This window comes from Camellia sinensis, chromosome 2 (genome assembly GCF_055761805.1).
Source record: "Camellia sinensis isolate YWXY chromosome 2, ASM5576180v1, whole genome shotgun sequence".
Taxonomy (NCBI): Eukaryota; Viridiplantae; Streptophyta; class Magnoliopsida; order Ericales; family Theaceae; genus Camellia; species Camellia sinensis.
In genome coordinates this window covers 69854245-69980307 of record NC_138962.1, presented here as the reverse complement: position 1 = coordinate 69980307, position 126063 = coordinate 69854245, and the positions used below count along the sequence as shown (strand labels likewise).

Genomic DNA, 126063 nt, shown 5'->3' with positions numbered 1-126063 from the left:
TTTGGAGGGGTTAGCCTCCCCTCCTTGTGTCTTGTTTGTTAGCCTAGATAGCTCTATGTGTTAGCTCATTTTTCTAGCTTTTTGTAGCTTAAATCCAGCATGTTTTAATCTCTGATTTAGACTTTTTTAAACTATTTTTTGGTTGGTTAAGTCATTTTAGTCTTGTTTTGCATGCTTCTAGTGTAAGTGTACTCACAAGCTTGGTGTTTTAGGCTTTTAGACACTACTTTTTGAGTTGATTGCATTGTTCTAGTATTTTTCTCTCTTAATTTCAGCAAACATAATCACTGCAACCTCCCTCATTTCTTCACTCTTTGTTTTCTTTGAGGGTAGTTTCAACCTTGGGATTGTTTAAGCTTGAGATTAAGGTCTATGCTTAATGGTTTAATTCTCTTTTGGGGGCTCATTATCAACGGCATAACACCTTTCTCTTGCCTTAAACTACCCTTGTTTGACACTCCCTTCTCTTTTAGAGGACTCAACTCACCAATGGACTTAATTGGTTAAAGAAGGGAAGGGTAATTAAAAGGAGTAACTAAAAGTTGAAACTAAAATTGTGCAAATATAAGAATTTGATTGTGTCTTGGTGTGTTCAATTGGACTTTAATTGAATACATGGAACTTGGACCATTTCATACTTACTAGTGATGAAATGATCCAAGTCCCCATGGTCAACCGCTTCCCTTGATCGTTCATGAAATAGAGGAGGTTTGTGTCTTTTTTTTTTTTTTTTTTTTTTTTTTACATTTATTGAACTTGCACTCTTGGATTCACAAGCCATTATGCAATGAAATTGCTTGAATTGGCGGTTTGTGGCTTAGGTTCACCACTCCTTGGATTTGTTCATGAAAAGAAGGGATGAATCATGTAGACAATCCTTGAAAATACCTTGTATATTCTATGTTTGTCCTCTGTTGCAGCAAGATGAACCTAGGCATCTATGGCCGGCAGAACACCTCCATGGCCAGCTGGTGGCCGACAACCTTTATCTTTGGCCGGCTGGCCGTTGATATAAAACTCAGCAGAGTCTTGGCAAGGTGGAGCAAAGTTGTTCTGGAAATGTTCAACTGCGCAAACAGCGGCATTCGAACGCAAAACATCAGTGTTTTCAGGTGGAAACCGTGCATGCGCATGAACATCTCTTATTTCCTAAGGCGAAGTAGTTAATTGCTTCGTTTAATTATTAATTGCAATTGTGTTGTAATTCTTTAATTAGTTAGTTAACTAGTTATGCTGTAATTATTTAATTATTAGTTAACCAGTTAGTTAATTCAAGTGATGTAATAATTAGTTAAATAGTTTAGCTAGTTATTCATTTCGGTTTGTAATAGTTAGATCAATTAGCTTTAGCTCTAATTAGTTGCTAGTTAGCTAGTTTATTCATTTGGACCCTCCTGCATGAGGGCATCAATGATGTAATAATGTGTATGTTTTCTAACCCCACGTCTTTCTCCCTTTTATTTATCCACTTTTAATGATTAGATTAGGGACATCACGTTTCAATTAGCATATCGCATGTTTGCATCCATTCATTTGTCTTGCATGCACTGAGGCTCGGTTCATCATTCTAACTGCATCATCATTTCAATACCTCGTTGAATACGTGTTTAAACGCATGCTATGAAATTGTTGCAAATAATAGCCTATTTTAGTTGCATTATTGCATGCGTTGCATTAGCCATCTTGCATGGTTAGAAATCATGCATATTTTTCTAACTCTTTTGTTTTATCTTAGCTTGGAGTACTAGGTGAGTTTTTAGTGCTTCAGCATACTTGCATGAGTGTGGGTGATTGCCATATTTAGCATGCTTGCCATGAGGCTAAGTGCTTAATTGCTATAACTGTTTGAGTGCCTGTGGATGAAGGCTTGTTGCTTGAATTGGAATGATTCAATGAACGTATGTTTAAGCCCACTTTGTCAGGTGGCAAATTCACAAACTTTAAGCCTACTTTATTAAGTGGCAAAATCAAAATCTTTTCAAAAAACAAACATGAAATTGAATTGTTCCAAGTCGGGAAAACTAGTCTATACCTTGTGTGCACGCATCACATAGTAAATGCTAGCCTAATAAATCGGAACAAGAGCATATAATGTTGATAAAAAATCATATCATGATTAGTAGAGGCCAATCTTTGATCGGGCGAGCGAGGGTACTCAATTCATGACCTTCCCCTCTCGTACCTAAGTTCCAAAGCTGAGACAATCTTGGTGATGACGGACACGTGGCCTTTGGCACGAGTCATGGGTTTCCTAAATTTTCTCAAAACAAAATATTTAGGTGACGACTCTATATCTAGCAAAACAGTTTAATTTTGGCATTTTTTGATTCAAAATTAATTTTCCAAAAAGATTTGCCCAATTAGACTCTTTGGTGTTTATCAATTTCACATTGCACTTATGAGATTAGATTCGGAACCGCAGGAGTCCGAACTATAGGGCTTCTTTCGAACTTCTAAAAGGAGGCATGAAAAAGTCGAGCTACACATGGGAAATGACTTATTTAGGAAGGCACGTGATGGTTTGACTTTACTTTGTATTGGTAAGGTAGACCAAATGAAAGTCATGGCTAAATCACATGAGGAAATTTGTGGGGCCCATTAGGTTGGTGAGAAAATGAGATAGTTGATTAATAGGTATGGTTATTTTTGGCCATCTATTAGAAAAGATTGCATTATGTGTGTGAAAGGATGTCAGAGTTGCTAGAAACATGGCAATATTCAAAGAGTTCTAGCCATAATTCTTCATTTAGTGGTGAAACCTTGGCATTTCAGAGGATGAGCCATGGACTTGATGGGGCAAATTTTTCCAACCTTTTCAAAAGCACATTCTTATTTACTAGTAGCCACTGATTACTTTACCAAATGGGTAAAAGCAGTACCTTTAAAAGTGGTGACACGGACTCAAGTCATTGAGTTCTTAAAAAAGAATGTGATCCATAGGTTTGGTTTACCCCAATCTATTACTGTCGATCAAGGCACAATGTTCAATGGGGATAAGATTAAAGGGTTTGCCAAAGAATATGGCATTCAAATATTGAATTCTTTACCCTATTATGCCCAAGCAAATGGGCAGTTGAGGGAACAAATAAGGTTGTCAAGAACACTTTAGAAAGGATGATTGAAGACAATCCTAGGGATTGGCATAACCTCCTGTTAGAAGTGCTTTGGGCTTATAGAAACTCCAGGAGAAATAATACAGGCACAACCCCATATGAGTTGGTTTATGGGCATGTGTAGACACTCCATTTTTTACGGCCCTTAAGACTTGGACGTCATTGCATGCACACCCAATGATGAGTTTATGTGCTCGTCAAGTGCACAAAGTCCTCAGGGGAATACCACAACTTTGAGCCTTTCAAACCCTGCACCCTTGTTGCCTCATTCTTGGACCAAGCCTTGGTTCTTCAAGCCTGCAGCTTCTGTTGGCTTGCCAGCCACCTTTTATGGCTATCGGCTATCACTTTTTGGCTGCTGGCCACCACTAATGGTTGGCCGGCCACCAGCTTCTTTTGCAGATACTTTGTGACAACTGTGCCAACTGTTTGCACAGATGCATGCATCTTCACCCATATGTAGGGCTGGATGTCCTTGAGGGGAATTCATGTTTTCTATATATAGAGGGCCTCCCTCTCATGTTTTAAGGTTGGAAATATTTTAGAACAAAATTTTTCCTCTCTACAATTCTCTCTCTCTCTCTAGCCAATTCCTACACTTTTGCCTACAAATCCTTAACCTTTGCCTATACACCCTTAACCAAATCTCTCCATACTTGAGCGGTGGTATCCTAGAGCCTTGTTGGAGCTCTTGAGGGTGTTGTTTCCTTGGTTTTGTTGCTTGGAATTGATTTCCTCTTCAAAATGTATAAGGTTTTGTCTATTAGCTTGCTTTCTTTACTCTTTTCTTGTTGTTTTCCAAGTGTTTTTGGACTGTAAAACCTCTGTATTTTTTGGCCGAAACTTGGGTTTTAAAGCCATTGAAGGTTGAGGGGTGGTTCACTCTTCTTTGCACCTTGTTTTGGAGGCCTTTACCCTTGTGTTTTCCACCCTTTTACCATATATTTTTTAGCTTTAAAAGAGTAATTTTTAGAGTTATTTCAGTGGCCAAAATCATGTTTTGAAGCCCAAATTTAAAGGGGTTAGCCTCCCCTCCTTGTGTCTTGCTTACTAGCCTAGCTTGTGCCATGTTTTAGCATATTAATCTAGTTATTTTTGTGTTAATTTCAACATGTTTTAGCACATATTTTAGACTATTTTAGCACTGTTTTGGGCTGTTAGTTGCATTTGAGCTTTATTTTTCTTGCTTGTAGTGTAATAGTCCTCATGGGTTTGGTGTTCTAGGCCTTATATACCATCTTGTTTGAGTTGATAGCATTTATTTATGCTTTTATCACTCATTTTTAGCACTAATAATCTCTGCAACTTCCTTCCTTTCTTGGCTTTTTGTTTTGCTTTGAAAGTGGTTCAAACTACTTGTTTGTTTAAAGCATAAGATTGAGGTGTCATGCTTAATGGTTTAATCCCTTAAGGGGTTCATTACCAACAGTATGATGTCTCTTTCATACCTAAGACAACTTTTGGTTTAAACCTTCTTTCCATTTAGAGGACTTGAACTCACCATTGAACTCAATGAACTAAAGAATGGTTAGTAATCTAAAATGGAGTAATTAAAACTTGGGGCTAAAAGTGAGCAAGATAATAACTTGTTGTGTTCAATCGGACGTTAATTGAACACATGGAAGCTTAAGGCATTTCATACTCATTAAGTAATGAAATGATTCAAGTTTCTAAGGTGTCCACTTCACTTGATCATTCATGAAAGGGAGGAGGTTAGAGTCTCACTTTGTTGCATTTATTGAAATTGCACACTTTGGTTCATAAGCCATCATACAATGAAATTGCTTGAGTTGGTGGTTTGTGAACCAAGTTCATTACTCTTTTGATTTGCTCATGAAAAAGAGGAGTGAGTTGTGCAAACAAACCCTTGAAAATACCCTGTGCATGCTCTGTTTGTCCTCTATTGCAGCAAGGTGAATTGGGCAACAGTGGCCGACAGGCCACTTTCCATAGCCGGCAGGTGGCCGGCAAGCTACCATTGATGGCCGACTGGCCATCACTGGTGGCTAGCAACCTTCATCACTGGCCGACCGGCCATTGATGCAAAATTTAGCAGTGTGTTCTTTAGGTAAAACAGAGTTATTCTGGAAGTGGGTAACAGTATTAGTGTTCTATTGTGCAACAGAGGCTCTCCGGAAACAAAACAATGACTTTTCGGGTGGAAATCGGGCATGTGCATGAGCATTCCTCGTGTACTGAGAATGTTTAAGGTTAAATATTTGTTGTAATTAATTAGTTGTAGCTAGTTAATTTTGTAAAGTGTTGTAATTAATTAGTTAGTTAACTAGTTATTCAATTTCATTTTTGGTTAACTAGAATAGTTGGTTGATTCATTTGTTGTAGTAATTAGTTAAGTAGTCTAACTATTTATTCACTCGTTTTGTAATAATTAGCTTAGCTTAGCTTTAATTAATTAGCTTAATTAGTTAGTTAATTAGATGGTTTATTCATTCGGACTCTCCTTCGTGAGAGGGCAATGTTGTAATAATGTGTATGTCTTCCAAACCCACGTCTTTCTCTCTTTTATTTACTAGCTTATGATAGTTAGTTTAGGAGCATCATGTTTTATTTAGCATACTTCATATTTGCATCCACTTGTATTGCATGCATCGAGGCTCGGTAATACTTCTTTGAATACGTGCCTAGACCGCATGTTATTTCATTGTTTTATATGCCATATTAGTAGCCGAGCCTAGTAATTGCTAGTAATTGCATATCACACGTGTTACATTAGTCATATTGCATAGTTAGGAACCATGCATTTTTTTAACTCATTTCTCTTTTGGCTTGGAGTACTAGGTAAGCTTTTATTTGCTTTAGCATATCGCATGCGTGTGATTGTTGCCATGTTTAGCATGCTTGCCATGAAGCTAAGTGTTTAAGCGTTAAAATGCCTGTGGATGAAGGATTATTGCTTGAATTGGAATAATTTGAGTAAATGTTAATATGCGATCACTTTTTCAAGTGGTACATATTCGAAACAATTTTGTAAAAAAAACATAAATCAAATGTTCCAATTCTTGCAAAATTAGTCTATACTTGTGTGTGTGCGCATCATATAGTAATGCTAGCCTAATAATCGGAACAAGAGCATCTAATGTATATAAGATTCATATCATGATTAGTAGAGGTCGATCTTTGATCGGGCGAGTGGGGGTGCTCAAATGTATTCATGACCTTCCCCTCTCGTACCTAAGTTCCTGAGCCGAGACAATCTTAGTGATGACGGACACGTGGCCTTTAGCACGAGTCATGGGTTTCCTAAATTTTTCAAAAATATTTAAGTGGTGACTCTGTATTTGGCAAAGTAGTCAAATTTTAACATTTTTGATTCAAAATCAATTTTTCAAAAAATTTGCCGGACTTGGACTTTTTGGTGTTTATCAATTTCACATTGCACTTGTGAGATTAGATTCAGAACCGCGGGAGTCGGAACTGTAGGGCTTATTTCGCCTTTCGAAAGTGAGTGCGGAAAAGTCGAGCTACAGCATGATACTGTATAACCCTTAGAAGTGACAGTCAGATCTAGTCGATTAGCTAGATATTTAGATATCCCTATGGATGAATATACTAAAGCCATGTTGATTGAGTTGCAAGACTTGGAGGAAAGAAGGACTATGCCTTTTAATCACTTGATAGCTCAGAAAAAGAAAGTTGAAAGAAGTTATAACAAGAAAGTAAAAAGCAAAGTGTTTTCTGAAGAAGAGTTGGCATGGAAAACCATTTTTCCAATTGGCTTAAAGAGCCCAGAATATGGCAAGTGGTCCCCAAATTGGGAAGGTCCATTTAAAATACACAAGGTCCTTAGAGGGGGAGCTTATCATCTTCCCTCTTTAAAAGGAGAGCCACATAGAAGGGTCATTAATGGCAAGTACCTAAAGAAATACTATCCAAGTATGTGGGAATGCATGAATAAGTCATAAAAGCATGAAAAAGATCATATGTGACAAGACAAGAACAGTCCGAGTAAATATGATAGATCTTTCATTAAAAGATTGTGTCAAAAGTACAATCAAGACAATTACATTTAGTCTAATCTTTTTGAAAGTACATTGAAAGCCTACTCCAGGCTTGAAGGACAGTTTGGTGCCTAATTTTATTTTGCCTTAAGTCTGGCTTGAGCTTGTTTGATGGCAGGTGGGCCACCTTTTGCTTGAGCAAGAAGGTTTGGAATTTGTTGAGAAAGGTTAGCCTGTTCTTATTCAGCAACAACTTTATGAGCTCTCACATATGCTAGTTGTGCCTCCAGTTGAGCCTTTTCTTCTGAGAGGATGGCAAGTTGAGTAATAAGGGCATGTGATCTGGTAGAGGCCTCAGTCAAAGCATCAATTGCTTTTCTTACTTGATCCACTTGGGTTTCAATGGTTTTTGGCTCAGCATGGAATTGGTTGATAGCCATTAGGTGCTGTGGAAATTCTGAGAGAAAGGTTTGGAAAGCTTGCACTTGATCTGGGTCGAAAAGTTGAGGCATCAAAGGTGCAAGGGCTTCCAGATAGTTAGTCAAAGTTGTTGTTTGGGGAAGAGCCAAATCATCCAGGGGCTAGCCAAGTATTTTGAAAAATTGGTATATCAATTCTTGCTTCTTATCAGATAGTTTCTTTAATATTTCCTCAACAATCAGGTTGGCAACAGTTTGTTGAACAACAGAGAAACCCAAAAGTAAGTCTTGTAGAGGAGCAACTTTAGGCTGCTGCAATAGAGAGTTTAAGTCAGTGACTGACTCAAATTGTGGAAAAATAAACAACTTGAGAGTGTGTTACCTCTATTGAAGGCATAGTAGAAATTTCAGTGTTGGGCAAGTTAGAAGTGGCCAATGTTGCTCTTGAGGGACTCTGAACTGGTGTAGCTTGACTTTTCATGCTCCTTTCGGATACGATCAGCCCTACAGTTCGGACTCCTGTGGTTCTGAATCTGATTTCGCAAGTGCAATGTGAAACGATGAAAACACAAAAAGAGTCTAAATCTGGCAATTCTTTTGGAAAATCGATGTTTGAATCATTTGCCAAAAATAGACTGCTTTGCCAGATTTTAGAGTCGCCATCTAAATATTTTTAGAAAATTTAGGAAACCTGAGACTCGTGCCAAAGGCCATTAGTCCGTCATCACCAAAGTGTCACAGCTCGGGAACTTAGGTACGAGTGAGGAAGGTCATGAATTGAGCACCCCACTTGCCTGATCAAAGATCAGCCTTTACTAATTATGATGTGATTCTTATTTACATTATATGCTCTTGTTTCAGTTTTATTAGACTAACATTACTATGTGTTGCACACAAGAATAGACTAATTTGCAATAATTGGAACGATTTCATGTTTTATTTGAAAATTGGTTTGTGAATTTGCCACTTGAAAAAGTGGGCTAAAATGTACATTTAATCAAACCATCCCAATTCAAGCAACTAGCCTTCATTCACAGACATTCAAACAGTTATATCATTTAAGCAACTAGCCTCATGGAAGTATGCTTGGATATGGCAACATAAACATTTGACGCAAGATGCTAAAACATAAAATTACTCACCTAGTACTTCGAGCCAAACAAAGCAAAATAATTAGAAAAATATGTATGCTCCTAATTAATGCAATATGACTAATGCAACACACACATTATATATTTTATAGGCTCGACTATGAGGATGGCATATGATTTCATTCATGACATACGATAAAGCACGTAGTCAAGTAATGAATTTGAACATTTGATATTAGGTTAGCATGATGAGCCGAACCTTGGATGCATGCAAGACAATGGATGCAAAGCACAAGAGTGCTAATTGGAAAATGATGTTCCTATATTAACCATCGTAAGCAAGCAAGTAAAATGGAGAAAGACGTGGATTTGGAAGACATACAACTTATTACATAATTGCCCTCGTGCAAAAGAGTGCGAATCAAAGTCCAAAAGTCTGAATTAAACTAATTATTACAAAATCGAATGAATAAATTAAATCATTAAGGCTATTACAACAAGGATAACTATGATAAGTAAACTAACTATTTAAGCTAATTAACTACAACAATTACAAATAAACAATAATAAATAATTAATTAATTACAACATTAATAATTAACAAGACTAATTACAACAAACAATATTAAATAAATTAACTAATTACAACAATGCACGGAACAGTAATACACAAGGTTTGCATGCACAAGGTCCCAGAACAGCACTATCTGCCTTGGCTTGCTCTGTTTCACCTTCAGCCACTGCCTTTTGTTTTCTGCAAAAATACACAGCTGACCAAACATTGATGACTGAACAGCCCTCAATGAAGCCCGACCGGGCCTAAAGAAGGCCGGTCGTGCCTCAATTTCATGCAAAATTCTATTTTGTGCTCTGAAGTGAAAACAGTGTAGACAGAGTTATTCTAAACTCTGTTTGTTCCTCTCACACTCCTGTGTCATGGGAAAGCCTCGAGAGAATGTTAGAATTGTTTCCAAAATCATCAATGAGCAAGTTGATTGCTTGATAATTTCGGGTACAATTTAGACAAAAAATAATGAATGTAATGAACAACAACCACCCCTCCCTCTTATCATAGAGTAAACTCAAAAAGGGAGGTAGATACGCTTCAAGGTTCATCAAAACATCATGACTTGACGTATGATGACCCTTGATACGATGGACTCGGTATAACGTCTGGCCGAACCCAAGCAATATGACTCATTTTCTTTATGTTGATTGGTTCATTTCAAGCCAATTTTCTTAGTCTTTTCCATTCTTTAGTCCATTAAGTCCAAGGTGATGATTACGTCCATTAAATGAGAAGCGTGTCAAACGGGAAGTGATTCTCAACATGAAAGAGAGACTATACCATTGGCAATGAACCACTCTGGAGATTAAGCCATTAAGCATAGATCTCTAGCTTATGTTTTGAACAACCGTCAACTGATTGAAACAACTCTCAAATTAAAGAAATGGATGATAGGTTGATTATTAAAACGAGGCTCTTAACATGGAAATTAAACAAAAAAAAGGCTAGGACAACATGCAACAAGCTATATATGCGAACTTATGAGACAACAAGCAAACTAATCAAGACATGAACTAATTAAATAAATTAAAACAGCCCTAAAATAGCCCCTAAAGTGTAAAAAAATAGTAGCTAAAACCATGTTAAAAGAGCACAAAGAGATAGGCAAAAACAAAGAGATACAAAGCTAGTAAGCAAAGCTAAGGAGGAGTGGCTAACCCTTTCACTTTTGGGACTTCTAAACCATATTTTAGCCTCTGAAAATAGTCCAAAAACAGTCCAAAAACTGCCCCAAAACAGTTGCTAAAATCAGAGAAATAAGTTGGAAACAGAAGGATATAAGCTTGGAATATGGTTCAAGGAAGGGTGGTTAATCCCTCCACCTTTGGTAGCTCTTAAATCACAAGTTTCAGCCCACAAAACAGTCCCAAAACAGTGTACAAAGCATGGAAAATAGAAGAAAATAGTAAAAGAGAAATAAAGAAGAAAATGCAAAAATTATACCTCTTGAAAGAGAGGATGTTTGTAGTTAAACAAACTTGATTCTAAACACCCTTAGGGTTCTGAAATTTAGGTTTGAAACTTCAACAAAAGCTTCAAAAACAAGCTCTAATGGTGTATGTATTATGTATGTATAGCTAAAGAAGGTTTGAAGGTCAAGAAAGCTTTTGTAAGGAAGTTATGTCTAAGCTTCTACAAATATCTCCTAGAACAATTCTCTAACCTCTAGGTTCTAAAAATATGCCTTGAATTCTCTACAAGAAAGCTTCAAATCCAAGCTTTAATGGTGTATGGAGGGTTAAAGTTGATTTGAAGAACAAAAGAAGCTTGAAGGTTCAAGAGCTCTCATTAATGTCTAAGCCTTTTGAAAAGTTTTTCTAACCTTAAAATCTGAAGGAAGAGGTCCTATTTATAGAGTTTGAGCCAAAAAGATCATAAATATCTTCAAACAAAGATATTTGTTTAATTCCCGCCAGCTGTCTGTCTGGCGCCATTGAGACTCGGCCGAGCCTCAAAACCCACAGTCAGGCCTAAAAAGCAACCCAGAAAAAAGTTTTCATTGAGACCTAGCTGGGCCTCAATGAGGCATGGCCGGTTCTAAATGGACCCGCCCGGGTCTAAAAATATGTATTTCAGGCCTAACTTCAACGGGCATATCTCCCTCATCCGGACTCGGTTTTAGGTGATTCTTGAGTCTAAATTGAAGCCCTGGAAGTCTACTTTCCATTGGTGGTGGCGTCATAAGTAAATTGTAAGTGTGCAAAGAGATAAGCCTATTTTAATGAAGGACTACTTATTCTTTCCCAACAGTTTGATGTGCAACTTCTTCCTAAACTAGTTTTGTTCCCTCTCCTCCTATTTTCTTCAACTCCAAACCTATAAATAAAATGGTTTAAATATTTTCCAAAGAGTTCACCTCCCTTTCATGTATTTCCACTCTGTCTTTACTTGGTTTACCTAAAAGTGCAATGTTTTAAACGAAATGCGAACCTCGGAATATCGTAAAAATATTTGGAAAAATATTTTAAAAGGAGGGTTTTAAGGTCTAAAATAGTTTGGCCAAAATAGGGTGTAAGGTTTGGGATTAGAGATTGAATCCAAATTTCTTTGCTGAGAATTTAAAAGATTGCACAGTGTAACTTTTATCATCGAGTATTCGGAATAAAGCGCCCAAGTCTTAAGGGCAGTAAAAAAAGGGGTGTCTACAAATGGTGTGGTTTGTACCCCTATGTCAGTAGTGACTAAGTTGTGAGTGGATATGCTAGTCTGTCAGAATAATCAAAAGCATGATGAGGTAAAGGAACTAAAGGATAAAGTAAATACTTGCTTAGAGAATGTCACCTGTGAAGGAAATACTTGAACTTCAGGAATGGTTGTGTCGAGGACACTAGTGATAGATTCTCTGACAGGAGTGGAATTGCAGGAGGTTTGAGCTCCCATGTCCATGGTGATTGGTTTGGGCAAGATCCCTTAACCCATCGGAGTTTCAGTTTGGACTGATAAGAGGGCATCTGCTACTGGAGGTAGATGGAATGAAGGTATTCCCTTCATCGATGGATGTGTAGAGGCAGAAGGAGGCTGAACAAGTGTGTTGGAAGGTTGAGAAATTCATTCGTGAGGAGTCCTCATATCACTTGAAGATGACTCGTTGTCAAGGACCTCAGTATCAGCTCTGTCAACCTCATTTTCATGGTTATAGAGTGGCAAGTGGTCATCTTGATGAATGATATCATTTTGCACATGGAGAAACTATAGCTTGCTTTTCGTGCTCTTTTCGGATATGATCAGCCCTACGGTTCAGACTTCCGTGGTTTTGAATCTGATTTCACAAGTGCAATGTGAAATAGATAAACACAAATGAGTCCAAATCTAACAATTCTTTTGGAAAATCAATTTTAAATCAAAGATGCCAAAAATAGACTATTTTGCCATATTTCAGAGTCGCCGCCTAAATATTTTTGAGAAATTTAAAAAACCCGTGACTCGTGCCAAAGGCCATTAGTTCGTCATCACCAAAGTGTCTCGGCTCGGGAACTTAGGTATGAGAGAGGAAGGTTACGAATTGAGCACCCCACTCACCCGATCAAAGATCGGCCTCTACTAATCATGATGTGATTCTTATTTACATTATATGCTCTTGTTTTGGTTATTAGGCTAATTTTACTAAGTGTTGTCAAACAAATATAGACTAGTTCACAAAAGTTTGGAACGCTTCGATTTCATGTTTGTGTTGAAAAGTGTTTGAATATGTACCACTTTAAAAAGTGATCTCACATGTACATCTATCAAGTCTTCCCAATGTAAGCGAAAAGCCTCCATCCACTGGTATTCAAACAGGTATATTAACTAAGCACTTAGCCTTATGGAAAGCATGCTCTATATGGCAACACAAACATACAATGTGGTATTCTAAAACACAAAATGCTTACCTAGTGGTCCAAGGTAAGTCAAACAAAATAAAATAATTAGAAAATATACATGCTCCTAAATAATGCAATATGACTACTATGACGCATACAATTATGCAATTAATAGGCTCGGCTACTAGCATGGTATATGATTCAATTCAGGACATGTGATAGATCATGTATTCATTTAAGAAAGTTGAATATGACATTGGTTAGTATGATGAGCCGAACCTAAATGCATGTGAGACGAGTGTACGTGAATCATGGGAAATGCTAAGGAAACATGATACTCTATGCTACCATTATAAACGGATAAATAAAAAGGAGAAAGAAATGGGTTGGAAGACATTCACAATTATTACATATTTGTCCTCGTGCAAGAGGGTTCGAATGAGTGTCCAAGTGTCTAAATTAAACTAACTATTACAAATCCGAATGAATAAATAAGAAATGAATAACTAACTATCTAACTTTACAACAAGGATATTATGATAACAATTACAATCAATATAATAATAAACAACAATAATAATTACAATAATAATTATAACAAAAGTACTTGCAACAATAATATGAAAAGTAATTACAACAATAATAATATGAACATTAATTACAACAACTAAAGAAGCACAAGGATCGCATGCGTGTCAATGAAGACGATTTTCAAAAGCTGTTCTGTCTGCCTTCCTAGGAATATGCTATGTTCCACCCTCAACCATTGCCCCCTGTTTCTGCCAAATACTCTGTTTTACCAAACATTGGAGCCCGGCTAGCCCCTAATGAGGCTCGGCCGAGTCCAAACAAGGCCGGTCATGCCCTAATTTCATGCAAAAATCTATTTTTGTGCTTTGAGGTGAAAATAGTGCAGACAGAGTAGCTTTAAGCCCTGTTTGTCCTTTCTGCTCTTCTCCATCAGAGAGAAACTCAAGAGAAGAGTGAATTCGATTTTGAAGCCGTCAATGATCGCAAGTTAATTGCGTGATGGTTTTGGATACAATTTGAACATAAATTTATGAATGCAATGAAAGGTGACCACCCCTCCCTCTTATCATGAATTTAGCTCAAAGATGGAGGCAAACATGCCTCAAGTTTCATCAAAACATCATGAAGTAACATATGATGACTCTTGAAGCGATGGACTCGACATAACGTCCAGTCAGATCCAACCAATTTTAAACATTTTCTTTATGTTGGTTGAATTGCTTTTAAGCCAATTTTATTAGTCCTTTTGATTTACCTTTCCATCACTAACTCAATTTGTCCAATAATGAGAGTTATGTCCACTAAAAGCAGAGAAGCGTCAAATGAGAAGTTGTTTTCAACATTAGAGATACGTAATGCCCTGATAATGAACCTTCGAAGAGATTAAACCATTTAACATTGTAGGTGTCTTTCTCGTGTTTAAACAACACTTAGCTGAAACAACCCTCAAAGAAAAGGAAAACCAAGAAAGGAGGGAGGTTGCAGAAATGATTATGTAAAGTGAGACTCACTACATAGAAGAAAGGTAAAGAAGGCTATCAAGTCGAATGGCTTGGTGTCTAAAGCCTAAACAACCGAAGCCATGAGGACTTACAACACAACAAACAAAGTATTCAAAGCATGAACTAATTAAATGAATTAAAACAACCCTAAACAGCCCCTAAAGTATAAAAAATAGTAGCTAAAAGTGTGTTTAAAAAGCACAAAAGGATAGACAAAAGCAAGAGATACAAAACTAGTAAGCAAAATCAAGGAGATGTGGCTAAACCCTCCACTTTTGAGGCTTTTAAACCATGTTTTTCAACCCTTCTAAATCTGAAAATCAGTTTGAAAACCAAAGAAAAGAGTTCAAGAACAAAGGGTATTAAGCTATCAAATAAGGTGTAAGAAAGGGTGTTAAGCCTTTCTACCTTTGGTAGCTATTCAACCCTAAATTCCAACACTTGAAATGGATCCAAAACAATGTAAAAACAGAAAAAAGAGATAGAACAAGACTAAAATGAAAGCAAAGAGAAATGTGGTAAGCTTATACCTCTTGAAGAGAACAAGCTCTTGTTGTAAACCAAACTCAATCCAAAGGCACTCTCAAGTTTGAATTGTGATTCTCAAGCCTCAAAAAAGACTCTAAGGCCTTGATCTAAGGTTGTATATGGTGTATAGATGTAGTGCAAGGATGATAAGCTTGCTCAAAGATAGCTTGCAAAGAAAGAAGAAGCTCTCAAGGGTGTATTAAGCTCTTTGAAATTTTTCAACTCAAAACAGAGACAAGGCCTTGTATTTGTAGAATTTGAGAAAAATAGATCGAAAATATCTTCAAAAATAGACAGCTAGCAAATTCTTGCCCGGAACAGTGTTTACCGGCTAAAAGGCACGACCGGCCCCAAATGGCCATAGCCGGCCACAAATGAGGCACGGTCGGGTCCCAATGTGCTCCCTTGATCCTCTGTTTCAGGCTCAGTGTATATTGGCACAGTGCTATAGGATGGATTTTTGTGGTAAAAACAATGTGGGTAAGAATGGTTGGGCTTTTTTTAGTGCTAGAAACTGGATACCTTCGTAGAGAATGCGAACCATTGACAACGCAACTTTCATCATCGTGTGTTCAAGACAAAGCTCCCAAGTCTTGCGGGCAGTAAAAAGTGGGGTGTCTACAGCAGGTGAACTTCTGTTGACAGGGGATGTATAGCTATCAGTTAAGTCAATTGGTGTTTCTCTAGCATGCCCAAGGGCTTCTGATTCTTCTGAGGAAGTGGCCACACCAGGAAAATTGATGACTTCATTGGTTCCCTAGCGTACTCCTCTAAGAGGGAAGGCCATTAAATCCCCTAAGGCTATCCTTTGAGGAATATTAGAAAAAAGCTGAGCCAATTCAGGGGCCAAGTTTCTTAAGCCTAACCTCTTTGGGTCAATCTGTTCTTCCTAATTAGAGTGAGGGTTTTGATGCTCTAAATTAGTTTGAGGATAAGGCAGGTGGTCTGATTCTCAGGGAAAAAACAGAGCAGATTGGTTTGGTTTTCAGACAACTCTTCATGAGAAGAAGATACAATTGGAGAGAGAAGTCTTCTCCTCTTATATGTTTGAAAGAGAAGAAGGAAAGCAAGATAGAGTATCAGTACATTAAACATAATGTATAAATGGTTTAGAAAAACTTGAGTGAAATCTATACCATTATAGGTGGGGAGAAAGAACTGCTAGAAAAAGAAAGGATTGGTGCAGCAGGAGCTGTAGTTTGAGAAGGAGTTGGTTGTTCTTGTCTTCTTTTAGACCTCCTCTCAAGGGCTGAACTATCCTCTAGTTGTGGTTGAGAGGACAGAATTTCTTGAATTTGTTCTTGTCTATTCTTGGTTCTCCTTTCAATCTCAATACGTTGGTTGTAAGGTGTGAATCCTTTACAACTGATGGTGTTCAAGGGGTTACCTTTGAACTTTTTTGATGGGTTCATTGGGGCCTTGCCTCTGTTTTTAGGGATTAGAGCAGCTTGTGCAGACATCTCTATGGCCAAAGGAGTGGTCTTAATAGGAGACTTGGCTGCACGGCAGTGACAAGTTAGTACAAACCCAAAGAACAAAAATGTTAATAGACATAAAGGAAAGAGGGACAAAAGTGTTTACCAATGCTTATTTCTACGCCTTTCCTATTGTCAGGGTGCACATTCCAAAGTAGACTTGAAGTTCTTTGTCAAAGATCATTGCACTCATAAGAAGCCACCACTCTTTGAATCTTGTGGTAAGGTAGGGTGTGGTGTTGCAGTAGTAAAAGCTGAATTGGTCAAATAACTTCTGATTCTCAACTAAAATAGTCTCCACATCTGAATGGTCTTTAAGTTGAAGTTTGGCCCCAACTTGTTTATGAATTGTGGGGTGAAAATAAAGGCAAGGAACAGCTTGATATAGACCCATTTACCTGGCCCATTGGCAAGTGTTATAGCTCTCAAAGCTACAGTTCGAGAGTCTACTGGTGGAGCCCTCCTACCAGAATATATCTAGGAGTAAGAATTTGAGCCCAAAAGCTTCTTTGTTTTTATCTTCAATCATCATCCAGGGTATGAGGCTCAACATTAATATATGTGAGTCTGGATGAAGTAAAATGAAAATGTTGGAAGGGGATAAAAAGCTGGGGATCCCTGTCGATAGGTAGTTCATAGAGAGTGGTGAACACTTTGGTGAAAGAATTGGAGGTAGTTGGTGTAAGGTCCCGGTGTCCCATATCGAGAATGGAGGGGGAGTTCATGGGCTATAAAAGTAAAAATTCGGACCCTTATATAGCATCGAGGCCTTTTCCTGGGTGGTGAAATCCCTAGCAAAATTCCACAGTTAAGCGTACTTAGGCTGGAGTAGTTCTGGGATGGGTGACCCACTGGGAATAACAAATCCGTGAGGGCGTGACCCAAAGCAGACAATATCGATGACATGTGAAGGGTTGGGGCATTACAAATGGTATCAGAGTGGACTCTCCGGAGTACCAAGTGTGGGCCCCTAGTGTCTTTCGGTGCATGTGGGTGGGCTTGTGAGCTGGCAGGCTATTGCATATGGACGTGTAACCCTAAGGGGGGTGGATTGTAAGGTCCCAGTATCCCACATCGAGAATGGAGATGGAGTTCCTGGGCTATAAAAAGTAAAAATCTGGACCCTTATATAGCATCGAGGCCTTTTCCCGGGTGATGAAATCCCTAACAGAACTCCATAGTTAAGCGTGGTTAGGCTGGAGTAGTTCTAGGATGGGTGACCCATTGAAAAGAACAAATCTGTGACGGTGTGGCCCAAAACGGACAATATTGATGACATGTGAAGGGTTGGGGCGTCACAGCTGGTCTAAAGGAAAGAAAAAATTCAACATAGTTTTCACATGGTGAGAGATATAGAGTTTGGGTGGTGGGCCTAATTTCAGGAAAATGAACATAAAGCCAACCTTGGAAAAGCTAGAAGGGGCCACCACAGTTATGATCAATTTCCTTATTAACTAAGGAAAACATACCTCTATACAGGGTGCCTAAAAGAAAAGGAGCAAAGGCCAGTTCTCTGCCTTCTTAGATGCATGTGGCAAGAGCTAAGTATTCTTTGGTAAATTTAAAACTAGGAACACACAAGAAGTATTGAGAAAGCCACAATAGGTAAAAGGATGTTCTTTCTTCATCTGAGGGTTCAAGGCCAAACTTTTGATACTTGGTTTGGAATTTTCCATAACTAAGGTTTGTGTCAAGTTTGATGGGTGTCTTGGGGGGAAAAAGTGCACTGATATGTTGGCCAGAAGTAGGGAGGCCAGTTAAATGAACGACATCAAGAATGGTGGGAAAGATCATACCACATCTCAGGATGAGGGAGTTGCAAGACAAAGACCAAAAGTAGGCAGTAGCACTGATGGACCATTTGTCCATGTCTAGGGTAAAGGTTGATAGTCTGATGGCATCATAAATACCTAAAGCCCTCTAGAGATCAATATCGTACACCATCATTCACTGGACCCATAGCCTCTAATCAGGGTTAGGTTTTTGCCATGAGTGCAGAGGGTTAGGGCGTGAGTCCCAATGGTGCTAAGCCAGCTTTGCCTTATGGAAGAGCATCACTTTGGTGTCTGAAATAGGGTAACAATGGGTAAGTTCGTCAGGAATTGTTGCATTGAAAGTAGGACCCAATTCCCCTTGTGCAGCGCTGTTGCTGCATGGAATAATGCAGCTATTGAAGATGTGTTGATGGAGTAGCTGCTGGAACTCAGTTGGGAAACGTTGCATAGGTAACGTTTCTACTTGTTTCTTTCCTTTAGTTTGATTTCGTTTGGGTGCCGTAGAAGTATGTGAGCAAAAGGGTTTCGAAGTAAAAAGGTTGAAGAGTCAAAATACAAAGCAAGACAAAGGAAATGAGAGTAGTGAACTGATGATTAGAATTCTGACATTCAAATAGCTTGTGGTGGACCCTCCTGATTGAGCTTGGGCCTGTTACCGACAATTGGGCTTAACAATTGGGCCTATTTAATTCATATTTTGGATCAATTTTAGCATATGGGTTTTATTATAGGTATTTGGGCTTTGATATGTGGGTTTGTCTTTATGAGCCCAAATGTTCATTATTATAACCGCCCAAGTGTTTAAGTGTCAAGACTTTATATCTTCTGATATTCATTCAAAGCAAAAACATTTTTTTTGTCTTGAATAAAAGGGGCATTGTTGGCACTAAAATTTAATTTTTTCTGTCGAATAAGTAAAACAAAATATAGAGAGCTGATCTAATGGATGCTAGGGGGGAAGACCACCAGTTTATAGTGGGATGTGGGTCCTAAAATGCAGAGTAGGTGACAAAAGCGAAACAGTTAAAGGAGCAGATGTGGCAGACGCAGTTCCTCCTATCGATTCATCTGATAATGCAGTAGGATTTGGCTAAACGTGGCCCAGATGTCAAGCCATGAAGTTAGGCATGCAAGTGATGCAGGGTACGTGTCTTGTTTGCAAGGAAAAGAGAATACTGCAGTAGAGAAGCAGTTACCAGCGGTTATGGAGATCATGGGCAGTTATACAGGAAGTGGAGGTAACTTTCTTCATGGTGGGACACATGGCGGTAGAGAAGTAGTAAGGCCAGTAGCATGAAGGCTAAGAATTCAAAGTAAAGAAGATCTTCAACAACATTCACAACCCATGTGGAATTAGGAGTATCATAACTTAATTAGCAATAGCTTTTGTACTTAAGAGTATTTTTGTCTATAATTTAGCCTCTATGGCTAAGTTTTCTTCTGTTGATTATGATACACATTGAACTTGAAATTTAATTCTTGTAATTAAGTGGCAAGTTTACTTGTTCTTCAATCGAACTTCAGTTTATTCACACTTGTTTCTTCGCATTTCAACCTCCAAAGAGTCCTTGAAATTGTCAAGGCACAGAACATTCAAACCACAATTGCTTGATCTGTTATTGTTTGTGAAACTTTGGTTGTTTTGTCGAATCACCTCTGTCGATCTGACCCAAACCAGATTGTTGCTAACAGATGGATGTACAGGGATGTATATACCAACAATATGTACAGTGTTTCTCTTAGTTCATATAATCTATTTGGAGACCTTAATTTCTTCAAAAACCCTCATTTTGAATTTTGGAGAAAAAAATAAAACAACACATAGAAAAAACTGCTCCTTTAGATATAGAAAAAAAAAAACTAAAACCACTGACACTTATAAAATTTTATTTTAATGATATTGTTTCTTTGCTCTCATCCAAGGGTTTATTTGGAAATTGTTTATTTTATTTTATTTTTTGTGGCTTTTTAATTTATATAAAATAAATAGAGAGAATGGGTTGATTTTTTTGTGTTTTTGTCTTAATTTTGCAGTTTGGTTGTAGTTTGGTTGCAATTTGGTTGTTGCTTGATTTCACAACATTTTTTTTTTGTTGGTTTCTATTGTTTCTATTGTTTGAAATGAATAAAGTATGTGGTGTCTGATGTGAATAAAGAAAGTGTGGCACAAAACAGAACACCAATGAAAGAGGAAGAAGATGAAGTTTGATGTGAATAATTGGTTGGTCTTAATTTTGGCTGAAGTTTGAATTCAAGGTTTGGTTTGCTCTTAATTTTGCAATTTGGTTGTAGTTTGGTTACAATTTGGTTGTAGCATGATTTCATTACATTTTTTTTTTATTGGTTTCTATTGTTTCTATTGTTTGAAATGAATAATTAATATTGATGTGGTGTCTGTGTGGCACAAAACAGAACACCAGTGAAAGAGGAAGAAGAAGACGCTAATGTGGATGTCTTTGTGGCACAAAACAGAACACTCCAAGTTGAGAATTTGGTTGTTGTGTCCCAAGAAGTTAAAGATGCTAATAATGTTTCATTAAAGAGAAGACCAAGTGGAAGTGGTGACTTTCAGAAAGAGGACTGTCCCAATGTCAAAAGGCCTAGGCTTGACCAAGAATTCAACACCAGAAGGGTTACACCACCACCTAACAAAGATAACCTCTTGTAAATTAAAAATAAAAAATCACTAATAAAACAACCCTTTATTGGTTTCACTATTGTTTGTATCCACCATATTGGTTTCCACATTAGTATTGATTAAACACCAGTGAATAATTACAAACAAAAAAAATAGTAATAAGATGTGTTTCAGAAGATGCTTCATTGAAATGTGTCAAGTTCTTGGATTAATTAGCTTTGTTATAGGAATTCACTCAATTTTGATTGGAGTCTAATTGTGTTTGGAAGTGCCATTAAGATATCTTTGGGGATTGGCTTTATTTGTTATTTAATATTTCATTATCTTTATCTACCATATGTTATTTAATTTTTATTTAATCTTCATTTCTTATCATTTTGAAATGGTAGGATGATTTTAGTTAGTGATATGTACGATAATAGTGCTGATAATAGTTTTATAGATTTGAATGGTAGGATGATTTTATTATAGTGATATGTATGATAATAGTGCTAATAATAGTTCTATAGATTTGTAACAGTACTAAAATATTGATAATTGGTTTTTTTTTTTTTTTTTTTTTTTTTCTTTATCAAATCAAACCAAACTAAACTGTGTTTCAAATCCATCCAACTCAATAATTTGAGTGGGTGTATACAAGCAATTGCTTGTTTGAAGCAGATATAAAAATGGACAAAAATTAAGTCAAAGCACCAGTAACAATTATATAGAGTTCTAATCATCAAATCATCAAAAGCTAACAAACCCATTATTGAGAGGTATGTTATTAAATCAAAGAAACATATGTTATTTAATACTCTTTTTCTTTTTCTTTTTTTCTTTTATTCTTTTTTTTTTTTTTTTTTTTTTTGCATTGTATAATGAGTACATCTAACCATAAGGGGGTGGAGGAATTCTGTTTCTCCCTTGTTTATGCTTCCATGCACCTAGCTATGTAGGGTTATTTTGAAACGTCAATATTATTGAATAAGTGTTAATGGTTAATTTTTTTTTCTTTTTTTACAGATTGCTTTTGCATGGGCTATTGTGAATGTGTACGAAGCGCATTTGTTCTGTATATGGAAGATATTTATTTTGGAACAATCCTCTATTTTGGAAATCCAACGTTTTTGTATGTAATATTTAATTTAGATGGATTATACTTGGTTTGTATGGATTTATATGTTATTTGGAATATGATGTTACAAGTTAAAGTTTTTGAATAGTTGACAATGAAATGGGTATTATGATTTAGATTATAATTAATAGATGTATTATTCTATATACGTATAGGTTACAGGTTGCATTGATAATGAAATGCATATAATTTAGAAATTAATGAAAAATATTCAATTTGTGCATTTTTAAAAAATTAATAAATAGAGCTTGAGCTTTTGGCGACTAAATATTTACTAGCCAAAAAATAAAAAATGAACTTATTGACGACTAAACAGTTAGTAGCTAAAAAAAAAAAAGTTTTTGGCGACTAAAAAAATGGTAGCCAAAAAGGAGTCACATTTTTAGTGACTAAAAAATTGGTAGCTAAAAAACTGAAGATGGAAAATTTTTTTTTTTTGGCTACTAAATATTTTCTTTTGGGCGACTAAATTTTCATATGCCAATTGGTGACTTTCAGCGACCAAAAAAAAAATTAGTCGCCAATACCTTTCCCAACAATCATCTTGCGACAAAGATGGCGACGAAAAAATTTAGTTGACAAAAATCTTCGGCAACTAAAAAAATGACTTTTGGCGACTAAAGATTTAGTCGCCAAAAGTGTAATTTGTTATAGTGGATGTTTTATTTTGTAAGGAAAAGATTGAAATTCATAATTTAAGGTGCACAATTATACGAATTATTTGATAATCATAATTAATATTACTTAAAATTTTATGTAGTTCTTAAAATGTAAGTTAAATTTTAAAAAAAAAAATTTAAATCATATGAAACATAGTTAATTCTGACTAAATTTATAATACTAAACATAAGTGACGATATATATATTACTATAAACTCACCACCACCACCACCATCACTATTGCTAACACCACGACTATTACTACCGCTACCATCACCACCACGCCATGCCGCCGCCGCCGCCACCACCATTGCCACCATCATGTCACCACCACCAACACCACTATTATACCACTACCTTTATCACTATTGTCTTTGTTTCCAAAAATACTACCATCAATTTGCTACCACTACAAACACTATTGTGACCACTACTATTACCACCAGCACTATCAATGCTATAACTACACCACCTTCACAATATAAAAATTAAAATATATAATTTGAAAATAATAAATTTCAAATTTACTATTATATATATCAAATAATTTATTTTTAATTCAGTACTTAAATTTTTATTAAATAATTTTTTAACTTAAAAAATTCAGCATTTAAGTCCCAATCACCAACTCTACCGTTCCATTCTCTCTCTCCATAGTAATGTATTCCACAACCTCTAATTCATCATTATATATGTAATCAAGCTAGCATCACACATCTGCATCATAAATCATCTGTATATGTTCCATTTCTCTCTCTAAAACTCATCCCTCTCGCCATTTGGGCATCAACAATGCAGAATATACATACTTTCTTTTTCGTTTCTCTCCTCTGAAGTTTGAGAAATTTTTTAGTGCAGATAGGTACCGGCACTCATATTGTTGTGAAGTAATCTTGATTGTTTGTCAAAAATGGAGGTTGAAATTCAATGCGTTGGTTGCTAGCCGTATAAGCATTAAATGTTTTCATACTGATAGCTGTATTTGCAATAAATATGTTCACACTGCTAGTTTATCTATATATATAGTTATGTGTGTTGAAGAATTCAGAGTGTGGGAGAAAGAAAGGAAGAGTGCTCTGTTTGTATGTTTTTTTCCTCAGAATTATTTTGAGTGAATTTAAATTTTAGTTTGGTTGAGTTTTAAACCTCTCATTGTGAATCACCAACAGTGGTTTGCACCCTACTCCCACCAACAGTGGTATCAGAGCTGAAGGTAGCTTGAATTTGCAGACGTTCTGCAAAATTTTCAAGAACAGAGTGTGTTTTCAAAAATTGCCCAGAAATCAAAATGGTCAAAATCCATTTTTGATCACATCAGCTTGAAGCTCCGAACGAGACAAGAACAACCGTGAAAACCGCGTCAAAAACGGATCTCGGACGACTCCACACGCGCCACATACACCATTGACGCCGTTCTCACGCGCGCCCACATGCTCACACGCCACACGCGCTGCCAAAGGAAGAAGACGCGTGATCTCACGCGCAAGCACGCACCCCTGAGACCTGACTTCATCCACTAACGTCATTAGAGCTACTGACAAGCTTTGACCAAGTCGAGTCAAGCCGCTGACCGAGCCGCCGTTGACCGGAGCCGCTGACCGAGCTGAGCCTAAGTCGCGCTGCTGACCAAGCCTCGTTGACTGCGCCGTTGACTGAGCCGTTGACATCAACATGCCGAGGATTAATCCAGTGTGACGTGGCTAAGTGTAGACACCCCATTTTTTACCACCGTTAAGACTTGGGCACTACTGATGGTTTACTCGGTGATGAAGTTGTGCAGTGCAAAGGGTCAATTTCTTCGGCAATGAGAGAGAGTCAAATCCCAACCTCACACCCTTTTTTGGACCAAAGCTATGTTGACCAAAGATTTTAGACCTTAAAACCCTCTCTTTCAAAATATTTTTGAAAAGAAGTTTCTACGATGTTCCGACGCTCGCATTTTGTTAAATGTTACGCTTTTCGGTAAATCGAGCAAGGACAAAGTAGAAATGAATGAAAGAGAGATGAAATCTCTAAAAAATCTTTCAAAACACCTTGTTTAGGGGTTTGGAGTTGAAGAAAAGAAGAGAGGAGAGAAGCAAACTAGTTTGGGAGAAGTTCGGCATGAATCCGGGTAGGATCGAAACTGAGCGGCTTCACCAAAATAGGCATAAATTTTTGCATAGTTAGAATTTTGATGCAAGGATGCCACCATTGGAAAGATTACTTCTTGGGCTTCAATTTGGACACAAGAATGACCTGAAAAAGAATCCAGATGAAGGAGTTATGGCCATTTTAAGTTGGACCTGGAAAGTAGAATTTTGGCTGGCCGACCAGGAAAACTGGCTGGCCGACCACAAAAGTAGCTGGCCGACTAGTGCAAGTAGCTAGTCGGCAGCTTTCCTTCATTTTCTGCAAAGTTTGTGGATGCCAGTTATGCCAGCTGGAGAGCATAGATTGCATCCTCCATACACGTGTATGGAGGGATTTAACCAAGCTTCTAGCTTCTCCAAGAAGCTTGAAGCTTAGAGTTCTATAAGAGGGAGGCTCTCTCTCCCTTTTCTAGGTTCAAAAAATTTCCTTTGAGCTATACATATATCTCTCTCTATATTCCCCTCTCTCTCTCTCTCTCTCTCTCTCTCTCTCTCTCTCCATATTTGTGCCTTAAAGTGTGTTGTTTCTTCACTTTTGCACTATAACTCCTAGCCACACACCATCATCTCTAAGCTGAGATCCTTGGAGGTGGTATTTGGGTCACAAAAGCTGGTTTTGGGCTGAGGAAGGTGTTGTTGTTGCAGTGCTTCAAGGGTAACCCATTTTTCCCTTTTTAAGCTTTGCTTTGGTTACTCTTTTAGCCATGTTTGCATGCTTTGTTTGGCTTAGCTTTCAACTATAAAAAGCTTTATTTTCCAGTGTTTGAAATGCATGTTTAAGGCCTCTTTGGTGTTGGGGTTGGTCCACCCCCTTTTATGCCTTATTTTGCATTATTTTGAGCCATCTCTTTAAGCCTTTGAGATCACCTCTTCTTGGCCTTTTAACCACTGAAATCCAGTGGATTTTCAGTGGTGAAAATGTGGTTTTGAGGCCTAAAATGAGAGGGGGTGGTCCCCCCTCCTCTTGTCTTGTTTGTATGCATAAAGGGCCTATCACATGAGCATGTTTTTACACTTGTTTGTGGCTTTGTTTAAGCTTTTTCTTTGTGGATTTGTTTAAGCTTGTTTTTGTGACTTTTTGGGTCTGATATGACTCTATTTTTAGCTGGTTTGGTTGTCTCTTGAGTGGTTCATACACTTTTAGTGTAATTCTACATTGCTAGCCCAACATGCTCTATACTTTGGACCATCATTCTAGCCTATTTTGACTACACTCGAGCATGATTTTGTCCATGTTTTGCCATGCTTAAGCTCTGTTTTAAGTGTTTTGGGTCATGCATGCCTTGCTTTGTAGAGCCTTAGTGCATTTTTGCTCACTAGCTTTGAGTTTCATGGTCTCTAACATGGCTTACTCGAGTTGTTTGCATGCTTTGACCTCATCTCTAACATGATTTCAGTGTGTGTAATGTGGCCATACTCTCTCATGTTTCACTATTTCGATGCTTTTGATGAGTTGTGCTTTATGCCTTAAAAGTGAGCCATTGTGTATGCATGTTTGCCTAAGCTCTTGAGCTCTATTTTAGCATGTTCTTGACCCTTAACTTGGCATGATTAAGCTCTGTCCAGAGCTAGTTTAGTGGTTTAAGCTTAGTATTGCATGCTTCTTGTGTATTGCTCTTAACTAGCCTTATGCTATAGGCCTTTGAGCATGCCTCATTTATGTTGTTTGGATGATTTGGCATCATTTAACACTTCATTTCAGAGCATGTAGCATTGCCATATTTGCATGCATGTCACCCTTTAATTGCGTCTAAGAGTTGTGCCTTTTTGCCTTGCTTGCGAGCCATGAGTTGAATGTGCATTCCATGCTCTTTGTGCCTAGGTTTTGTTGAGTTTTGGCCACTATTTTGGCATGACTGAGGTTCGTCCATATTCGGTTTAAGTCCATTATGCATGTTTGTTTGCACGTTGTTCGCATGCTTGTTGTTTACTTTGTGTTGAAATGCTTATGTTGCATTGCATTGCATTGTGTATGCATGCCATTAGCATTGATAGGTTGCTTATGTTGCATTTCATTGTGTATGCATGCCATTAGCATTGATAGGTTGCTTATGTTGCATTGCATTGTGTATGCATGTCATTAGCATTGATAGGTTGCTCGTGTTGCATTGCATTGTGTATGCATGCATTACGTTGTGTTTAGCATGCTTGAGTTGCATTGTATGTGTTTGGATTGGGTGTTAATCCAAACACGGGAAACGAGGGACGTTTCATACTTGAAGTGATGAAACGTGCCTCATTTCTCGGTCGCCGACCCTCTTGATCATGCATGATAGAGGATAAGGCTTTATGTGATATGTGTGCATTCATTTCACATTGATTCGTGCAATCTTGGCTTCTCGGCCATCATGCATCAAGATGCTCGGTTAGTGGCCCGAGAGTCGAGAACCGCACTCCCTTGAGCTTAAGAAATGATAGGGAGGGTGGTCATGCACACATAGCTTGCAAATACACTACTATGTCCCTTCTTGTTCTCTGTTGCAACAAAATGGAGCTTGGCAGGATTTTCTGGTCGGCAGACCAGAAAAAGTGGCTGGCCGACCACTTTTTATGGTCTGCAGCAAGTTTGGGTGGTTGGCAGGTGGTCTACACTACCAAAAAGTGATCGGTCATGCTCCTAGAAGTCTCCATGGTGGAGTAGAAATTATCTGGAGGCTCTTGCAGTGTTCTGAAATCAAATGCAAATAGAGGCAAGTTGGGGCATATCGATGGATTTCAGAGTGAAGCGACCGAGCATGCATCCCTTATCGTTCAAGGCAAAGTTGAGGCAGCCTACTGCATATAGTTTACATGTTTAGTTAGTTGCTAACTTAGTTAATTTGTTAATTAATTAAAGTTATGTAATAATTAATTATAGCTAGTCATTCAATTTGTTGTGTAATAACTAGTTTAATTAGATTAGTTAGTTTAATTAGCTTAGAATTAGCCAGTTAGCTCATTATTCGGACTCTCCGTCGAGAGGGCGAACTTTTTAATAAGTGTGCGTGTGTGTGATGCATGTCTTCCAACCCCACGTCTTTCTCCCTTTTATTTACCAACTTTTGATGGTTAGTTTTAGGGCATGTTTCAATTAGCATACTTATGCTTCGCATATTTGCATTCATTCATCTGTCTTGCATGCACTAGGCTTGGCGCATCATACTAACTGCATTGTAGTTCAATACCAATTTGAATACATGTTATCTTGCTGCATTCACATGACATCTTAGAATAGCTGGACCTATCTTAGTCGCATTTTTGCATGTGTTGCATTAGGCATTCTTAACATAGCTAGGATCATGCATTGATTACTAACTAGCTTCTTTTTTCTGGCTCGGAGTACTAGGTAAGTGTTTATGCTTTAGCATCCTTACATGCGTCTAAATGTTGCCATGTTTAGCATGCTTGCCATGAGGCTATGTTCTTAACTACTATAACTGCTTGAATGCCTGTAGATGGAGGCTTGATTGCCTGAATTGGAACAACTCGATGATTGTGAGTTTTTAAGCCCATTTGAAGTGGCAAAATCATGTTTTCTTAAGCCCACTTGAGGTTGGCAAATCCACGTCTTAGCTTACTTGCGAGTAGCACCTTCAAACCACTTTCAAAAACAAACATGAGTTGTTTTGTTCCAATCCGCGTGATTGAGTCTATACTTGTATGATGTGCGCATCACACAGTAAGTTAGCTGATAAACTGGAATAAGAGCGCATGTGTTTTTAAAAACAACATATCTCGTTAGTAAAGGTCGATCCTTTGATCGGGCGAGCGGGGGTGCTCATTTCATGACCTTCCCCCCTCGTACCCAAGTTCCCGAGCCGAGGCAACTTTGGTGATGACGAACACGTGGCCTTAGGCACAAGTCGGGGTTTCCTAAATTTCCCAAAACAAAACATTTAGGTGGCGACTCTGAAATCTGGCAAAGCAGTCCATGTTTGGCACTTCTTGATTAAAAATCTGTTTTCCAAAATGATTTGCTGGATTTGGACTCTTTGGTGATTTATCAGTGTTACATTGCACTTTGTGAGATTAGATTCAGAACTGTGACATGAGTCTGAACTGTAGTAGCTAAGAACAGCGATTCGCGCCCCCTCGAGCGGAGCGGAGTTCCGGGCAGTCTACACTAAGGTGTAGCCGCAAATCTGAACTGTTCAACTTGTTTTGGCTTGATCTGAGCCATTCGGAGTCCGTTTCTGGTGATCCAATAGTGCTTTCCAACTATTTGAAGTATTCTGGACACATCTGTATGGTCCGAACTTGCAGATTCCATCTTGAAAATTTGCAGCTTTTTAAAGACAACCAATGGCCAACACAAACAACTTCTTTCAGCCCCAGTTTCCAAAACTCAACAAGGAGAACTATGAAAATTAGAATATTCAAATGCAAGTCCTACTAGCCTCACAAGATTTGTGGGAGTTAGTGGATCGAGGATTTGATGAGCCAGCTACTATCGAGGATGAAGGAAATTTAAATGACGCTCAGAAGACGGCGTTAAAAGATTCAAGGAAGAGAGATAAAAAGGCCTTGTATTTACTCTATCAAGGCATTGATGAGTCAAGTTTTGAGAAGATTTCAGCAGCAACAACCTCTAAAGAGGCATGGAGTATTCTTCGCAATTCACACCGTGGAATTATGAAGACGATCAGAGTTCAACTCCAGGTGTTTCGTGGCGAATTCGAGATGTTGCACATGAATGAGAATGAGTCAATTTCTGAGTACTTCAACAGAACATTGACCATTGTTAATCAGATGAGAAGATATAGAGAGAAGATGGAATCTCTTTAAGTGATAGAGAAGATTCTTCGATCATTCAGTCCCAAGTTCGACCACGTGGTTGTAGCAATAGAAGAGTCCAAGGATCTTAGTGCCATGACCATCGATGAGTTGATGGGCACACTTGAGATTCATGAACAAAGGATCAACAAGAAGACTCCCTCAAGTTCTCTAGAGCAAGCTCTTTAATCAAAGCTGTCTTTCAGAGAAAACAGAAACGAGCAAGGGAGGACATCACAAAGAAGCCGAGGAAGAGGTCGTGGTTACAACAACTAAAGTTCTAGTTTTCGAGGAAGAGGCGGAAGAGGTCCAGCCAAAGGAGGAAGAAGTCAACCGCACTTTGCTCCAAGAGGAAGAGCAAGAGGTAGAGGAGGTGATTACAACAACCGACCAGGATTTGACGAAAGTAATGTTCAGTGCTACCAGTTCCACAAGTTCGGGCATTACAGCAATGAATGCCAAAGTAGAGCAACAACAAAAGTCGGAGAGCAAGTAAATTTTTCCGAGGAGGAAACAAACAAAGTTGGACCTACAGTCCTATTTGTCCACCATGGGGACACTGAAAACCAAAACAATGTTTGGTATCTAGATTCGGAAGCCAGTAATCACATGTGTGGTAAAAGAGAGTTGTTCGTTGAGCTTGATGAGACTGTACAAGCACAAGTCTCATTTGGTGATTCTACAAAGACTCTAGTGCAAGGAAGATGTAATATTCTGATCAAGCTCAAGAACGGAGATCATGATTACATCTCCAATGTTTAGTATGTTCCTGCCATGAAGAACAACATTTTGAGTATGGGACAACTCCTAGAGAAAGGATACGACATTAGCATGAAAGATTGTCATCTTACCATCAAAGACAACCATGGTAATTTGATCGCTCGGGTGAGAATGTCCAAGAGTCGGATGTTTACATTGAACATCCAACACGATGCTGCGAAGTGTTTAAGTGCCATCATCAAAGACAAAGACTGGCTATGGCATTTGAGGTTTGGACATCTCAACTTTGGAAGCTTGAAGCTGTTATCAAGCAAGAATATGGTGAAAGGGCTCCCTCATATTACTCATACTAATGAAGTCTGTGAAAACTGCATTCTTGGCAAGCATCACAGAACTAGCTTTGCCAAAGAAGTGAAGTGGAGAGCAACAAAGCCGCTGGAGCTAGTGAACACTGATGTGTGTGATCTATTGAAGCTAATGTCAAATGGATAGAATAGATATTTTCTCACCTTCATTGATGATTATAGCCGGAAGACATGGGTGTATTTTCTTAAAAGAAAGTTGAAGGTGTTCAGTATCTTCAAAGAATTCAAAGCTTTTGTAGAGAAGCAAAGCGGCTACTACATCAAGACATTACGATCATATCAAGGTGGAGAATATACATCAGATGCTTTCGAGAATTTTTGCAAAGAGCATGGAATCAAGCATCAAACAACACCATCCTATGCGCCACAGCTGAATGGTGTTGCTGAAAGGAAGAATCGCATAATCTTAGATATGGCAAGAAGCATGTTGAAAGGAAATGGATTGCCTACGCAATTTTAGGCTGAAGCCATATCATGTGTTGTGTATCTACTAAATAGATGCCCAACCAAGAGCCTTCATTCTATAACTCCAGAAGAAGCTTGGAGTTCACATAAGCCAAGTGTCAACCATCTCAGAATGTTTGGGTGTGTTGCGTACACCAAGATTCCAGAAGTAAGAAGAACCAAGCTCGATGATAAGGGAGAAAAATATATCCTTGTCGGATATGGAGATAGAACAATGGGATACCAGTTGTATAATCTCATTACCGGAAAGGTGATCATGAGTAAAGATGTGATATTTGAAGAAGAAGAAGCTTGGAACTGGAATCAAGATGAAGTTGTTAAAGATACAGAACTCATTCTTGAAGATGAAACATCAGAATCTCCAGTTGAAAGTACAAGAAAAGTTCAAGATGAGCCACAAACTCCTCCAAATAGAATACCTGCACCTAGATCGCCAGTTTCTCACAGAAGTGTTGCATTATCATCATCATCTTCATCATCAGCATTATCAGATGATAGTTTTTTCAAACAACCAAAACCAATGAGAAATTTATAGGAAATATATGAAGCTACAGAAGAAGCAAATCTGAATTTGTTCTGCCTACTCGTAGATAGTGATCCACTTACCTTTTCAGAAGCCATGCCAAAAAGATAAATGGAAGAAAGCAATGGATGGAGAAATTCATGCCATTGAGAAAAATGATACATGGAAGCTTACCAGTCTACCGGAGAGGCACGAATCCAGTGGAGTGAAATGGGTATACAAGACAAAGAGGAATGCACAAGGCGAAGAGCAACGCTACAAGGCAAGATTAGTTGTAAACGGTTACAAGCAGGGAGCTGGAATTGATTATGGAGAGGTGTTTGCTCCAGTTGCCCAATTAGAGACTATCACGCAAATGATTTCTTTGGCTGCCCAGCACAAGTGACAGATTTATCAACTTGATGTGAAATCTGCATTTCTTAATGGTTTCCTTGAAGAAGAAATCTATATTGAACAACCTTCGGGATATGTTCAGAATGGGCATGAAGACAAAGCATACAAATTGAAGAAAGCACTTTCTAGATTGAAGCAAGCTCCACGTGCATGGAATACTAGAATTGATCAGTATTTTCATGACATTGGTTTTGAAAAATGTCCATATGAGCACTCACTATATTTGAAGAAGGAAGTTGATGGAAGCATGTTGCTTGCTTGTCTTTATGTTGATGATCTAGTTTTCACCGGAAACAATCCAGTCATGTTCAAAGACTTTAAAAGAAGCATGGTCCAAGAACTTGAAATGACAGATATTGGATTGATGGCTCATTTTCTCGGCATTGAAGTGGCACAAAGAAAAGATGGAATTTTTATTTCCCAAAGTGGTTATGCCAAGGAAATTCCCAAGAGATATGGAATGGAGAATTGCAATCCAGTGAACACTCTTGTAGACAGTGGAGTGGAGCTCAGAAAAGGTACGAAGGCAGGTGATGTTGATCCAACTTATTTCAAGAGCCTAGTTGGAAGTCTTCGATATCTTACTTACACCAGGCCAGACATACTCTATGGAGTAGGACTGATTAACAGATTTAGGGAAACACCAAATCAGTCACACCTTTATACAGCAAAGATGATTCTTCGCTACATCAAAGGTACAGTCGATGATGGTTTATTCTATAAACCAATTAATAATTTCAGTCTTGTTGGCTACTCAGATAGCGACTGGGGACGTGACTTGGATGTACCGAAAAGTACTATGGGATTTACTTTCTTTATGGGAGATACAGTCTTCACATGGTCGTCCAAGAAGCAAGCCATTGTGACATTTTTGACTTGCGAAGCTGAGTATGTTGCAGCCAACTCAATTGTGTGCCATCCAATATGGTTACGGAACATGCTGAAGCATTTGGGATTTCCACAAGAAAAACCCACTGAGATCTATGTTGATAATCGCTCAACAATTGCATTGGCAAATAACCCAGTTTATCATGAAAGAAGTAAGCATATTGACACCCGCTATCATTTCATCTGAGAGCATGTGAAAAATAAAGAGGTGAAATTATTTCCTTGCAAATCTCAAGATCAGCTTGCAGATATTTTCACGAAGCCATTGAAAAAAAATCTGTTCAACAGAATGAAGATAATGCTCGGGATGAAGTCGTATGGAGAATCAAGATTAAGGGGGGATGTTGTGAAGTAATCTTGATTGTTTGTCAAAAATGGAGGCTGAAATTCAATGCGTTGGTTGCTAGCCGTATACGCATTAAATGTTTTCATGCTGATAGCTATATTTGCAATAAATATGTTCACACTGCTAGTTTATCTATATATATAGTTATGTGTGTTGAAGAATTCAGAGTGTGGGAGAAAGAAAGGAAGAGTGCTCTGTTTGTATGTTTTTTTTCTCAGAATTATTTTGAGTGAATTTAAATTTTAGTTTGGTTGAGTTTTAAATCTCTCATTGTGAATCACCAACAGTGGTTTGCACCCCACTCCCACCAATACATATGTGATACCCTAACCAATCACAACCCAACCACACATCCCATAAATAAATATTATCATAAATTTGCCGCATCAAAAAAACACTAATCAAAACTAACTCTGGCTACATTTTCTCTCTCTACTTGAATTTCCAGCATTTTTCTCTCCCCCCACCTTCCAATGGGTGCTCCATTCTTCTTTTATTTAACCCACATATAAATACAAGGATATTTAGGGTGGTCTGAATAAATATATATTTTTTAATTTTTTATGAAAAATAAATATGTCAAAAAGAAAAAAGTAATATAACCTAAATAAATATATTTATCTAAATAAATGCATTATGTCAAATACGCCATAATTTTGCAATTGTTTCAAACTTCAGTTGCCATAAAAAATCACTCATTGATGAGTAAAAAAGTTGTTCAAATCACTCAACCTATAAGCATATGTATGGTCACCGGCCATCGCCACTGAAACAACAACGATGACGGAAGAATATTAACAACAGGTTGACTTTTCACTTTAGATAAGCCATTGAGAAAACTAAGAAGAAAAAGAACTATTGAAGATGCTAAACAGAAGGAAAGAACCCATTCAAGAGGCTAAGAAGAAATCTTTGAAGAATTTGGTTTGAAGAAATCACAAAAAAATTTCTCCTGCACCAACACCTTTTTTTTTTTGTGTGTGTGTGTGTTCTTCTTTCCATATCAAGTACTGCTATTATTTGTTAAACCCTTGTGGATCTCATTACCCTTGTTTTTGAATTATGTTTAGTGCTACAAATATGTTTATATGATCTTTTTTATGATGTAGGTTCTAAATTGAAGTAATGTCTTTGGAAATTGATTTTGTGGTGGTTTCTTCCGTGGAAGCTGAGAAGAGAAATGAATTTGTAGAGGGAGACTTTTTATTTTTTTCAGCAGAAATAAGAGGGTGTAAGAGGGGCTAATTTGAGCCCACTAAATTATTTAGGCCCAGTAGCCCAAGATTAGTGGGCCCGAATTTATCGCAAGTCCAAGAGTCGGTGGGCTCAGATTTATCGCCATCAAATGGATTGAATCGCTCTAAGCCTCGAAAGGGTTCGGATCCAACAACCTAGAGACTTACTCAGGCCCGGACTCGAAAGGATATTAAGAAACCTAGAGATCCGAGGCACTCGGACTCGAAAGGGTTCGGATCCACGAACCTAGAGGTCCGAAACACTTGGCTTCGAACGGATTCAGACGCAATCTAGAAGTCGCTCCGTTAATGAGTCCCAGAACACTTGCGGACTCGGAGCTTTCCGGGATCTACGCACCAGAACCATGGGCGTAATGGAGTTCGAACAAAGGACCCGATCCCGAGGACGGTGAGTGGAGACAAATTCACTCTTCGGTTAAACTAGCCTATACCCGGGTCGAGGTGGCACGACCCCGGGGGGTCCATGAGACTCGGCAATATTTTGCGGCAGGACGTCCTTTGGGACTACCCCTGACCCTTTGGGATGATTGGGGATCATTGGTTAGGTGTGGCTAAGAAGAAGGGTTCGCCGAGGGACTGATCTCCTCTTCGGGGTTTTCTCATCCTCGGAGAAGTCACCTCCTTGGTGAGGTCACCTCCTCGGACAAGGTGGTTAGAGAGAATATCCCCCATGTGCCTTGCACATGGGCTCCATCCTACATCATGAGGTGCCTATAAATAGCACCCACCCATAGCTTTACAAGGGAGGGATTTTGGAGATTTTTTAACTCTTGGGAAAGAACTAATTTCTCTTCTCCATTATCAACCTTGAGAGTGAAAGTGGGAGATCGATGGGAGAGCCTTGCCATTATTCTATTCTCTAGCCATTTTGCCTTCTTCTTCACCCAATCTCTTATCTCCATCATCTCCTTTGTTGTTGTGTTCCTAAGTTGAGATTATTGAAGAATCTAAGCCTCTCATCATATTCTAGAGAATTCGAAGTTGTTCTTCAAGGATCTTCGAAGATCTTTGAATTTTCCAACTCTTTTCTTGAACCCTCTCCTACATTTTGGCGACTCCGCTGGGGAGGCGGATTGGTTAATGGTCTCAACGAGATCTGGAATCCACACAACTCCAACAAGGATGGCGGGAGAAGATGAAGTTCACCAACAAGGATCCTCTAATGGTGGTGATGACAGAACCGTGGCTCCAGATCAACCACTTTTGCTTGAAGCCATTCAAGGACTTCAAAATACTCAGCAAGAGATTCTTACCACTCTTCAGAATCTCACTCACACCATGTTAGTGATGAGTTCTAATTTTGCACCGGCGCCAAACTGAAATCAAACGGGTGGTGGAGTTATTCCCGCCGGAGCGCAAAATCAAATCCAAGGAGAAGCAGGCCCCAATCAACCTATGGCTCATGGCAACACAGCCACAGTAACACATGCTCAAACCACAGTAGACGGCAGTAGTTTGCCCATGCCCGGGCTCCATGGCGTGCCGAGCCAAGATCCAATGGTGACTAGGGGAGTTTCTGGTGTAATGAATGGCACTCCAACGACTGCTGATGTCCAGGAAAACATAAGGAGCATGATGGCGCAAAAAGGAGCTATGCCCGTACCTAATCTTGTTACGCCACCAGTGAATGTTACCCAAGCACCAAGCGGGCCTCCTTTGGTGCCGACAACAAATCTGCAAGCACAACCCGGTATAGCGGGGCCGTGCGGTGGACTCTATGGGCCTCAATTCAATATCCCATCACCAACTGGCTTGTCTATAGGCGCTGATGGTCAGTATCGTCAAATGTCCTCACCAATGATGAATTCGCAGCACCAGAATGGCCAAGACGCCCCTAGCTCAGTCTTCGGGTACATAAGCCAAGTCCCGGGAATACCACCATCAAACTCTCTCCCTCAACAGTTTCTCACTCTCGCCGATGTGCAGGCCATGTTCGATCTCGAACAGGGCAAGAGGACCTTACCCTCTTTGCCTGATCCAGACGTCAAGCCGCCTTACCCCATTGAGATGCTAAGCTATCCATACCCTGAGGAGTATATAGTGCCGAAGTTCATCAAGTTCGACGGCAAACAAGGAAATGCCCGAGAACATGTTGTGCGATTCATCGAGACTCTGGGTATTCATGGTTCAAACCACGTCCTCCGACTGAGAGAATTCTCTAAGTCCCTCACCAACCGAGCATATAGTTGGTATGTTAATTTGGCCCCAAACTCTGTCCGAAGTTGGGAGGAAATGGTTAACAAATTCCACTCCAAGTTCTTTCAAGTGTCGGAGAAGGTGACCACACTTACATTATGTAAAGAGAAGCAACAAGAAAGTGAAGACATCATTGACTACGTCAAAAGGTTTCAGGACAAGGCCGTGGATTGCCATGAAGCAGTGGAGGAGAGTTATCTGGTTCAAATCTGTCTAGAAGGGGCATTGAGCAGGTACAAAATGTTTCTAGTTAATCACAAGCTACCCACCTTCTCGGCATTAATAGAAGCAGCTCGGAACATTAGCATTCCTCAGGCTCACGAGTCCGGATTTGAGGCCAGTTACGAGACTAGCTTCAGATCGTCTCGTGGACCTATTGTTGCTGCTGCCTCTACCCCAGATACTCAAAAGTCACAAGGAGGAGGTCATAGAGGCCAGAAGAGAAAGCAATATAATGGTGAAAAGGGAAATGTTTCTTATCCATGTGGAATCGAGGAAGTGAAAGCTCTAGTTAAGGAATGGGTGGCTGACGGAGAGCTAAAATTGCCTTATGTTGAAGAAATGCCATCAAAAAAGGACCGTGAGAGCCTTGAATTCTGTGTCTACCATCGTACATTGAAACATCCGACAGAGAAGTGTTGGACTCTCAGGAAAATCTTCAGAGATAAAGTCGAGGCAGACGAATTAAAGTTCAAAAAGCAAGGGACTCAAGACATCCGAGAACAACCATATCCTCAACACCGAGACAAGGGCAAGAATGTTGCTATGATAGCTTATGAAGGCCCGATGATCGAGGCTATCGCCAATCTTGATGACGATGATTGTTATCTTGACGACATCCTCGAGCCAGAGGGTGAGCAAGTTTACTATGGAAGTGCTCTCGATCCAGAGGGTAGAACATTTATGACTCATGGCGAAGATCTCTTTGATCCAGAAGGAGGAGAAGAGTACTATGGAAGAGGAGGACACCATGTTTATGTGGCATCTTATTTTGAGGAGACCGAGGAGATGGTTAACTACGAGCCTCCAAGAGTGGAAAAAGATCCGGATCACTATGCCAAAACCCTGCAAGACTGTGTAAAGTTCAAGCAGTTCTTTGACCAGCTTGGACTTTCCAGGGAGGCAAGAACAGAAATCACCAAGTCCATCATTAATATAGCCGAGGCACACCATGAGGAATGCATGTCGACTGAGGGATCTATCCCGAGGAAGGCAAAAGAGCAATCTAGTGCCATTACTTTCTCCGAGACTGATCGGAAGTATCCTTTTTCTCACAACCGCCCGCTTTATGTGACTGCTTTTATTAACGGGGTTGAGTTCAAAAGGGCCTTTCTAGATAGTGGAGCCTCTATCAACATTATGACTCGCGCTACTCTAGAAAAGGCCAGAATCTCTGAAGAGCGCATTGTGAAGCAGCCGATAGTCATCACTGGCTTCGGTGGAGAAAGGAGAGTTACTGTCGGATGCGTAACAGTTGATTTAGCCGTCGGAGAGATTCGCTCGGCCACCAAGTTCCATATTATCGATTCTGAGGCAAATTATCACATCATTCTAGGGAGGACCTGGATGTATAGATATGGGGCTGTACCATCAAGTTATCATCAGTGTGTTAAGGCTAAATGGGGAAAGAAGACGGTGACAATTCAGGCTACAGAAAGGCCATTCGAGATCCATGAAGCTCATTATTCTGATGCCATCTACTTCACCGAACTGGCTGTCGAAGAAGTTCCCACCACCTCTAAGCCTCGAGGGGTCAAAATTCCTCGTTGGGAGGATATCAAAGATGACAAGCAGCCGATGGCAGAATCAAGTAAGCGGGCGATGTCTAGACCAGAAAGTTCGCCTATTCCTCGGAAGGTGATGAAAGTCCAAGAAGGAGGCAAGATGGTGTACTATTTATGAAGGTGCGGGGAGTCGGTTTCTTCAGTCACCGACTCCGAGTCAAAAGAAGAGCCTCATGACAATGATATAGTAATAAAGCCTGAAGTAGCTCCAGAATGCATGCAAGATGGACCGAAGCCTCAGCCCGAACAACTTATTGAAATAGATCCGAGTGATGGACAAGATGCACCGAGGCCGATATTCGTAAGTTCGAGCCTTAGCCTAGAGAAGCGGGAACAGTTGTTAAAGTTGATAAGCCGATACTCAGATGTGTTTGCTTGGTCATATAAGGAAATGTCCGGACTAGATCCTGACCTAGTCTCCCACTATCTTGATGTATTCCCAAACTCCAAGCCAATTAAGCGAGCTGCTCGAAAATATCATGCAGATCTCGAAGAGAAGATTAAGGAGGAGATTGAAAAAACTTCAACAGGCTAGTTTTATCCGGCTAATACAGTACCCCACGTGGTTGGCAAACATAGTGCCAGTAAAGAAGAAGAATGGTCAAATCAGAGTATGTGTAGACTTTCGAGATTTGAACAAATCTTGCCCGAATGATGAATTCCCTCTTCCTCACATTGACACCCTCGTGGATGCCACCTCGGGACACCAGATGTTCTCATTCATGGATGGATTCAGTGGATACAATCAGATTAAGATGACTGAAGAGGACGCAGAAAAGACTGCTTTTAGAACACCTCTCGGAAACTTCTTCTATACAGTCATGCCTTTCGGACTCAAGAATGCCAGAGCAACTTACCAAAGGGCTATGACTGCAATCTTTCATGACATGATCCATCATAAGGTGGAAGATTATGTTGATGATCTAGTGGTGAAATCCAAGAAAGAAGAGGACCATCTCCGAGACCTTGAGAAGGTATTCAAGAGGTGCCAGAAATTCAAAATGAGGATGAATCCTCTTAAATGTGCTTTCGGGATGACGGCTGGGAAGTTCCGCGGGTTTCTTGTACATAGGCATGGTATCAAGGCAGATGAAGACAAGGTCAAATCTATCAGAGCAATGCCTCCCCCGCATTCTCAGAAGGAGTTAGAGAAGTTCCTCGGGAAGGTGTCTTATATTCGGAGGTTTATCCCAGCACTTACAGAGATCTCTGCCCCTTTCGGCTCATTGTTAAAAGGAGATGCCAAGTTCGAGTGGAACCAAGAGCACCAAAAGGCCTTCGAGAGAATCAAGACGGCCTTGACCTCACCTCAGACCATGATAGCCCCGCAGCCCAGGGTGCCTCTAATGTTGTACTTAACTTCAACCCCCAAGTCCATAGGGGCATTATTGGTCCAAGATGTAGATGGAGCAGAACGCCCGGTGTATTACATCAGCCAGAAGATTCGAGGAGCAGAAGTCTGATATACTCCGATAGAGAGACATTGCTTAGCTTTGGTATTTACCGCCCAAAAGCTCAGACATTACTTCTTAGCACATCAGATTCAGATTGTTACTAGGAGTGATCCAATCCGATACCTCATCAGCAGGCCTGCTATAACCGGGAAGGTGGCAAGATGGTTGTTAGCACTGGGTGAATTCGAGATCACATGTGTAGCTCCCAAGGCGATTAAAAAGCCAAGCCTTAGCTGACCTCCTTGCTCAAATTCCAAGTGGTGACTATGAACCAGTGAATGAAGAAGTAAGAGGAGAGGTGCATGCAGCTATGGCTTCCGAGGAAAGCTTTTGGACATTGAGCTTTGACGGAGCAGCAGCCGGAGATAAAGGAGGAACCGGGATAGTGCTTACAAGCAAAAGTGGGGAAAAGTTATATTTGTCTTATAAACTAGATTTCCATTGTTCGGATAATGAAGTCGAGTATGAGGCTCTTATTTTGGGCTCGATAGCAGCTGAGAAGCACAATATCAAGAAGATTCCGATCCGGGGGGACTCAAAGCTGATAGTGAAGCAAGTTTCAGGACAGTTTGTCTTAAAGGAGCCTGCCTTGGCCACATATCGAACAACAGTTCAAAGGCTTCTTGACAAATTTCAGAAGGTCGAAATAGAGCATGTGCCTCGCTCTGACAACAAGTTTTCAGATGCCCTCGCAACATTAGGGGCAAGAGTTAACATTCCAGAGGAAGAGGCAACAATTGTTATCAAGAAGAGAACGGAACCTTCAATAATACCCGAAGACAAAAACCTTTCGGAGGACTAGAGAGGAGAAGTCCTCGAACAACTCAGAAGCAAAGTTGGAAAATTGACTATGGCCAAGCTTGCCCAATTCATAATTATTCAAGGTGAACTTTACTTCCGAGGAGGTACTGGATTCCAAGCCCGGTGTGTTGGCCAACAAGAAGCAAGTTTCCGACTACAACAGATCCATGAAAAGTCTTGCGGGGATGGGGATATCAGTCTGTACAGAAAGATCCAAAGACATGGCTATGATGGTGCATGATGGCCACAACCCGAGCAGCTGGTGAAAGCTTTCCAAATGATCTTGCAACTCTAGGGGCAAATTTCAACATTCCGTAGAAGAAGTCTATCTATGACATTTACAGTTTGCATTTACTGCATTGTCCAAGAAGTTCTATCTTTCTTATGTCATGAAGAAATTTATTTCCTCCATATTATGTATCTCCATTAGAAGTTATTTTCTCTACATTGTATATCTTCATTGTGTTATGTTGCTTGAAACAGTTTTCAATTTTTGTTGCCCCTCAAAGAAGAAAGAGAAATAGTAGACTCAGTTACCAACCTGAAGGGAGTTTTCTTCACATAATAGAAGTATACTTCCACTCGGACCTCCGAAGAGCAGCCATGGTTTCCATCAATGCAAGCTTTGAGGGTCTTTCTTGCTGAAGTAGAGTGTGTGCTCCCACTTGGACTTCCGAAGAATAGCCCTTACTTCCATCAATGCAAGCTTTGAGGGACTTTCTTATTGAAGCAGAGTATGTGTTCCCACTTCAACTTCCGAAGAATAGCCCTCACTTCTGTCAGTTCAAGCTTCAAGAATCTTTCTTGTTGAAATAGAGTATACTCCTACTCGGGCTTTCGAGGGACAACCTTTGCTTCCATTGATTACCGAAGAAAAGAGTATACATACATTTAGACTTCCGAGAGACATCTCTTGCTTTCATTCAGACTTCCGAGGGACATCTCTTACTCTCATTAGTGTGGGTTCGAACTTCCGAGGGACAGCCTTTGCTTCTATTCAAACTTCCGAAGAACAGCACTTACTTCTATCAGTGCAAGCTTCGAGGGTCTTTCTTGTTGAAACAGAGTGTGTGCTCCCACTCAGACTTTCGAAGAACAGACCTCGCTTCCATCAATGCGAGCCTCAAGGATCTTTCTTGCTAAAGTAGAGTGTGTTCTCCGCCTCAGACTTTCGAAGAACAGATCTCGCTTCCGTCAGTGCGAGCTTCGAGGGATAGCCTTTGCTTCCATTAGCTGCCGAAATAGAAGTGCACATCCACTCGGACTTCCGAGAGATAGACTTGTTTCTGCTCGGACTTCTGAGGGAGAGCCTTCCGAGGGACAACTCTTGCTCTCATTAGTGCGGGTCTGAAGAACAGCCCTTTATTTCATCAATACGAGCTCTGAGGATCTTTCTTTTCAAAGTAGAGTGGACTCTTACTCGAACTCTCGAGGGATAGCCTTTGCTTCCATTAGCTGCCGAAGTAGAAGTGCACATCCACTCGGACTTCCGAGAGATAGACTTGTTTCTGCTCGGACTTCTGAGGGAAAGCCTTCCGAGGGACAACTCTTGCTCTCATTAGTGCGGGTCTGAAGAACAGCTCTTGATTTCATCAATACGAGCTCTGAGGATCTGTCTTTTCAAAGTAGAGTGGACTCTTACTCGAACTCCCGAGGGATAGCCTTTGCTTCCATTAGCTACCGAAATAGAAGTGCGCATCCACTCGGACTTCCGAGGGATAGCCTTGTTTCTGCTTAGACTTCTGAGGGAGAGCCTTGTCTCCGAGGATCTTTCTTTTCAAAGTAGAGTGGACTCTTACTCGAACTCCCGAGGGATAGCCTTTGCTTCCATTAGCTGCCGAAGTAGAAGTGCGCATCCACTCGGACTTCCGAGGGACAACCTTGTTTCTGCTCGGACTTCCGAGGGACAGCCTTGTTTCTGCTCGGACTTCTGAGAGACAGTCTTTACTTCTGTTGGTACAAGCTTGGTAGACTCGGTTATCTTCCAGAGGAATCTTTCTTGCCAAAGTAGGGTGTGTGCTACTTTCGGACTCCCGAGGGACAGTCTTGCTTCTGTTCGGACTTCCGAGGAACAGCCCTTGCTCTCATTAGTGTCGGTTCTAAGGGCCCCGAGGTCGTGGATCTCAATCAAGAATTTATTTGCATGAAATAGTAAAACCGACAAATGAGATGAGCAATATTGAGTTCAGAATATGATTCAAGCATTATCAGAATGGGGCAACATCAACAAATAATATCGATCTATTTAAGCTACAACAATTTTACTCCTCCGAACAAGTTCATGAAAATGCAACAATCAAGTTCTTGTCTCTTCGGGCCGGTTCCTCTCAAACCGACATAAAGCAACAATGTTCCAACAAAAGTTCGGCATCAACATTTTATTTTCTCTGAGTGTCCACAAAATCAGCACACATCAATATATGTTTTTATTCTCTGTTACATTAGTTTATTCTTCCAAGCGAAACATTCACCGAATATGGATATCGAAATTCATTCATCAAGTATATAAAGTTCAATATCGGATTTCACTATTCTCGGAGCCACAACAATCTATTATCCGATAAGAAGATATATATACAATATGAGAGACTTATTTCCTCGGATTTCTTTTGCAACAACATTTATTTACTCTACAAATTTCAAGACGAGCAAGCCTAAGAAAATTTTCAGTAGCGGCACCAACAAAACTCGAAGGATTCAAATTATATCTCTCTACACCAATTAATCTTGGAAACATTAATACCCCATCTATACCAGATTTATCAACACAAGGTCCAGCTCCAAAACATGAATTTCAAGACTACCTTTTATCATAAGTTCAAGATCCAATCGGAGGGGTTCAACAAATAGCAATATCAATGTGGATATCATCAACAACAACGGCACATTTGTTCCTTTCTCTTCAACAGAGCAAAGTGTCATTTTGTCTACATTCAAACCAAGCTTCTCAGTAAAGTTTCAAATTCCGGAATTACAATATTCAAACATTCAATATTGTGATTTTAGCAACATCAGATTTTGAGTCAACCAAAAGTGCTTCAAGCCTTGTTTCTATTTTAGAACAAGTTCAACAATAGGAGTTCAGAATCCAGATCTGGGGTCGAAATATAAAATTAAAATTATACAAATCCTGTATTATCTACCTCAAGCTGAAATTGCAAATTCTCAGTGTATAAATCAAGTTCTGCAAGCGTCAGAAAAAAATCAAGAGAAGAAGATTTTGAGCTTATATTTACAAACCTGAGGCAGAGGAATTTCAGAAGCTTACCCACAGATCCAAAAATATAAGAAGAATGAGAAGAGGGTTTCAGCGAGCACTTGTCAATCTGAAATAGCAACACAAAGAGGATGGGCCGATGACCGATGCCGCGTTGAGAGGGCGGCATGGTCGGCATTGGCTAGATCACAATTGAAGACAGTAGGTCGGCGGTGGCACGAGCTGTGCAGTGCTAGGCAAGACCACACACGTCGCGTTGAGTGGGCGGACGTGTATGGTCAGTGTCAGACAATCCGAAGTCGGAGGCAGCAGGCGGTGTGCAAGCGACGGAGTAGTTGGGCAGACCGACGCCGCGTTGAAAGGGCGGGCGTGGTCGGCGTTGGCCAGATCACGGCTGAAGACGGTGCCTGGAAATTGCGACGACGCAAGACCACACACGTCGCGTTGAGTGGCCGGACGTGTATGGTCAGTGTCGGACAATCCGAAGCCGGAGGCAGCAGGCGGTGTGCAAGCGACGGAGTAGTTGGGCAGACCGACGCCGCGTTGAAAGGGCGGGCGTGGTCAGCGTTGGCCAGATCACGGCTGAAGACGGTGCCTGGAAATTGTGACAACGGCCGGCGTACTAACATCGGTGGTCTTCAGTAGTTGCAAAGCAAGCTGGTCACGATTTGGTTTGGCAGCTGAGGAACGTTGAAGAAGAAAGCTGGGTGATCTCAGTTTGGGGGGAAAGTGTGCCGAAATGGGTCCTTGGAGTTTGATCTCCTGCAAATAAAATAAAAAAATTCATTAGTGAGCAAACCCGAAGCAGAGCCGCTTGAAGAAGAAAAGAAGAGCTGGGTCTCTCTGTGTAGAGAGAGAGACCTGAAACGGCTGTGCAACAAAATAATAATAAAAGAAAGAAAAGGTGGGTTTTCACTTTTGTAGAGAGAGAAATCAAGTAGGTCAACTTTTTTTGATTTCTTTATTCATAAAGAAAAGAATTATTATTATTATTTTCTTTGGCAATTTAGTTGGTGCTGTATGAATTAAATGTCAAGATTTGATTGGTGGAGAATAATTCAAGTTCTGGTTTTCTTTCTTCAGAAAAAAAAGAAAAAGATATTCATTTTTTTTTATTTTTTTTTATTTTAATGTTACTTGTCGATTTTATCTGTAAATTACAGTGAGTCCTCAGTTTTTATCCATAGATTTTATCAAGGCCAAATATTCCCGAAGACGTAATGCGGAGCATGGCAGACAAGGTGAAACTATGCATGTCCGAGAAAATTACAATTTCTCATACACGCAAGGGGCAAATGTAAGAGGGGCTAATTTGAGCCCACTAAATTATTTAGGCCCAATAGCCTAAGATTAGTGGGCCCGAATTTATCGCAAGTCCAAGAGTCGGTGGGCTCAGATTTATCGCCATCAAATGGATTGAATCGCTCTAAGCCTCAAAAGGGTTCAGATCCACGAACCTAGAGACTTACTCAGGCCCGGACTCGAAAGGATATTAAGAAAGCCTAGAGATCCGAGGCACTCGGACTCGAAAGGGTTCGGATCCACGAACCTAGAGGTCCGAAACACTTGGCTTCGAACGGATTTAGACGCAATCTAGAAGTCACTCCGTTAATGAGTCCCAGAACACTTGCGGACTCGGAGCTTTCCGGGATCTACGCACCAGAACCATGGGCGTAATGGAGTTCGAACAAAGGACCCGATCCCGAGGACGATGAGTGGAGACAAATTCACTCTTCGGTTAAACTAGCCTATACCCGGGTCGAGGTGGCACGACCCCGGGGGGTCCATGAGACTCGGCAATATTTTGCGGCAGGACATCCTCTGGGACTACCCCTGACCCTTTGGGATGATTGGGGATCATTGGTTAGGTGTGGCTAAGAAGAAGGGTTCGCCGAGGGACTGATCTCCTCTTCGGGGTTTTCTCATCCTCGGAGAAGTCACCTCCTCGGACAAGGTGGTTAGAGAGAATATCCCCCATGTGCCTTGCACATGGGCTCCATCCTACATCATGAGGTGCCTATAAATAGCACCCACTCATAGCTTTACAAGGGAGGGATTTTGGAGATTTTTTAACTCTTGGGAAAGAACTAATTTCTCTTCTCCATTATCAACCTTGAGAGTGAAAGTGGGAGATCGATGGGAGAGCCTTGCCATTATTCTATTCTCTAGCCATTTTGCCTTCTTCTACACCCAATCTCTTATCTCCATCATCTCCTTTGTTGTTGTGTTCCTAAGTTGAGATTATTGAAGAATCTAAGCCTCTCATCATATTCTAGAGAATTCGAAGTTGTTCTTCAAGGATCTTCGAAGATCTTTGAATTTTCCAACTCTTTTCTTGAACCCTCTCCTACAGAGGGAAGTATAAGTGGGTTTATTGGGTGTAGTGGGAAAATAAGACGAGAGAGAAAAATTGTTGTTGGGTTTCATTTCATGCGAGGAGAGAGATTTTTGACCGATACAAACGTTCCGTTACAGGAGATGAGTTGTGTATGTACTCCTTTCTCTGTCAAAGGACGTTGTTGTCTGCTTGTAATCCCTATCGTCGGTGAGAGATTTGAAAAAAATTTATAAAGGAAGAAAAAAAAAAAGAAATATAAATAAATATTTCATATAATTTTACATATATTTTTTTCTTTTCAATTTTTTTTTAAATCTCTCAATCAAATACAGTGTTACTACAACGGCAAGCCAGCATGGTACACTATGAGATATTTTGAAAAGATAGTTAAAAGTTGATTTTTTAATTTTTTTTAAAAAAAATATGTAAAAAATATTAAAAAAAATAATGTGATTCAAAATAAATTAAAAATTAATTTTTAATTTTTAACTGCGTCGTCAAATCGGCCGTTTCTGCACCCAAAAAATTTGATACCTCTCTTTGAGAACGAGAGTTGGGAGTATGGGTGGCCTTGTGGTAAGAACATGGGGATTAAGCCCTCAGGTTATGAGTTCAAATCCCCCATGGGTCAATTTTCTGGGCGTAGCACAGTTGTTAAGAGGTTGGATCTCAAGTTGTCTAACCAGCACTTGGTGTGAGTTCAATGCTCCCCCGCTATGCGAGTCTTGACTTAAGCGGAGCTTTTCTTGGGAGGTTGGGGCAAGTTCCCAAGTTATAGTCTCCTCACTCGGAACGGCTAACAAGACACCTTGGTGATCTCTACAAAGAGGCTCTGCCTTAGACCTGCAGAAGAGTAGAGAGGATTTTTCTGTAAAAAAATAAAAAAATAAATAAAAAATAAAGGACGGACTTGAAGTGTTCCCAGGTACGACCCGTTACCCTTAAACTTGGTTGCATTCAACTCCGGGTATGGTTATGGGTGTGGCGTGGTGTATGTTTCGTTTGGTTTGATTGTTAGAATCAGTTTTTTTTAAAAATACCCATCATTTCTACATGGTTTTGTCCTTTGAAGGTAGATATAATTTTAAAAAATTAAAAAATTTGTTTGAATTTATTTTTGTAAAATTAATTTTTATTTTTCAAAAAATGTTAGAAAATAGATTTGAAAAATGAAGCTGAAGATCTTGTACGGTTTGATTTTTTTTTAAATATTTTGTAGTCAGATTTTTTTTTTTTGATGATTTTTAAAAAATATTTTAATCTATGTGTTGTACTTATGTTAAAAAAAAAAAAAAGGGGAAAATATTGTCCACTGGGACAAAAGAAAAAAAAATTACAGAAACATGGAACTTGCACCTGTATTTGTTATTTATATATATTTATTTACTATGCATATGAAAATTATACCAACATCCGACAAACAATAAAAAAGAATGAAAATTAACTTATTAGACATAAAAAGCCCACTTAATCTATAATTTAAACATCATTCAACATACAAACTTATTATTTTGTCAATCATAAATGATTGCATTACAAATATCAAAAGCATTTAATTTAATCATGAATAGATTAATACTAATAATAATAAAAACAAAATCCTAGTAGAGTATTTCTATGTTGTGTCCAAAGGCATGACACACATATCTCCAGTGGTGAGTGGTGGAGGCAGGAATTTAATATAGGAGGACACCTATTAATTATAATTTTAAAATTTTTTCTTCTCCAATCAATAACAATAACATAATAATAATTTTTTGAGCTAATATTAAACATTAAAAATTAATATTCATTGATCAGATTGTTTGAAAAAAATAGTTTGAATATATTGATCTTGGTTTAACAAGTGTTGACATTTACTCGAAGCTTGATTATAAGCACTATTGGAACCTCCAACATGATTCTGAATTTTTTTCTTTTTTATTCCAATCTGAGAAACCTTCACCAACAAAAGAATCACCATCAGCTTGATCTCCAATATCGGGTTTGAAAAGATAACAACATAAACAAAATGCTACATTTTTTGTTACGCTATACTCCAACCAATTAGGAAATTCACTAAACCAAGCCTGATTAAATCGCTGAAATTTTTGTCCAAATGATTTTTGTGGAAAATTATGATTACGAGGTTGACAAGGACCTTTTTGTAGATATGCCGTACGAATTTGGTCTCGATCATTAGTATTATAGTCCATAATCTGAGGTCGTAGTCCTAGATCTGCAGGAAGGTCTACTAAGTTGATTCATATGCGCCTTTGTTTTGCAGAAGAATAATTATAATCTTCTTCTTGATGAAGAGATGATTGCAACTTTGATTTTTTTTTTAAATATTTCTCCATGGCTGTTTTAAAAAATAAATATAAAAATAAAAATTCATAATCAAAATCAAAAATCCCCACAAATCAAAATCTCCAATTTTAATACAAATCAAAAAATTTAAATTTAGCACAAATCACAACAAATAAAATTTCTAACATACCAATATTATAACAAATGAAAGTCCCTAATTAAAATAAAAAATTCTATAAATTAATATTTTTAATTGTAGCACAAATCAAATCTCTAATTTTAGCACAAACAACAACAAACCAAAATCCCTACTTTTAATATAAATCACTACCAATTAAGATTCATAATTTTAACATATCAAAATCTCTTATTTTAACATAAATAATAACAAATCAAAACTTAACAAATAACTATAAATTGATATTCATAATTTTTATTTAAAAATAGAAAATCATAAATAAAGTTACCTGTAAATAATGAAGATAAAATATCAAGGTTGAAATGTGATCCCAAATCTATATTGTGTAATCCTGATCGGGTGAATCGCGAGTTGATAAATTGTAAAATAACAAAAGGAGATAAAGAAAAAAAAAAAAAAACTCTTTTTTCATGAATTAAAAAAAAATTAATTGGATTGAAGGTGTGTTTGGAAATTGGGTGGCGTGTGTCAGTAGGTGCCAAAGTGGGTGCCAAAAGTGGGCTGCTGTATGTATATAAAGCACTGCATGTAAGAGAAAAAAAAAATTCATTCCAGGGAAAAGAAGGCAAGCAACAAGATCTAGATTTGGTTTTGTTAAGTTCAATTGTGAAGTGGCTGCAGACATAGCGATCCAGAAGGCAGATGGTCTGTGGTGTGATAATAGGGCTTTGATGGTGAAAAGAGCAGAGTATCAAAAGTCCCAAAGTTTTGTTCCAATGGCACAGAGGGGGCTACCCAGGGGCGAAGCTAGGAGGAGGATTCAACAGTGGATTCAATTGCAGCAGAGGCAGTATCAAGGAGGAAAGAGGACATATGCTGAGGCACTAGTAAGTGGAGGAGCAAGTGAAGGGGAGAAAGTGGTGATCAAGACTTAAGAGAAAGGAAATAGGTGGAGGTACGAAAGCTTAGTTGTGAAATTGTGTAGTTTTCTAGCTTTCAAGGATTGTAGAGCAGAGTTATACAAAAAGGGGATGAAGGATGTGGTTGCAAGGGAGTGTGGAGGCAGATTAGTGCCGCTAACTTTCAGCTCAGCTCAACAGATGAAGGAAGGGAAGGCTAAGTTGGGTGCATGGAGTCAGGAGTGGTGTGACTCAGTTGAAGAATGGGGGGAAGGTCAATTCGTAGAACAGGAGAGGTGTGTTTGGCTATGTTGCTTCGGCATTCCAACCAATCTTTGGAGTGTCACTACCTTTTGCAGTATAGCTAGTCATTGGGGGCTGGTGGTCCAACTTGCAAAGGACGTTAATAATCCTCAAACCTTTCAGCAAGGCAGAGTCCGAGTACTTACGAGGTGTATGGAGATGATCAACACAATTGTTTACTTGGAATGTAAAGGCACTCTTAATCCTGTGAGGGTCTGCGAGGAATTACCAAGTTGTTTATGTCCTAGTTCAAGTTCTAGTAGGGGAAAAGACCTTGTTCTACTTCAATCCAAAGATAAAGAAAATGTGGATCGGCTACCTGGCAACGAAGGTTGTATGAGAAGTGCCCAGCAAGCTTCTTTAGCAAGGGAGGAGGTCATGAGGGAAAGCTCTGATGAGGTGAGTAGGGTGTTGAAGACAGAGCCAAACAACCAGATGTGTTGAGTAGGGGTGATGATGGTTAGTATGTAGCAGCCGAAGTTGATCTACAGGAAGGCATAGGGAGTGGTTGCATAGGTTCATGCTCCAATGAGGAAGGTATGGTTCAAGCAATCAACTCACAACAAAAAATAATGAACACTATTCAAATTCCAAATGGGGCTATAGGCTCTTCTGGGCTTTCTACAGAGTGGTGTGGGCTAGATGGGGGAAGATCCAATATTAATCTTGAAGTATTACTAGAGGGGGTGCAGGTTGGGCCTATGCCCAGTGGATCAAATAAAAGGGAGAGGTTGAAATTGGGTGATAGTGTGGCCCAGCCTAAACTCAGGTCCAATTTGGTTCAGTCCATACAGAATAATTTGGGAAAGTATGCTGGTGTAAGCAGAAAAGGCAAGGAAGTTGAAGATCAGAAAGCATATACCACTAGGAAAAAAGGCTTTGTTTCGAGGAGGGCCAGCAGGCTAGCTGGTGGCATCAACAAACAAAGGCGGTGTAGTCGGCAACCTTGGCTTCCAAAGAGGTGCCATTTTTAGAGTCATAGCAGCAGCAGTAGCTTTCTCCTTGTCATCCTCTCAAAGTCACTCGAGAATTAGAAGGAGAAATTTAATTGAAGAGGCACAGTCAACTTTGAAGGTGAGAGCAGTTCTAGGGCTGCAGTACCAAGGTCGAGAGGAAAAGGTTGTGAGCAAAATAGTGGAGTTAGAGGAGAATGACTTGGAAAGACTTGCAGGTGCAGTAGGGGCAAGCAGAAGCTAGCTGGTTACAATTTGGGGAAATAGGGGTGCTAAGTCAGTTTAATCATGCAAATTTTATCTTGGAATGTTAGAGGGCTGAGAAGGTTAAATAAAAGGGGAAAATCAAGCAACTGGTAAGGGAAAGGAGTGTGGATGTATTATTACTACAAGAATAAAAAATAAGTTCTATGGATGTTAGTTTTGTGAAAACCATATGACCTTATGAAGAGATGAATTTTCTGGGAGTGGATTCAGATGGTAGTGCATGTGGACTTTTATGCATTTGGAGGCCAGAAGTCTTTAAGCTTAGAGATTATTGTTGTAGTAAGAATTTTATTCTTCTATCAAGTGCGTCTTGTCTTTGTTTTGAGTGTGTCATAGTCAATATTTATGCCCCAAATGAGATTGTGGGTAGAAGAAAATTATGGGAGGTTTTGGTAAATGTACACCCTCATTATCCAAATCCTTGGTGTGTGGGGAGGGGGGACTTCAATGAAATTAGATTCATCAATGAGAGGAGAGGGTGTTCTAGAAGGGAGAGGGGGATGCAGGATTTTAATGACCTTATTGTCAAATTGGAATTAACAGATCAGCCTTTGTTAAGTAAACAATTCATCTGGTGTAATGCATTGGATGGGGAAAGATGGAGCAAGATAGATAGATTCCTGTTGGATTCTAGGTGGCTAGAAAAGTTCTCCTTTAAGCGATGGGGTTTACTTAGACCTTTATCAGATCACTGTCCTATTTTGTTGAAGGAGGATGAAAGGGATTGGGGTCCCAAACCCTTCAAGTTCTTAAATCCTTGGCTTTCACATCCTACCTTTATGCCTGGAGTTAAACAAATTTGGGAAAACAATCAGGTGTCAAAATGGGCTAGGTTTAAACTCATGAGGAAACTGAATGATTTAAGATCTCATTTAAGTGTGTGGAACAAGGCGGTGTTTGGCAATATTGATTCTCTTCTCAAGTCAGCTGAAGAGGAGTTGCATGATTGGGATCTGAAGGCAGAGTTGGGGTCTCTAGATGATGAAGCTATTAGAAGAAGAAGAGAAGCTAGAAGTTTGGTATGGAAATTAAGTAGAGATAAAGAGAGGTTATGGCATCAAAAGTCCATAATGCTTTGGGCTCAAAATGGTGATAAAAGCACTAGGTTTTTCCACATTATGGCTAGCAGGAGACAGAGCAAGAACTTGCTAGATTCAGTTTGTGTGGAGGGGGTGTGCTTTGAGGACCCTGCTCAAATTAAACAGGCTGTGGTTAGGCATTTTAGAAAGTAGTTTATGGAGAATTAGTCTATGAGGCCAAAGCTTTCAGGCCATTTCAATGTTATCAGCTCACAGGCAGCAGTTAACTTGGAAGCAGTGTTCTCGGAAGATGAGATTTGGGCAGCTCTTAAAGATTGTGATGGGAACAAGGCCCCCAGTCTAGATGGTTTTAATCTAGCATGCTTGCAAAAGTGTTGGCCTGTTATGAAAAGTGAGATTGTTCAAATGTTTCATGAATTTCACACAAATGCTAAGCTGTCATCTGGGATTACTAGTTCCTTCATTGTGTTTATACCTAAGAGGAATAATCCTTCAGGATTGGGAGACTATAGGCTAATTAGCTTGGCCAGCTCCATCTATAAGATCTTGGACAAGGTGTTGTCCAAAAGAATGAAGCAGGTCCTCCTAGCTGTGATTAGTGAGGTTCAGTTAGCTTTTGTCAGTGGTAGGCACATATTAGATGGTGTGATGATAGCTAATGAAGTTGTAGATAGGTAGCACAGAGCTAGGAAGAAAGGCATCATCCTGAAGTTGGATTTCGAGAAAGCCTATGATTTATTAAGCTAGGAATTTTTGCTATCAATGTTGGGTAGTTTCGGCTTTGGTGTTAGGTGGATTAGGTGGATGAAGACTTGTATTACAACAACTATGGTGTCTATATTAGTTAATGGTGCACCCACTGAGGAGTTTCAACCATAGAAAGGGTTAGGACAAGGTGACCCTCTAACTCCATTTTTGTTCATTGTAACAGCTGAAGGTCTTAATCTATTGTTGGAAAAGGCTATTCAGAAGGGCCTATTTAAGGGTGCATCAGTTGGCTCTAATCAGTTATGTATTTTTCATCTTCAATTCGCAGATGATAATATCATTTTTTGTGAAGGTGGCATGGAGGAAGTCTTGAATATTAAGAGGGTCTTGAGGTGCTTTGAGGTGATATCTGGTTTAAGAATAAATTTCCACAAAAGTGTGGTTTGTGGGGTGGGCAATCATAAAGACCAAACTAAGAAATTTGCTAAGGTGTTGAATTGTCTGCCTAAGAAACTGCCTCTTAAATTTTTAGGCTTGCCTTTAGGGGCCAATCCCAAAAAAAAGAGTACTTGGTCTCCAGTAGTGGCAAAGTTTCAAAAGAAGCTCTCTTCTTGGAAGAGGAGACTATTGTCTTATGCTGGTAGATTGACTTTGATCAAATCAGCCTTGTCCAATTTGCCTATCTACTTTCTTTCAATCTTTAAAATGCCAAAAAGGGTTGTAAAGTCTATTTCTAAGATTCAAGCCAATTTTCTGTGGAGAGGTTCTGTTACCAGCAGAAAAGTGCACATGGTCAAATGGATGGAGGTCACAAAAAGCAAAAATCAAGAAGGTTTGGGAGTAAGGGACTTAGGTGTGGTAAATGAATGCTTGTTGCTAAAGTGGTGGTAGAGAAATGGCAGTGATGATAAAGTTCTGTGGAAATCAGTGATCTACTCTAGATATGGCGCAATTGGTGGGGGATGGACACCTACATTGAATCAGTCAGTAGGGGTCTCAATGGTTTAGAAGGATATCTCACAGCTTTCTATGGCTAATCAGCAAATGGGTGAATTTTTTGGTGAACAGGTCAAAATCATAGTTGGCAATGGCAGGAGAATAAAGTTCTGGTATGATCCTTGGTTAGGTAGTAAAGGTTTAAAGGCTGAATTTCCTAGATTGTTTAGTTTATCCATAGAGAATGAGGAATCTTTGCAGCAGCTCAGAGCAAAGTTTGGTGCCTCAAGAGGATGGCAGCTTAATTTCAGAAGGAATCTCTTAGCTTGAGAAGAAGAGAATTTGCAGAGGTTGTTAGGCATGTTGATCTTATCTCCTAGTCTTAGAGATGGTGTTGAGGACTCTTGCTCTTGGTTAGCAGAGAAGTCAGAGCAGTTTTCAATTGCCACTGTATGGAGGTGGAGGGCTACAACTAATGGGCATGGTCTGGTAGTCCCAGCAGGGGGGTGGGTGAGTTTGGCCCCTCTAAAGATGCAGCTTTTCTGTTGGTTTGCTTGACGTGTCAGGGTTAAAACCTCATCCTACCTTCAAAGAATTGGGGCTCTTCAATTGAGTACTAGTAATATGTGTGTTTTCTGCCAAGCTGAGATGGAAACTGTTAAACATGTGCTTCTGCTATGTCTTTTGGTGTGGAAGTGATGGTCTCACATGGTAGAGTGGTGGGACCAGGTTTGGGCTATTTCAGGTTCTGTAAAAGGCCTGCTACAGTGGTGGAATGGTGGCAAGTTCAAACTCAAGTCTTGGGCACTCAAAGTCTGGCAAATTATTCCCTCTGTTGTCTTATGGTAAGTGTAAAAGTTGAGAAACCAATGCTTATTTAAGGATGCTCTTCCTGACCTCCAAGAACTCTGTGAAAAATTTAAGATGCAGGTAGCTTTATGGTCCAAATGGCACTTGAAGGTGGATTATTCAGTCCATGACATAGTGTCCAATCTCTACCAAATCAGATTGCAGTGAGTACATCAGAGGTTTGTTGTTCAAAATATACAGTGGGCTTAGAAATATCTTATTGGCAGCATGCATGTGCACTAGGTTCAGGTAGGGTGCAGGTCTTTTGTCAAACTTAAATCAGACTAGGTTTTCAATAGTGGGTTTGGTTGGATGGACTTGAGTTGTTGGTAGTTCATCTGGTATGTCACTGCAGGAATTTGCTAGGGGATGAGTTATATTCTGTCTTTGTGTTTTATGGGCTTAACAATGGATTGAGTTCTTGATTGGTGTCATTCTGGCCTACTATTGTTGTGCTGTCCTTCGGCTTATATCTGAGCTTGTGCTTCAGTGTGGTTCTATCTTTCTTTTGCTCAGTTTTTTTTGTTGTCTCTTAATTGAGTGTTTGTGTGATTCTGGTTTACAATTGGAGTGTGGCAGAGCTAAGTTGGTCTGGTTTTGCAGTGCCAAGTATGGTCTGGTGTTGTTGTGCTGTCTTCTGTTCCTTTGTTTTAGTTTTGTTTTCTCCCTCTTTGGTTGGTTTCTCTCCAACCTAGCTGGGTTTTGGGAGGCAAGAGTTGATGCTTTTGGCTCTTGTCTTCCCTCTTTGTTGATGCATTCCAAAATGTCTTTTGTTTGGTTATCATCAATAAAGAATTTTTGGCTGATCAAAATAAATAAATAAATAAACATTATCATAACTGTCCTTCCAACCATGTAACATTTTAAGATAATCACTAGTCTACTTTATTTTATCTATCTTGCCAATTAAATAATGGTCAAAGGATCATACCCTATTCTTACTTCATCTCATGGCATACGTGTTGTACAAGTTATTATAGGGTCATTGTCAGAAATCTTTGTGGCTTATTAAATCTTGGTTTCACAATCAACCATTCTCTATTCTTACTTCCATCGTAATTTGAATATTGCATTTTTGTTGGTGGGAGAGGGACTTCAAACTACTTATGGTAGCTTGAAATAAAATTCAGAGAAATAAATTTGGGAGACAAACAAACAAACTTTATCAATTATTGAAAACAATTACAGAACAAGGTGAGAACTCTCTTTGTCTCTCAAACTCTTACACTCTTTTCTTCTTCTCTCCCACACTCTGAATTCTCAAAATACAATAGCTATATATAGATAAAACTAGTAATGTGAAACCATTAAATGCAGATGCAGTTAAGGCTGTGAATTTCAAACGGTTGCAATCACTGTTGAAAAACTTGATTTCAGCCGCCATACTTCTACTCTTAGACTGGTGGAATTTTTTTTTATTTTTTATTATTATTATAGGTGAAGCAAGATTACTTCACAACATCCCCCCTTAATCTTGATTCTCCATGTTGCTTCATCCCAAGCATCATCTTTATTCTGTTGAACAGATCATTTTTCAATGGCTTCGTGAAAATATCTGCAAGCTGATCTTGAGATTTGCAAGGAAATAATTCCACCTCTGTATTTTTCACATGCTCTCAGATGAAATGATAGCGGGTGTCAATATGCTTACTTCTTTCATGATAAACTGGGTTATTTGCTAATGCAATTGCAGAATGATTATCAACATAGATCTCAGTAGGATTTTTTTGTGGAAATCCAAAATGCTTCAGCACATTTCTTAACCAAATTGCATGGCACACAGTTGAGTTGGCTGCAACATATTCAGCTTCGCAAGTTGACAGTGTCACAATAGCTTGCTTCTTAGATGACTAAGTGAACACTGTATTTCCTATAAATAAAACAAACCCAGTAATACTCTTTCGTTCATTTAAGTCACATCCCCAGTCACTATCTGAATAGCCAACAAGACTGAAATTATCAGTTGGTTTATAAAATAAACCATCATCGATTGTACCTTTGATGTAGCGAAGAATTCTCTTTGCTACATAAAGGTGTGACTGATCTGGTGTTTTCATATATCTGCTAATCAGTCCTACTTCATAGAGTATGTCTAGCCTGGTGCAAGTAAAATAGCGAAGACTTCCAACTAAGCTCTCAAAATAAGTTAGATCCATATCACCCGTCTTTGTACCTTTTTTTAGCTCCACTCCACTGTCTATAGGAGTGTTCACTGGATTACAATTCTCCATTCCATATCTCTTGAGAATTTCCTTGGCATAGCTACTTTGGGAAATAAAAATTCCATCTTTTCTTTGTGCCACTTCAATGCCAAGAAAATGAGCTATCAATCCAATATCTGTCATTCCAAATTCTTGGACCATGCTTCTTTTAAATTCTTTGAACATGGTTGGATTGTTTCCAGTGAAAATTAGATCATCAACATAAAGACAAGCAAGCAACATGCTTCCATCAACTTCCTTCTTCAAATATAGTGTGTGCTCATATGGGCATTTTTTAAAACCATTATCATGAAAATACTGATCAATTCTAGTATTCCATGCACGCGGACCTTGCTTCAATCCATAAAGTGCTTTCTTCAATTTGTACACTTTGTCTTCTCGCCCATTCTAAACATACCCCAAAGGTTGTTCAATTAAGATTTCTTCTTCAAGAAAACCATTAAGAAATGCAGATTTTACATCAAGTTGATTGATCTGCCACTTGTGCTGGGCAGCCAAAGAAATCATTAGCCTGATAATCTCCAATCGGGCAACTGGAGCAAACACCTCTTCCTAATCAATTCCAACTCTCTGCTTGTAACCTTTTGCCACTAATCTTGCCTTATAGCATTGCACTTCGCCTTGTGCATTCCTCTTTCTCTTGAATACCCATTTCACTCCAATAGGTTTGTGCCCCTCTGGTAGACTGGTAAGCTTCCATATGTCATTTTTCTCAATAGCATGAATTTCTTCATCCATTGTTTTCTTCCATTTATCTTCTTGGACGGTTTCTGAGAAAGTAAATGGATCACTATCTGCGAGAAGGCATAACAAATTCAGATCTTCTTCTTTTATAGCTTCATATATCTCCTGCAAATTTCTTATTGGTCTTGGTTGTTTGAAAAAACTATCATCTGATGATGATGATGATGATGCATCACTTCTGTGAGAAACTGGCAATCTAGGTGCAGGTATTCTATGTGGAGGAGTTTGTGGTTCATCTTGAATTTCTCTTGTGATATCAACCGGAGCTTTTAATGTTTCATCTTCAAGAATGAGTTCTGCATCTTTAACAACTTCATCTTGATTCCAGTTCCAAGCTTCTTCTTCTTCAAATATCACATCTCTACTCATGATCACCTTTCTAGTAATGGGATTATACAACTTGTATCCCATTGTTCTGTCTTCATATCCTACAAGGATACATTTTTCTCCTTTATTATCGAGCTTGGTTCTTCTTACTTATGGAATCTTGGTGTACGTAACACACCCAAATATTCTAAGATGGTTGACACTTGGCTTATGTGAACTCCAAGCCTCTTCTGGAGTCATAGAGTAAAGGCTTCTGGTTGGGCATCTATTTAGTAGATACACAGCACATGATACGGCTTCAGCCCAAAATTGCTTGGGCAATCTTTTTCCTTTAAACATGCTCCTTGCCATATCTAAGATTGTACGATTCTTCCGTTCAGCAACACCATTCAGTTGTGGCGTATAGGATGGTGTTGTTTGATGCTTGATTCCATGCTCTTTACAAAATCTTTCAAAAACATCAAATGTATATTCTTCACCTTGATCTAACCGCAATGTCTTGATGCAGTAACCGCTTTGCTTTTCTATAAAAGCTTTGAATTCTTTGAAGATACTGAACACCTCCGACTTTCTTTTAAGAAAATACACCCATGTCTTCCAACTACAATCATCAATAAAGGTTAGAAAATATCTATTCTGTCTATTTGACATTGGCTTCAATGGACCACACATATCAATGTGCACTAGCTCCAGCGGCTTTGCTGCTCTCCACTTCACTTCTTTGGCAAAGCTAGTTTTGTGATGCTTGCCAAAAATGCAGCTTTCACAAACTTCATTAGTATGAGCAATATGTTTTCACCATATTCTTGCTTGACAACAACTTCAAGCTTCCAAAGTTAAGATGTCTAAACCTCAAATGTCATAGCCAATCTTTGTCTTTGATGATGGCACTTAAACACTTCGCAGTATCATGTTGGATGTTCAATACAAACATCCGATTGTTGGAGATTCTCACCCGAGCGATCAAATTACCATGATTGTCTTTGATAGTAAGATGACAATCTTTCACGCTGATGTCGTATCCTTTCTCTAGGAGTTGTCCCATACTCAAAATATTGTTCTTCATGGCAGGAACATAATAAGTATTGGAGATGTAATCATGATCTCCATTATTGAGCTTGATCAGAATATTGCCTCTTCCTTTCACTGGAGTCTTTGAAGAATCACCAAATGAGACTTGTGCTTGTACAGTCTTGTCAAGCTCGATGAACAACTCTCTTTTACCACACATGTGATTACTGGCTCCCGAATCTAGATACCAAACATTGTTTTGGTTTTCAGTATCTCCATGGTGGACAAATAGGACTGTAGGTCCGACTTTGTTTGTTTCTGCTCGGCAAAATTTACTTGCTCTTTGGCTTCTATTGTTGCTCTACTTCGGCATTCATTGCTGTAATGCCCGAACTTGTGGCAATGGTAGCACTAAACATTGCTTTGTCAAATCCTAGTCAGTTGTTGTTACCACCTCCCCTTCCTCTTGCTCTTCCTCTTGGAGCAAAGTGTGGTTGACTTCTTCCTCCTCCGGCTGGACCTCTTCCACCTCTTCCTCGAAAACCAGAACTTTGGTTATTATATCCACGGCCTCTTCCTCAGCCTCTTTGTGATGTCCCCCTTTGCTCATTTCTGTTATCTCTGAAAGACAACTTTGATTGAAGAGCTTGCTCTAGAGAACTTGAGGGAGTCTTCTTGTTGATCATATGTTCATGAATCTCAAGTGTGCCCATCAACTCATCGGTGGTCATGGCACTGAGATCCTTGGACTCTTCTGTTGCTACAACCATGTGCTCGAATTTGGGACTGAGTGATCATAGAATCTTCTCTATCACTTGAAGAGATTCCATCTTCTCTCCATATCTTCTCATCTGATTAATAATGGTCAATGTTCTGTTGAAGTACTCAGAAATTGACTCATTCTTATTCATGTGCAGCATCTTGAATTCACCATGTAACACTTGGAGTCGAACTCTGATCATCTTCTCAATTCCACGGTGTGAATTGCGAAGAATACTCAATGCCTCTTTAGAGGTTGCTGCTGCTAAAATCTTCTCAAAGCTTGACTCATCAATGCCTTGATAAAGTAGATACAAGGCCTTTTATCTCTCTTCCTTGAATCTTTTAACGCCGTTTTCTGAGTTTCATTTAAATTTCCTTCATCTTCGAGAGTAGCTGGCTCGTTATATCCTTGATCCACTAACTCCCACAAATCTTGTGAGGCTAGTAGGACTTGCATTTGAATACTCCAATTTTCATAATTCTCTCCACTGAATTTTGGAAATTGGGGTTGAATTGTTTGTGTTGGCCATTGGTTGACTTTAAGAAATTTACAAATTTTCAGGATGTAATTTGGAAATTCTGACCGTACAGATGTGTCCAGAATATTCCAAATAGTTGGAAAGCACTATTGGATAACCAAAAACGGACTTCAAACAGCTTAGATCTAGCAAAAATAATTGAACGGTTCAGATCGACGGAATCTAGAACTTCTGAAAAGCACCAGATAATTTCTCCAGATAGAATGACATCAGTGTGATGTTAGTGGTGTGGCTTGACTCGGTCTGCGGCTTGGCAGTGCGACTCCTCTGCGGCTCAACTCGGCATGTGGCTTGGCTCGGCTTAACGGCTCAGCTTAACGTCAATAATGACATCAGCTCTTGGATACGGATCTGGGCTAATGGATCGGATTGTATGCCAAACGGGTTAGACTCTGCAAATCTGGGCGAAGAAGACGTGTGGTAGCGCATGGGCGCGTTACTGCACGTGGTGACGGCGTCGACGGCACGTGCGGGCTCTGTGGGACTCGGTTTTCAACATAGTTTTTTGCAGTGTGATCGTTTCGATGAAACCTACACACTGGTGTGATCAAAAGTTTATTTCAACAACTTTGATTTATGGACAAGATTTGAAACAATGCTTTGTTCTACTGTTTTTTTGGAAAAAACAGGCCCTTCCGATGCTCTGATACCACTATTAGTGGGAGAGGGACTTCAAACTACTTATGGTAGCTTGAAATAAAATTCAGAGAAATAAATTTGGGAGATAAACAAACAAACTTTATCAATTACTAAAAACAATTATAGAAAAATGTGAGAACTCTCTCTGTCTCTCCAACTCTTACACTCATTTCTTTTTCTCTCCCACACTCTGGCAACGGGCCGGGGGGGCCGGGGATCAGACTCCCCGTCCCTGATGGTACAAATTTTCCCGTCCCCGACCCCAATCCCCGACGGGGAATTCTCAAAATACAATAACTATATATAAATAAAACTAGTAAAGATAAAACCATTAAATGCAGATGCAGTTAAGGCTGTGAATTTCAAACGGTTGCAATCACTGTTGTAAAACTTGATTTCAGCCGCCATACTTCTGCTCTTAGGCCGGTGGAATTTTTTTTTATTTTTTTTTAATCATTATTATAGGTGAAGCAAGATTTCTTCACAACAATTTTGACCACAGAAATAACAAAGATGGGAATCACAATCTGTGAGATCCTTCTGACTTGGGATATAGGAGGTTGATTGCTGGTTGTTTATTGAACGAAAAATAATATGATTTATCAAGAGAGAAGTGATGGAATATGACAATGATTCAATAAATAATCTAATCTAATATATTATGATAACAATAACTAAAGACTTGCAGTCTTATTTTTATGGTTTTTATGATTAAGGTCTTAACTCAGAAGTGGTTGGATTGAGCATCATTTCGAAAAGAAAATTATATTTTGCGGTGCTCTAAACGTGTAGTATATTGCTTCTTCTTCTTCTTCTTCATTTTTTATTTTTTATTTTTTTATGTGCTGTGCCCTGATTCTAAGGGATTATGAAGTTGCAAAAGAATTAATTAAATCATTTTTGCCTCTTCTGGCGGAGGAAGGAGGTAGATAATTTTTACTAGGGTCTGTTTGGTTGTGTTTTTGTTTTCTGTTTTCTATTTTCATTTTCCAGAAAAATGCAGAGAACTTATGTAACAAATTGTTTCCGAAAACAGTTTTCGGAGAAATGTTATGAAACAACCCACTCTTTAGGAAACACACAAAAAAGTAGTTTTGAATTTTCCAAAACAGTTTTTGCACAAAAACAATGAGAAGTTTTCTGTATCCTATTTTCATTTTTCAGAATACACAGAATTTATTTAACAGATTGTTTCTGAAAACAGTTTTCGGAAAAATGTTATGAAAACAACCCACTCTTTAGGAAACACAAAAAAAAATGTTTCCAAATTTCCAAAACAGTTTCTGCCCAAAAATGAAAAAGATGAATGTTTTTGAAATTTCTTGAAAATAAGGAAAAAGAAAATCAAAATCAAAAAGGAAGAGAGAAAAAAAAAAAAAAAAAAAAAAAACTACCAAACAGGCCCTATGCAACTGAAACTCCCTCCATTCCTTCGTCCTCTCTCACCCTTTCTGACTTCTCACAATGTCATAGATTACATTATCTCCAGTAAAACATTCTGCAGTACCTTGTTCAAAAGAAATAAGAATGATGCATTAACTTACCTCATCAATCTTTTTAGTTTAAACTTTAATTCCAAAGACAACCTACAAATCTATATAGACATCTCTTCTTTTGTCTCTTCTCTTCTCCAACACCTTGAAGTATGCAGGTTTTTGCAAAACTATGATTGCTAATGGAGAAAGAATTTGTTGAACAGAGAAGTCAACCATCTCTGTTGAAAGATTAGTTTGAGAGAGTGAGAGAAGCTATAGAGTGAGAGAGAGACTCTGAAATGTTTTTATTATTCTTGTGTAATTTACAAAGAGATGAAGGCTCTCTTTATAGAGAGAGAAAGGGGCATTGGATACCACCATTATCACCGAAAGCAAACACTACTCAATTAACAATATAATGAAGACAATATAATGAAGTCTGCTAAAGCTATGCTAAAGCTATTCTAACACCGAAAGTAAACACTATACAATATTCTAACAACCGAAAGTAAACACTATACAATATTCTAACAGCCCCCCGCAAACTCAAGGAGGGAAAGCATCAACCAAGTTGAGTTTGGAAACAAGATCATTGAAGCGGCCAGGAGGATGAGCCTTAGTGAAGATATCAGCGGGTTGATCGACTGAAGCAATAGGAAGAAGATGAACAGTTCCACAGGTGACATGCTGGCGAATAAAATGACAATCAATCTCAATATGTTTGGTGCGATCATGAAAAACATCATTGTGAGCAATCTGAATGGCACTCTGATTGTCACAGTAGAGAGGCGTAGGAGCAGATGAAGAAACACCCATATCAGCAAGGAGCCAGCGAAGCCAGAGAAGTTCTTGAGTAGTATCCGCAAGAGCTCGGTATTCAGCTTCGGTGCTAGAGCGGGCAGTGAGGGATTGTTTTTTGCTACGCCAAGCAAGAAGAGAATCCCCTAAGAAGAAACAGAAGCCCGTGGTGGAGCGTCGATCCGTAGGATCCCCAGCCCAATCAGCATCAGAAAAGGCACGTAGGTCAAGAGAGGAAGAAGCCGAGAAGTGAAGACCATGGAACATAGTGCCTTTGAGATAGCGAAGGATACGGAGTAGAGCAGTATAGTGGGGAGTGCGAGGAGCCGACATGTACTGACTGACAATGTGAACAGCATAGGCAATGTCAGGACGAGTGACTGTGAGATAGACAAGACTGCCGACGAGCTGGCGATAAAGAGTAGCATCAGAGAGAAGAGTCCCATCGAGAGGAGTGAGACGAATCTGGGGATCAACCGGAGTAGAGGCAGTTTTGCAATCAGTAAGACCAGCTCGAGCCAGAAGATCGGATGCATATTTGGCCTGGGACAAATAGGAACCAGTAGAATCATGAGAGACTTCAAGGCCTAAGAAGTAGTTAAGAGTACCAAGGTCCTTCATCTCAAACTGTTGGTGGAGAAATTGTTTGAGGTGAAGAATACCAGCTTGATCATCACCAGTGATAATCATATCATCCACATACAGAAGAAGAAGAGTAGTACCATGAGAAGTAGTCCGTATAAAAAGAGCAGAGTCATAGGAGCTAGAGGTGAATCCGAAGTCATGAATGGTAGAACTGAACTTAGCAAACCAAGCACGAGGCGCTTGCTTGAGACCATAGAGAGCACGCTGTAGTTTGCAAACCTGATGAGGTTGAAAAGTGGACCCAGGTGGGGGTTGCATGTAGACCTCTTCAAGAAGATGACCATTGAGGAAAGCATTTTTGACATCCATCTGAAAGAGCCCCCAGTGGCGAGCAGTAGCAACAGCAAGTAAACTGCGAACAGAGGTAAGCCGAGCAACAGGAGAGAATGTCTCCTCATAATCAATGCCATATTCTTGGTTGAAACCCTTGGCAACAAGACGAGCTTTGTAGCGTTCAATAGAGCCATCAGAATGTGTTTTGATTTTGTAAACCCATTTGCAGCCAATCGCAGTCTTGCCAGGAGGAAGATCAACAAGATCCCAAGTATGAGCTTTGTCCAAGGCATGGAGTTCATCAGTCATAGCTTGCTGCCAAAGAGGATTAGTACAAGCCTCACGATAGGAGGTAGGTTCATAAGTAGAGAAGGCAGCAGATCCAACAATATAATCACGAAGATGAATAGGAGGTTGAGTTACCCGGCGGGGTCGACCCGTAGGAGGATCGGTGGGAGGAAGAGTCGGTGGAGAAGGAGGTGTGGCAACCAGAGGTAGACCTTCAGGTAGAGCAGGCTGGACAGGATCAGGGGTGAGCAAGGGCGTCTCGATGGAGGAGGAACCTGTATCAAATTCAGCAGAGAAAAGATCGATGGAAGGATTAGTAAACAGTGCAGTAGTGGAAAGTCCGGGTAAGTGAAAGGAGGATAGCGAGGAAAACATTTGGTGTTCCCAGAAAACGACATGGCGGGAGATACGAAGACGTTTAGAGAGAGGATCCCAACAGCGAAAACCTTTATGTTCAATTCCATACCCAAGAAAGCAACAAAGACGAGAGCGAGGTTCAAGCTTGGTGTGTTCATGGGATTGAAGTAAAACAAAACAAGCAGAGCCAAAAACCCGGAGATTGGCGTAAGGAGGGGGAGTGCCATGCAGACGTTCAAAGGGAGTTTGATTATGGATGACAGGGGTAGGAGCACAGTTGATAGTGTAAACAGCAGTGAGAGCAGCTTCTCCCCAAAAGTTTTCAGGACAGGAAGAAGAGAGAAGGAGAGCGCGAGTAGTGTCAAGAATATGCCTATGTTTCCGTTCAGCGCGGCCATTTTGCTGGGACGTGCCAGCACAAGAACGATGAGGCAGTGTACCATGATGCTGAAGAAAGGAAAGGAAATCTGAATCCCGATATTCCATAGCATTGTCAGAGCGAAAAATTTTGATGGTTTTGGAGAATTGGGTGTGAACCATTTGTGCAAATCGATAATAAATGTGTTTAAGTTCAGACCTATTTTTCATGAGAAAAAGCCAAGTAAACCGGGAAAAATCATCAATAAAAACAACAAAATAGCGGGATCCCCCCATAGTAGTAGTAGGGGAGGGCCCCCAAATATCCGAATGTATAAGATCAAAAGGGGCAAGAGAAACAGAAGTACTCTTATTAAATGATAAAGCAGGTTGTTTGGCAAGTTGACAGGGTATACAATCGAAATTATCGGGAATTACATGACCCAACTGTCCACTAGAAACCAAAGACCTTAAACGAGTAACAGAAATATGCCCTAAGCGACAATGCCAAAGATGAAAGGGAGATAATAAGGAAGTAGATGTAGGAGCAGCAATCTGAGGAGAGGCAGGAACATGAAGGTGAATGAGTTCATAGAGACGTCCACGCTTACGGCCGATCCCAATAGTCTGCCCTGTCTGAGGGTCCTGTACCAAACAATCAGTAGCAGAAAAGGTGACAGTTAGACCAAGTTCACATAATTGACCAATGGAAATAAGGTTTAAGGTAAGAGCAGGGATATGATAAACGTGAGGTAGAGATAAAGAAGAGGTGGAAACAGTACCAACATGACGAACAGACATGAGGGAACCATCAGCAGTATGTATTGAGGGAATATGAGGAGATGAAGATAAGGAAGAAAAGATAGTAGAATTGGAGGTCATATGATTACAACAGGCAGAGTCAAAATACCAAGAAGAGTTACCTGGGATGACAGACAAAGCAGTAGGAGGAGGTGTACCAGATGAGGAGAGAAGTTGTTTGAGCATGGCCTCTACATCCGTTGGAGAAAAGTGAGGGGTAGATGGAGCAGGTGACTCAGAGAACCCTACAGAGGGGGCAGTGTCAGGGTGATGAGACTGATTCCCGGAAGCAGCAGCAGCAGTGTGATAAGACTGATTCCCGGAAGCAGAAGTAGCAGTGTGATGAGACTGGTTGCCGGAACGATGAAAACTTCCCCGGGAAGAGCCACCGCGAGAGGAGTGGCTATTGGAGGATGAGCGAGATGGATTGCGAAAACAATCCTGTTGCAGATGTCCAGGACCAAGTTTGTTGCAGTAGCGGCAGGATCTGACGGGGCAATTGACCAGGAGATGGGTTGAAGGAAGGCCCCGATTCTGACAATAGAGGCAAGCAGTTGTCCGCTGGGTAAATGATGGCCGGGACGGAGGAGTGGCAAGAACAGAGTCCACATGATGAGTTTGAAGAGTACCTAGACGAGTCTCCTCTGATAGCAACTCAGAAATGGCTTGTTCAAGAGTGGGCAAGGGATGGCGATGAAGCAGAGAGGCACGTACGGGCTCAAAAGAGGGGGTAAGAGCCATGAGAAATTGCACCAACCTCTGCTGGTTGCGATGGTTAGTAAATAAAACTGCATCTTCGGGGTCATGCCAGGTTGGTTCTGAAAGAGCAAGCTGATCCCAAACAGAGTATATTTGAGAAAGGAAGTCATTAATGGACTGAGTGGATTCTTGACGCATGCGGTGAAGTTGGTTCTGAAGTTGATATTGATGGGCAAGACCAGTAGTCTGGTATCGTTCTTTCAAAAAATCCCAGATGTCTTTCGCAGGAGTAGTTACAGAGTCAAGCTGAAACCGGCCAAATTGAAGACTGATAGAGGTAACAGAGGTATTACGAAACCAGGTAATGATTTGGTAATTCTTACTGTCCCATTCCTCAAGTCGGTCTTCATATGTAGCAGTAAGAACAGGAGTTTCAGTAGTGGCACTGTCTTTGACTGGTTTAGTCACATCCCCGGTGACAATTCGCCAGAGCTTCTTGCCTTTAAGAAAGGAAGACATGGCTTGGGCCCACAGAACATAGTTTGAACCATTCAGAATAACGGAAATGGGATGGGAGGTGTCAAGACGATCCATAATACTAGTTAAGTAGGATTAAAGCAACAGGAAGAGACCTGTAGGAGCAAAATTTGGTAAAACAGAGTGTACCAGTGAGTCCGGAAGGTCGAAAATAGCCAGAAAAGGCTGCTGGACAGAGATGATGTCAGCGATGATGTCAGCGGCGCACGTTAGCAGAGTGCAGGGAGGAGCACATTAGCAGAAAGGCGGCGGCGCACGGTAGCGAAACAGGCGCAGGCGCGGCGCACAATAGCCGTTTTGGCGCACGCGGGTGCAATGTAGTGAAGCGGCGCACGAAAGGCGCACGATAGCAGGCGCGGCGTACGGGAGTGGCAGGGCTGACGTCAGCCGCGGTTGTGTGGGCGCGTGGAGGCGCGTGGCGGAGGTGAGTGGCAACAGATGGCGCGTGCGGGCGCGTGTGAGAGTGGTGGCGGAGCTGGTGACGCGCAGAAGGTAAAGGCGGCGCGTGTGGGCGCGTGGAGGGTGTTCTGAGAACGGGCTAGGTGCCGTTGGAATCGTGAGAAAATTCCGAGCGTTTTGATGTATGCCACTGTGTACGGGACTAAACACAAAAATTGAAAATTGCCAGAAATGTAACACTGGGCTCTGATACCATGAAAGATTAGTTTGAGAGAGTGAGAGAAGCTATAGAGTGAGAGAGAGACTCTGAAATGTTTTTATTATTCTTGTGTAATTTACAAAGAGATGAAGGCTCTCTTTATAGAGAGAGAAAGGGGCATTGGATACCACCATTATCACCGAAAGCAAACACTACTCAATTAACAATATAATGAAGACAATATAATGAAGTCTGCTAAAGCTATGCTAAAGCTATTCTAACACCGAAAGTAAACACTATACAATATTCTAACAACCGAAAGTAAACACTATACAATATTCTAACATCTGTCATTGTAACTAGAGTTAGTTAAATACGGACGTAATTTTGCTCTTTTTATCTCCCCTAGAAATAAAGGAAGAAGCTTAAATATTAAGCAACTGAACTCCCTCTGTACCTCTCTCTCTCTCTCTCTCTCTGACTTTTACCAAACACGATCATATATAATGGCAGTGTTTGGGAACTTAATTTTTAGATTTTTCTAAATTTTTTTCACTAAAAGACAAATTGATTACAAAATCAAAAAAAATAAATCCAAATAAAATATCACATCAAATCCCATAATCATTTTACTTTTTCTCTTACAAACATCACATCTAACTACAAAAAAACTCAATTATCTTCTCAAACGTAAAAAAAAATTTCTCTAATAATATCCTACAATTAAAAAAACCTACAAAAAAAAACTCACTTCCCAAACCCCCCACAATTACTGCTTTTCCCCTCCCCCCTATTGTTTTCCTTGGGTCTATATGATTGGACTCGCTTCATTTGGAGGAAGAAACATAGAATATACTTAGTTATGCTCTAACAACTGAGGAATATATTATTCTTATTAGGGATGCCTGTAGAATTATCAAAGACTGCGTACTTAATCACTCCTCTCTGCAACACGCATTAACCCAAAAAAATAAATAAAAATTTATTAATAATGGCAATAGAACATATAAGACAGTACAAATCATGGTGCAATTAACCCAAAATACTACTAAATTATTTAGGGGTTATTTGGGATGACCTAAATAATTGTACTTTTTGTCGTTTTACGAAAAGATGTGCAGAAAAGTAGAGAAATGATGCGATGAAAAAAAGATAAAAAGTATGTACTTATTTAAGATAACCAAATTTAACCTTGTGTACTAAAAAGTTTGAACTATGATGGATTAAGCATAGGTTTAACTAGAAAGTCAACTACCTTGTCATTGTAACTTGTGTTGGTGGAATACCATTTTTTTTTCTTGGGGCCTGGGCATGAGCCAACTTATATAAGTAATTCTCTCTCTCTCTCTCTCTCTCTCAGGACTTCTTGTAATACATGGATCATATTATCTACAGTAGAATACCTTCAACTTAGTTGTTCAGAGAAGTAAGCATGATGCATTGCCTTATCTCATCAATCTTTGTAAAACATACAAACAAGCATGATGTGGCCTTACATTTATCAAAAAAAAGCATGATGTGGCCTTACCTCATCAATCTTCAGTCTAAAGCCAAGGTGAAGACTGCACATATATACACATGTATATTTATGCATCTTCCCTTCTGTATCTTGTCCTATCATTTCCTACTTGAGTCTTTCCTGGTTTATCCAGTATGGCTCAATTGGTTGGTGATGATGAGATAGAATCACTGAGAATTGAACTTGCAGAGATAGGAAGAAGTTTGAGGTCATCGTTTCAGCGCCATACCTCTAGTTTCAGAAGCATTTCAGCTTTGAGTTCTGTAAAGGATGATGTTGATGATGAATACGCCTTACAGTGGGCTGCAATTGAGAGACTGCCTACATTTGAGAGGTTGAGATCATCTTTGTTTGATGAAAATGATGGAAGCAAAGTTGATGCGCAAGGAAAACGAATAGTCGATGTTACTAAGCTTGATGCTCTAGAACGAAATATGTTTATTGACAAGCTCATCAAACATATTGAGAATGACAATCTTCGCTTGTTGCATAAACAGAGAAAAAGAATAGACAAGTAAGTTTTATTTGTTTGTTTTTTCCTTTGTGTTCCAAAATATATGGCTATACATATCTATATAGGCATGCACAGAGGTTACTCTTTTATTTCCAAACTTAAATTCATAATCACAGGAATCAAGTTGTGAAACAGAAATTAAGTTTCTAATAAAAATAGAAACATAAACTACGTTTACTAAATCTAAAATGAAAACACGGTTTAAAATTAGACGGAGGATGCCAATAGTCTCATCGTCCACTTTTATTCCATTCCCGACCATAATGGTCCGTTCTTCTTTATTTAGTTTCCAACTTGTAAGGTATCCCTGCATAGAATTTTGTTATGTGAATACTTGCACTAGTGTCAATCCACCAAGAATTTGGTGGAACCAAAAAGGATTAAGACACAAAACATTGAGTGTTACCTTTCTTGTCCAACCAACCTTTAAAACTTAGACAGTCTTTTTTTATTTTTTTTTATTAGCAAAAATAAAAACCTTTTATTGAAAATAAACCAAACAAGAATGAAGTTTACATCAAAAAAGGGTGGAAAAGTAGAAATGCATCATAGGATACTACCCAATCCCAACTAGGTCGGCACTGAGAAGATAGCTCAATCGTCTGCAAGCTTAACCACAAAAGGTTGGAGAGAGACCAACCCAAGCAAGAAAAACAACAAAAGCTAAACCCACAACAGCCAGGACCCAACAGAATTAGCATCAGTAGACTTAGCTACATCAGAAGCATAGCAACAACCCCAACAAAGGCAAGACACAGCAGCAGTGCTCACAGATGCAAAAACTCAAATGCATAGCCCACAAGAATCACAAAACGCACAACTGCACACCCATTCTAGCAAACACATCAAACCATCCACCCATACACTTGGTACATAATCTGATCTAAGCATCAGACCAACATCAACCAACTAAATTTGCAGAACTTAGCATACCAATGCATCTGCTAGCCTAGTAACCAATACAAACACATCAACAGCAGAACACTAGCAGGGCATAGCAAACACCATATCAAGCATAAAAAAATAGACCAATATATTAGACTACTAGACCTTCACAGAGCACACTCTCATAACAACAACCATGCTCAATCCACCCTCAACCATCAACACATCTTCCAGTGAGCACTGCTCCCATCTGTATAGCTTAGTTCCCATTCTTTCGACAGAAATGGTATCGAATCTTATTTTCTTCATTAACCTTGTGAGTTTCATCATTTGCATTCTTCTTCTTCTTACTTTTGTCTTTCTTGAAAATCTTTTTGGTTGGACCCAAGGTGGTAAGGTGAGCTATATCGGGCTTTTTAGGTTTAAGCCTCTCTTCTTCTTGAACACACATGGCAATTAATTCGCTTATCTTTCACTTATCTTTCTACGTATTATAATTGATCTTGAAAGGACCAAATTGCGCAAGAAGAGAAGTCATAATGAAATGAATAAGAAAACCTTCAGAAATTTCTATGTCCAGTCCCTTTAATTAAGAGGCCATGTCATTTATCTTTAAGATATGTTCACGAACACCATTCAAACCATCATATTTCATTGTCATCATTTTAATCATGAGAGTTTTAGTAAGGGATTTGGAAGTTCTAATGAATTATTTTTCAATAAATTTCATATAGCCCACTGCACTTTTCAGAAGCAGGGATTGCTCCTTGAATTGTAGGCGTAATTGAGTCTTCATAATCATTAAACTTAAGCAATTAGAGCGTTCCCATTTTTCATATAAAGCCATGTGTTCCTTAGAATTTGTATCATTAGGCTTTGTATGTGCTGGCTCTCTTAATGCATAGTCTAAATCCATAATTCCCAAAACAATTCTAGTTTGTTCTTTCCATTTCTTAAAATTAGTTCCACTCAAAGTTTCAATACCATATAAGTAATTATTAATTGCAGTAGGATTCAATGCTGCAAACACATAATATCCATTATATAACTTAATATAATCAATAAAACTATTTTTCACATGTCATGAATAAAAATAACACCACAAGTTAAATATATCCAACTAGAAAACATAATGGATTAGATATGAAATCAAATTATTCTTCCATTGGGCCGAATAACACTATATTTTAGCAATTTCATAAAAGTAAATGAGATGATTAATAAAAATAAACAACATAAAATAAAATAAAATAATCATTAACACCGTAACAAGTTTATCACTGTTAGATAGAAAAACTCAATGTCTTATATTATTTTATTAACTAAAGCATGTGAGAAATTTATTACTGTTGGGTAGAAAAACTCATTGCCATATTTATTTTACTAATCATCTCAGTTATTCAAAACATACATAGTGTTGAACTTCCATTGGACTGGTCGACAATGTATAACTCATAAGGTGTGTAACAAAACATTATTAACTTTCGTTGGACTGATTAACAATGTATCAACTCATAAGATAGCATAAGGCATTATCTTAATTACTACTTGTTCAACAATTTATAATTTTTTATTTTAATATCAATAGAATAAAAGATTAACCAAAAATAAAGATAAAATTGATGCACAAAATATCATCATAAAATGAAATTCATACTTTCACGTTTTATGCGTAGATATACTCTTACATCATTACCTTGCAAGGATGTAAGGGTGGGTTATTGGGTTAACCTTAAATTGATTCTTGTAGGGTTGGTGTAAAATTGCCGACAGTGGAAGTGAGATATAACAATTTGCGAGTGGAAGCAGAGTGTGAGGTGGTTCATGGCAAGCCCCTTCCAACTCTATGGAATTCTTTCAAAAGCATTCTTTTTGTAAGTATCTAATTTTCTTGAAGTAACATTATAGCTTATTGTTGGTATGCATTTGGGTAGCTTATATTTTAGCCAAAAAATAAAAAATTACTAAAATAGCCTACTTCCAAACAAGGTCCTTAATCTGGATATGTTTCTGAATCTGCATTCACAATTTTATGTTTCCATTTAAGAGAAGAAGGACTAGCCCTTAAGCTGAATATTTGGTGGTTCTTGTGTTTGTATTGTGTAAGTCAAACATTTATCAGTGTGTAACTCAGTAAAAATAAAAAATGATCCATGTATTGTTTGACTTGCTGTTTAGTTGCAAAAACAAATGGTCAGGGAATCCATGTTTTGGGTTTATCATTTCCAAAAGCAGCCTTTAATAAATTAGAACCGCTGTTATCCATGCAAGTGCCTAAATTGATTAATTGGTGAAATTTGCTAAACAGGATTTGGTCAAGCTTCCTGGTATGAAGTCACAAGAGGCCAGGATTACCATCGTTGATGACATCATTGGAATCATTAAGCCTGGAAGGTGTGTTTGACGCTTAGGGGATCTAATTTTTTTTTTTTTTTTGGGTCTCTCCTTATAGCCATATGTACCTTCCTTTTTTTCCCCTATTTTTTGTTAGTATCCGGCCTCGTTTGGGAAAATGCTATTTTAATAAATTTTTGACCTTTTACGAAAGATGTGCAGAACAGTAGAAAGAGTGGTATAGTTGCTTGAGGCAAATTGTTCTAATCCAGTGCAAGGGTTGACTATTGATATTCATTGCATATGGTCACACCCTCACAGACAGCTTTCCTTATCTTGTTATCAGTATTCAAATTGTTGATAACGCAGACAGCTTACCATAAAACATGACTTGCCTTACGACAAGTATTATTCTCCCTTTGAAATCAATATGTATATATGTTGATAACAGACTCGAAATTTAGAGCTTGCGTGGTAATTGAATCAATTTGACTCTTTCAATTTGTTGAGTTAAACAACTCAAACTATATATGTGTTTTCAGTGTTGCTATAGTGGTTTGTATTTTCACTTTGGAAGCTCCACTGCACTGGTCCGTCCTTTCATTTGTAACTGAAATTGAATACTGATGAATGATTGCAGTTAGTATTTGGAATTTGAGCTGTTTTATATTTGGTTTAATATAATAAAATTTGACAAGTATGACAAGTTTTAAGGTTGAATTACCACCGTTAACATCGAAAATGAGTTTAACTTGGGTAAACAATTTTATTGTGGATTATTAGGTCAAGTCTTAATCATTGAACCAATGGTCACCCCTCTCAAACACGCATTAATGTGTACTAATTGGGCGTTGTTTTTATTCATCTCAGTGTTTTACATGCTTAGTGAACTTCTGTTATCCATGTCTTTGAGTATCTGTTTCCTATCTTATGCTGTTTGTGGAAAGATATCTTTCTAAAGTTTCAAAATCATGAAAAGAAATCCCATTTCATCAAAAAAAAAAAAACTTCTTGGAAAATTTGCATATTTTAATATTCTATTCAAGTAGGCTTATTTTTGCTGCAGGGTGACTTTGCTGCTTGGTCCTCCAGGATGCGGAAAGACTACTTTATTGAAAGCACTCTCTGGAAATCTAAACAAATCTCTCAAGGTCTCTAGCTTTTAAAAATGATTAATATTCTTAATAACAGAAATGTTGGTAGATACTTGATCAACATTAAAATGAACAAAAATGATCTTAAGTATAATTAAAACCTGCTTGGACTTTACAAACTAAACTGTTTTGGGTTCTAATTGGTATCGTCCTCTAAGGAAAGGGTTGGTTTCAGCTGATTCTTATGTTTCTCATATGGAAAATGATATACAAGTTCATTTGTTAGACCTAATAATGTGTAAGTGAGATAGTTGGTTGATGATTAGAGAAGATAGGAGGAAGAGAGTTGCCTTACATATTTTAATTGGTTGCCACATCATTGGGTTTGAAAAATGGGTCTAATTTTTGGGCTAGAATAGCAATGCCCTTTTCATATACTCCCAAGCACTGTCGTTTAATCTTGAAAGTTGGCTCAAAACATAGATATATGGAAGCAAATAGAAACTACTGTATAGCCTTATTCAACTTTGTTACAAGTTAATAATGGCGTTGTTTGGGAAGTAAGGATTGAGGCTAATATAGCCTCATTTGCAAAATAAGCCAAAAAGCCCCACTATTCAACCTTTTTCATTAAAATATATATATATATATATATATATAGGTGCAGCTGCCGGCAGTGTAGGCACAGCCTACACTGTCAGCTAGACAACTTGTTACATCAATGGATAAATTACAATTTTACCCCTTTACATCAATTTAAAAAAATATATTTTTAGTGACAAATTTGTCATTTTAACTTCAAACATCATTTCAACACATTTTTCAATACAACAACTCAAATAAAATCCATCTCATCTTCCCAAACACAAAAACTAAAATAGCCTACTAAAATAGTCAAAAAGCCAAATAGCCTACTAAAATAGCCACTTCCCAAACGAGGCCAATATTCTCTTCCAAGAAAATTATATTCTGCTGGTCTTTTGCCTAGCAGATATATGCTTCTAAGCTCCACCCAGTTTATTGAAGTGAGCCAGCTATCATTTAGTCTTGGTTACAACACTAGGAGAACTGTTAACTTGGAGTTGATGAACAATGCAAAAAATTGGGCTCCTGAATTTCTAGTGCAAAAAGTGGACAATGAATTGCATTCCAAATATACTCGATTACCACAAAAACCCACAATTTACTCTCTGCTACCCATAAGAAACAGGATATAACTACTGTTCTATTGATTACTTAGTTCATTGCATCTGGTGTGTTTAGTTTAACATTAGACACAATCATTGAACTCTTTTTTGGTTGCCTTGAAGAGCTATTTTCATACATATTTCCTACATTTTGACATAGTTTCCGTATGTTCATCCTTTTTCTGCAACAGGTTGCAGGAGAAGTTTCTTATAATGGGTACAAATTGGAAGAGTTTATTCCCCAGAAAACTTCTGCGTATATAAGTCAAAATGACATACACATCCCTGAAATGACTGTGAGGGAAACACTTGATTTTTCAGCTCGCTGTCAGGGCGTAGGAAGCCGAGCAGGTATGGGTGCTTCGAACAAGCAACAAGGATCATATTATTTGTAGATTCCTTATCAACTAATGGTACTAATGGTAATTGAAGTAAATTGTTTCTTGCTTGCCAGATATTATGATTGAGGTCAGCGAAAGGGAGAAACAAGCAGGAATTGTTCCAGACCCAGACATAGATACTTACATGAAGGTAATTTTGGTTTCTCTGGTCTTCTTTTTTCCCCATGTTTCAGGGTTTTCCACTATGTTTCTTGTGTGGGATATCATCACCCCATGTGAGGGGTGATCCTCCATGTGTTGCAAGGTTGGCCATGTTAGGAAGCCAACACACATGAGCTGGCCATGTGAAGCCAACACACAAGATAGCTGGCCACATGCAAGGCCAGCCTCTCCATCTCCATTCTGATTGAGTATAAATGGAGGCTAAGGGGAGGGTTTGTTAGAGAGCAAAGCAAGCCACAAAGAGTGAGATATGTGAGGCGGAGAGACCGTCTCCCTCGGTGTGAGCGAGGGAGACGGGTGAGTGTGTGAGTGAGGAGAGTGTGAGCTCCTCCTCTATTGTAATCTTTCTGTAAATATCTCCATTGTTATAGTGATAACCGGCTACTCTCCCGTGGACGTAGGCATTGACGCCGAACCACGTTAAATATTGTTTCTCCTTGAGTGTGGGTGTGTTTTTCTGCATGGAATAATTTCTTTAAGGTCTTGGGCGGGATCCCAGATCCCAACAAGTGGTATCAGAGCCTCGTTGGTGGCGTTTCGGAACAAAAACAGCGTGTTGTTTGAAACTGCCCAGAAATCAAGTTGCTCGAAATCAGGTTTTGAGCACACCAGGAGCAAGGGCTCGAGAAGAGGAGTCCAAAAATATAAAGCAGACACCCAACGGATGCCGGACGCGCCCTCACGCGCCCCTAGAAGTTGGCGCGTGAATCCCAGTCTCACCACGCACCACCACGCGCCGTTCAGGCAACCGGCGCGTGGTCCCAGTCTCACCCACGAGCCCCACGCGCGGCGCAAGGAAGACGACGACTGAGGGAACAGCGCGTGCCATACACGCGCCATCAACACGCGCGCCACGTCATCTCGCCACGTCATCACCACGTGGCACAGTTGTCAGCCATGGGGCTGCCACGTGGTCGCCACGTCATCGTCCAATCATCGCCACGTGGCAGACACGTCATCGCCGCGTGGCAGACACGTCCTCGCCACGTCATCACTCTGAAGAAAGATCCAGTGCTACGCGGCAATGGTGCAGCCGCAGGAGGAAGGATCCAGTGCTTTGCGGCGAAGGTACAGCCGTAGATCTGAGGCGTACAAAATGTTTTGGCTAGATCGAAGCCATTTGGAGTCCGTTTTTGGTGATCCAATAGTGGTTTCTGACTATTTGGAGTATTCCGGACACATCTGTACGGTCAGATTTTGGAGACGGTGTTTCTGTAAAAAGAAGGTAGATTAAAGTGGCGGACGGCGTTAGGAGCAGTGGACGGAATATTTCGTTGGTACACGGAATATTCCTTGAACTTCTGAAAATTGAAATTTGGCCCAGAAGTTTCAGAAAAGTGTGGTGTGGCCCAGCTTTCGGGGATAGTTTTCAGTGAGGTCCCCGGAAATGCAATGAAGGTTGGTTCTAGCTAAACGGACTGCTCCGGACGCAACCGCGAGGTCAGAATAGTGAAATTCTGAATGGTTTGGAAAGATTGTCAAAACATGGGTGTTTGCCATCTTCAATACTCGAAGGAAGGTTGCCGGATATTATGGAATGTTGCGGATTCACTGAAGAGGTTAGAATGGGCAGATTCTGACCAGATTGGACAACCAGATACAGATTGAGATAGATTATTGAAGACCAGAAGAGATCAGGCTTGATTAAATGGCAGATCGAGGGAGATCAAGATTGGTCAGGGGAGATCAAAGGATTGCAGAAATGATTATCTCCGGAGTTCGTTGGAGGATCTGGTTCAATCAAAAGAGAAGACCATTCATCGACGGATAGATGATTTGGCAACCAGTACAGGCTCAGGGAAATACTGTGGCTGTTGGAGCTACTGTATACGAGAAGGTACTAATGGTATGTGGACATGTAGAACAATAGTTACAGAGGAGCATACTAAGTGCAGAAGTACAATTGCAGACGTGCAACAGTGCAAGGGTACGCTAGAATGTCGTACAGAGGCGCGAGAAGAGTGTGCAGCAACGGGTTGTTGACAGTTCACAGAAACTTCCAGATAGAGAAATTGAGACAGGTAAAACGCAGGAGTGCGTGCTAAGGAGTGGCAAGTCTTATTTCTCAATGGTGGTTTCTTTAGTTCCATGGCAACAGATGATAGAGTTGATGCAGATCTCTCAAGCAAACTTGACGCAGGGAGACTAGAAGCCATGGGTGCGAGCACTATGCACGGAGTTGCATAGTGGTAACTTGTACAGACCGGTGGAAGTTGTCTTGGCAGAAGGGCTAACTGTCAAACATCAGTACGGACGTACAAGTGAGACAGAACCGAACATCAGGGATTGCAGCACAGACAACGGGCGTATGAGATCGCTGGGAAGTTGTTCTGAAGTGCAGAAAGCAAAGGTTGGTTGTTCAGAAATAAGCTCCGAGCAAGGAAAATTGAGGATGTTGATGTGTCAAACTTTGAAGTTTTCTAGTTGCTCCCGTGTTCATCATGCAAGGAGTTGCACGGTAATGCATGACAGTCAAGGGCATCCCAACAGGGGGTGCAGGACATCCAATCAGGGGGTGTCGGATATCTTGGTTGCGCAAGTTCAAGCATAGCAGGTATAGACATCCGAGACAAAAGTGTGGAAGAGATCTGTGGGAGATAGGAGCAGAGGCTCTCTCCAAATCAGAGAGTGGTGTGAGTTGAGTTGAGGATGTAGGATTCCCTCCTCCGCTTATATCTCTGGTGTATTATCTCTAGCTTCAGGGGGTGCAAGCATCTCAGGGAGGAGATGCAGACTATGCTGAAGACATCCGAGACAGGAAGCGTGGAAGAGATCTGTAGGAGATAGGAGCAGCGGTTCTCTCCAAATCATAGAGTGGTATGAGTTGAGTTGAGGATGTAGGATTCCCTCTTCCTCTTGTGTCTCTGGTGTATTATCTCTAGCTTTCAAGGGATGCAGCATCTTAGTGAGGAGATGCAAACTATATTGAATTTGGGCGTGACAAGATTAGCAGCAATGTGTGTTGTGGATCACCTCACATGGGTTGAGGGGGTGATTTGTGGGATATCATCACCCCATGTGAGGGGTGATCCTCCATGTGTTGCAAGGTTGGCCATGTTAGGAAGCCAACACACATGAGCTGGCCATGTGAAGCCAACACACAAGATAGCTGGCCACATGTAAGGCCAGCCTCTCCATCTCCATTCTGATTGAGTATAAATGGAGGCTAAGGGGAGGGTTTGTTAGAGAGCAAAGCAAGCCACAAAGAGTGAGATATGTGAGGCGGAGAGACCGTCTCCCTCGGTGTGAGCGAGGGAGACGGGTGAGTGTGTGAGTGAGGAGAGTGTGAGCTCCTCCTCTATTGTAATCTTTCTGTAAATATCTCCATTGTTATAGTGATAACCGGCTACTCTCCCGTGGACGTAGGCATTGACGCCGAACCACGTTAAATATTGTGTCTCCTTGAGTGTGGGTGTGTTTTTCTGCATGGAATAATTTCTTTAAGGTCTTGGGCGGGATCCCAGATCCCAACATCTTGAGGGATGGAATCTCCGGAATCTGGAATGTTACCCCATGAGAAACCAGAGTCCGTGCATCTATACAGGCTTTTGTCAGTTTTGTAGGAATACACGGGTATTATTTTTTCTGTGTGCATATGGAATGGTGATGGTCTGAGTGTGTGTGTGTGTGTCTCTCTCTCTCTCTCATTTATCTTTATTTTTCATTTTTAATTATTAGAGGCTTGAAACAACTTTCTCTCAGGTTTCCTAATTACATTTTCCAACTTTAGTGATAAAGAGAAAAAAATGGTTCATAGAAACTTGCAAGCTTAATCTTTTGCATAAGAATTGTGTATTGATAATAATTCTATCAAAACAAACAGAAGTGCAACAATGGAGTCAGCATAAATTTATAATATTAGGAGCTTATTGTGAATTAGTAAGAAAATCAGATTACGAGCGCAATAGTAGTGGTGTGAATGACAGTGCTATGAGATATCTGCCTTATACTGTGCTCAATTACATGGTCTAGTTGATGGCAACTCATTTAATTGATGTAGGTAAAAAAATTTGTTACGTACTTCAAAAACAAAATTCTAATCTCTAATTTGAAGGAATCTTTCCACAAAACACAGACGCTTGGCCCAAATTCTTGTTGGGGAATTTTCAAAATGGATTTCAAAATTTATTGTTTAGTTTTTAGGTGTTTTCAAAACCTTTCTTGTTTTTTTTGGAAAGCTTGCAATAAGCTTGGGGATTTTGTCCTACATCGGAAAGAGAGGAAAACATGGAGTACTTAATAAAGTGTTACATGGAATATTTCTTTAAATGTGGAATTGTGGGATGGATTCTAGTGTACATGCACTCACATTGCAAGCACCATCAGCACATGTGCGCGTGGCGTGGGCAGTGGGCTGCGTGGCGTTTGATGGCGCACTTTGCACAGACACATTGGCATAAGGCGCCGTAAGGGCGCTTTCCTATTTGCATTGGACATGTTGGAGCAATAACGTAGATCCAACTTGGCATGGGTGACGTTGAATACAGTCAGCTTTATGTGGCAGTGATGTGGCGTCCGTTGGTGGTTTGATCATAGCCGTTGATTGGCGATGCGTGCGATCGTGTGGATGAGATGGCACCCAATCGTGATTAGGTATGATCAGTCAACGCATCTATTCGGTGTGAGAATGATCTACATCATAGATCGTTGATCCAATGGTCAGATCTGATCGGATGCGATCCAGAGACATGGCCATTCGATTAGATACATCTAGGCCTATAAATAGGCTACGAAATCAGCCATTTCAATCCATCCAAAAACTCAGAAATCATTCCCGTAATTCTCTCTTTCTCCCTCTTGATTTAGAGTTTTCGATCAATAATTTTTTAAGCAAGTTTTTGCTTTTCTTATTGGTAATCAAATTTTGCAAACTTGATTACCAGTGTCTTGGTTTTCTTGATTATATCAAGAGTATTCTGATCTACTGTCGTCAGTGCAGACGACGGTAGACTTGATCCTTAGATCATGCTTCATTGTATCCTGGAAGTGAATTTGTTGTAATCCCCTGTGCACCTTTTTGGTGGGTGCAGATATTGTCTTTAGGAGAGTGACTAAGTAACGCAACTTGAAGCACCAATTTCTATTTTATATAGACAAGATCATTGCCAAGTTTTGAAGACCCGAAGACCACCAACTGAAGAATTCAAGACGAAAGACGAAATGTTCCAACAATCTAAAGACAATATTTGGATATGACGATGTCTATTTAGAAAATAACTTAAGATTTCATAAAGCTTGACCGATTTAATGGAGGAAATTTTCGATGCTGGCAAAAGAAGATGAGACTATGGAGCAAGAAGACGAGACTATGGAGCAAACCCGTACCAAAACCAAATGGGAGAATGACAACTACATTTGCTGATGACACATTTTGAATGCGTTGTCAAACTCTTTGTTCAATGTGTATCAACATCTGGAAACGGCAAAGTAATTCTGGGACATATTACAGTCAAAGTACCTCACCTAGGATGCCACTAGGAAGAGATTTCTTATTAGTAATTTTATGCGTTTTACTATGATTGATACAAAGCCCATTATGGAACAATTCCATGAGATCCAACATATTCTGAGTCAGTTTCGACAAAAGAATATGAACATGGATGAATCTATTGTAGTTTCGTCTATAATAGAGAAACTGCCATCTTCTTGGAAGGATTTTAAGAAAACTCTGAAACACAAAAAGGAAGATCTAACTTTAGAGGAATTGGCTCAACACCTTCAAGTTGAGGAAGAGTCAAGACTTCTTGAAAGTAAAGATAACCTATTGGCCCAGACTTCCAAGATTCACATGGTGGATGATGGTAAGAGGTTCAACAAAAAAAAGCGTAAGCGCGACTCCTATCCTAAGAAAGATGCTAAGAAGCCGAAAAGCGCTTGCTGGCACTGTGGCAAGCCAAGGCACTTTAAAAATAAATGTCGGTTATACAAGAAGAAACTAGAAGCATTAAATGCCAAGAACAAGTTCGTAGCTGTTGTATCTAAGGTGAACATACTCGAAGATGCTGGTGACTGGTGGATTAACTTAGGAGCAACAAGGCATGTCTACATCAACAAGAGTCGTTTCACTACTTATGAACGAGTGATGGAACAGTTTTCTACATGGGCAACTCTTCAACTACTGCTATCAAAACCAAAGGGACGGTGGATCTAAAGTTTACATCTAGAAAAGTCTTAAGTCTTAATGATGTTTATCATGTACCTGATGTCAGGAAAAACCTTATATCTGGAAACATGCTTAATAAGCATGGTTTCAAGTTAATATTTGAGTCGGAAAAATTTGTCCTTTCTAAGGGTTAGATTTTTATTGGGAAGGTCTACATATGTCAAGGAATGTTCAAACTTAATGTTATCAATAATACATCTATTTCTGCCTATATTGTTGATTCTCTTTCTTTATGCCATGCTCGTTTAGGTCATGTTAATACTAGGAAGATGCATGATATGGTTAATTTGATTTAATTCCTAAGTATGACATTGATGCGTTTGAAAAATGCAAATTTTGTGTGCAATCTAAAATTACTCGCATTCCATTTCCTAAAGTAGATAAAATCACATCTCTGCTTGAACTTGTGCATAGTGATGTATGTGACATGCATAGTACCCCCACTAGAGGTGGTAAGAAATATTTTGTAACATTCATTGATGATTTTTCTAAGTACTGTCATATCTGTCTTTTGCATTCAAAATATGAGGTGCTTGATAAATTCAAGATTTTTAAGACAGAAGTACAAAATCAATGTAATGTCAAAATAAAGAGACTTAGGTTTGATAGAGGTGGTGAATACCATTTTTCAGAATATTGTGAAAATGTTGGTATTATTCATGAGAAGTTTGTACCCTACATACCACAACAAAATGGAGTAGCTGAAAGAAAGAATAGGACATTAACAGAAATAGTTAATGTCATGCTTTCTTACTCCAGCTTAAGTTCTAGTTTTTGGGGTGAAGTCTTGTTCATTGTCTGTCACATACTCAATAGAATTCCTCTCAAGGGAAGAAATGTTACTCCTTATGAACTTTGGAAAAACAAAAACCTAATCTAAGTTACTTGAAAACGTAGGCCTGTAGAGCAATAGTCAAATTGCCTGAACTTAAAAAGAAGAAATTAGGTGAAAAAGAAATTGAATGCATATTCCTTGGTTATGCTATACATAGCAAAGCATATAGATTTCTGGTAGTAGAGCCCAATGGTTCAGTGGAAACAAATACCATCATTGAATCACGTGATGCGGTATTTTATGAGAATCGTTTCACAATCATTCCAAGGTTGATTCTAATCAAGGAAATGAATCAACTCCTTTGATGTCTATAGATTGAGCCTAATGAACCTAATGAGCCTGTTGAGCTAAGGAGGAGTAAGAGGGCTAGGACCGAGAAGTCATTTGGCCCTGATTTCATTGTTTACCTTGTAGAAGGAACTAGGAAAACTTATTTTAAGCAAACAATGATTTCTTTGAATATGGATTCAAATCCATTAACCTTTAAGGAGGTTATGAAGTCTCAAGATGTTGCTTTCTAGAAAGAAGCAATAAACGATAAGATGGATTCTATCATGGGTAACAATACCTGAATATTTGCTAATTTGCCACCTGGATCCAAACCAATTGGTTATAGATGAATTTTCAAAAGGAAAATAAAAGTTGATGGCACAATTGACAAGTTCAACATAAGATTAGTTGCTAAGGGTTTACTCAAAATGAGGGTATTGATTATTTTGATATATATGCTTCGGTGTCCAGAATTGCCAACATTCGAGTGTTGATTGCCTTAGCCTCAATCTACAAGCTTGAAATCCATCAAATAGATGTTAAGACCATTTTCCTAAATGGAGAGTTAGATGAGGAAATCTACATGCAACAATCGAAAGGATTTGTTGTACAGGGTCAAGAACACAAAGTGTGTAAACTCATGAAGTCACTATATGGATTGAAACAAGCTTCAAAACAGTGGCATGAGAAATTTGATAAAGTAATATTGTCAAATGGTTTTAGGATACATGAATCTGATAAGTGTGTGTACAATAAGTTTACTGGCAATAGAGGTGTAATCATATGCCTATATGTAGATGACATGCTTATTTTTTGTACTGACAATGATGTCATTGAAAGAACTAAAAATTTCTTGTCGTCTAGCTTTAGTATGAAAGACATGGGATTAGCTGATATAATTATGGATATAAAGATCAAACGAAAGGACAATAATTTGATTCTTACTCAGTTGCACTATATTGAGAAAATTTTTAAGAAATTTAATCAATATAATTGTACACACATGTCTACACCTTTTGATTCAAATTTAAAATTGTATCCTAATACTGGAAAAGCTGTTGATCAGCTAGAATATTCAAGAGTGATAGGTAGCCTGATGTATGCCATGACTTGCACTAGACCTGATATTGCATTTGCAATGGGAAAACTTAGTAGATACACTAGTAATCCCAGTAGTGTGCATTGGCATGCTGTTAATCGAATTCTTAGGTACTTGAGGAAAAAGATAGACTATGGAATAGTCTATAATGGCTATCCAGCAGTGCTGAAAGGATTCACTAATACTAGTTGGATAACTATCCGTGAAGATCATTTGTCCACGAGTGGTTGGATTTTTATTCTTGCAGGAGGAGCTATCTCTTGGAGTTCTAAGAAGCAAACATGCATAACAGACTCAACCATGGCGTTAGAGTTTGTAGCATTGGCTTCTTGTAGCAAAGAGGCAGAGTGGCTAAGGAATCTCTTGATAGAGATTAAGATATGGCCAAAACCTATGCCACAAATATCTTTATATTGTGATAGTGAAACAACTCTATCACGGGCCAATAGCCATGTCTATAATGGAAAGTCCAGGCATATAGGACTAAGACATAGCTGTGTTAGGCAGTTAATCACTAGAGGTGTGATTACCATTAGTTATGTAAAGTCAAGTGAAAACTTGGTTGAACCCTTGACAAAGGGACTTGCAAGGGATTTGGTGTGGAAAACATCAAAGGAGATGGGTCTTAAGCCCACTTAACATTATCACTCCTGGTGGAAACTCGACTCAACGCTTGAAAAAGCATCAAGTCTTGAGTTCAATGAGCCTAAATACACCATATGTCGTGATTGCAAGCACTTAGTTTTATTTCATTTTCATCCCAAGGTTGAACTGCTTGGTACCTGTAATGTGGAAAGAAGATGATGAGTTAGCAAACTCTTAATAAGCTTACAATTGGGTTGTTAGGGATTGTAAATTACAGAAGTACTCTCAGTAAGCTTACTTATGTGAGTGTAGGAGGTGGTGCCACTTCTTATGAGTCCAAGGGTTTGACTCTAGAGAGCTCATGAAACAGGATATAAACACAAGGCCAATCCATGTGTCGGTTTGTTTGAATACTTGAGGTATTTGTACTGTGTGTAAGACATGTTCAGTTAGTCGTATAAGATCACTAGTTCAAAGACAAGTCTACTATGCCATTTTGACTAACTTTGAGGTGTCTTTACTAAGTGAATGATTCAAATCGTAAGATATCTTCACCTATGCATAAGGCTACCAAGTGAACCAAGAGTCATCATCTGATATTTTGAAAATGGTGGGGGAATGTTGGGAAATTTTCAAAATGGGTTTTCAAAATTTATTGTTTAGTTTTTGGGTGTTTTCAAAACCTTCCTTGTTTTTCTTTGGAAAGATTGAAATAAGCTTGGGGACTTTGTCCCGCATCGAAAAGAGAGGAAAATATGGACCACTTAATAAAGTGCTACATGGAATTTTCCTTTGAATATGGAATTGTGGGATGCATGCTAGTTTACATGCACTCACTCCGCACACGCGCGCAAGGCGCCATGAGGGAATTTTTCTATTTGTATCGGACAGGTTGGAGTGATGATGTGGATCCAACATGGCATAAGTGACATGGAATACAGTCAGATTCACGTGGCAGTGATGTGGCGTCCGTTGGTAGTGAGTCAACTACCTGATTGAACGGTTGCATATTCGATCTGGAGCGGTTTGATCATAGCCATTGATTGGAGATGCGCACGATCGTGCAGATGAGATGACACACGATCGTGATCAGGTATGATCAGTCAATGCATCTATTCGGTGTGAGAATGATCTGCACCATAGATCGTCGATCCAACGATCAGATCTGATCGGATGCGATCCAGGGACATTCAATCCATCCAAAAACTCAGAAATCATTCCTGCAATTCTCTCTCTCTTCCTCTTGATTTAGAGTTTTCAATCAAAAGTTTCTTAAGCAAGTTTCTGCTTTTCTTATTGGTAATCAAATTCTGCAAACTTGATTACCAGTGTCTTGGTTTTCTTGATTATATTAAAAGTATTATGATCTACTGTCGTCAGTGCAGATGCCGGTAGACTTGATCTTTAGATCCAGCTTCATTATATTTTGGAGGCGAATTTGTTGTAACCCCCTGTACACCTTTTTGGTGGGTGCAAATATTGTCTTTAGGAAAGCGACTAAGTAACGCGACTTGGAGCCCCAAATTTCTGTTTTACATAGAAAAGATCATCGCCAAGTTTTGAAGACCCGAAGACCACCAACTGGAGAATTCAAGACGAAAGACGAATTGTTCCAACAATTCTTAGTTGTATTTTATGTATGTGATAAGACCTAGTGTGATACTTGCTATATCTGACATAGGAGCCATTCCCTAATTTGGATGGCATGCATATTGGATGTGGTTATCCTTAATCTACTAAACAATTATACGTTGGCACACCTACTCTCAGTTTTCAATTTAACAACATAGCCCATTTAGGTGACTGTTTGCTAAGTATTGCATTGGTAGTGATGCTGGCATAATAATTGGTTTGATAGGCTAAGGACACCTCAAAATCGTTTTATTTAAAAATAAAATTCATCTTAAAATGCAAGCCGACATCAATTGACAAAATGCTATGGTCATTTATTATATTTCTGATAATCTTAGTAAGTTGATGAGCTTATCTACTGTAATTTTTAACTATATCTTCTTTTAACAGGCAATTTCTGTTGAAGGACAAAAGACAACCCTCCAGACTGACTACATCATAAAAGTAACACTTTTAACAGAGCTTTCATTGATCTTCATCTTTATACTTCATACAAATGTTTTTACCTGTTGATGATTTGGCCATCGCTTCCATTTGTTAATCAGATTCTGGGACTTGATATCTGTGCTGACACACTGGCTGGAGATGCCATGAGAAGAGGTATCTCAGGTGGTCAAAAGAAGAGATTGACCACAGGTAGTCTTTCTGATTTTCTTTTCTAGTCTGGCGTATATGTAGTTTGAATGCTTGAGTTTGACAGCTTCAGCAGAAAATTCAACCCACAACTAGGATAACAAAAAAACAAAAGTAAAATTCAACTCATGACTACATCATATTTGGCATTGGTGTTAGTCTTTGGACAAAATACAATACCATTATCAAGAAAAGAGCAACATTCAACCCATGTCCTTGAATGTTGTTACTATGTGCATGCTTTTTTTTTTCTCAAACAATAATTTGTATTGGTATTTCACAGGCGAGATGATTGTAGGTCCCACAAAAGCTCTGTTTATGGATGAAATATCAAATGGCTTAGACAGTTCCACCACATATCAGATTGTTGCTTGTCTTCAACAGCTAGCACATATTGCAGATGCTACTATACTTGTGGCACTTCTTCAGCCTGCACCAGAAACCTTTGATCTCTTTGATGACATTATCTTGATGACGGAAGGGAAGATTGTGTATCATGGACCCCGTAGTCATATTCTAGAATTTTTTGAGGATTGTGGGTTTAGGTGTCCTGAAAGGAAAGGGGTAGCCGACTTCCTCCAAGAGGTAAGTTTATAGTGGTTTATATTGAATTCTTACTTGCACTCTTATTTTCTTCAAGGGGTACTTTAAACTTTTATCTGCCATATTGATAATATAAATAATAAAGTTGTCCCTCTCTGACAATTGCAGTTTTAATGAGTTGGTGACTAAGTAGATCCTGTATTCAAACTTCACTACCGATTTAATAATTATAATACTTGCACGTTTGGCCACACATGAAGCTTACTTTCATATGAGTTAGTGGTTAACAATTTAACTACTACATTGCAGGTTATGTCAAAAAAAGATCAAGCTCAGTACTGGCACCAAGCTGAACGACCTTGCAATTACATTTCTGCTGATATGTTCTCCAAGAAATTCAAGGAATCTAACTTTGGGAAAAAGCTAGACGACGAATTATCAAAGCAGTTTATGAAGTCTCAGAGCCACAAGAATGCAATTTCTTTTAGCATATATTCCCTTTCTAAATGGGCACTCTTTAGAGCTTGCATCTCAAGGGAACTTCTTCTCATGAGGAGGAATTCTTTTATTTATGTATTCAAATCAGTCCAGGTTTTGATCAGTACTTTCTTATTCTTCCATACTTTTTGTTCTTGGAATTTAATTTTTAGCCATTCATGCATTTGTGTCAATGTTGAATTGTTAATCTTTGTATCTAAGCCCCCATATAACTTACAGAAGCTTCAATTCTTGTTCACTGCAGCTTGTTATCATTGCATCTATCACAATGACTGTATTTTTTAGAACTCGACTGGCTGTTGATGCCATTCATGCAAACTATTATCTGGGTGCTTTGTTCTATGCTCTCATCATACTTTTTTTTGATGGATTCCCGGAGCTGCCCATGACTGTTGGAAGACTTGCAGTTTTCTATAAACAGCGAGATTTGTACTTCTATCCAGCTTGGGCATATGCAATCCCAGCCACCATTCTCAAGGTTCCTCTTTCAATGTTGGTAGCTCTAGTTTGGACATCTCTGACTTATTATGTCATTGGATACAGTCCTGAGGCTGGAAGGTTAGTTTCACTAGACAAGGCTTACATTTTATTCTTCCTTGTATATTTTATATATATATATATATTGTTTTCCTTCAAATATGTCTTTGATTTGAACAAGTTGTCACCATTTGTACCAATATTTGTATCAACTACTCAGCAATTTAACTCAGTTTTTCATGGATTAGTCATCCAGCAGCTGCAATCTTCACTAGTACTTTCAAATAAACACGCATACCCAACACAAACTGTTAGATCACCAGTAGTGCCAAAAACATAAGCTGATAAGAAATGGGCCCAACATTGTATATCAAGCTATCCAATATAAACATCTTAATGTTGATTAATTTCTATCATTGCCTTGTATTTTAGGTTCTTTCGCCAGTTCCTTCTATCTTTTGCGGTACACTTAGCAGCAACATCCATGTTTCGTTTCTTAGCATCGATTTTCCGCACCGTGGTTGCTTCTAACACAGCTGGGAGTATGTTGATCTTGTTTGTCTTTTTATTTAGTGGTTTCCTTATCCCAAAATGTAAGGCTTCAATAACTCTTTTCCAATATGATTTTTTTATAGTTGTTTAGGAAGATGAACTTAAACCATCTTGTTGATTGCAGCCTCTATGCCAACTTGGTTGAGGTGGGGATTTTGGCTTTCCCCGATGACATATGGTGAGATAGGCCTTGCTTTAAATGAATTTCTTGCTCCAAGATGGCAAAAGGTGAGTATCTGAAAGCCAGAGTTGTTGCTTCCTCTAACTAACACAATATTCACGTTGCTTTTTGTGGCACTGTACAGATTCTATGAGTTTCATGCTGATACAGCAGCTCACTAGCAAGGGCTAGATGAGGACCACTTCTAAAACAATAATGTTGGAAGGCCAATTATATAGGATATCATTCTTTATATCAGTTACCTTTAGCAACAAAATTTCTCAATTTATTGGGTAGACAACACGAATCCCATCCAGTTGATCATCCTCACAAGAACCACATTTCTTTACCATGAACTCCACCTATTTTCACCAATGCTCTAATGCTTGGAATTTTTACCATGAACTTATCATTTTTCCAATACCTCATTGCTCATTTTTTATTTGCCCAAGCATAACCTCTGTACTTTGTACCTTCTCTTCCAGATATCATGGGATGTTCAGAATTCTAATTAAGTTGTCCAGTACTTTTTCATCCATAAAATTGTCTTCATTTGGGCGCTGCACATCTTATTGATACGTCAATCCTTGTTGGAAATATTGCTGCTTACTGTTTATTTTAGTTGTAGTTACATGTCTCTTTCTGTCATTTTTCTTTCTTTTCCAGATAATATGATATTTTACTCTTTTATGGTAATCGTAATTTGTAGATTAGATGCTTGTGATGATCTTTTAGACTGTGTTTGGATCATGGATTTTGACAATGATTTAAAAAAGGAAAGGGAAATGGAGAAAAAATCTAACTTATATTTCATTGACATTTCACTCACCTTTTCTCTTTTCCTTTCCAAATCCCTACACAGCCTTAAAGTTTAATATATGAGTCGGTGCACAGACCTCTGGATCAATGATATTTAACAAAGGTTTTGGGACTGCTGATTATTTGACCAATAATGTTACTGTTTATTTAGTAATCAAGTAAAATAGATGGCCATAATCTGCTTATTCATTCTATGCTCTTCATTATTTTGTCTAGACATTGACAGCGAATACTACCATAGGGCAAGAAACACTTGAAAGCCGTGGATTGCACTTTCACGGATACTTATTTTGGATATCATTTGGCGCCTTACTTGGATTTATAATAATTTTCAACATTGGATTTACCTTGGCCTTAACCTTCTTAAACCGTAAGTTTGTCTTTTGATTACATGAAGTCAACATAAGAATTGCAGAGTGATACGTGCTTATTTCATTTCATAATAAATTCAGCTCCTGCTTCTCGTGCTATTATTTCAAATGAAAAGCTTTCCCAAATTCAAGGATCTGAAGATTCCTCCAGTGCTGCCAATGCAGAAGCAAAATCTACAGATTCTCCTAACAATACTACACAATCTCATGAAGGTCATGTATTTTTAGATTTTTCTTCATTCTCTTATAATTATTGAAACCATTGCTTCACATGATTCTTTTCCTTCATTTATCTTCTTATAAGTTTATTCCTGTTTCACTTAATAAGGGTGGGTAATCTTGTTTTACAGGTCTAGTGGTTTTACCTTTTGAACCCCTAACTCTGGTGTTTCAAAATGTGCAATACTATGTTGACACCCCTGCGGTAATCATATAAACAAATCTCTTATAAATCTTATGTACCTGTTAAATATTTAGAACTAATTGGATCAAATTACATTGGTTGATTGTGTCATTTTTCTTTGATTTCAGGCAATGAGAGAAAGGGGGTTCACTCAGAAAAAACTCCAACTTCTTTGTGACATTACAGGTGCATTTAGGCCTGGTGTTCTTACAGCATTGATGGGTGTCAGTGGAGCTGGGAAAACAACTCTTATGGATGTTCTTGCTGGAAGAAAAACTAGTGGCACTATTGAAGGAGATATTAGAATTGGAGGGTTTCCTAAGGTTCAGGAGACGTTTGCTAGGATTTCGGGTTACTGTGAGCAAACCGACATACATTCTCCACAAATTACAGTTGAAGAATCAGTGGTTTATTCTGCTTGGCTGCGTCTGCATCCTGAAATTGATTCAAAAACTAAATTTGTATGACCTATATATAAGGAAGTTAAATTTACTCTTTAATCTACAACAATAGTTTAAACATTATTTTACTTTTGTTGCTGCTGCACGTCTTTGCAGGAATTTGTGAAAGAAGTCCTTGAGATCATTGAGCTTGATGAAATCAAAGATTGCTTGGTTGGCATGCCCGGTGTTAGTGGTTTATCAACTGAGCAGAGAAAGCGGCTTACGATATCCGTGGAGCTTGTTGCTAACCCCTCTATTATTTTCATGGATGAACCTACAACTGGATTGGATGCAAGAGCAGCCGCAATTGTTATGCGAGCAGTGAAGAACGTGGCTGAAACAGGAAGAACAATTGTTTGCACCATTCACCAACCAAGCATTGACATATTTGAAGCATTTGATGAGGTAGGGAAGCAATTAATGAACTATTTTAAGAGAGCTTGGAACATAAAGACAATTTGGATACTGAAATGGAATTAATTATGTGAGTTTTAACGCTGTTTGATTGTAACTAAAGCATTTTTTAAGACTAGTGTTACCTCTTGATTTGAAGCCTTTCAAATATTTAGCATTACTATTATTATCTTTGTGAGAGTTGGTATTGTGGCCAATTCTCTTAACTGGTTGACCTATTATTGCAACTGCTTTCCTAACATGGTATCTAAGCTTTACTTCTCAGAAGTATTGGGTTAATGTCTATCCATGTGTATTTCAACCATTTTAAATGTAGAAGTTCGACTAAGTTTCTATAAGCTCAGCAACAGGTTTCCTATTGTTTGATGATGTTGAATGTGCCTTACCACCAAAATCTTTCAAATTATTTATTTCTTTCACAGATAATAGCTAGACCTTCTATGTGTTGCCCTCTATTGCATCACAGTGAAATTTGGTCACTTGAGCACAATCAATTCAAAACCTGTTTGATGTTTACAGAGAACATCCACTTTTAAAAATTGTCTTCTAATTCTAATCCAATTTCATATTTGTGATTCAATGTAAATAAATTAGGTCTAATGCCTCCTTGATACTGATTGCAGTTAATTCTATTGAAATCCGGCGGACGAATTATTTACTCTGGACCACTCAGTCAACATTCAAGCAGTGTCATTGAATATTTTGAGGTCAGTTTGCTGCAGGAATACATAAGCTCTTAGATGTTTTTTCCCTTTAATTTGTGTACATGATATGCTTCTAAAAGTAGGAATTTAAGTATTGCTTCATCTTAATTTCAAGCATTTCTTTCTAACAGGATATCTCAGGGGTGCCAAAGATAAAAAATAATTACAATCCAGCAACATGGATGTTAGATGTCACTTCTACATCGGCAGAAGCTGAACTTGGTGTTGATTTCGCCCAAGTTTATAAGAACTCTGTCTTGTATCAGTAAGTTCAACTGCTCACTACTTCTTTCTCTTTGGAGTTAGGATGGTCATTACAAACTTGCTTGGTGTAACTGCAATGCAGAGGAGTCTATCTCCTGAAAATAAGCTTCTTTCAAATTTATTAGTTATGTGGACGTTTTCCCCAATATATCTCTCAAATTGTTTAGGTTTTTGTAGTCTTAGGTGATCTTAAATGGTTTTTGGGAGCCCATGCTAGTTGTGTAGTAGAGGGCTTTTTGATTTCAAGGAATTAAGAGAGTTCAAATGACTACTTAAGTTTTAAAGTAGCAGCTTTATCGTTTTTGATGACTGGGTTGTGGTTATATGACAATCCACTTGTAGTTAATGTTTGAGATCTTACATTTCATCTTGAAGCTCAAGTTGTTCCGCTAGTTGCTTTAAGCGTAGTCGTTGGATATTGGATATTCAAATTTTAATGACTAATTATAATAGTCTTCCATTTGACGTAAAATATGGATATTGGCGTTGACGATGCATTCAAATTTTACTTCGAATTTCTGTGAGAGACTGAGAGGCAATGGGTGTGGAACCTTTAATTTGGACACTTTTTTTTCTCCCTAGACAAGATGAAATACTGGAAACCAGTTATTTATGATACAATAATGATTGTTTTATGATAACAGTCTTCACTTGTGTATGACTCATTGTCGGTCATTGTGATTGTAGGAACAATAAAGAACTTGTAAATAGGTGGAGTACCCCACCTCCTGATTCCAAAGAGTTGTATTTTGCAACCCGCTTTGCACAAAATGGTTGGGGACAGTTCAAATGCTGCCTCTGGAAGCAACACCTGTCTTATTGGAGAAGTCCTGCATACAACTTGCAGCGTTTCGTGTACATGACTTTCGCATCTTTGCTTTTCGGGGTACTGTTTTGGGATCAAGGAAAGAAATTGTAAGTAAATCAAATTGAACTAGATTGTCAATGGTTTGATAGATTAGAAGATATCAGAAACAAAATGCCTAAGGATATTTTGATCCAAAAAAAAAAATCGTAGTTAAAACTTTTTTTGTTTTCATAGACAAAAAATACCACCAAATGCAGTTCTCTGATTCCTTTGAACTCGGATGACTATATTTATTGGATCTGGGATTCCATTATTATTTTATTGGATAGACTTCTGGGCATGCCTTAACATAAATAATCCTTTTATTTGATAGAAAGAACCAGCAGAGCCTTTTCAATGTATTTGGTTCAATGTTCTCCACTACAATATTCTTGGGCATAAATAATTGCTCATCAATTTTACCATATATCTCAACGGAGCGAACTGTTTTGTTTCGGGAAAGGTTTGCCGGGATGTATGGTTCGTGGGCTTATGCACTTGCTCAGGTATAAATTTCTTAAATATTTGATTTTGTTATGAAAATTTATTATCTAGTAATTTTTTAATGAGCTTTTTGTTAATAGCACTTCCTACATACTTAAATGCAACTGCTAATTTTGTAGGTCACAATTGAGATTCCCTATCTCCTAGCAATATCGATTACATTTGTGGTTACTACATATCCAATGATTGGGTATTATTGGTCGGCTTATAAGGTTTTCTGGTACTTTTACGCCATGTTTTTTACATTACTGTACTTCAGTTATCTGGGAATGCTGCTTATTGCAATGACACCGAGCTTTCCAGTGGCTGCAATTTTACAGTCTGCCTTCTATACAATTTTCAACCTGTTTGCTGGATTTCTGATACCTCAACCGGTAAGCTAATAACCTTTACTTATTGTGGTACTATGAAGCATGGATATGGACACGAATGAGGACATGGGACGCAGTGATTTAAAAAAAAATTACGACACGAACACTATGGGAATAAAGAAAAAAAAATATATATATATATATATATATAAATTCTATTTGCTATTTATCTAACTATTACATCTATAAACAAACAAAAATGATGAAAATTAACACTAATTTAACATAAAAGCAAACTAAATTTAAATCAGTCAAAGACTAGATTTGTGTTGCATTAGGGCTTCAGGATCATTGGAAGCCAGTGTCTCAACTTCACAAGAGGTTAGATCTACGTTGCATTGGTGATGATTTGATATAGTTTTATTTTTATTTTTAAAATTTAACCCTTATATTTTCAAATATTTTAATATGACACTCAAAATTAGCTTTTAAAAATGAAAATAAGACCTCACTATGCCTTGAAGTGTATCTCATTGTGTATATAAAGGAAATGGACTCACCATGTGGCATGTCAAACGTGTGTTCCCGCCATGTCCATGTCTCATACGTGTCCGACACTGCTACAACACCTATTTTGAAGTGTCAATGCTTCATAATTGTGGTATTTGCATTGATTTTAACTAACATTTTGTTGCAATTTAGATTATTAATTACGAATAAACTATTTGTTGTGGTGATAATAGAACATGGAAAAAGCCATTATGCAATCTTGCTACCATTTGCCTAGTTTGCTAGGAGTCAACTTGTACAACCCTAAATTATAACTTTATTTGCATGATATCTCTTACTCTCTCCTCTAAAACCTGAATCTTTCTTTTCGCATAAGTCCCTAGAAAACCCATGAGTCCTATTCCTAAACTACATTTTATAACTGGAATTCTTTACTCAGGCCCATAGGTCCTATTTTTAAACTCTCAGCTCATAGTTTGGAAATTTGCTTGAAAATTTTGAGTTTTCAATCCCCAGCAACAGGTATTCTGTTGGGTCTGAGTAAATGAACCATTTTCACTTCGGATCATGAGCGAAATCATCTAGCACAATTTGTTGAGTTGAAATCTGAAAATGTATGAATTCACAAAGCAGTCTGTTGGTTTTTCTTACAGGTAAAACTTTTTTTCCATCTAGAATGAGGAAATCTTATACATTGAACATGATACATAGAGAATTAATCATAACTTAATAAAAATGAAATGTTTTTTTACTAAGTGCTTAAAATTATAATATTAATATTGATGCTAAAGATCTATTAGAACTTGTTGGTTTTTGGAGTTTGTTAAAATTCAAGGGTCCCAAGGTTTTGTACCCAATCGCCTGATTGGTTGTGTTTTTGGAACAAAAGCAATGAAAAGTTTGAAAACACTCATTGTTTTCATTTTTATGAGCAAAAACCAATTTTTGAAATTTTGAAAACAGCTTCTAAAAGAAGGGTTGTTTTTAGAAACTTTAGTGATACTAATCTAGTTGTATTTTATATTTTGCTTCTTGCAGCAAATTCCCAAGTGGTGGATTTGGTTGTATTATATAAATCCGACTGCTTGGACACTAAACGGTATGCTTACATCGCAGTATGGAGATATAGACCAGAAGATTAAGGTGTTTGGAGAAACCAAAACTGTCGCGGCCTTTTTAAGAGATTATTTTGGATACAGACATGATCAGTTACCCATTGTAGCTGTTATGCTCCTTATTTTCCCCATTGTTTTTGCTTCTCTGTTTGCATTCTGCATAGGGAAGTTGAACTTCCAGAGGAGATGAATCTTGCAAATCTATTTGTTTGTATCTTAGTGAATGGATTGTGTTAGAGTTGATGTATAGAGAAAGGGAGAGAATAAATTATGTATATATTGATGTATTGAATGTTGTATATTACAAATGGTGAGGGGCTCCTTATATAGGAGAAGTTTCCAGACAAAAGGATGCATTGCACTATCTGCACTATCTTAAAGCAACTGAAAGCAGCATTATCATTACCTAACATTATTAAGGCATTAAAACTAAAGCTAACATCATTACAAGCACAGGCACTAATATATACTAATAGTGGAATATACTAACAGCCCCCCTCAAACTCAAGGAGGAGAGGTACTAGCCAACTTGAGTTTGGAGAGAGTAACAAAACAGAAAAATAAAATAGGATAGGAGACACTGTCTGGTCGTGTTAGACCGTTGTAGGAGCCAATGTCTGGACAGTTTACGAGGTCATGCCGGACCGATGTAGAAGCTAACCGGAACCAATGTCGGGACAGTTTACGGGGTCATGCCGGACCGATGTAGCAGACACTGTGTGGTCGTGTCAGACCGTGGGAGCCCAAAAGATATATATATATATATAGATATATATATCGCACCCTCAAAAGGCGTGCCCAATCTATCAAAAGGCGTGCCCAACAGAAATCTTTGAGCGGCGACCCATAAAAAGGGGCGCCGGACACGCGGCGATGCACGTGACCGACAGAGTGTCGTGTCGTCCTCTCCGTCATTGTCTATATAAACCAAACCGAAGCCTGAGGCTTGGAAGCATAACAAACCAGTTGAAACCTCTTCGTTCTCTGAGAGCTGTTCTCTAAGAGCTGCAAACCCTAAAACACTCTGTAACAGCTGAAACACTCAGCAACCCATAACATGGACTCTTCTTCCCGTGGTCTGCTCACTCTCTTTCCAGACCTCAACGAGTCCACAAGAGAGATAACTGGTGCGGTTGCCCTTGAACCTCAACCAAGCGCCCCTGGTTTTGCTCCGTTGACCTTTCCTATGCGGTCTGTGGAGCAAATAATGGCAGCGCAATCGGATATTGAGGCCAATCAGTATACATTGAAGTCATGCGTGGAGACCATGACTGCAGTCACAAACTTGTCGCACCGGCTTCAGAGTAGGACAAATGAGGTGCAGCAGTTAAACGCCCAACTGGCTCTGCTCCAGCGCATGTATAAGGATGCGCGAGCAGAAATATGAGTACTAAAGGCGGAAAACAAGGAGCTGAAGCGGAAGGCCACCATTATATTCCGATTTGGAGGTCCGCCATATGCTGCGGTGGAGGAGCAAGGGGGAGTGAACGGGCTCGGCGGCGTGGGAAACACGGAGGCAACACCGTCAAGGGCCGTCCAGGACGGAGACAAGAAGAAGAGACCGGCGGCAGAGGCGAAGAAGTGAGGTCGGTGGGTGGCCGTCTGCAGAAAAGAAAACAAATCTTTTGTTGTTGTGGGTGTTGGATTTGTGTTTTTTTTTTTTGAATAAATTGTTTTGTTTTGTTTTTTTTTTTTTTTTTTTGTTTTGTGGAATGAAAATAAAAGAAAATTTTGAAAAATCAGAAGTGGTTGGAATGTACATATATATAGATATATATAGAAAATAAAAGATAGTTGATGAGAGGGATGTAACCCAGAGTAATAATAATAATAATAATAATAATAATAATAATAATAATAATAATAATAATAATAATAATAATAATAATAATAAAATGGGTATCATGGAGGGGGCGGTGGTACAAAAATATTGTTTAGAAAAAGAGGGAGGTGGTGGAAAAGTGAGGCCACTCATGTTATTAAAGTATAGAATAAATTAAGGAATTAAAAAAAGTGGTATTGTTTGGCGGAATAAATATATATATGAAAAAGGAAAATGATGGGAGCATTGGCGGAGGGACATGCCCATGTGGTGCAATTGCTTTAGCTGCAGTGATTCTTGAAGGTGCCTCACAGTGGACGAGCATTTCGTCGAGAGAGATCGGAAGGGTGGTGTCGTGGCCATGGACAACCATGGAGGCGGAGTCGCCGACGAGGCAGATATCGATTCCGGCGGTGTAGAGGTGGATCGCGAAAGGGTAGTCGTACACGGTGACCATGGTGATGGGTTCGCCCTTGCGGTGTTTCTGCCTGAGGTGAGTGAGAGCCAATGACGAGCTGGACTGACGATGGAGAGAGTTTGTGTGTTGATCTGAGATTTCAGATGAGGGTTTGAGTGAAGAAGCTGCTATTATTGGAGGAGCTTCACATTTATTTGAGCCCACTTTCGAAAGTGTCCCTTGAGACTGTTGGGCGTTGCTGCCCTTCGTCGGAAATCTCTGAAATTTAATGATCAAGGGTCCAGGTCCTCATACGTAGGGTGTGATGATGAGGTTGCGATGGTTATCGGAGAAACCATGTATGTTCTGAGATCTGCATGCCGGAGAGTTGTTAGTGATGCTGTGAAGAAGTTTGGGCTCTGGGGTTTCTTTACCCGGGGGCTTCCCATCCGTATTGTCATGATCGGAACTCTCATTGGAGCCCAGTGGGGAATCTATGATGCTTTTAAAGTCTTTGTTGGGCTGCCAACCACTGGTGGAGTTGTTCCTGCCGCTGTGCCCGCTGCTACTGAGCTTGCACTTGGATGTTGTTGTTGATGGTATTGTTAGTGTCAAGGTTGAGATCCGGCGGGCGGTCAAGGCAAGGCTGTCGCCCGCCGGAAGACAAAGAACACTAAGAGCCTTCTTGAAGAAGAGAGGTGGGTTGGTCTGCAAGTGTATATCTCCTACAAGGTCATCACCAAGACAAATTTACCTCAATACCAACGGTCAGAGAAGATTGTGAAGGTATCCAGTGGGCAGCGAAGGTAAAGGTATCCACCAAATCATCAAGCAACCGATGGATCTGGGGACTGTGAAGTCAAGGCTCAGTAAGAAAGAGTTTGGATGGCCGCTGGATTTTGTTTCGGACGTGAGATTGACATTCAACAATGCCAAGATGTACAATCCAAAAGGTCAGAAGGTAAGGAGAAGCTTGCTCCAACCAGCTGCAATATTGAAGAAATCTGATTCGATGCGTGTACTAGGGGGTTGAACTTGCAGAACCTGCTGTTGGAGATGATGGACCAGAAGGTAATGGAGTTGATGGAGGTTTCAATAAGCATGGTTGGGGTCCGGCGGGCAGTGAAGGCAAGGTTGCCGCCCGCCGGAAGGTGAAGATCACCAAGAGCTAACCTATAGCTCTGATACCATGTTAGAGTTGATGTATAGAGAAAAGGAGAGAATAAATTATGTATATATTGATGTATTGAATGTTGTATATTACAAATGGTGAGGGGCTCCTTATATGGGAGAAGTTTACAAACAAAAGGATGCATTGCACTATCTGCACTATCTTAAAGCAACCGAAAGCAACATTATCATTACCTAACATTATTAAGGCATTAAAGCTAAAGCTAACATCATTACAAGCACAGGCACTAATATATACTAATAGTGGAATATACTAACAGATTGTTTGTCACATTGTAATTGTTTTATCTAGCTTATGGATAATAGTACTGTGACTGTTATGAAACTGTGGCAATTTGGGTGTTAAAAGTAATCATAAATAATCAATGAAAAATAAAACAAATACATATCATGATACATGATTTACGTGGTTCGCCTTATAGGCTACGTTCATGGATAATACAATAAGGGTACTTTCATTATGGAGGAAATTTACAAGCGAATTCAATTCGTCTCTCGCACCCTTAAATCCAATACACTGATAAATATACTCAAGTATTTTATGTACTCCTCTCTATATTTCTATTTGTTTGTGAATTGCGTTAGATTTGAGAAATTACGATCGTTTTTTATAATTGAAGTTCTCAGGACTTAAATGTATAAAAATTGTACGTGTTTTTTATTTTTTCGTCTTTTTCATCAAATTTAGTTTTTTATTTTTTTTTCTCTAGAAATAAATTTTAAAAATCAAACCCAACAAGGGTAATTTGTCTTTCTTAATTATTTTGTCAATTAACACACTATTATTGTTCATAATTATATGAAGAAACGTCTGATTTAGATAAAACTCATTGGATTTTCTCCCGTCTATACATTGGAGGAGGGTGTTGCGACTTGTGGGCCCAATATTCATGTCATATGATATTTATTATTGTCAAATTAGATTGGATGAATTTATAAAGGGTTTTTTTTTTTAAGCTCCCTAATAATAACAATTTTCTGCATAAAGGACATTAAAAAATGTAATACTGCCTCAGGTCCCTAACCAAAATACCCGCGCATTTTATCAATTTCTTGGACCAAAATACCCTACGTCTGTTCATCTTCAGATGAGTTGATTTTTTTGACCTGTCTACTGGATATTCTCCTTTGTGATGCTGGTACTGGTGTTGGGTATTTTCCGGCGAGTACGAAAACAAATTCAACAAAACAAAAGCACTAAGTTTGGCAAATTTGATTTTCTGGGTAAACAAACAGAGTGGAGTGGAGTTGATAGATGTATATATATATATGATACATACATATATATATACAATCTGTTGCTTACTGTCTTGACTAGTATATATATGATAATTAATCAATTAAGACCATTTGCAACCATAATCAAACAGTCACTCTTAGTTATCTTATCTATGGTTGCAAACATATATATATATATGATATATACATATATATATATATACAATGTCAGCACATATATATATATATATATATATATCCAGTGTTGAATATAACATCTTCAGGTTCAAAATTTCTCTGAGTGTTGAATATAATGTGAAAAATCTAGAAATCCCCTAGATGTTGATTTGTGATTATGTATCAATTTAAAGCAGAATATAACAATCCCAATCAAACAATCAAACAATCAAGACAAAGAGACACAACGATTTAACGTGGAAAAAACCACAATTGGACACCTCCAACTGTGATAAAAAAAAAACCACGGGCAACAGCCACAAGACAATCCACTAAGAAGAATTAAAGGAATTACACAGGTATACTCTCAATTACCTAGCGAATCCACAACGCCTAATTGAACCAACCTTTATGTGCCTCTTCCAACCCAATCTTCACCACGGAATTGTCTTTCTGATGAGCCACTCCGGATTCCACCAAAGCTTCAGGCTCGAATTCTTCAGAATCCACAACTGAAGAATAACTCTCTCTTTTGTGTATAACAAACAAGCCTTTGATGTGCTCTCTTTAGATCATGAGTTGAATACTCAATCAAAACATCAAAGAAAACTCCCAAAGTATCCCCAGATATAAACCCTAGAAACCAAAAAGAAGATCTGGAGAAGTTATCCTAAAATCTGACCCAACACGCGAATTTATAGAATCTGTCCCGCGATCTCCGCTCGAGCTCAACACAGCCCGCTCGAGCGGACTGACAAAAAACTGCGTGCGAACAAACTGAGATGCGCTCGAGCGTAGGAGAATCCGCTCGAGCGTAAAATCACACATTCCAGTATTTTTACAGGCGACTGCAGAGATGCTGAGAGCTTCCAATCCCCGCTCGAGCGTCACTTTCCCCGCTCGAGCGGGAAGGCCAAAAATGGAAAAACTGGAAAAATATAACATGATCAGATAGGCAACTTTGAATGCAGTTTTGCATTTTGCTTCGGGGGCGCTGCCCCTCAACCCCGCCGTGGCGCTGCCCCGGACCCGCCAAGGGGCGCTGCCCCCTGGACCCCCGCGAGCTGACCGGGCAGCTCGATCCCCGTCATAATCAGCGAAGTGGCAATCTTGAAAGTATTAGCATCACAAACTTCTCTGAAAGGCTTGATTCGGGTTGGATTCGCATCTAAACACTCAAAGTCTCACTGAAATAAAAATGCGAATAAAATAACAACTCAAAGGAGTTTTGTCAAACGGGATTGCCAAGAAATAAAACCTAACATAATGTCTTTTGATTTTTTGGGTTTAGTAGAATTGGAGTTGTTTCTGGAAAAGCAATATTTGGACCCCTACTTGAAGAATATTGGAAAAAGAAGCTTGAGGAAGAGGCAGCAGTAGAGGAAGGCTTAAAGTGATCCAGAGAAATTTGAATTTTCTCTGGATTCAACCCAGAGAAATTCATACCATTAAGTTTAAAGAAAATCTATCACAAACTCATAGAAGAACTATTAATTTGTTTGTGCAAGAAATTGTGATTGAATCAGCAGCAGCAAAACCAATGACAAATTGATCAAATCAGAGTTTTATCGTTCCAGAGAAATTCTAGACCAGCGAAATTTGAATTTTCTCTGGGTTGAATCCAGAGAAATTCTTTAGAAGTCCAGAATTTCTTTGCTTCCAACTGATGATGGGTTGCTTTCCTTCCAACTGTCAAAATTGAACTGCTTTCTGTGCATTTGGGGCTTCTTATTGAAGCTTCTTGTGTTCTTGTTTTTGTAAATTTCTCTGGCTCGCTACATTTGTGTTTCTCTATTGTGTAATTTTATCTGGCATGTTTATGTTTCTTCATTATTTTCTCAAGCAAATTATCTGTGGCTTACTACTCTATTGGTGTGGCTAATTTTCTCTGGCATTTATAATTTTCTCTGGCCAAATTACTTTTCTTACTTGTGTGTCTAATTTTCTCTGGCAGCATTTATAATTTTCTCTGGCCACATTATGTTTATGTCTTGTGTCTAATTTTCTCTGGCATATTTATTTTGTTCAATGCTCCATTTCCTCAAAATTTCTCTGTTGTGTAATTTTCTCTGTCATGTTTATGTTGCTACCTTGTAATTTTCTCTGTTGTGTAATCATTGCTACCTTGTAATTTTCTCTGGGATTTAATGTTTATGATTTCATTATATAGAAATGGCAAAGCGCAGAAGCAGCACAACCTCAGAAACCCTGAAAAAGAAACCAAAAGTCTCTGTGTCTGCGTCTTATGATCTTAGATCAAAACGCAGTAGCAGCACCAGAACACCACAAAAAAAACAAGTCCAAGTTGAAGAAGCAATAAGCATCAAGATCAAGACACCAACTTCAAGGGTGATTTTCACTCAACTACAAGCTTAACATTTTCTTTGTCATTTTCATTGGATTATAATAACAAACCTACGATTTTCTCTATACTACAAAGAAAAGTCCAGAAACATGAATAGTGCAAAAAAAAAAAAAATGAAAAGTGCAAAGAAAACATATCAGAAAACTTTGAAAAGTGCAAACATATAAAAACACATAAAAACACAACATATAAGTCCAGAGAAATTTGTAATACTTATCATTTGTAATACAATCATATGATTTTCTCTGGACTACAAAGAAAAGTCCAGAGAAATTTGTGAACTTATATTCACTTTCAATATAACAAAAACAAAAACACATTAACATCAAGAGACAAAAATATATTAAACACAAGCACATAAAAAAATCACAGAGAAGATCTGTTATGTTCACAAAACATTCAATTCAAAAAATTTAAAAAAAAAAAACAAAACACTTACTACTCTATTGCTACGTCTGTAAATTTCTCTGCCTAATTACAATTTTCTCTGTGATTTTCACTGCACTACAAGCTTACAATTTTCTCTGTGATTTGAGTTCAATTATAGTAACAAACCTACAATTTTCTCTGCACTACACAAAAAATGCAAAGTGAACAAAAAACAGAGCACAAAAACACAGAAAAACAGAGCACCAAAAAGCAACTCATAACCATGTTGACAGAGAATGAAAAAGCAACTCCAAAAATCAAAATCAACTCCATCGAAAATTCATCAATAACAGATAATGAAAAATTAACTTCAAAAATCAAAAACAACAACACTGAGTTCGTCTCTCTCACATTGATCAAAACTAAAAACAAAAACCTAATTCAACACCTATACGATCAAATCAAATCAAAAATTGAAAACTTATCTAATTCAACTCCACATGAAATCAAATCAAACACAATGAACCAGATTTCAACTCCTACACGATCGATCAACACCTACAAACAATGAACATGATTTCAACTCGTACAGGATTTCAACACCTACAAACAACGAACAGGATTTCAACACCCACAAAAACCCTAGAAAATCTCCACAAAAATCTGAATCATCAAGTTCATCCTCACATAATCTCCCACAAAATATCAATATGATTTTTAGCTGCCAAATTCAAAACAACGTATATTATAAACAATGGTAAGATAGGTATTTTACACTCTAAAATAACATTGAGGGACCTTAGGCTATAAAAGAACACATTGTGGACCTAATCCATTACTAAAAGTTGGATAGGGACCTTAAACCGATTTTTCCAATTATAAATACAGTGAATTGAGTGAGTGAATTATTAATTTATTAGTATGTTGGTATTAAATTAAAGATGTTAGATAAATATGTGTATTAAAATAATAGTATTAGTTGATTGAGATTAAATTTATGAAATTACTTAAAAACCTTTATTATAAAAAAAAATGCGATTTTTTATTATAAAGTATGGGCAATACAGTCTTTTTCTCTCCAATCCCACATAGAATTGGATTATCAAACCCAAATGGATTTCCTAGTGTGATATGTTTGTTTTGGAGTTTTCAAAAATAATTTGCTAAGTTTTCAATCTGTATTTTTTTTTAGTGAATTTTTTTAATCAATTTTTATTACTTTTTAGATACACTTGAAAAGTAAAAAATTTGAACAAAAATATTTCAAAACAATTCTTTGAATAAAATAAAATATGAAGAATTTTGGTGGGCTTGTTTGGTTTGTATCAAAAAGATATTTTTAAATTTTTAAAAATAATTTTTAACCTCCCAAAAAAAAATTATATAAATGATATTTCTTTCACCAAATTAAATTTAATTTTTTTAAAAAAAATTCTAAAACAAATTTCTAAAACCCAAACCAAACATGGCCTGTATTTTTTTATTTATATTTATTGCATTCAATGAATTTTTCAAATTGTTTTTACATAAATTTCATATTTTTTAAGCGTTTCTAAATTAAATCAATTAAAAAAATTACAAAAAATAAAAAATACAAATTCAAAATTCAAAAAACAATTTTTGAAAACTTTTTCAAAAAAACATCATTTTGATAAGCCTTCAACATATTTCATTTACATTTTTCACACATCGGCCCACATTCTTGAGAGGCCCAATCCAGAATAACAAGTCAGGTTTGCTTGTGGTGACAGTTACGGGCCGATTACGTGGATCAGGCCTTTTTGTCTCGTCAGTTCACCTTCCCGCCCAATTGCGTTCAAATCTCTCTCTCTTTCTCTCTCTCTCTCTCACATCAATCATCCCAAACTCACACACAATCTCTTGGTCAGTGGATTTCAATGGCTACCAGGTCAGGTAAAGTGAGAAAAACCCTAATTTTCTCATCCATAACTCATGTACATATACATAGACATACATAAAAATGAATGTATTGTGAATGTTTCAGGTGGAAAAGCTGTGGATCTCTGGGCAGAACTCATAGCTGCTGAACAAGAAGAAAATCATCACCACCCACAACCACCACAAATTGCTGTTGTCTACTGCCGCAAAAATGCCCTGAATTCCCACACAAATGTATCAAAAGAAATATTTAACCTTTCGAATTTCGAATTTTTTGTTTTTGATAATCAAAATTTTATTTTTTTGTATTTGTATTTTCTAATTCTTCAATTTCGCAGGAGGCTATCGAATTCCAGTAATGAGAGTAGGTTGAGTTTGGCCCCCGTAAAGCGAGTCAGTTGGAGCCGTTCCCTTAGTATGTGTAGTATTTTCCATTTTAGACTGAATCTATCTTGCATTTTGTTTTGAGTTAGTACTTTGTCTTTGTGTCGTTAAAGTTGACCTTGTGTTCCGTAAATTAAATGGATAAGAAGAATGAAATATACCTATAGGTGATTTTGTGGCTTAAAAAAGTCATTTTTTGGAGCTTTCTCATCTGAACAGTACTAGGTTTAAGTGAAAAGCATAAACAAAGAGATAAAGAAGACTACAATGCAAAAACAAAACAAAAAAAAAAATTATCTTTACTAATACAAAGTTAACATGGTCTAAATGCATGTTGAAGTTTGGACACGAATGCTTTTATGGGTTGATATGCTAAACTTAAACTAAATTTTGATATGAAATCTCAAGTAAATAAGTAGAGAGTAAGAAGACTTGAATGAATGCATGAACAAAAAAAAAAGAGACAAATTTCACTTTACCCTCTTGTGATTTTGACCCATGTGTGGATTACCCCTTCTCATTTGGAAATAACCACATAACCCCTTTATATTTTGTGAATTGAAGTGCACTGTTAGACCCGTTAACGATTTAATGAAAAAGACTAAAATATACCCCTGTAAATAAGTAACCTAAGTGTATGAACTATAGATATTTTCGTTATTTTTTTGGGAGTCAAAATTCACTTTAACCCTTGTGTTTTATTCCATGTGTGATATATCCCCGTGAAATTTGAAAACGAGTGTATAAGCCCCCTTATGTTTAGCACATGTTCTATACTTACTGTTAAGTTAGACAAAATGTTTAACGGTGCATTTCAGGCCACAAACCACAAGGGGTTTATGTGGTTATTTTCAAAAGTGAAGGGGTAATCCGCACATAGGCAAAAGCACGAGAGGGTAAAGTGAAATTTACCCCCAAAAAAGTAATGCAAAATATTACAATTCAACATTTACATGATCTACCATCATGGCCATCCTCAGAGGTTTCAAGCCAATCCAAATTAGCTAGATAAATTGGTAGGTGATGTTAAAGATTTGGCTGAACCAGCAGTTCAGATAGCAATGATTGAGACACAAGCCAAGCCCCTGAGATCAATTGAAGTAGTTAGGTCTGTCGATGAAGAAAAGGTTGTGCTACAAAAGCTAGAAGACAAACTTATCAGGCATTTAAGGCCTTTATATGTCAGAGCTTATCTAGATGGGGTGCCAATGGAAAGAATGTTGGTTGATAATGGAGCTATTGTCAACATTCTTCCTTTTAGGACACTAAAAACTTTGGGAAATCTATCGATGACTTGCTTCCTACTGATGTGAATATACTTAATTTCGCTAGTAAATCATATGAGGCCAGAGGAGTAATGGCTTTACAGCTTCAGGTTGGTTCCAAGTTAATGGGAACAACTTTCTTTGTAATAGATTCTACCTCTAACTACAATGTGCTATTAGGTAGAGATTGGATACACCTTAATGGTCTACACCGGGCATTGATCTTTTTAACTAGTGGTGGTCAAGGTAAAAAAGGAGGAATAAAGTTTACTGGGTAGATGTAAATCCCTTTGTTGCTGATGTTAATAATATAGAAGTTGTGCTGTGTGATGAGGATTTGGGTTCAGTTGTGATTGATGAGGAAAAGGTTAAGTCCTAGGGAAAGAGTTTGACTAATGAGGAGTTCAAGGTCTTTGTTGAGGAAGGTTTTAAGAAGATATACCAGGAATTGGCCAAACCAAGCCTAATCAAGAGTAATGCAGTTACATGTGATAGAAAAAGACAAACTGGATGAGACAGCTAATGTAATTAGATCTACTTTTACTAGGCTTTTTTTTTATTTTTTTATTTCTTCTTAGAAAGTAAGTTTAGCCCTAAGTGTTTGCCCAATTGTTCTTGGGTAGAATGTGTTATCGACAGTAGCCCTCTGAGTTATAAAGAGGTGCAACTGGAACATCTGAAGGCTGCTCTTGCCAAGTTTGATGACCTTAAAGCAGATGTGCAGGACCTTTTAGAGGAATATAACTTAGGGTGTATCATCTAGGTTAACTTTTAGAGGAATATAACTTAGGGAGTATGTTAAAGCAGATGTGCAGTAGTCCTGTAAGAGGACCATCTATGTAAATGCTAATCTATCTAATGAATGTAAGAGCAAACTAGTTGGTTTGCTTTCTGAGTATGTTGATTGCTTTGCATGGACTTATGAAGAAATGCCTGGATTAGATAGAACATTGGTGGAGCATAGGCTCCCAATTAAAGGAAATTTCCTTCCCCATAAACAACCTCCAAGAAGGATGACTAATAAAGTCACCCTATTGGTCAAGGAGGAAATCGAAAGGTTGCTCAAAGCAGGTTTCATTAGAGCAACCAGGTATGTTGAGTGGCTATCTAATATTTTCCATGTTATGGAAAAAAATGGAAAGTTAAGAGTGTGCATAGACTTTAGAAACTTGAATCTAGCAACTCCCAATGATGAATATCTTATGCTAGTGGCTGACTTGTTAGTAGACTCAGTAGCCAAGAGCAAGATTTTGTCCTTTATGGATGGTCGTGCTAGGTATAATTAGATTTTTATTAACCTAGATGTTACACATGAGACATCATTTAGGTGTCCTGGTGCTTTAGGGACATTTGAATTGGTAGTCATGCCCTTTGAATTAAAGAATGCAGGAGCAACATACCAGAGGGCAATGAATTTCATTTTCCATGATTTGATTGGAAAATACTTAGAAGTCTACATAGATGATATAGCCATCAAATATGACATTTTTTATGAGCATTTGAAACATTTGCAGCGTACATTTCAAAGAATGAGGACCTACAAACTCAAGATGAACCCGTTAAAGTGTGCATTTGGGGTATCTGCTGAAAATTTTCTAGGCTTCTCGGTACACCACAGAGGGATAGAAGTGGATGCTAATAAGGCCAAAGCAATTTTAGAGGCAAAGCCCTCAACAAATAAAAAAGAGTTACAAAGTTTTCTTGGAAAGATAAATTTTTTTGAGGAGATTCATAGCCAATTTGGCTAAGAATACTTTAGTATTTTCTCCCTTGATAAAAATCAAGTTAGACCATGAGTTTAAATGAGAAACATGCCATCAAGAAGCTTTTGATTTGCTCAAAAGGTACTTGGTAAACCCTCTAGTACTTATGCCCCCAGTGACAGGTAAGCCTTTGAAGCTGTACATCTCAGCTTTTGACTTGTCGATTGGTTGTCTATTGGCTTAAGAAAATGATATGGGCCATGAACAAGCCATTTATTACCTAAGTAGAAGGTTAAATGATGTTGAAACCAGGTATAACTCTGTTGAGAAGCTATGTTTGGCACTTTATTTTGCAGCTATTAAATTGAGGCATTATATGCTACCTACAGAGGTGTATGTGGTAGCACAAACAGATGTGATTAATTATATGTTGTCCAAACCCATCTTGAGAGGGACACAAGGCAAATGGATATTAGTTTTAATTGAATATTGTCTTAAATATATGCCACAAAAAGCAGTCAAAGGACAAGCCTTGGCTGATTTTTTGACAAAACACCCTTGTACATCTGTCGATTTAGATTCATATGAGATTAATATGGTGGAGAATGAACCTTGGAAGTTGATGTTTGACTGTTCAAAAACAGATACAGGAGTTAAAGCAGGTATTGTGCTAATTGCACTAGATAGGCAAATGTACTAGTTTACATATCAGTTGGAAGAACAGTATATACAATCTTGTAATCAAGCTGAGTATGAAGACCTGATAATTGGCCTAGAGTTGGCTATAGAATTCAAGATTAAGAGTCTTCAAGTTTTTGGGGATTCACAATTGGTCATTAAGCAAGTCTTGGGTGAGTTCAAGTGTATAAGTGGTGCTCTAGAGGAATATTTGACTAAAGTTAACTGGTTAATGAGTTTCTTTGACCATATCACATTCACACATAGAAACAGGTTGGAAAATAAAGAAACCAATGAGATGGCTCAAGCAGCTTCTGGGTTAAAAATTCCTAAAGGAGCTCAAGAAAGGGTGGTTCAAATTAAGAAAAGAAACTTTTCTGCGCTTAGGAATAAGTGTAGAAATTTTTTGCCAATTCTTACTTTGGATGTAACAGAGGAAGATTGGAGATTTCCTATAATAAAACACTTGTCGAATCCTATTGAAGGGAGTAATAGGCAAATAAGATATCAAGCCTTAAATTATGTTGTCATGGTGTAGACCCCCTATTTTTGACAGCCCTTATGACTTAGACGTCCTCGCATGCACACTCGATGATGAGTCTGTTTGCTCGTCAAGTGCTCGAAGTCCTTAGCAGAATGCCACAACTTTGAGCCTCGCAAACCCTGATAGCCTTTCAAACCCAGTTTTGGACCAAAGCTATCTTTTTCAGTCTGTAACCTCTAGTGACCTGCCGGCCATTGATAGAGACTTGCTGGCCATCACTTTTTGCTTGTCAACCTGGTGCCAACCACCACTGATGGTCGGCCGGCCACTAGTGTGTTTTGCAGATATTTTATGCTAGCTGTTTACACAAATGCATGCATCTTCACCCACGTGTAGGGCTGGATGTTTTTGAGGGAATTGCTTGGTTCTCTATATATAGAAGACCACTCATATTGTTTTAAAGGTTAGAAAATTTTGAACTCAAAATTTTTTCTCTCTCTATAATTCTCTCTCTCTCTCTAGCAAATCTCTACACTTTAGCCTCTAATTCCTTAACCTTTGCCTATACACCCTTAACCAATTCTTCTCATCTTTGAGCTGAGGTACTTTTGAGCTTGGTTTGAACTCTAGAGGGTATTGTTTGCTTGTGTTGTTGCTTGAAATTGCTTCTTCTCTTCAAGAGGTATAAGGCTCCACCTATTTGTTTGCTTGCTTTGCTTTTATTCCTACTGTTTTTTCACTATTTTTGGGCTGTCAAAACTCTATGTTTTTTGAGCTGAAGCTTGGATTTAAGGCCATTAAAGGTTGAGGGGTTGATAACCCTTCTTTATACCTTGTTTTGGAGGCCTTTACCCTTGTGTTTCCCACCATTTTACTATCTTTTTCCAAGCTTTTAAAAACTAATTTTCAGAGCTTTTTCAGTGTCCAAAATTATGTTTTGAAGTCCAAATTTAGAGGGGTTAGCCTCCCCTTCTTGTGTCTTATTTGCTAGCCTAGATAGCTCTATGTGTTAGCTCATTTTTCTAGCCTTTTGTAGCTTAAATCCAGTATGCTTTAATCTTTGATTTGGACTGTTTTAACTCTGTTTTGAGTTGGTTAAGTCATTTGAGTCTTATTTTGCATGCTTCTAGTGTAAGTGTCCTCACAAGCTTAGTGTTTTAGGCCTTTAAACACCATTTGTTTGAGTTGATTGCATTGTTCTAGTGTTTTTCTCACTTAATTTCAGCAAGCGTAATCTCTGTAACCTCCCTCATTTCTTCACTTTTTGTTTGCTTTGAGGGTTGTTTTAACCTTGGGATTGTTTAAGCTTAAGATTGAGGTCCATGCTTAATGGTTTAATCCTATTTTAGGGGTTCATCTTTACATGAGTCTCTCTCAAGCCTTGAAAATGCTGATAGAAAAAGGGTATCTAGACCTCCTAGAACCTCTACCCCTCCTAAATCCTCTTCCACCAAGATATGACCCCGCTAAATACTGTGCCTATCATCAGCAGCACAGTCATGATACAAACCGTTGCATCCGCCTTCGTCATAAGATTCAGGATCTTATTGACGAAGAGATCATAGTTCCACCAAAAGGACCTCAGGCCACCACTAACCCATCATCTTCACAACTCAACCTAATCCATACATTACCATCCACCTACAACCCCAGCATATACATCACCCCGATCCATTTACCCAAGCCTGAGGTGTTCATTCCAGAAATCACGAACTTGTGTATGATGGATGCACTTGAACCCCAATCATCTCAAACCCATGAACCCATTACTTCTGAGTTAATGAGCAAGATTGAAGATCTTCAGAGAACTGTGGCAGATTTAGCCTTTGGGATTTTGGCTCCATCATCGACCACATCACATGCCAGAATTTTCACGCCAAAAGGCTCCCAAATCTTGGGGCAAGCTGCAATTGAAAATGGCCAACTTGAATCTATCTCAAGTCTGGGTGATGGCATGTCAACAACAAATGGGCTCTACTCCGATATAGCGATCTAATCCCTTAGCAAAGTAGATGCAAGGGGCAAGAAAAAGGCTAGGGCAAGCATTGATCCCTATGAACATCTTTAGTGGGCTATTGAGGCTTTGAAGGGCAAAGGGCTGAACAAGCAGCAAGTGCTTGTAGTTGTTGCAAAAACTGTGGATGACATTTTTGTCGCTCAGGTTGGGAGCATTTTGAATCCAGGAATAAACCATGAAAAGGATTGTCGGACTAGAAACATCCCTTTCAGCTCCAATCCTACACCCATTAGAGGTCATCAAACCCAGTCAACACCTACCAACCCCTCTGTCAATCCTGTCAGGACTGGTAATTGCACCTTTAATCCCCTTTACAGGGCCTTGTCCAAAGCTCTCCAAATCCTCATAGGGAAAGGCCATCTCAAACCCTTTGACCCTTGACCTCTCTTTGATCCCCTTCCATCCAGGTATAAAGCTACCAAGTACTGTGTCTTCCATTAACAAACTGGCTATGACACTAACAGTTGTTTTCGTCTTCGCCATGAAGTTCAAGATCTGATTGACAATAAGGTCATCACTCCACTGGGTCCTACAAAGTCTATTGGCACTGGATTGATGAACTAGGGGGGATAATGTGACTATGTGATCAGAGATGAACCACCTGCTGATGGCGCTCATTTTACTCCAGATGTGGTGGATGGTACGCACTTTTTAGCACTTTGAAAATGCTGTTTATTTTACTTTCAGACTTGGGTATTGAGTCAGTCTTGTTATGTTAGAGTCAAGTGATTTCGGGTGTGTTAACTTGGACATCACATCACTGTCTTGTTTTGTTTGTCTTTTTCACTCATTAAGTCTGTTTAACCAGTTGCGCCAGAAGATTTGAATAAAATGATAGTACTTTTCCACTTACTTCTACTGTGCCTTTAAATCATTGCATTGACCAAAGTTTTTTTCAAAACTGTTTTCGAAACTGTGGTGAAAAAAGAGAGGAAGGAATTCTTTGGGATTTGCAAAAATTTGATCGATTGAGAGGAAGAGAGGCGTGCTAAGCCCTTAATAAATGAGATCATGTCTATTAATGTGAGTATTGAGAAGGATCCTGGCTTGATTCAGATTGGTTCTACATTGTTTTCAGAAAAGCATGAGCGACTAGTCGCTTTGTTAAAAGAATTTCAAAAATGTTTTACGTGGTTCTACGAAGACATGCCTTGAATTGATCTTAAGATTGTATAGCATAGGATTACTCTCAGTCTCAAGACTCGACCCCTTTGCTTGCAAACCTTGAACCTTGATTCAGAATGTTCAACAATCAACCACAATGTGAGGCTTGCATGACCGGATTCGAAACAGCTCGTGAATTAGGGGCAATAAGGTAAGATGTGATCAAAGAAAGCTTGCATAGCGGGATTAGAAGCAGCCCTTGAACTAGGGGCAAAAAGGTCAAAAATGCTCAAAAAGTCAAAATTGGGTCATTTCCCAAGCCAGTGGAGATCAACATGGACAAGTTAACTTTTCTATCATTGAGAGGCTTGTTGGGCCAAAAACCCGGAAGGGCAAGCCATATAAAAGTTAGAGCAAGAAAAAAAGAAAAAGAAATAAAAAAATGAATGAATGAAAACAAAGCAAAAGAAGAAGAAGAAGAAAGAGAAAAGAAAAAAGAAAAAATGAAGAGGAAAAATAGAGCTCGCAAGATTGAAAACCTGAAAAGGCTACCTTGGCAAAAGTTAGAGCACAAAAGGAGAGTGTCAACACCTGCGTGAACTTCAAACCTGGAACTACGTGCGGCCTGATTCCCATCTTTGGGATACATAGACAACTTCATCCTGAAGTTTGGCCCCAACCATTTTTCAACCTGCTGGTCTTATCCATGTTGATTGGCTTATCTTTATTCAAACTCAGCTATCCTCTCCATGTGCAAATTGGCTCATCTTCATGCTCATCTTTGTTCAAATTCGGTTGTCCTATTCTATTAGAAGATTCAGCTATAAGGCAAATCAAGTTCAGATCTGAGGTTGTGCACCTCAAGAGTTAATTCCTCGTTGGTCGGGTAGTGGCCATTTACAACAGTTTTGAGGATTTGTAGGGAAGTTAACTAATTCTCTTGAAAATTATTTCATTTTTCCAAAACTGGACCATTTCTTTGACCCAAAAAGGAAAATTTTCAGTGCTCACAACCTGACTTACATGATTTCAAAACAAAAAGTCGAACAAGCATGTTAATCTAACTCTCATGTTGATCAAAATTGTTTTAACAGAAAGCTAAAAAATAAAAATGGTCAAAATGATGAATTAGAGGCACAGTCAAGTCAGGTTTTCTGTCTTTTCCCCATTGTCAATGCACTCACTAGAAAAGGGCACAACTGAAGCTAGCAGTAAGGGCCGAAGGCTCTCTCATCCTCCAAGCAGCGAAGTATCGAACCAAGTGCGAAGCACGAACTAGAAATGGAGCAGGATATTCTACCACCCCTCATAGGGTCCACAACCTTCAGCTTATCCAACAACCACACCTAGGAAGGGATAAAAGTCAAAGAGATTAAAGAATATAGAGATGTGAGATGAGAGAAAAAGTGAAGAAAGGGCATTTCAGAGAAAAAAGATTGAGTGCCAAAGTGATGTGAGAATCATAAATGAGAAAGGGTGGGAAACAATACCTGGAGAAGCAGTGGGCTCCCCATGAATTGAGAGGTTTCCTACCAGTGGTAAACATCCGAGTGTTGTGTTTGTTGTTTTTGTTTGTCTCGATTCTTATTTTGAGTTGTTTCAAGTGTAAATAGATGTGTTTAGGTCGTTTTACTTTGCTTTTCCTTTGTTGAGTCGTTTAAGGCTCAATATTCGGTTAAGAACTCATTCTTGGTTTCAATCGCAAAAAATAAATCGTGATGTGCTTAGAATGCTGTGCCATTCCCAACATAATGTACAAAACAGAACTCCTTCTTTTATAAACTGCAGGGTCCACCCTTGATCAAAAGAGAGAGCAATCGAACAAGGACCTATCTGAAGCTACATGGGTACCAGACTGCAAAGCAAAATAAAAAAGGGAAAATTCAGAGCATCTTAGTGTATTTCAACTTCAAAAAATTCCGAGATTGCATTCCGGATACACCTTCTCAAGCCTTGTCTTTTCTCTGGATTATGAGTGTACATTTACCGCAAGCTCAAGCTCAAGCCTGCTTCAAACCAGAATGGTGATCAAAGTGCTATCCTCGAACACCATTCCCTATCAGAGGCATCTTGGCTGTGTTTGCAATAAGTTCCTAGGAGACCAACTGCGACGGTGGGAACTAGAGTTCGAATGGCAATGCCTAGAACACAAATGTTTAGAATTTCCAAGACTAAAGTTTGGTTTAAATACCCAGGGGTGTATCCCCGGCTTGAAATCTGTATGGCAGCCCCATAGATTGAGATAGCATGTGTGTGCCTCAATTCTAGATACTGAACCAACCTAGTTTGTCACCCCGTTGGAGAATAGGGAAAGTTATGAATATGATCAGGAAGAAAAGTGGCATCCGTGGCTTCTACATGCAGAGGTTACCCCTTGTCAGCATTTGAGGACCTTCGTACTGTGAGTTGAAGGTAAGAGTTCGAAGAACACAAGAGGGAGATCCTCATCAGAGTAAAGCAGTTCATTGTCACTCACCCCATGAGGTACTTTCTAAAGTGCTGCTTTGTTTGTTTACTGTATTTCTAGTGCATCTATCGCACAATCTTATCATACTCTTTGCATCCATCGCATCGTCTCAGGACATCTTCTCACGATTTCAGCATGGTTAGAGTGTTTTCTTTCCTCACACGATTTCAACATGTTTGGAATTTATCTCAGGACGCGTGGAATGTGCCCTTGAGTGGTTTTCTTAGTACCTCTTCTCACGATTTCAGCGTGTTTGGAATTTCTCTCAAGACGCGTGGAACGCGCTCCTAAGTGGTTTTCTTAGGACCTCTTCTCACGATTTCAACATGGTTGGAGTGTTCGTTTCCTCACACGATTTCAACGTGTTTAGAATTTATCTTAGGACACATGAAATGCGGCCCTGAGTGGTTTTCTTAAGACCTCTTCTCACGATTTCAACGTGGTTTGAGTATTCCTTTCCTCACACGATTTCAACGTGTTTAAAGTTTTTCTCAGGATGCGTAGAACGCGCCCCTGGACGGTTTTTTGAGGACCTCTTCTCACGATTTCAGCGTGGTTAGGGTGTTTTCTTTCCTCACATTATTTTAGCGTGTTTGGAATTTATCTTAGGACGTGTGGAACGCGACCCTGGGCAGTTTTCTCAGGACCTCTTCTCACGATTTCAGCGTGGTTTGAGTGTCCCCTGCCTTACACAATTTCAGCGTGTTTGGGATTTGTTCGTCCTCCTCTCACGATTCCAGGGAGGTTGGAGTATGTCACCCATATTTATCTAGTACATTATCTATCGCATCCAGTATATCATTGCTTACACAATTTCAGCATGTTTGGGATTTGTTCATCCTCCTCTCACAATTCCAGCAAGGTTGGAGTATGTCACCTATATTTATCTACTACATTATCTATCGTATCTAGTACATCATTATCCATTTTATCACCTGTATCCTTTCCATGTTAAGCTTAGTTTGGCGTGTGCTCATACCTTTCCCTCGTTGAAACATGGTTCTGTCATGTGTCAGTACCTATGATGCGCTGAGGCCAGTATTGAGAGTGTTAACACCTTTTTTGTGTTAGACGTGGTTTGTTTTGTGTCCATGCCTTTTCTAGGCTAGATGTGGTTCGGCTTGCGCCTTATTTACTTCATCCATTGCATTGTGCTTTGTCTTGTTGCATTCAGCATTTAGGATCATTATTTTTCCCCAGCAGATCATTCCTCACTTATATCATATCACCCAATTACTTGTACTCTTTCTCTTTCTATGAAAAACATAGTTTTGCATGTGCTCGTACCCCTTTCATGTTGAAACATGGTTCTGTTATGTGTAAGCATCCATGCTGCGTTGAGGCCAATATTGAGGATGTAGGCACTTAGCCTGTGTTAGGCGTCGTTAGGCTGTGCCCATTTCTTTTCTATATAAAACGTAGTTTGATTTTGCATCTCCATCTCTTTATGGTATTTGTGTGGTTTTGCACTGCTTGTGGTTTGATTATTTTGTTACATTGTATATCATTGTATTATTGCATTACATTGTGTATCATTTGCATCTTGTCCCAGAACTACGCTGGTTTGATTCCTTGCAAAGAGATACGTATACAGCCTACAGGCGCAACCATTTATTTATGTCCGGATTGTTTATCCAAGTCTTACGGCCTTGTCAAAATGGGTCGTCTCTGGGCTTTAACATTCACTCACGTTATTTCAAGACTCTGAGTTCTGTCAAAGAGGGGCAACTGTAGACACCCCATTTTTTACGGCCCTTACAACTTGGATGTCCTCACATGCACACCCAATGATGAGTCTGTTTGCTCGCCAAGTGCTAGAAGTCCTCAGTGGAATGCCACAACTTTGAGCCTTGCAAACCCTGATAGCCTTTCAAACCTAGTTTTGGACCAAAGCTATCTTTTTCAGTCTGCAACCTCTGGTGACCTGCTGGCCACTAATAGAGATTTCCTGGCCATCACTTTTTTCTTGCCAAACTAGTGCTGGCAACTGATGTGGCTTGCTGGCAACCAGTGATGGCCGGTGGCCACCAGTGTGTTTTGCAGATATTTTATGCCAACTGTGCCAGCTGTTTGCACAGATGCATGCATCTTCACCCACATGTAGGGCAGGATCTTTTTGAGGGAATTACTTGGTTCTCAATATATAGAAGACCACTCATATTGTTTTAAAGGTTAGAAAATTTTGAACTCAAAAACTTGCTTCTTTCTCTACAATTCTCTCTCTCTCTCTCTCTAGCAAATCTCTACACTTTAGCCTCAAATTCCTTAACCTTTGCCTATACACCCTTAACCAATTCTTTTCATCTTTGAGCTGAGGTACTTTTGAGCTTGGTTTGAGCTCTAGAGGGTGTTGTTTGCTTCTCTTCTTCAAGAGGTATAAGGCTCTACCTATTTGTTTGCTTGCTTTTCTTTTATTCCTACTATTTTTTCACCGTTTTTGGGCTGTCAAAACTCTGTGTTTTTCGTGCTAAAGCTTAGGTTTAAGGCCATTAAAGGTTGAGGGGTTGATAACCCTTCTTTGTACCTTGTTTTGGAGGCCTTTACCCTTGTGTTTCCCACCGTTTTACTATCTTTTTCCAAGCTTTTAAATACTAATTTTCAGAGCTTTTTCAGTGGCCAAAATCATGTTTTGAAGTCCAAATTTGGAGGGTTTAGCCTCCCCTCTTGTGTCTTGTTTGCTAGCCTAGATAACTCTATGTGTTAGCTTATTTTTCTAGCCTTTTGTCGCTTAAATCCAGCATGTTTTAATCTCTGATTTAGACTTTTTTTTAACTATTTTTTGGGTTGGTTAAGTCATTTTAGTCTTGTTTTGCTTGCTTCTAGTGTAAATGTACTCACAAACTTGGTGTTTTATGCCTTTAGACATTACTTTTTGAGTTGATCGCATTGTTCTAGTGTTTTTCTCACTTAATTTCAGCAAACATAATCTCTGCAACCTCCCTCATTTCTTCACTCTTTGTTTGCTTTGAGGGTTGTTTCAACCTTGGGATTGTTTAAGCTTGAGATTGAGGTCTATGCTAAATGGTTTAATCCTCTTTTGGGGGCTTATTATCAACGGCATGACACCTCTCTTGATTTAAACTACCCCTTGTTTGACACTCCCTTCTCTTTTAGAGGACTCAACTCACCAATGGACTTAATTGGTTAAAGAATGGAAGGGTAATTAAAAGAAGTGACTAAAACTTGAAACTAAAATTGTGCAAAGATAAGAATTTGATTGTGTCTTGGTGTGTTCAATCGAACGTTAATTGAACACATGGAACTTGGACCATTTCATACTTGCTAGTGATGAAATGATCCAAGTCTCCAAGGTTAACCACTTCCCTTGATCCTTCATGAAATGGAGGAGGTTTGTGTCTTTTTTTTTTGCATTTATTGAACTTGCACTCTTGGGTTCACAAGCCATCATGTAATGAAATTGTTTGAATTGGTGGTTTGTGGCTTAGGTTCACCACTTCTTCGATTTGTTCATGAAAAGGGGGGATGAATTGTGTACACAATCCTTGAAAATACCTTGTATATTCTCTATTTGACCTCTATTGCAGCAAGATGAACCTAGGCATCAATGGCCGGCAGACCACCTCCATGGTCGGTTGGTGGCCGACAACCTTCATCTTTGGTTGGCTGGCCATTGATGTAAAACTCAGCAGAGTCTTGGTAAAGTGGAGCAAAGTTGTTCTGGAAATGTTCAACTATGCAAACAGTGGCATTCGGATGCAAAACAGTAGTGTTTCGGGTGGAAGCCGTGCATGCACATGAACACCTCTCATTTCCTGAGGCGAAGTAGTTAATTGCTTCGTTTAATTATTAATTGCAATTGTGCTGTAATTCTTTAATTAGTTAGTTAACTAGTTATGTTGTAATTATTTAATTAGTTAGTTAACCAGTTAGTTAATTCAAGTGATGTAATAATTAGTTAAATAGTTTAGCTAGTTATTCATTTCGGTTTGTAATAGTTTGATTAATTAGCTTTAACTCTAATTAGTTGCTAGTTAGCTAGTTTATTCATTTGGATCCTCCTGCGTGCGGCCATCAATGATGTAATAATGTGTATGTTTTCCAACCCCATGTCTTTCTCCCTTTTATTTATCTGCTTTTGATGGTTAGATTAGGGACATCACGTTTCAATTAGCATATCGCATGTTTGTATCCATTCATTTGTCTTGCATGCATTGAGGCTCGGTTCATCATTCTAACTGCATCGTCATTTTAATACCTCGTTGAATACGTGTTTAAACGCATGCTATGAAATTGTTGCAAATAACAGCTTGTTTTAGTTTCATTATTGCATGCGTTGCATTAGCCATCTTGCATGGTTAGAAATCATGCATATTTTTCTAACTCTTTTGTTTTATCTTAGCTTGGAGTACTAGGTGAGTTTTTAGTTCTTTAACATATATGCATGAGTGTGGGTGATTGTCATGTGTAGCATGCCTGCCATGAGTGTGACGACCTTGACCTCCAAACTAGTATATTATGTGATTTAAATGAGTTTAATTGCATGATTATGTGCTTTATTGTGTGATTACATGCTTAATTCTATAATTATCTGTTCATATGTGGAATATCTATTTAAATTGATAACTTAGAGTCAGAAATTGAAAGCCTAGATAACTTCAGAAGCTGAAATTGACTAACTCAATAGGCTAATTGGAATATTTAGAATTTTATGGTGACTTCAATTGAAATTTGATTTGGATCAAAATAATTAGAATAAACTGATTGGATTAAATAAAATTAGGCCTAGTTAATTAACCTTAATCAACTTTGATTAGGCTAAGCTAATTACATCTTATATAAGACTCAATATAACCCATGAGCTCATTATATACTCTTTTGGCTGAGGTTTGAGAGAGGGAGAGAAGTGAGTGCAGCACTTTAGAGAGAGGGGAAGAAGAATTGGAAAGGAATTGCTAGAGAATTGGGGAAATCAAGCTTAATCCACACTTGAATTCAACACTAAGTAAGGCACTCATCACTAATTTATATAGATATGGCATATAGAAGTGAATTCCTCTCATTTTTGTACTCATTGACATGTTATTGAAGAAAAGAAGTTATGAATTTCAAGAAATGGAAGAATAAAGTTGAATTACACATATGCATGCATAATTTGAGTTTGAATTCATGTAAATCCTACATGCATGGCACATTTATACCTTAATTTAGAGAATCCTCCATGTTTCATGTTTCACTTGCCACTTGATCATGTTTTGAATATGTTTTTAAGAGATATGTTTTCAATTTGAATTAAACATTACTTTACAACTTGAAATTGAAGTTAATTGTTGAGAATTTGCCATGATTTTGAATAAATGGTTTCAATTGGAAGTGTTTTCATATTATATAGTGACTCTCCATGTTTTTACACCAAAAATGGAAGATTTGAAGCTTTGAATGCCATGTTTGATCTTCAATTGCAGTTCTGGAAATTCTAGAATTCATGTTGTCCGCTCGAGCGAGAGAGTTCCAGCTCAAGCGTAGATTTTGAGCTCCCAGAAGTTTCTAAAATTTTACAGTCCGGTCGAGCGACCGAAGTGGCACTCGAGCGAGGACCTTTTCCTTTAAGTATTCCGCTCGAGTGACCATCGAGCGTGAATTTCATGTATCCAGTACTTTTGCAGATCGCTCGAGCGGCGGATGTCACGCTCGAGCGACTACCTTTGTTTTTGAACCCCCGCTCCAGCGTAGGAGTTGCGCTTGAGCGGAGACCCTGTTTTCAGCAAAATTTTACCAACTCTTTTAAGTGCATATTTGCATCCTCATGCCACTCCCAGCATTCTTAGGCATCTTTTGGACTCATACAATCATACAATAAGTTAGAGACGCATTAAGAGAATCGAATTAAAGTAAAATGGAGTTCCATTTGTGCTTTGTTATGTGCTTCGTTTAGGTGGACGTCCGAGGCTTAGTACCACCGCAAACCACTGTGAGTAATAACCTTATAAAGATATATTCAAATTATCTTTACTTTCGAAAATGTTATTCCTATCAAAATGGTTATGTGATTGTATGTACAAATTCTTAAATGATTTGAGGATTGACAACATGGCTTACTGAAAAGTTATGTCCTTTAATGAATGAAGTTCCGTTTTGAAATGGTATTGTGGCATCCATTGAACTAGACCCTTGCCTGGGGGTAACAGTACCATGGCTAGGCCCTCACCTAAGGGTAACAATATCATGGCTAGGCCCTTGCCTGGGGGTGATAGTACCATGGCTAGGCCCTTGCCTTGGGGTAACAATACCATGGCTAGTATGATTCGTATCATTGGAATAATAATTGTTGTTTCATGGATGTATCACATAAAAGGCTGCGAATGACTTTGTTACTGTGAAGAGATGTTTTTATTGCCAATCGGAACGTTTGTTGTGAATTTGATCTAATGTGGCAAATGCCTCCCTTTGGAAATGATATAAGATTTATTTCAATAATTGTAAGACACGTTTTTGTACTATTGTCGAGCTTCATTCATTTAACTTCTTTATTCTATTATTACTCATTGGGCTCTGACTCACTAATTAATTATGTATGTAACTGTAGGTGGGAAACCAAGCATCAGAGTTAGATGGCCTCAAGTTTACCTAGGTCAGCCTTTTTGTGGAGCTTCCAAGAGAAGAAATCAGGCTCGTGTGGAGCCATGCTTATCGAACCCCTTTTTGTGTGGTTTAGTAGTTTTGTATTTGTACATAGTTGGGGTCGTATGTTGTAAGTCATGAATTTGCACTTATGTTGAATGTAACTTGGAATAAAACCTTGTTCATCATACTTGTTTTCCTCATATATGCACGGCTCAATGGATGAATTTTGTAACATTTTAGACTTCCGCTAAGCCCGAGCCATACATTAAAGGTTTAAATTTGTATGGAGGCCGTAGGTAATCTATGATTACTGGCTGGTCATGACGCTAAACCTATAGGGGCGGGTTTGGGTCCTGACAATGAGGCTAAGTGCTTAATTGCTATAATTGTTTGAGTACCTGTGGATGAAGGCTTGTTGCTTGAATTGGAATGATTCAATGAATGTACGTTTAAGCCCACTTTGTCAAGTGACAAATTCACAAACTTTAAGCCCACTTTGTTAAGTGGCAAAATCAAAACCTTTTTGAAAAACAAACATGAAATTGAATTATTCCAATTCGGGCAAACTAGTCTATACCTTGTGTGCACGCATCACATAGTAAATGCTAGCCTAATAAATCGGAACAAGAGCATATAATGTTGATAAAAATCATATCATGATTAGTAGAGGCTGATTTTTGATCGGCTGAGCGAGGGTGCTCAATTCATGACCTTCCCCTCTCGTACCTAAGTTCCCAAGCTGAGACAATCCTGTGATGACGGACACGTGGCCTTTGGCACGAGTCATGGGTTTCCTAAATTTTTCCAAAACAAAATATTTAGGTGGCGACTCTATATCTGGCAAAGCAGTCCAATTTTGGCATTTTTTGATTCAAAATTAATTTTCCAAAAAGATTTGCCCGATCGGACTCTTTGGTGTTTATCAATTTCACATTGCACTTGCGAGATTAGATTCAGAACCGCGAGAGTCTGAACTATAGGGCTTCTTTCGAACTTCCAAATAGGGGAGTGAAAAAGTCGAGCTACACATGGGAGATGACTTATTTAGGAAGGCACGTGATGGTTTGACTTTGCTTTGTATTGGTAAGGTAGACCAAATGAAAGCCATGGCTAAAGCACATGAGGAAATTTGTGGGGCCCATTAGGCTGGTGAGAAAATGAGATAGTTGATTAATAGGTATGGTTATTTTTGGCCATCTATCAGAAAAGGTTGAATTATGCATGTGAAAGGATGTCAGAGTTGCCAGAAACATGGCAATATTCAAAGAGTTCTAGCCATAATTCTTCATTTAGTGGTGAAACCTTGGCCTTTCAGAAGATGGGCCATGGACTTGATAGGGCAAATTTTTCCAGCCTTTTCAAAAGCACATTCTTACTTACTAGTAGCCACTGATTACTTTACCAAATAGGTAGAAGCAGTACCTTTAAAAGTGGTGACACAGACTCAAGTCATTGAGTTCTTAAAAAAGAATGTGATCCATAGGTTTGGTTTACCCCAATCCATTACTGTCGTCAAGGCACAGTGTTCAATGGGGATAAGATTAAAGGGTTTGCCATAGAATATGGCATTCAAATATTGAATTCTTCACCCTATTATGCCCAAGCAAATGGGCAGGCTGAGGCAACAAATAAGATTGTCAAGAACACTTTAGAAAGGATGATTGAAGATGTCATGACCCGAACCCACCCCCATGGATTAAGGTCATAACCAGCCAGTAATCAAGAGATTACCTACGGCTTCAAACCAGATTGGATATATTTCAACAGAGTTAAGGGGCCAAAACGGAAGCAAACTTAAAACTTTTGTCCATAGAGCTGTGTTTACATGGCACATCATAACATTTCACATATATTCGTTAATAACGCACATCAAAGGAAATTAACATATAAGCTTTACATAATAGGATCATTCAAGTTATAGTCAGCCAAACTAAAAACTTATATAAACAAAGGTGATCCAAAGTTTTTGCCCACAAAGCAAAAATATAACAAAAGAACAAAAGGGCAAAAACAAGTCTCATGCGTGAGACGTATGGGTTGACTCCTCAAAACTTTGACTGTTTCTCTCATACTTCACTGGGGCTGGGTTTGGACATCTCTTGGCTCACCTACAGACACATGAATGAGAGTGAGCGAAAGTCCAGTGAATAATATCAAATAAAGAAGATACATGAACGGAATTTGAAACAAACGCATCAGACGGCCTTAGGCCCAATTCATGTTTCTATCTAGTGTATTAACGACTACAAATCCAGACGTATCAAACAGCCTCGGGCCTAATTCATTCGTATCAAACGGCCTTTGGCCCATTCATTCATATCGAACGGCCTTCGGCCCAATCATTTATGTCCGACGGCCTTTGGCCCAATCATTCATGTCAAACGGCCTTTGGCCCAATCATTCATATCCAATGGCCTTTGGTCCAATCATTCGCATCTAACGGCCTTTGGCCCAATCGTTCATATCCCACGGCCTTTGGCCCAATCGTTCATATCTAACGGCCTTTGGCCCAATCATATGGCATAACAAATATTGTCCACCTTTCAGATTAACAAGCTTACTAAACTCAAATAGGAGTAAGTAATCGGACAAATAGCATACTTCAAAATATCTTTATTAAGATATTACTCATAGTGTTCTGCTGGTGGATTCGCCCTTGTGCTCGACCCTACATAATACATAACACATATATGGGTCACAAAGATTCAATCCGTTCTTAATTCATACATCCCTCTTAGGCTTCTTTTTTATCCTTTTTAACTCATTTATAATGTTCAATGCATGCTTAAGAGTGCTTAGAAATGAAAGAGAATGGAAAACAAAACTTAAATTAACTTTACAAAATTTTTGAAACAGGGACCCCCGCTCGAGCGCGGTTTCTGCTACTCGAGCGGACCCCTATAGTCTGCAAAAGTACTGGTTGCCTCATATTTATGCTCGAGCGTGACTTTGGGTGCTCGAGCTGGAATCAAACTACGTGGCTGGCACTCGAGCGTGATTCTATCCACTCGAGTGGACATCAATGTCTGCAAAAGTTTTGGGAGCTAACATTTCACGCTCGAGTGGCGCCTTTCCCACTCGAGCGGACATGCCAAATTCTGGAATTTCCAGAATTGTTCTTGAAGTTTAAACTCAATGTTTAAAGGTTCAAAACTCATGTTTTTGACACAAAAGCAGGGAAGAACATCATATAACACAAGAACATGAGTAATTTTGAACCAATTGACCAAAATCGTGGTCCACCTCATAAATTATCTTGAATTCTTTCCATAATTTTCAAAACTCATGCATTCAACTTCATACAACTTCATATCTCCATGGATTATCCATGCATGTCAATTGTTGACTCCAATTCCACTTTAAATGGCACAAATGATGTTCAAAAACATGGAATCCATTAGGAATATGCATGCATGTATGATTTTGTGCTCAATTCATCATATTCAACATGTCTCATGCTTGATTATGCAAATTCATGGCAATTCTATGCATGCATGTGCATATAGACTTCAATCTTATCGCGATCAATCTATTTTATGTTCTTGATTACCATTTAATCTTGAATTCACAAAAATCGCAACTCAAACTCATGAATTTACTCAACTAGGGGCTCCAATCTTCATAAATGTAGTTAGTACCTTGAGTTTAACCCCCCAATTCTCAAGCTTTGAGCCAAAATGCACAATTCTCCCTCTTCCTCACTCTTGAACCGACCCCTCTCACTAGAGTGTAATTTCAGATTTTGAGTTCAAGCAAAATGAATATAAGTGTAATGGGGACTTTATATATGCTTGCCTTAATCAAATTGATTAAAATTAAGTAATGGTGCTTAATTTAATCGTTCTGAATCTAATTATTTCATTCCAAATCAGTTTTCAATTAAGTTTTACCATAGACTCTAAAAATTACGCCAATCACAATGGTGTAGTCAAT

General features: G+C 38.7%; 3 protein-coding genes across 4 annotated transcripts; all 3 read left to right on the top strand.

The window, feature by feature from the left end:
• Positions 1-29166: 29166 nt before the first annotated feature.
• On the top strand, positions 29167-29571 carry LOC114278465 (uncharacterized). The gene has a single exon (XM_028220509.2). It carries the CDS (start codon positions 29167-29169, stop codon positions 29569-29571), a length of 405 nt encoding a protein of 134 aa, XP_028076310.2.
• Positions 29572-51340: 21769 nt separating this feature from the next.
• LOC114306579 (uncharacterized) lies at positions 51341-52387 on the top strand. The gene has a single exon (XM_028251850.2). It carries the CDS (start codon positions 51341-51343, stop codon positions 52385-52387), a length of 1047 nt encoding a protein of 348 aa, XP_028107651.2.
• Positions 52388-69125: 16738 nt separating this feature from the next.
• Positions 69126-96357, top strand: LOC114283696 (pleiotropic drug resistance protein 3-like). 2 transcript variants are annotated; one of them, XM_028226578.2, is made up of 24 exons: positions 69126-69793; positions 72429-72552; positions 72987-73072; positions 74079-74163; positions 75485-75644; positions 75748-75824; positions 86831-86884; positions 86986-87076; positions 87357-87658; positions 87926-88207; positions 88359-88672; positions 89024-89184; positions 89268-89371; positions 90339-90492; positions 90575-90706; positions 90844-90917; positions 91025-91357; positions 91454-91744; positions 92377-92460; positions 92589-92722; positions 93409-93636; positions 93903-94074; positions 94192-94446; positions 95932-96357. In XM_028226578.2, exons 1-24 carry the CDS (start codon positions 69414-69416, stop codon positions 96196-96198), a joined length of 4344 nt encoding a protein of 1447 aa, XP_028082379.2. In that variant the 5' UTR covers positions 69126-69413; the 3' UTR covers positions 96199-96357. The 2 variants fall into 2 exon arrangements, with proteins under 2 accessions (XP_028082379.2, XP_082770916.1); XM_082914790.1 differs by lacking the exons at positions 69126-69793; positions 72429-72552; positions 72987-73072 and adding an exon at positions 73165-73486.
• The last annotated feature ends 29706 nt before the right edge of the window (positions 96358-126063 follow it).

Bases quoted from the DNA above. Each gene is read 5' to 3' on its own strand.
- LOC114278465 (XM_028220509.2), top strand. From the start codon at position 29,167: ATGCAAGTCCTACTAGCCTCACAAGATTTGTGGGAGTTAGTGGATCGA.
- LOC114306579 (XM_028251850.2), top strand. From the start codon at position 51,341: ATGAATTTTCTGGGAGTGGATTCAGATGGTAGTGCATGTGGACTTTTA.
- LOC114283696 (XM_028226578.2), top strand. From the start codon at position 69,414: ATGGCTCAATTGGTTGGTGATGATGAGATAGAATCACTGAGAATTGAA. The intron at 89,372-90,338 runs GTGAGTATCTGA...TATTTTGTCTAG, and splicing joins TTGCTCCAAGATGGCAAAAG to ACATTGACAGCGAATACTAC. The intron at 90,707-90,843 runs GTCATGTATTTT...CTTGTTTTACAG, and splicing joins TACTACACAATCTCATGAAG to GTCTAGTGGTTTTACCTTTT.